Here is a 126,787-nt window from a genome sequence, read left to right on the forward strand (position 1 = left end):
GGCTGATTCAAAGGGGCACACGACCAAGTCCCTGCCTGCCGGGAATTGCAGGCTATCTGGTGAGAGGAAGACACCACGGAGCGGCACTGAGCCCCGTGGCAGCACAGGAGCTGCTGCAAGCACATCAGCAATTCTGGACATTTATACCATGACACCTACACTGGTGATAATCTCATGGGTGACACACTTCCGTGGGTGTTTGTGGGGCCGTAGCTGTCACTTCTCTTTTGCCAGCCCAAGAAAGTGTGTTATATTTCAAGTAACTCAAAGGGTGTGGTTAAGGGGACTACTTGAATCCAAGAGGATCTTGGGTATTTTCATTACTAATAACGAAGTGCCAGTTGCAACATCACCACAGAAGATAGTACATCATATGTTTAGGGCTACCATGCCTGAGAGTCACGGCAGGGTTCAGCCAAATGTCTAATGTGGACAGAACATCCTGAAAGCTGAGAGGAGGAGGAGCGCAATGAAGCTGGAAATATTTGGGGTGTCTTAAAAGAGCAGTTGATGCAGACTCAACGTCAGCCTGGTGCCTGACACGTGGAGGAACAATGCCAGAGAGCCCTTTCCCAGTGCAATGGGAACACGGGTCACCCACTCCCTCTCTTCCTGCAGACATGTTATTTGAGGTGGGGGGCAGAACTCTCAGAAAGACTCATTTTTATTTTTTATTTTTTTTTCCTAAAGGAGCTGCTTGATTTCTTAGTCTGGATTATACATTAAATGGAATAGCTAAAAACTGTTTGCTTAGCCAGAACCTGGGGAATCGGAGGAGGGGGGACCTGGATTGTTAAGGGATAAAGTAAAGGAGCTACATATTCTCTATTCTAAGTGGAGTGTGAAATAAATGTTGTGACTCCATTATATTAACACTAGGGGACCAGTGCATGAATTCGTGCACCTTGAAAGGAACTGTGGACCTCGAGGCTGCAGTCGGCACAGGGGCGTGTCTCAGCCCATCCTCTGCACCCCACCTAGCCCCTCCTGCTGCACCCCCCTCCCCCCCCGTCTCCTCCCTGATGGCAGCCCCACTCCAGTTGCTGCTGCTCCTATGTGCTGACAGCACCAGCCCCGCTTGCACCCGCTGACTGCATGAAGTGAATTGCGACTGGTGCCATCAGCAGGTGTGAGCTGCAGCTGCTGCCTGATTGCCCCTAAGGAGCAGGGGAAGGTAGAGAAGCCCTCAGGAGCAATCGGGACTGGCAGATGCAGCTCACACCCACTGATTGCGCCTAGTGATTAGGATCAGCATCAGGTGCCAGCAGGAGGTGTGAGCCATGGCTCTGGTGCTGGCAGTGGGTGCAAGCACCAGGTGGGATCATGGCAGATGGGAACAAAGAATTTTCAGTAACCATCAGAGGCTTACCCCAATGATAGTGACTTGTGCCCCACCTTGGTCTGGTGCCCCTGCTCACCTGTTCCACCATCCCACCTCGGCCAATGCCTGCCATGTTCCACGCTCTGCCATCTGCTGATGACACCTGCTATGTTTTGTGTGTGACCTCAGGTGGTGAGCTCATGTCATAGCGACCTGTCGTTCAGTTGTTCGGTTGTTTGGTTGTTCCTCTGTCTGGTCTATTTGTATATTAGGGTTTTATATCTATCTATCTATCTATCTATCTATCTATACATAGATAGATAGATAGATAGATAGATATAGATTGCTATTTGTTGCTTCAACCTTAGTAGATCAATTTTTCTATTATTATAATTGAGTATAGTAGCATTCATTCCTAATTTTAAAATTAAAAATAATTTAGTAAATTGTAAATAGGAGAAAGCTTTAGTAATATGGTAGCAGTAATCTGCAAGAATCCTGTCACGAACATTAATAAATATTAGAAACATTTGCATTTATGTGAAGAACAAGACAGCATTACTAGGCAAGCTTTCTTTTTCTTTTCTTTTTTTTTTTTTTTTTTTTTCAACCTTTCTTGAGACCTTAATCAATGCAATAACATCAGAAAAATAAACAGAGGTTTAAATATTGGCACTAATGAGGCAAAACATGTTTGCTTCAAATAACTTTTGAATTATTGGAGAAAAACTTATTTCAGTGTTTTTCAAAGTGTTGTTAGAAATGGCTTGTGCTTTCAAAAGGAACATCTATACAATAATCTTAATTCATATGCAGCTCACAAATCTTTATTGTATTTATTTATGCTGAATGCTTACTAACATATTCGCTAACTCCTTTGTTTATTATTACTTCTTATATCTTCCTCCTCATGGGCTCACTTTCTTACTGAAGAACATTTAAAAAGTATTTCTCTTAATGAGGGGCTGACTTGAAAATGAGCTCTCTGCCTTTCTCACTCTTCAGAAGAGCCTACCTTGAAGGGGTTTTGTAGGTTGACAGATATTTATTCTGAGCATTGGAAGATATTTTTCTGTGGTCTTCTAGAATCTATGTTTGCTGATAAAAAGCCAATCTAATTGTCATCTTTTGTAGGTAACTTTTTTTAAAATCTGATGCTCTGAAGATTTTCTCATGCATGCTCTTCGGTGCTCCACAGTTTCTCTCTGCTATATCTAATGTACATTTGCTTTTATTCACTTTTCCATGGGCTTGGTGTACTTTTCAATTGGAAAACTCATGTTTCTTTAGTTCTGGGAAATTCTCAGTCATTGTTGTTCTGAAAATTGAATATCTACTGCTCTCTCTTTGATATATTTTAGGTCTTCTCATTTTATCCTACACATTTTTCATCTCTCTGTGCCGCATTCCAAGTTACTTATTCAGTTCTCTTTTCCAATTTTTACATACTCTCTTTACCCATGCACAGGTTACTATGCAATAACAGTCTGCTGTTTCTCTACTCCATTAATATGTATTTTGTTTCTAGAATTTTCATTTGGCTCTTCTAATCTTTCCATATTCTCAACATTTGATTTTTGAGAATGGATTACTTAGTTTTTTGTTCTTAGAGTGCTGATTTTTCCATTTTGCTTTATTTGCCAACTCTTCCTTCATGACAGTTGATTTCCTCATGTGATCTGTAATTTTTTAAATATCACTTTTAGATTTTTTTTCCCCCTTGGGAGAGTGTTGGGTTATGGAGGTATCACCATTATATGGTATTTCCATTTATATCTGACAAAGGAATTTAGTCTTGACAAGTTTCTCTGTTAATTCCTTTGCTTGAGTTTCCAAACCATATATTGTGACCTCACATTTGTTTTAGTTTTAGACATGGGGATATGATTTCTCAAGCTGTCTTTTTTTAAAAAAAAATATGTGCCCCCTTTCCACACACACACACACACACACACACACACACACACACACACCAGTCCCTACCAAATGACTTCTTTCCTTTTATCGGCCAGGAATGGAGGTAGGAGTTTTTTCAGTGTCTTTTCATTGATATTCAGTCTTTAGGCTCTAGGCTTAATGCAGATGTGCCTGCTATTCTCTTTGTATGACTTACCACATCTCCTCTCCCAACATTAGTGAGCAGTAAAACTCTCAATGGCCCATCCCTACGGCCTCTAGCTAGTTTATTATTCCCAGGAGCCACCAATATCTCTCTCCTGCTTACGCCATAGCTTTGAGCTCCTTCTTCATTTGTTGCACCTAAGTATTTTCTTCTGAAATCATCTGAGATTTTGTGCTATTGTTGTTCTATTTTGTTCCACATTTCCACATTGGCTAGGGCCGGAAGTGTCATTTCTAAAAGTTAACAGGTACATTTTGTGAAGGTGTTCCCAGAACATTTTTATGAGAGTCTTTATTCTTTACAGTAATTATTATGGAATATTGAAGACATATAAAATGTATAAAATATAATGAACACTAACACATGTGCCACCCAGGAAACACTGATATACAACAGAAGCCCCTTTGTTCCTCTCCTGAGTTTTATCTCCATCCTTTGCTTCATTCTGTCCCAGAGGCAATCATTATCCTGAATTTGGCATTCATCACTTTCATGTACTCTTTTCATTATGCAAATAATAAGTGGGCACTTGCAATGTTCCAGGCACTCTTTGAAGGGGTTTAAAAGTGCTAAATTTTCATAAAATCTTCTATGATATAGGTAATACTATTTTAGTTATTATTATCCTCATTTTCCCTAATGAGGAAAGTAAATCCCAAAGAGATTGGGTAACTCTCCCTGGGACACACAGTTGGTTTGTATGTGTGATTTGAACCCAGTTAGTTTCTGGCTTCATAATCTTTGCTATTAACCACTATGCTGAGGTAATATGCATCTAGAACTTGTGGTAAACCATGTCATATTTATAGATTTTTCTGCAACTTCCTCCTTTTTGTTTTATGCTCCTAAGGTTCATCCATGTTGATGTTTGTAACTTAAATTCATTTGCTCTTCCACTTAGAACTCAATCATGTAAATTTACCTCTGTTTATTAATTCATTGTTGTTTTGCTGGATACTTACATTGCTTTAAATGTTTTTGCTATGACATATAGTTTTGCAATGGCTATTTTTGATGCATATGTTCAAATGGACAAATGTGTTTCTCTAGGCTATATTGCTATGAGTAGTACTGAAGCCACTAGGCATGTACATGGGCAATTTTACTAGATTTTGCTAGATTTGTCTTTTATAATGGTTGACTGGTTTACATTTCCAACAGCAGTGTATAAGATTGCCCTACGTCTTTGCCACATATTTTAAGGCTCTCTATTTTTTGTCCAGCAGATTGTACACCACAATAGAGTCTTATGATTTTAACCATTACATTCTTAGTGTTTGATGAGGATATGCCTGCTCCAGTTATCTGTTGTTGCATAGCAGATTGCTCCAAAACTTAGCTTCTGAAAATAACCTATTTATTAAGTTCAGAGATTTCACGGTTCACAAGTTCAAACAAGTAAGAGTAGAAATGACCTGTTTCTGCACCAAGATATCTAGAGCCTCAGCTGGGAACACTAAACCATCTGGGAGTGACTCCACAGATGGACCTGGGATCAACTGGAAGCAACATTACTCACATGTCTGGTGGTTGATGCTGGCTACTGGCTCAGATCACAGGTGAAGATATTGACTCCAATGTTCAAATACCCTATATAAGAAAGAGGTAATATGCAAATTAACCCTCATGCCCTCACAAGATGGCTGCCTACAACCAGGCCAGCAGGGGGGTTAGTGAGGGATGACCAAAAAACTGAACAAGCAGGCTGTGTGGGGCAACCAGGCTGGCAGGCAGTGAGGGGAGACTAGGCTGGCAGGGGAGAGGGGGTAGTTAGGGATGGCCAAGCCAGCAGGCAGGTGAGCGACTAGGAGTCAGTGGTCCAGGATTGTGAGAGAGATTTCTGGCTGCCAGTTATCAGTCAGATATCTCTGAGGGGTCCCGGATAGGAGAGGTTGTAGGCTGGGCTGAGGGTACTCCCGCCCCCCCAATGCATGAATTTCATGCACCAGGCCTCCAGTCTATACTAATAAAAGGGTAATATGCTAATTAGGATCCATCTGGACGTCTATCTGGACAAAGCCACAGTAGCTGTGAGGCCTGGGGCTCACGGCAGCCCTGGGCTCAGGCAGCCTTGGACTCAGGCAGCCGCTGTGGCTGGCAGTGGCAGCAGCAAGAGGGTGATGGGGGTGGTGCCTTCCCCTGATCAGCCTGGTTGCCTCCCACTGATCATCCCCTGAGGGCTCCCAGACTGTGAGATGGGGCAGGAACCTCCGTTCCAGTCCACAAATTTTCATGAACTAGGCCTCTAGTCCTATATAATAAAAGCCCAGCAATCAAATGGCAAAACAACCAGAACGGCCGGTCTACCAGTTGCTATGATGTGCACTGACCACCAGGAGACTGATGCTCAATGCAAGAGCTACCCCCTGGTGGTCAGTGTGCTAACACAGTGGGAGCACCACTTGGCTGACTGGGATGAGCAGCTACTCCTGCTGCGAACCCTGGGCCCGATGGCCAGGAACCCAGGCTGCAATCATTGCCTCCTCCTCCTTGCTCCCTGTCATCTCCTCTGGATGTCTGCAGGTTATGCAGTGCTGCCACCAGGCTCAGAAAGCTGACCCTGGAAGCTGGGAGGTGGGTTCATGGCCACTGCTGGACTGAGGCCTGCGTTTGGCTCATGCTTTTTCCCTTCTAGAACTTTATAGCAATTGCTAAATTATCTTTTGGAATTGAATATTATTATGAAGATATCTAAGGCTAGCCTGATTGTCTCCACATTGGAGTAACTTGACATTTTTGCATAAAGTTTTAATAATTGAAGTTCAAAACTTTCATCCAGATATAGCGTGGTGTTGAAAGCTCTGTGTCATGTTTTCCTAAAAAACAATATAGTCTTTCAATATGTAAATTCAGTTTTTTTATTTTAGTAAAAGAGTTTTATATAATGTATTAGAATACATTTTCCTATGTTATTCATTAGTTTCTTAAGTAGTTTCTTAATTAATAACATAGGGATGACAATAAAGGATCATCTTTGTTCTCAGTATCCATTACCACTTCTGAATTTTCTTTAATCTTTTAATCCTTTTCTTCTACAAGCACTGTAGTGATCTCACTGGAACAACAACAAAAACAACACACTTTTTTTTTCTCTGTTAGTAAGTCTGTGGCTTCAACCCCCACTTACTACTGTATATTTCTATGTGTTTGAAAGGGAGAGTGGGAGAACAAAAGGAGGGTTTATGTGTCTTTAAAGTTCCAGAAATTTGGAACTTTAAAGACACATAAATTGATCAGAAATTTCTTCTAATTCTTTTTTTCTTTCTCTTCTGTATCTATCTCATTTCTTATTCACCATTATATTTATTTTAGGTTTCTTTCTTCCTCTTTGCTTTCCTTTAGATTTCTCAGAAACTATTTCTTTCTGGGACCATTTCCTTCTTCATAGAATACATTTTTAGAAGTTCCTTTCCTACTATCATCTTATCTAATAAAAGAGTACTATGAAAATTAACCATCACTCTGCTATATCCACAAACCATGCCCACCAGACACATCCACCAGCCAATCAGAGTGAGTATGCAAATTAACCCCAACCAAGATGGCTACAGCCACAGAGCAAGCAGGAGGGAGGCTTGGGTTTCCCCAGTAATGGAGGAAGTCAAGCTTTCCACACACCCTGGCTGGCTTAGGCCTCCACTTAATGTTACAAAGTTTCAATTATAGAAGGTAAATAAATTCCAACAGAAATGGCAGCAGCCATGGAGCAAGCAGGAGGCTTGGCTCTATTCTAGGCTACAAAGTTTCAATTTATAGACAATAAAAGAATCCCAGATACCAGGGTCTCCACTTGGGTTGCCAGGGAGCATGGCCAGCATGCAAACCACCACAGGCCCCTTGCCCAGGCCATCCCATGCTCCAAAGGAACCCCCACCCTGATCCGGGACACCCTTCAGGGCAAATCAGCTGATCCCCACTCATGCACCAGGCCCCTATCCTATCTAATAAAAGAGTAATATGCAGATTGACCATCACTCCAACACACAGTATGACTGCCACCATGTATTCAAAGACCCTGCCCCAATGTGGACACAAGATGGTCACCTCAAGATGGCCATCAGGAGAGGAAAGTTGAGAGGGACCAGGACTGCAAAAGAGGGCAGTTGTGGGTGATCAGGCCAGCAGAGGAGGGCAGTTAATGTATCTCAATTTGACAAAGGCCTGCAAGGAAGGGCAGTTGGGGGTGACCAGGTCGGGAGAGGAGGGAAATTGGAGGTGACTGGGCTGGCAGGGAAGGGCAGTTGTGGGGGATCCAGGCCTGTATGGGAGAGCAGTTGGGGGGACCAGGCCTGCAGGGAAGAGCAGTTAGGGGTGACCAGGCCTGCAGAGGAGGGCAGTTAGGGGCAAACAGGCTGGCAGGGGAGCAGTTAGGTATCAATCAGGCTGGCAGGGGAGTGGTTAGGGTGTGATCAGGCTGGAAGGCAGACGTGGTTAGGGGTAATCAGGAAGACAGGCAGGGGAGCAGTTGGGAGCCAGCAGTCCTGGATCATGAGAGGGATGTCCAACTGCCCATTTAGGCCTGTTACCACCAATCCCACCAGTGGTACCAGGTCTAAACAGGCAGTCGGACATCCCCCGAGGGGTCCCAGATTGGAGATGGTGCAGGCTGGGCTGAGGGACATCTCCACCCCCACACATAAATTTTGTGCACCAGGCCTCTAGTTTGGTAGAAAACTTTCACAATTTATTTTATTTGGAATGTCTTTCTTTTTGCACTGTTGTTTTTTCTCTTACTACGGTACTAGAGGCCTGATGCACGAAATTCATATAAGGGTAGGCCTTCGCAGCCCTGGCTGCTGCCTGCACCCACCTTGGCATGTCAGTTGCCACCCCCCCCCCCCCCCCCCACACACACACCAATTCCCTGGTTCCATGGAGCCCCCTTATTGATTATCTTGTGGAGGTTGGCCTGAGTCTCCCTCTTTGGTGCAATCATGGAGCCGCCTGATTGATTGCCCTGCCGGCCAGTGGCCTGGGCCTCCCTCTGCAGGGCAATCATGGGACAATGGTCAGCCAGGCTCCTGACCGATTGCATCACACCTACCTTGGCTGGCCTGGCTACAGTGGGTGTCATAGCATGGTTGTACGGACGCTCATTCCGCTGTTCTGTCATTAGATCAATTTGCATATTACGCTTGAATTATTACAGACTAAAGTCCCGGTGCATGAAATCCTTAGCCCAGCCTGAACACTCTCCAATCTGGGACCCCTCGAGGGATGTCCTATTGCCGGTTTGGGCCTGATCCCACCTAAACAGGCAGTCGGACATCCTTCTCACAATCCAGGACTGCTGGCTCCCAACCACTCACCTGCCTGCCTGCCTGATTGCCTCTAACTGCTAACTGCCCTTCCCTGCCAGCCTTATCACCCTCTAACCACTCCCCTGCCAGCCTGATCGATGCCTAACTGCTCCTCTGATTGCCTCTGTCTTCCCCTACATGCCCGATCACCCACAACTGCTCTCCCCTGCTGGTCCAGTCACTCCTAACTGCCCTCCCTTGCCAGCCTGGCTGCTCCTAATTATCCTCCCCTGTAGGCCTGGTTGTCCCCATCTGCCCTCTCCTGTAGGCTTTGTCGCCCGAACTGACCTCCTTTGCAGGTCTGGTATCCCCCAACTACCCTCCCATGTAGGCCTGGTCACCCAAAACTGCTCTCCCCTGATGGCCTAGTCCCTCCCAATTGCTCTCTCCTCCTGGCCTGATTGTCCACAACTGCCCTCCCCTGCTGGCCATCTTGTATCCACCTGGGGGCGGCCATTTTTGACCACAGAGGGGTGGCCATCTTGTGTGTTGGAGTGATTGTCAATTTGCATATTACCATATTACCTCTTTATTATATAGGATGATGACTAGGATCACTTTTGTTTCTCTCTCTCTCTCTCTCTCTCTCTCTCTCGCTTTTTTTTTTTTTTTTTTTTTTTTTTTTTTTTTACAACTGTTGGAAAGGCTTTATTGGTTGCAACAAGTGGAAGAGGAGGGAATACTACAGCTCCAGGTTCTGTGGCAGCTTCACAGACGTTGTGGCCACCTTCTGTGTTTCTCTTTCTGTGATGACCAGGGTCATCTTTGTTCTTTTTCTCTTACTGTGATGGCAAGGATCCTTTGGTAGAATGTAGGATAGGAGTGGTGATAATGGGAATATCAATCAAGGTTCTGTCAGAACAATAAAAACCATTCTAGCTATTTCAACAGAGAATATTTTTATTTCTTTTTTTTTTCAATTTTCTCACCCTACCTTAGGAACTACTGATGTTCATCAAAGTTACCACAACCTACTGCTAATTAACTTTTATGAAAAGTACATTAAAGTTTTAGTCAAAAGACCTGGGCTTGGTTCCCAACTTTGTCATTATCACCTATTAAAAATTATACAATTTGGTCCTTACTTCATCCGACTATAAAGTGAGGATAATAATTAACATATCGTCTTTCATGATTGTTATTTTTCAGTCTTAATATAAAAATTTGTCCCCATGTTCCAATTGTACTTAAAGAAAGCCTTTACCTATAACTTCATATTAAATCACAATGTTTATTCTCTTTGTAAAACATTTCTGAATAACAATAAACTTGTTTGCTTCTTCACTTGTTATATTAACATCAAATGCACTAGTATGTTAAGTGCATGAGGGTCAACAGAGAAGATGCAATAGAAGAAACTGGTTACCTAGGTGATGGAAGAATAAACAGCTGTACTTCATAATAACAAAAATAAGCACCAGTCATAATAGTACTAAAAATTTTACAAAACTGGCCCAAATTAAAGACAAACATTAGGAGGATGAACAACAGCAGGGAGCTCGATCAGCCTTAGGACAGGAGGGAAAGGCAGCTGGAAGAGCTCAGCAGCTAGGGAACCTGATGGAACATGGAACCTTGACAGTGACCGGGAATTAGGACAGAGGACTCAGGAGACAGATGGTACAGATCAAAGACAGGGAGGGAAACATTCGGATCATACCTTTCTGCTTCCCTTCAGTCTTTTACCATTGATTTCCATTGGCTAGGCTTATCTAAATGCCAGAGGATTAGGGAGCCTGGGATCTAAAGTCCCCCCTTTACAGTAGCTTGCCCAGGTATATAAATCTAAGTAAAACTATCATTCAGAACTTTGAAGACATTATCATTTTTTTGTCTCTTCATTTTATAACTTTTAGACAATTATCATGTCTCTTGAAGCTAACTTCCCATTTTTAAATTTATCTTTAACATTTTCTATATTTTTTGAATATTCAGAGATTTCCTAGATCATATCTTCCAGATCACTACTATATTCTCAAATTATTTTATGTAATTAAAAAAACAATTTTTATTAAAGTATCTATCTATCCACTCATTTTAGGTGTACAGTTCAAGTAGCTTTACAATTGTATAGAATCAAAATGTTTTTTTAGGTGCACTCATGTTGCTGCTTGCATTAGTAGTTTGTTTCTTTTTTATTGGTGAGTCGTATTCCATTGCATGAATATACCACCAATCATTGATTCATTCACTTGTTGCTGGACCTTTAGGTTGTTTTCAGTTTGGGACTGTTATAAAGATACTATGAACATTCATGCCTTTGTGTGGACATATGTTCTCAACATCTGGGTAAATACCTAGAAGTAGAAAACTAGTCAAATAAGTGAATGATTAACTTTATAATAAACTGCCAAAATCTTTCCCAAAGCAATTGTGCCATCTTAGATTCCCACTAGCAATGCATAATAGTTCTTGTTGCGCTACACCAAGCATGTCAAACTCGTGGCCCACCGACCACATGCTCGTTTATGTTATCCTTTGAATTTGACATGCTTGCTCTACATCCTCACCAACACTTGATATTATTAGTTTTAATTTTAGTCATCCTATTGGTGGGTAGTAGAATCTAACTACAGCTTTAATTTGCTGATGAATAGTGATGATGAGCATCTTTCAGGGTACACAGAACTGATATTGCTATTCAATCACATTGTGACAATGTACTTGGCTACTCAATGCATGCATGCTAAGTGTTATGCTTCAGGAAAATCTTGATTTAAGCCTTGGCTGTCTTTGAATTGTGAGAATTGTCTTTACTCCCATTTTTTCAGATAATCCTATTTTCCCAACTAAAATGACATTATTAGGTGTGGGAGTCAGTATATAATCTCTTCCCAAGATTCTATGCCTGGATCCCCAGAAACTATGAGTGTGTAAGGTTATATGGTAAATGAGAAATTGAGGTTGCTCATCAGCTGATCTTAAATGGGGAGAGTATCTTGAATTACCCAGGCCTTTAAAACTGGAAGCGAGGACAGAAGGAGAAGTCAGAGGGATGCAACATGAGAAGCACTCGCCTGATGTTGCTGGCTTTGAAGACGGAAGAATGGGGTTGTGAGGCCAGGAGATTAAGCAGAAGCTGGAAAAAGCGGGGAAGCAGATCCTCCCCTAGAGCCTCTAGAAAGGAATGCAACCCTAATGACACCTTGAGTTTAACCCAGAGAGACTGACCTCAGCTATTGGACTTCCAGAGCTTAAGGTAATAAACAAAGTTGGCTCAGTCAGCTTAGCTTCCTGGTTGAACCATGGAATTATGAACCATGAAATCACGGTTCGATTCCTGGTCAGGGCATATGTCCAGGTTGTGGGCTTGATCCCCATTAGGGGGCATGCAGGAATCAGCCAATCAATGATTCTCTCTCATCACTGATGTTTGTCTCTCTCCCCTTCTCCCTGAAATAAATAAAAAATATATATATTTTTAAAATATATTTTATTGATTTTTACAGAGAGGAAGGGGTGGGGGATAGAGAGCTAGAAACAATGATGAGAGAGAAACATCTACCAGCTGCCTCCTACACACCCGCTACGGGGGATATGCCCGCAACCATGGTACATGCCCTTGACTGGAATCGAACCTGGGACCCTTCAATCCAGAGACTGACACTCTATTCACTGAGCCAAACTGGTTTCGGCAATAAAAAAAATATTCTTTAAAAAAGATAATAAATTTCTGTTGTTCTCAGCCACCAAGTTTGTGGTAATTGGCTACAGTAGTATTGGAAAACTCACACAGTAAGACAATCCTTTGCTGTGAGCATTACAATCCACTGAAAAATCAGATGACAGACCACCTGGGCTTTTATCTCAACCCTGTATCCCCATTCCCACTTTCCTTTTGGCCACTTCATTAACATCACCATTAGGGTATAGCAGATTTTCTAAATTCAGGGAGCATGGTGTGTTCAACTTTGTGTTGCACTAGCGCTGCTTCAAGAGGATAGCCTGATGCCAAGGGTAAGTCTGACTGTGATTGCAGGGCGGTTTCAGTGACCCAGGCTTTCCCTGACTTCCAGCAGTGGCAGTTTCCTGTTTCCTGCTTGCATTCCAGGAAATAGAAACAAGATAGCAGGTGCATTGAGGTTTGTGACCACAATACTGACATGATTTTTTTTTTAAATTGTGCTTATGGTAAATTAGTTCAGTTTTGGCTAAGTAGAAAGCATTTGAAGGAATTTCAGTGCAAGCTTTTCATCACGGGAATACAGTGCATACCATAGGAGCATGCGCAGCAGGTGTACTAGCTGATGAGGACTGCCAATACAAAGTACCACTGGGCAGCTTAAACAATAGATGTTTATTTTCTCACAGTTCTGAAAGTCCAAGATTAAAGTGTCACCAGGGTTGGCTTCCTTTGAGGCCTCTCTCCTTGGCTTATAGACGACTGTCTTCCTCTTATGTCTTCATATGGTCTTCCCTTATTCTCTATGCCCCAATCTCCTTATCTATTTGTCTGTCTATCTATCATCATCTACCTATCTATTTTTTTGAGAGGGAAAGAGAAACATTGGTCGGTTGCCTCCCATACACATCCAGACTGGCAACCTTTTGGTGTGGACCACACTTCAATCAATTAAGCACTAGGCCAGGGCCTACTCTCCTATCCTTATAAGGACAGGAATCACAATGGATTAGGGTCCATCCCTATGACCTCATTTTGCCTTGATACTCTTTTTAAAGGCTCTACCTTCAAATGCAGTCATATTCTGATGCACTAGGGTTTATAGGGGTGTCGAACTCAATCAGAGAAGGGGCCAAAATCTAAAATCCAGCCTAAATCGCGGGCCGAATGGTTTACTGAACAGTCATAAACTGTCATTGTGATGGAAACGCAGTGGAGTGCAGTGATGACAGCGCGGTGCGGGCCACATTGCAAGGCCTGGCGGGACGGATTTGGCCCGCGGGCCTTGTGTTTGACACATGTGGTTTAGAATTTCAGCATATGAATTTTGATGGGACACAATTCAGTCCTTATCAGGGGACACAAAAGCCATTAAATAAGGCATAAAGAAAATGTTTGAGAAGGCGAAAATGAAAGTATTCAACTTCACATTCAAGATTTGGGCATAAGAAATAAAATTAAGTGTAGTTCAAATAATGATGGTTCTGCACTGAAGGCCTGTTTATATTTTTGAAATTAGTTACATAGGGAAATGAGCAAACGAATTTATATTAAGCTCTAACAAAAATATAATGAAGTAAACACTGGTATGAAAATAATCAGCACCATGCTTTAAAGTGCATCAATATTTATAAATGTGTGTGGCAATAATCACAGCAATAAAAAATTATTTCTTGAGGTCAAGAACAATTATAGAAACACACACTAATCCACCTGGCTAAAACTGGAAGAAGGAGTATGAAGCTCAAAAGCACTTATTGGGAAAAATGTGTAAAATCACAATTCATTGTTATAAAAGGATGATAGACTCATAGTGACAAGTCTTTAGAGATACGTATTTTCATATTTAGGTTAAAAATGACTTGGACAAATAGCATGAGGAAGTAGAAACACTGTTTAGAAGTGATGTAATGAATCTAGTAGTTTCTTAGCAAACACTCAGTTGGAGCAGATTGGTGGCCATTCCTCTCTTGGTTACTGTTCCCAGCACCCAAAGGCCAACCCAAACACATACAAAGTAGGAATCTAAGCATCTGTACTATCCGCAGGAAACAAATCAGGAGAGAAGGGCAACAAACAGAATTTAATACTCAGTAAATTGTTTTATCCTTTGAAGATACTTTAATTTTACAGTTACTGATTAATTAAAAAACACAGTTGTTTTCAGCATTTCCTAGCTACAGTAGTGCATAGGAAATTCCATTCAAAACAAAGAAGTAAGTGATGAAATAACAATACACTTTAACATTTTACATTGATAGGTTACAGGTTACAAGGTGCTTTCACGTACATTATTTCATTTGATTCTTACACTAAGCAGAAAAAACCATCAGTGGGAAAGAAAAAATGATTTTTTTTCTTCAAGCTTATAATGAGTATTTCAAGCCAATGGGCAATCAATACATGAACATATCAAAAACATGATAGTGATACCCACAAGCCACAATATTTTTTTTTTGTGTGTGTAGGTTGACAGTTTGATATCAATTAGATATTTAGCATCAGTGAAGGAGGGAATCCGAATAGACACGAGATTCTCATGATATTCAAAGAGTTGTAAGAGATAAGAAGAAAGACGCCCTAAAAGATCACCTTAACCACATTAATGTCAAACCATGTTATCCCTTCAAAACGTCATAGAACAAATCCTATCACCTGTGAAAGTTAAAAGGGACCTTAGAAACTGCCTAATGGAACTCTTACATTTTGCAGGTAAGAGAACTGAGACCAAGGTCATGATGACTGTAATAGACCAGGCCTGAAACTCAGATGTCATACTTCCAGTCTTGGGCTCACATGCCATCTCCTTATTCTTTACCAATTAATGCATAATTTCTTCTGTTTCAAATAATGTAATGTGAGGTTAAATACAATACTTATTCATGCCACTTATTTCTTATTCAAGTTTTTATATTGTTCTTGGCTAAATTGTGGCAGAAACTGAGAATTTTATATAATTGTAAGATATTCAATTCAGTGTACTTGATCAGTTGGAAACAGACTCCCTTGATATATTTAAAAGTTTGCTCAGCTTCTTTAAATAGAGAGTAAAATGTAATGGCTAAATAGCTCTCAAACCAATAATGTATTGCCTACGGGCCAACTATCCAGATAGATTCTACAGCAAGTTGTGCGGGACAATAGCAATTTCATTAAAAAAAAATATTTTTAGAATTCATAGAAATTTTTTGAATTATTGAAAACTAAAATGTAATAATCAAATTGTCACCCCCATGATTTATTAAAATAATTTTACAATAATATACAACAAAGCTACCATAGAATCTGTAGCATCCATATAGAATACAATGATCAGCATGTTCTTGGGCCTAAATGAAATACAAAAACACTAATTAAAATATTTTATACAAATGATGTTTTATAAGTTTATTAACATGATGATATATTTTTGTTACAGCAAACTTGCTACAGCAAAGTAGTTCATAGTTTTCTTGCACATTTTAAATACAGGTGGACAAAAAGCTGAAATCAGTATCAGCCTGTAAATGACATAACCATGCAGAAACACTTGACAACTGAAAGATGTACAGACTGAGCCAGAGAACACCTCAGACAGGCTTTCTCTATGTCTCCAAAGGTCTCACAAGGGGTGTAGAGATGAAAAGAAGCAGAGTCAGTGACCTACCTGCACCGATAATGAAGCAAATAGAATGCTTATATACATTATGATCAATTTGACTAAAAACAACTCTTGTATGCATGTAAATTGATCATAAAAAATGAGCACAGTTTATTTTCAGCTATTTGGGTGTATTGTTTTATGATAGGTCACTGACAGAGAGAAAACCAGATGGGAAATTTTAAAAGCGAACAAAAAAACTATTTAAAAAACAGAGTTAAGCCATGAATTCTCAACAAACACTAAAGTAAATGTGCAAAAGTGCTTGAAATTTCCACATGACCACAATATTGTTAAATCAGTCGGCAAAAGAGTATATGAAGAAACTAAACTCCAATGCTAAAATTGTACCTGCGTGATCACACATTTTGTTTATCGAAAGAAAAGAGGCTAGAAATTATTACATATCTGAAAATATCACACCTCAAAGTTAAAATACAATTGTGGCCATTTTATAAGGTTTGACCCTTTCCTCCTTGATGAAGCAGAGGATAAAAGCCAGAGTTGCCACAGTGCTGCTACTCAGGCTGACAAATATAGTACACCGGAACAACACCCTGAACAACGTCCTTTCTTCTTAGCTGTGACAAAACAGAGCAAAGCAAAAACAAATGAAAAACCTCACTTAAATAAGAGTGTGTCTATAGTGTTTACAAAAATTAAGCCATTTGTTTGATTTAGCAAAGTATTTGTCCACATTAATGTTCTTTTTAGGTCATTTCTGTTGCTTTAAAAAGTTTATGACGAGGACTTATTTGAGAAAGTTAAAATTCTGTCACTTTCATTAGTCATGTTCCATTAAAATACTGGCTAAAACCCTTATGGAAGAGTCAAGGTTAGAAGTCCTAGAATTCTAATACTACAGAAATGCTGATACCAAGGGAGAGAATCTGGGTAATGATAACCCATATCATTGGTTTTGCCTGTGAATGAGACGTTTGTCACACTGCACAGGCTGGACACTTAAGGGGAGAATGATATAAAAAAAAGAGGTGAGGGGCAATAGAACCTTTAATTTATAGGATTCCATATTTTTGGGTCTAGCTACTCTATACTAGTCTATCCAAATTTATTGCCAGAACAGTGCATTTTAAGAAAGTTACTGTTTTAATTTGTATACATTTCCTTGGTGATAAAACATTCTGTCTTCAAAAATTGTCAAGAGTTCTGGCAAAACTGAGTCTGAGCTACTCAGAGTAAAATAATTATTGGACAGTATATGCTCGAGCCATTGACCAACAAAAATAGTGACAAGAACTACTAAAAGCAACACTTTTCCTTCCCTTCAAAAATCACATAGCCATAACACTGCCCATTTGAAACACCGACAAAATAAAATGGAGCCCTGTTTGGAGAAGAACTAATGAAAAGGAAAAAAGGAACAAGGAACAATGGGTGTAAGGGGAGAGGAGAAAGACAAACCAAAGAGAAGCAGAAAAGGGTCTAGTTCTGTGTTATGGCACAGACGATGCTTGCTTAGCGGTGCCTGGTTACACAGGAGGACGCGGAGTGCACACACGGATGATGGCAATAAAGACCTCACTCAGTCGCTGGAATGAAGGAACTAGGTAACTGCTTCAACAAGGACGGCCTCAGCTCCACCTTTTCTCCCAACAGAGTGCAAAGACTGAGCGTGAGCTCTGCTGTCGTCTCGTTGCTCATCTTTAAAATTCACTAAATTCTCTTCCACATTTTTCTGTTATAGAGACACGGATATCTTCTTCCTCATAGTCATCAAAGTTGCTGGTATCTCCGGAGCCTCTGAATTTTGGTATGAATGGAGCTTCAACCTACAATTGAGATAGAGAGAAAAGTTAAGTGTGATATGGTAATGTACATTAAAGAAATATATTTGGTCTTCATCTTGATTTGTGACAGATTTCCTAAAACCCCTGGGAATTCCAAAGTACAGAGAGTGGCCAAAGGTGTTTTTTGTTACATTCATGAGGTGACTCTAGGAAAGTCCCAGGGTTACCTAATGGTGGGGGCTGGTTGACAAGGGAACCAACCAAGTGATTAGAATGGCGATTTTCAACCAGGGAGCCTCATGAATTTTTACAACATGCAATACCTGACTATTTTATCAGGGGCACTGACCTCTTTCCCCTTAGATGGTCAAGTGAAAAATGACAACAGCCAACACACTAGCTGTCAGGTGTGAATGCTTGTCTTGAACCATAAATATATAGGTCATATAATAGAGTTGCATCTTATTGGTCACATCACACAATAAGGTTGCATCTGATTAATTATTAGCACCAGAAATCCTTATATACATGTATAGGCACCTGATGTTTTTAAAACTCACTTTGGAGCAAAAAGGGTAGGTAACTACTACTTTTTTTTTTTTTTTTTTTTTTTTTTTTTTTTTTTTTTGTAAATCAATCAAAATTATACCTAATTTTTTTGGTCAGATCTGCACATAATATTTTTGGGTGTGCCCCAGAATTTTAGTCATTAGTTTACGTATGCCATGAAATGAAAAAGTTTGAAAATTGTTGGATTAGGGGACTGGGACCTTCAGACCATCAGGGGAGGGGAAGGGGGTGAAGATTGAGCTCAATCACCAAAGACCATGATTTAATCAATCATGCCTAGGAAATGAAGCCTCCATAAATCCCCAAAAGACAGGGTTGGAGAACTTCCGGGTTGTTGAACACATGGGGATTTGGGGACAGTGGCATGTTGGGAGAGAGTAGGAGCTCCGAGCCCCTCCCTTGCACCTTGCCCCCTATGTACCTTTTCCATCTGGTGGTTCTTGAGTCATATCCTTTTATTATAAACTGGTAATGTTGTAAGTAAAGTTTCTCAGTTTTGTGAGCTTCTCTAGCAAATGAATCAATCCCCAAGAGCTGGTTAGTCAGAAGCACCGGTGATGAACTGGACTTGAGATTAGTGGCTGAAATTGGGGTGGAGTGGGGGCCGGGGGGTGGTTTTCTAGCACTGAGCCCTTACCTATGGGATCTGATGCTATCTCCAGGTTGATAGTGTAAGAACTGAGTTAACTGCTTGTTGGTATGAAAACACACACACACATTTTGGAATAATAGGAAAAACAAATGCTTGCCAGTTTCCAAACACTAAGGAAATAAATTCCCACTGAATACATGATGGCATCTTTAAATTCCTGTAAGTTTCTAAATGATAACAGCATTAGAAAAAGCAGCGGACAATAGATTTGCTATTAATCTCAATGTTTTCATTCAAAGACTAGTACAGGCCAACACACACTTTTAGAGACTTCTAAGATAATTAAACTGTTGGCATCAAGTGCTGGCAATGAAGGTTATAGAACTCTCTTTTTTCTTTTATCAGTTCCTTATTTCTAAAGACTTTATTTTCTACCCTCTTTTCCTTAATTTCTTTCTCCAGAGGTTACAGGTTAACTCTTAGACTTAAAAGCAAATTTCTTTTAAAATTACAGAATTGTTAAATTATGAACATTTTTCTCTTTGGGCCTTAAAACTTTCTTCCATTATTTAAAATGTGGTCTTTATAAAGATTATGTGGTATACTAAATACGTTTGAGGAAAATATTTTAATTGCTGAGCTGAAAATACAACCATATACACAGCATTTATAGTGTTTATAAATAATCATACACATGGTTATATCATTTCTTCCTCAATACAACACTGTGACAGAGGTGGGACAGGTATTCTTATTACCATATGACAGATTATGAAACAGAAATTTGACCAAATTCACATGACTAATTAGGGGCTAACGAAGTCTCAAATTCATGATTCTCTACCACCAACCCAGAGTCCTTTCTAACAGCTACACCTGTATCTCCAAAGTATTTTGATGTATCTTTTAATAAAACATAGAGTATATGCCACAAATATATGTATATTTATTTATTTATATATTATTTACATGCATGACTCTACTACTATGAGACATACATACAAATAAGACATTTTAATAAGGTGAAAATAAGCAGGACTGGAAAGTCTAGTATCTTTTTGCTTGCCAGCTGGTTGCCTTGCATGTCCTGCTTTGGGGAATGGATGCTATTTGCACCAGGCATAGGAGGAGCTAAGGAGATAGTCGCCTCATGTCTGGTCAGGAAACAATTTGGGATCACATCTATTGATAAAATCATTTCTAGAGAATGATTGTACAGTTCAAGTTTCCAAACTATTTTCTTGTAACTGGTCTTTCTGCTAGATTCTTTTAGCTATTTCATTGTTCATGAACACTTGGTCAGAGAGTAAAAAAAAAATTATAATACTATTCAAATTAACTATTATTTTTGCACTGCTATACATAGTTACAATTGAAAAAATATTAAAACAAATAGCTATGCTAAAGTACTGAATCATTTTTATTTGTAAATTATCCTGGGATCCCCAAGTCCATTTTTTTTTTTATAATCAAGATTTGCTGTCAATCCATTTGCCCAGTACTTTAACCTGTTTTGTTCCAATGTATTACAAAAAAAAATTTTTTTTTTTATTTCAGAGAGGAAGGAAGAGGGAGAGATAGAAAAATCAATGAGAAAGAATCATTGATTGGCTGCCTCCTGAACGCCCCCTACTGGAGACTGAGCCCACAACCCAGGTATGTGCCCTTGAATGGAATTGAGCCTGGGACTCTTCAGTCCAAAGCTGATGCTCTATCCATTGAGCCAAACCAGCTAGGGCTAGTATATTACTTTTTGGCAGATAAGCTATGTACTACCTGGGATAAGGCACACCCTTTGGAAAACACATAAACTCGAAATGAGCAGTACCAGTTCAGTTCTATACCATCCTAATCCTAATATATAAAAACCCTAGTCATAATGACCAGTAACAACTGAGGCTCAACCAACCGTGGCAACCAGCGCTGACTGCTTTCGCTGCAGGTGGGTGCCCCAGCGCTGACTGTTGAGGGGGCTACGAATCAGGGCCAGAGAGAGGCCTGAAGGGAGAAGCAGGGACTGATTCATTGCCTTTGTGGCAGCTTTTGATCAGCACTTATCTCTCTCTTTCTCTCCCAGTCTGGCCAGCAGCTGCACCTCCATTTCTCTCTAGTCCTCCACTGGGGCTGCTGATCAGCCCTGCCTTTCTGATCAGGCCCTGTTGATAGCCCAGAGATGCTAACTGACATAGGAACAGACCAATCAGAACCAAATGTGAGTGCTGTGAAGAACCAATGGTTGCCTAGGAGGCAGAGCTTCTGACTCTGACTGACATTAAAACTGACCAATCAGAACCAAATCTGGGTGCTGTGGGGAGCCAATGGCTGCCTAGGAGGTGGAGCTTTTTATGCTGACTGGCATAGAAACTGACCAATGAGAATCAAATTGGCCAGAAGAGAAGGGCAGTTAGGGGCGAGATCTGGCTGGCACGGGACAGCAGTTGGGGACAAGATCAGGCTGGGAGGGGAGGTCAGTTGGGGGCGATATCAGGCCTGCAGGGGAGGGCAGTTGGGGGCAACCAGGCCAGGAGAGGAGGACAGTTAGGGGTTATCAGGCTGGCAGGCAGAGGCAGTTGGGGCAAGCAGGCCAGCAGGGGAGGGCAGTGAAGGGTGATCAGGCTGGCAGGCAGAGGCAGTTATGGGCAATCAGGTAGGCAGACAGGTGAGTAGTTAGGAGCTAGTGGTCCCAGATTGCAAAAGGGATGTCCCCCAAGGGGTCCCCAGTTGGAAAGGGTGCAGGCTGGGCTGAGGGACCCCCATCCGTGCACCAATTTTGTGCATCGGGCCTCTAGTTTTAAAAATAATTGTTAAAAATACAATAATATGCATAGATTAACAAATGTTTGCTAGCAGCAGAAATTTTTATATCTAACTATAAATACGAAAATATTAAACATGTCATAATCTTTAAAATAAGAATAAAATGGACAAACCTCAAGCAAATTTAACAAATATATCTATATGTAGCATTAACAATAAATATAACAATAAAGATAAAATAAGCAATTATAATTACAAAGGAACATGATTAATTTTATTTAAAAATATACATTTCTAAAACAAACTCAAGAAGAGGCAAAAAATTGAAGACACCAATATCCAAAGAATTAGTTTGTTAAAACTTTCAAGAAATAAATACAAGATAATTTCTATGTCCCTTAAGTTTCCTAAAGAATAACAAACAGAAAATTTCCAAAACTAATTTTATGAATTTATATAAGCTCAACTCCAGAAAAATAAAAGCTCTAGGTCAATAAAAGTTATGACTATGGAAATAAAAACCCTAAGTAAAATTTTAGCATATTGACTTCAGGCAAACATTGAAATAATACTCCATGATTAAATGGTGGTCACTTCAGGAACGTGAGGCTATCTCACTAATACACTTCATCATAGTAATATGTCAAAGATAAAATACAGCATACTAGGTAAGAATCAAGGATATAACCTTAACTTGACCAAGAATACTTATGCAAGACCAATAGCTAATCTTGTATTTGATGTTTGTAAAACAGGAAACGCACTCCATTTTAAAGAGGAACAAGACAAGTAGCTTAACAGCGTTATTGCTTTAACATATTATCCCAGATATTTTAGCATATACAATATAACAAAATGGAAATAAAAGTATAAATATTGAAAAGGAAGAGGCAAATGATACCTTTGCACCTGTCAATAAAGTCACTGTGTCACTGAAAAAGTTATGGAAATCAAAAACAGAATTTAGCAAGGTGGCCAATTACAGTAAAAACTAGAAATCATATATTTCCCCTATAATCTATCTATCTATATAGAAGCCTAAGCAACCATCTGACCATCCAACCATTCAACCAGTAGCTATGATGTGCAATGAGCACCAGGGGGCAGATGCTCAATGCAGGAGCTGCTGAGCTGTGGTGACTTGGCAGCTACCATTCTCAGGTGATGCACCTGGAACCAGAGAGAAGGGAGCCCAATTCTGGGGTGTGTCATCCGAAAAACTCTCTCTCGCAATCCAAGACCCCTTGGGGGATGTCAGAGAGCCAGTTTCAGCCTGATCCCCACAGATCAGGCCAAAGGACCCTATTGGTGCATGAATCTGCGCACTGGGCCTCTAGCCTACTATAATGGGAAAGCAAATACATTCATAGTAGCAGGGGGGATAAATGGTGATTAATGGAGACTTGACATAGGGTGGTGAACACACAATACAGTGTACAGAAGATGTATTGTGGAATTGTGCATCTGAAACATGTATAATTTTATAAACAGTGTCACCCTAATAAATTCAATGAAAAGGAGGAAAAAGAAAATATTTCTACTACATATAACTTAAACATCAGCTTTAAAAAAGTTTTTCAGTTGAAGAAAGGAAAGGCTCACCTTCCTCTGGTAAATAGCAATCCAATCTGTTGTGGCAAACCACTTGTGAGTCTTGATGTCACTCACACCGTTCTTCAGATTTCCAAACCGTTTGGTCAAATCCACCTGCAGCAGGTTCCGTAGAAGGTCCTTCAGGTCTGAACTGAAGTGCGATGGGAATCGGACCTGCACACACATACCGTGGATTAAACACACATCCCAAGACTCATGCCATTTCTCTTTGGATTTCAGAAAGTTTTCTTAAAAAGATGAACAAAAAGTATGCGGTGGTAACCTTCAAATACTTTAACTACTCATTTAAGTCCCCATTTCAGTAGTCTTAGAGAAAAGAGTTATTTGGGTGAATGAAATTATGCTTTCAGGCCCCTGTTTTGGTCACGAACTCTCTTCAAGAACATAGATCCCCCTCACCCCCGGAAAAACATGTTTGACATGCATGTAGAACTTCTCCCCAATCTCTTGGATCCCACTTTACAAAGTTCTGTCTTAGAGACATACAAATTTAAACTTATAACTTAAATATAAAAAGCAGAATATAAAGATATCAGTATGCGCATTTTGAAAAGAGATGATAAAAAAAGAAATCTAAAAATGATTATAAAAACCCACACTTCCTTTCATAGCACAGGAAACCGTTTTCCATGTATTTATTAGTGGGTGAATTTTTAACATAATTCTGCTATTATGCAACAGTATAAAAATGATTTAGATTACTTTTCAAGCATTTCCTACTTCCTAAATTATGAAGATTTTACAATGAGTTGACTGACCTCCAGCCTTAAAACAAAATAATAAAAAACACCCAAAATAACAGAAGACATTATATATTAGGCAATCAATAAAATAAAGTATTAGTCCTAGGAGACCTAGGACTATTTTTTTTTAAACAAATTCTTCTCCTCTAACTTTCTACTCCAACATAACTCCCAGTTCTCACCCTCTTATTAATATGTGTACTGAAAAATTAAAGGATGATATTAGAAGGAATAGCTGCATCTTCATCTTTTTACTCTTTTCTTTCATTACTGCCTCTTCTCCACTGTCCTTTTCAATTTGTCCTCTTCCCCATCACACATGCAGATATATGCAAATATCTATGTATGTCTGTGTGTGCTCATCTGCACTTTAATTCTAATCCCCTTTCTCTTATGCACATCTTGGTCTCATTTTATATTCCCATGCCCCACTAAACACAACTCTATTTTCTGGCTTATCATGGCATTGCCTTCCAACTGACCGTAGACCCCTGTAGAAAATGCTTTAAAGAGTTAACAGATCCATTTCTAAACTAGCATGCTTACATACTGTTGCATACTTCTCTACAAGTACCACCATCACCTTATAACTTGCAAAGTGACTCATCATATTACCTCAGTTCATTTCCACAATGCATTCATTCAACTAAGCTGTAGTATTTGTGGATGGCTGTCTTTCATAGAGTAGGAGTTTCTAGAGGGGAGAAACTGTGCCATTTTTGTGTTTTGATTCCCAGAACTCATTAGATTATTTCAAGTAATGTAGTTCATTGATTTTACAATTACTTATTGAGTATCTGCTATGTACCAGACACTATTCTAGCTGTTAGATATACAGCAATGAGCAAAAACAAAATCTCCAATTTCATGAATCTTACATCCTAGTTAGATAAGACATACTCAGTGGATATGGCATTAACTCTAGAGATGGAGAAACTAAGATTCAGAGATATTATATAACTTACCAAATCATCAGACTATAAAGTGGCTGAGCTGGGTGGGACTAGGCATCTAGACTTGATTCCTAGCCTCATAAATTCTGCTCTTTACATAGTCTTCAAACACATATAACTCCCACTTTCAAAAAGCTCAACATACTTGATGTATATTTATGTTCTCAAAATAGAAGTTAAGTCATGAGCATGCACAGCTCGATTCCATGGCAATGCCAGAGTCGTAACCATCTTCTGACTGCCACTCTCATGCCAAATGTTTCCCAAAGCGTGGTCATAGGATCCACTTCTATTGGAATCAATTGGGAAAGAGGATAACAATGCAGATTCCTGGGGCTTACTTCAAATGATGGGGCTTTAGGTTAGAACTCTGAGCTTCTGTCTCCAAGTGACTCATATGTAAAGACATGGAAGTTTGAGGAGCACTGTTTGCAAGTCTATTCACTTCTTTATGTAGAAATTTTATTATTTCTGTCAGTGACAGATAAAATTTTTAAAATGTAAGTAATAAGCTAACATTATTGCCATACCAAAGAAAAACTCAATAATATTTGCGCCAAACAACCAAAGACTATTCGAAGGTTGACTAGATAGTAAATGACCAGGATTTGGAGGTCAACTCATACAAATTAGCAACTAGAAACTTCATTTAAAAAAAAATCTAAATGAACACAGATAAGTTTTATGTGTTTTTTTTTTTGTTTTTTTTTTAAGGCATGTGAATTACCACCTCCTTTGGATTTTACTTCTCATACAATGGCTTATTAGAAATTAGGCACTGTGTTAAACAGCTTATATGCATTGGCTCATGAAATCCAAAACGTAGCACTGAGGTAAGTATTATTATTAAAGTTGATGTAGTTGAGGTCTAATCCTGCAGAGCTAGTAACTGGTAAAGCTGTAATTTCAAACCAGGTATTCTGACTCTAGCATATACACTTTTAATTAGTCTAATACTATTTCCATGACTCAATAACCTGGTGATAGTTATTGTCAGTAACTTTACAAAAGACTGAAATTTTCATCTTAAAAATATTTGCTACATATTTCTTTATCCTAGTTGGAATAAAAACTGGAGCATATGGGTATTCAAAAGGCACACTATTTAAAACATAACATGTTTTATCTATATATGGTGGTTATATTCTTTGTTTAGATTCCAAAAAAAAAAAAAAAAAAAACTTATTTGAAGAACTATCTTTGTTGATGAATAATTCGCACGAACTTTTCAATGTAACATGTCAGTTATTCTCTCTTTCATGGTGTTCAGAATGGTGGACAGTATGCACTACATATAAATTATCTTTTGAATTTAGGTAATATGCAATGCAAAGCATGAAGAATATATACACCTAAATAAAGTAGAAATTCTTTATTTTAGAATGCAGATAAAATGATGATTTTGAATTAGTTAATGTGTGTGTGCACCTGTTTAATCTTCAGAACTATAACTTTCAAGTGGGGAGTGGCAGTGGGGGGCGGTAATGGTAGATAACAGACTCATTTAGCAACCTATTCAAGTTATAGACACATTCTCCTCACCTCCACATCACATGCTCTTGCTCACCAGAGTTTCTGATCAGTAGACCACACTCCCATAGTAAGCCATGTTAATAATGGGAATCTGTCATAGCCTTAAAAGCATACTGAGACCAAATAATGAGAATCCTTGTGAAAGAATCTTCCCCATGTTTGTTCTAAAATGTAATCAGAAATCCAGTTTCTTTTTGACGAAACATACATCCATGTTAATTCACCAAACTGAAATTAGCAAATCAAAACAAACCAAAACAAAAATTCCCAAAACAAAAGCAAAAGCAAAAAAGAAAATAACTTAAAATTATGTTTTAATTGAAAAACCTTTACTTATAGTATAGGGTGGGGTAAAAGTAGGTTTACAGTTGTTCATATGGAAAATGATAAAATCATTAGTTAATAATGCAAGAGTAAAATGTGCTTTGCCCACTCACAACTATAAACCTACATTTTGTCACACCTGGAAACACTAAAGATTTCTATAATGGGAAGAATGACTCATTTTTCCTTCAAAACTGTATCTGGAATGGCATTATTTCTATCACTATTATCAATTATAACTGTTGTACAAAGTATAATCAGAATCATGGAATATCAGAGCTAGAGGGAGCTCAGTTTAATTTAGTCTAAACCTTCATTTTAAAGATAAGAAACCTGAGCTCCAGTGAAGCTACCAATTCAGTTATTGGGGGGAAAAAACTTAATCCTCCAGACTCTTCCATCTTCCTGCCAGGCCATGCTAGGGCAAATAACGTGGAAGCAGCTATAAAGAGCCAGATATGGAAAAGAGATAGTCTAGACACATTAAACCATTAGCTGTAAGAGATAAAATTATTGGAAACTGGCATTATTTAACATGAAAGAAGTGTTTGTACAATATACACTTTGTAGAGTGTTTATTTGGTCCCCTCCCCCCCAATATTTCCCATTTATGATTCTCCCTCTCCCCCCAATATTTAGAGACCAAGTTACTTATGAATTTCCACATGGTACAATATATTTTTTAGAATAAATATATTTCTATAGTGAAGTATAGGCAAACAAAATACATAGTGTGTATCAAAATTGTCTGTGATCATTTAAAAACACAGATGTTCAGAATACACAGAAGATCAAGTGAGTCAGTATCCCTGACAGTGGGCATCTACTCATGAAAGCTTCTTGGAGGCAGGGACCACACTGATTTGCTGTATCCAGCACTGGTATGGCATATATGATGAGTTCAAGAAATATTGAATGAATGCATATATTCAAATTTGACAAATACCAATTAGATATCTTCAATGGGCTCGGCACTGAAGTAATTTGGTGGCAAACAAAATAAGACAAAGATTCCTGTCTTCACAAAGTTTACATTCTTCTGAGGAAGACAGATAACTTAGTGACGAGTAACACTTTTAAAATGTTTGCCCTATCATTCCTCACAAAACTTTGCATTGTAAAGTCTTTATTTTTAAGAAAATGGAGAATCATTGCAAGGTTCTGGGTGGAATAACAGGATCTGATTCAATATTTTTAAAGGCTCACTCTAGTGACTCAGAAGACAGCAGTTTCAGTGGAGGTGGTAAGAAGTGATTGAATTCTGCATAATTTCTAAAGATAGAGCCAAAATGGTTTTCCTGTACATTGGTGAGGTCTCCAGAGTGTTTTGGCCTGTGTAACTGAAAGGATGATGTTGTCATCAACTGAGATGGGAAAGGTGGTGGGAGAAATGCATTAGCTACGGAAAACAAAGATCTGTCAGTTTCAGACAGGTTGAATTTGAGATGTTTAGTAGGCATGGAGATCTCAGGTGGGAAGTTGAATACAAGAGTCTGTAACTCATGAGTCAGGTATGAACTAAAAAACATTTAGAAATTGTTAGCTGGCATTAAAAGTCATGCAGGAGTTTGAAGAAAGTATAAAAAGAGCCAAGCCAAGGAGAATGAGAAGGAAAGATCAGTAATGTAAGAATACAACTAAGATGTGAAGTCTCTGCAGCCAAGTGAAGGAATAATAAGTGAAGCACTGCTCTTGAGTCTATTTCTTGCTTTGCCACAAACTTCCTTTTGTATTTGGGCAATTCTGAGTCTTGATTTACCTTCATACAGGACGAAGGAGTTAAACTAAGCATAACTAAACATTCCTGTCAGCTCAAATATCTACCAAATGATTTCTGTAGTAGAAAGAATACCTGGCTTCCAACCACAACTCCAGTTACATATATGCTCTATGCTTTGGAGAAAACCTCTTTACCTTTCTGAGTCTTAATTAATTCTTCCATAAAATGATGGAAGTATATTTTATCTGCCAGGTATGAAATAAACTAAATAACTTTCACGAAACTGCTTTGCATCATGTCTGGTATCTTGCAGGCACTAATTCAATACACTTTTCATTTTTTCAACTGTTTCATTAGGATAATATTAAATGATCTGGAGCTGAATTTTTGAACCAAAGTAGGGACCTAGAGGATAGCAATATTTATCGCTATGTTTCTAGACAGCCAAGGACAGTTTGTGCCCTAAGAATCTGGGGGGTGCAGGAAGTCCCTTTTTTCTTCTTTTCTCATGCTTCACCTGTTACTTTACAGAACAAACTTTTTTTTTTTTTTTTTTTTAAGTTCTTAACATTTGATAGAGTGAGAGAGAAAATAGATAAGTATAACCCCTGTTTTGTAAGGACAACATTGTAAATATAGCTGACATTCCAAACAACTGTCAAATTACATTATGTAATATGCTAAACCAACTATGAAACTCACTCCAAATTGAGCAGACTCAACAGAATATTTGCTCTGTTTTCAGCACCCATTATAAAGTCTTGTACATTTTGGTTTCAGCAATGACTATTATTTCCTAAAATTTAAGAGGAAGTTACATCCAAAAAGCCAATCAGTTCATGTTGTTATTATATCCACACTGGGTGGCTTAAACTAAATTCACTAACTGGTTTACTGACTGTTTTTGCTCTTAGAAATAAAATAAGGTCAAAATCAAATTTGTGTGCATGCAGCTCAATCACAGAAATTACAAAGCTCATCTTTGAAGAAGAAGGGAACATTTTACTGCTGTTCTTCAGGAACTGGCAGGACAAAGATCATTTAAGTAGTTCATTATCCTTTATGCATTCGGATAAAATTTTCTGGGCCAAAATGACCCAAAAGCATTTGGACACAGCTGACAACAATAATCTGTTAACTTCTATCCACAAGTATGTTGGAGCAAATTTAAAGAAATTATCTCTTTTAAATTAAGTGCAGTCCTTAGACATCTATAATCCCAATAAACAATTTATTTGGCAAAAATTAGCATGCATAATCATTCATTTTTAAAAGGCATAACAACTTTTCATATATTAGGCTTTCTATAGATGTGGTGCCAAGTTCCTCACTGCTTCATAGGGCCTGGGAAACTTTAACCAACCGGGATCCTACCTATGAATAGAAAGATCTAGGATAATGAAAAATACTGATAATTAATATTGATTCCACAACTGTGGGCTTTCTGATATGTCCTCTTACCTGTGCAGAAACAGTGGTAGATACAACAAATCCAGACGGTTGCAGAGGGCTGTTACCTACCCTATCCTCACTCCCTCTCCTGCCAAACAAGTTGCAAGCATTTGCCCATAGGCCCACTAGAGTAAAGGGCTGTCAAAGCAGGTATTAATAAGAATTTTTAATGATCTCAGAAAGGTGTTAAAAATGGCCCTGGGTTTTATGCAAATAGAAAAGAATGCTTTTGTATTTTATGAAAATGACTTCTGAGTAGTCTAAGTGTCTTTAACTATAGCCACAGTCAAATAGAAAATGGCATTTTAATTTCTCAAAAAGCACATGTATATCTTCACCTTTTTCACACATCCCCCAACAACCCCTCCCATCTGGCAAAGTCAAAATGTTCTCTGTTTCTATGAGTCTGTTTCTGTTCTGCTTATTCCTTTATTGTATTTTTTTAGATTCCACATATAAGTGAAATCATATAGCATTTATCTTTCTCTGTCTGACTTATTTCATTCAGCACAAAACCCTTTAGGTACATCCATGTTGTTGCACTTGGTAAGATTTCATTCTTTTTTATGGCTGAGTCATATTCCATTGTATATTGGATGTTTAGGTTGCTTTCATGTCTTGGCTAATGTAAATAATGCTGCAATGAATCTATGGGTGTATATGTCTTTTGGGTTTCTTTGGATAAATACCCAGAAGTGGAATTTCTGGGTCCTTTTTTTGTCTCTTGTTATAGCCTCCATTTTAAAGTCTATTTTGTATAAGTCTTGCTGTCCCAGATTTTTGTTCATTCTATTTTCATGAAGTATCTTTTTCCATCCCTACACTTTTCAGCCTGTGTGTGTCTTTCAACCTGAAGCGAGTCACTTGAAGACAGGCTATGTAAGGGTCTTGTTTGTTATCCATTCAGCCACTGTAGTCTTTTGATTGGAGCATTTAATCTATTTGCATTTAAAGTAATTATTAACAGATATGTATTTATTGCTATTTTATTATTTATATTATTGATCTTTTCTTCTTCTTAAAGAGGACCCTTTAATAGGGGGAGAGGACTCTTTTAAAAAATATTGTCTTATTGATTTCAGAGAGGAAGGGAGAGGCAGTGAAAGAACATCAATGATGAGAGAGAATCATTGACTGGTTGCCTCCTACTGGGGACTGAGCCTGCAAACAGGGCAGGTGCCCTGACCTGGAATCGAACAGGTGACTCTAGGTGCAGGGGTTGATGCTCAACCACTGAGTCACACTGGTGGGGTGGGAGAGCCTGTGCCCGGTTTCCTCTGGACTTTTTTTCCTTTGCTGATTTTGCTTTGTATCTTTTCTTGGAAGGCACCTTACAATGAAGGTACCTGTTATAACGTAACGTATCCATTCCTTGATTATCACTATATGCTGAATTCTTTGAGTCCACCTAGTGAATTGCCTAACCTGGGAATGGTCTTAAGAGACTCTGGACACATCAAGAATAGCCATTTGGCTGCTAATCAATTTCTCTTCATGAGAATGTGAATTGCATCTGTTTACAACTTTATTTTTTGTACAGTGTTTGTACATTTTTGGTGCTTATTGAAAATGGAATAGTATTTATATATACTGAAGTTAACAATTTTTATTAAATTACATAAGTTAAGGGCCCTAAGGGTATGGTTTCCCTAAAAGCTGTCCTTGACTGACTTATTTTCAAGTATCATTTTTGAGCACAATATTAACTTTCATATTTCCAAGAATAATGCAGCCAGATAGAGTTGCTATGGAAACCATAACTGATTCTTGTCATAAAGTATATGGAACTGAGCACAAAATTTAAAGACTGCAGAAACTCAGCACATATATTGTTAGGATGAGGCACAAAATGCAGGAACTATAAAACTTTGCTGTTCAATGTGCATTTTAAAACCTGAACCTTAATGCTGCATGAATAATTTGACATTCAAATACCTTCTCTTTTGTTTTTTTTAAAGGCAAATATGTGTAGGAGAGAATCTCACAAGCTGACTAATCATCTTTTTTAATATTTATACTTGAATAAACTTAAAAATACCAGTTTGAGTTACAATATTGTAAATGAGATAGTACTTAACAACCTAATGTTCAAATATATATATATATATGAATTAATCACTTCATTAAATACATTTTATTTTAACTTGTATAGGCCACTGATATCTATAATGTTTATAACATGGTTTCAGAATGGAAAATATAATCAACATAAAATGTTGCTACATAAAATAATAACATACTTTTTAAACATTACTGGATACAAGTATATTTTTAAGTGATATTCTGCATCATCAAAACAATTTAATTATAAATATAGCATTTACAAATAAAAGGCCATAATTGGATTTTAAAAAGTATATATGTTTATTTATTTCAGAGAAGGGAGAGGGAGATAGAAACATCAATGATGAGAGAGAATCATTAATTGGTTGCCTCCTGCATGCACCCTACTGGGGATCAAGCCTGCAACCCAGGCATGTGCCCTTGACTGGAATCAAACACAGGATCCTTCAGTCCACAGGCTGAGGCCATATCCAGTCACCCAAACTAGGTAGGGCCATAATTAAAATTTTAATGACTTGAGCAATAAGAAATAAATAAATAAAACCAGTTAGTCTCCTATTTGGCTTTTAGCCACTAAGCAGAGGGATAACACTTTTGTAATATGGAGAGAGGTAGGTACATCTAGTTTGGATTTCAGTGATGAAACAAATGGTTTATTGGGGAGTGATGAGTATGATTTTATATTCACACTAGAGGCCTGATGCACGAAGATTTGTGCAAGAATGGGCCTTCCTTCCCTTGGGTGCCGGCACTGCCTTCACTCAGGCTGGAGTCGCCTTTTTGCTCCAGCCTGGAGTGGCCTTTCTGCCTTCCCACATGCTCAGAGCCTGGAAGTGGCTGGGGCAGTGTGGAATGCATGTGTTGTCACTATGGCAACAACATAAGCTCCCCACTCCTGGCCACCTGGTGCCTGCATATGCAAATTAACCCGCCATATTTGTTGGGTTAATTTGCATACTCATCCCTGAATGGCTAGTGGGCATCATGAAGGTATGGTCAATTTGCATCTTACTCTTTTATTAGTGTAGATAATGCAGAGCCTAGAAATCACTTAATAGCAATATTCTGCTTTCAGGGGTTCTACTTTAATTGAGGAAAGAGAACAAGGAATAAAAATAACTTTATAATATTCAATATGGGGAGAGACTATCTGGCATCTTCAGCCAAAAGCAAAACACCCTATCATATTTCTAAATAAATGAAGAAAAAAAATAAATTATTGTCATATGACAAACTTTTATGTTACTACTCTTCTAAGGTGATTAAGATATAAACTGTTACTATTTTTAGAATATATGCAGACTTAAAATTTAAGCTAATATTGGATCCTAAAATTAAAGCTTGATATGAAATAAAAACATATTCATGAACAGCTGAAAAAAATGTATGCAATATAGAATGATTGGCAAAAAGAGGCCAGTTCATACGGATGAAGATATATTTGTTTTTATTAAAATAATTTTTCAAAGTAAATGAAATTTACTTCTGACAGCATCTTGTCAGATAATTTTATTCCTTTTAGGAAGTTAAGCATAAATAAAAGCAATATAGTAAAGATTCAGAAACTTTGTAATTACCAGCAATTAAATTGTTTGGAATTATTATAGTTCTGCATGCTTAGTCTTTGGATTGGTAAAATATGCTTCTTCCATTCAGTGATTTTTAAGTATCTTAGTTCTCATACTATTCTTCATATGACCTTTGGTTTTTATTCTTTCTTGAGAGTTTGCATAATTTTCAAATTCTTAAAAAAAACAAAAAACATTTCCTCTACGAATTTCTCTTAATGTTTTCTTTTGTTCATTTGAGAGGTTCTCTTCCTGTGACTGTAACATTCTGCTTAGTGGAAACCATTACATAAGAAGTGTGAAGCCTAGAGGGCTACCAAAGCAATAAGGGCAGCACCGATACTTAATGACTTAACATACTTCCCTCTGCCTTTCTGTAAAATTTTCACTGCCCATCTTCAGTTTCTTACCTTGAGGTATTTATTTTTCACAAAATTTTCCCCATAAAATGCATCTGAAAATCTTTTGACCCCAGTAGACTGCATAAATACTATGAGATAAACCTGGATCTTGGTAAAAATGTAAATTACAAGGTTATGGACATTTAGGTTGCCTTCTTAACATTGTAACTTTTAAGTTAATATTGTGAATTTTGAGTTCATTGATGCTGACTGCCAGCTTTCACACTATCAGTAAATGTAGAGTGTGAACCTGGCTGAGCTACAAAGAAATACAGACTTTTCCTCTACCTCCATCCAGATTCTTTAGGTTTATTAGTCTAATCTCTGACTTAAAAGATCAGAAAGTACAAAACAGCTTATCTTCCTAAAAGGAATAAAATTATCTGACAAGATGCTGTCACAAGTAAATTTCATTCAAGCATGACCTTCAAAAGCCACATTTCAGGGTGATGTCATGTCAAGATTAACACCCTATTCCAGGTCATATTCTAAATGGGGCTACGTAATCTAAAAAACAAACAAACAAACAAAAAATCCCCCCCCCCCCAAAAAAAAGAACATACCTTGTGTAAAAATAGCAAAAGAATCCCTTTCCATAAACTTTATCATAAACATGGAAGGCCTTCTTCTGAGGATTTTAAAAGTTACTCTTTCTTTGCTGTATAATAGAAAGAATCAGGCTCATCTTTATTAAAATTGTAATATTTTTTAAAAAGACCTGTGGTATGAGCCAAGGCAAGAGCAAATGACTAACTCTAAACCAATACTTTGGAAACAAAACTAGGGATTATAAATGTAAAATAAAGAAGGTTTATGGGGTAATGACAAAATTACAATACTGTCATAGTAAATCTGCTCATGGTCAAGAAAAATTAGTTATTTCCATTTTTGCTAAGATAACTGACAATTATAATCACAATGAATGTGAACAATTGTTTACATAATTTCTATGTTAAAGATATCTATTTTATATTTACTCTCAATTTTGTGGTGTATGACATATTTCAAACAAGAAGTCTTTCCTGAAAAAGCATATTTTTTAAAAAAGCCCCTAAAACTTCTCTACAAGGAGACATCTACATGAAATGACTAACAATTTTTATTTATTTGAAGGAATACTCAGAATTAGGGCTATGAGGCTGTGTTTTACAAGTGATAGAAATACTAAAACTGGAAAACGTTTTATTGTTTTGCTAATGTAGTTATCAAAATGCCTTTTTTTCTTAAGAAACATTGATAATTTAACATTTATGCTATCATCTTTAATGAGTGCTAGATACAAAGGCAGTAACTCTGGACATTTCCATATTTTTTGAATTTAGGATAATAATGATGATAACAAATGGCTTCAATCTATAAACCTTAAAATTCATGTACAGAAATAATAACAGAGGAATAATAAAATGTATTTCTTACCTTTCCAGAAACAATCTTTTCATAAATCTGAATTGGTTGGTCTGCAAAGAATGGGGGGTAGCCAGCTGCCATTTCATAGATTAACACCCCTAATGCCCACCAATCCACTGCCTTATTGTAGCCCTAAAAGAAACCAACACCAAATGTCAATTAGTATTCACTCCACAGAGAATGAAGCCATTGATGACTTCAAAATGACCTTCAAGCATTACCTTCAAAAGCAGTTACTAAGTTATTCAGGATAGAATAAAAAAAAAAATGAACAAAACTTATTAGGTCAGGTTTAAATTAAATATGGGAAACTTTCTAAATATTGAAATTGGATATTAGAAAATATTATTAAGTTTTCTTTCTAAAATCATTAAGAATATTTCAGACAATAAAATATTCCCTATTCAACTGTGATCCTTTATAATTGTTGCTGAACAACAGAAGGGGAGTAGTACAAAATTATCCCTTGAAGTCCATTTATGCCTATGGTCTTTTGTACCAGGTTTTCTAGAGAATGCTAGGAATGTCAAAAGTTTTGAAGCGAAATAGTAGATATTGCATTTCATAATTAGTAATGGAGTTGACTTCAGAATATGCTTTATCTTTGGATTTTAGGAGGGTCAGTATACAAAGCAAAGTCCTATCAACTTTACAAGATCTTATGATAGCTAAACAGTTAATGTGGAACCCACTAAATGTAAAAGTTTAAATATACTTTATCGACTGTATTGCTTCTCATCTCTAAAAGATATATAGAAAAGGTATTACGAGGACTGACGGTATCTAATGAAAGGAAACGACGTGTAGAAAAAGTGCGTCAAATGTGCACAGCACATGTCCTGAAAGGCGCTGTGAGTGAAATGTACAATGCTAAGGTTATTTTTACATGGGCTGTTTATCCAGTTTAAATTTACTAAAATTAAGATATAGAAGTATTTAAGAAGTTCAAATATTAGCATGTTTACATAAAGTTTGTTATCAATCAACAATGATCAGTGTCGATTGGCACAAAAGATTATGAAAGAACTACAGGCCCGATGCACAAAATTTGTGGAAGGGGGTTGGCCTCAGCTACTGCCTCGGCTGCCTTGGCCTCCGCCCTCACAGCCCCAGCTTCATCTGGAAGGCTGTCGGAAGAATATCAGGAAGGACATCTGGTCTAATTAGCATGTTATGCTTTTATTATTATAGATTATTATAGATAACCGAATCATGGAGAGGAATGAGCTGAGTTCTTGCCAGATCTTTGGTTAAGTGTATCCTCTTCTCCATTCCCCCATTTCAACCTTTTCTCAAAAATTTAGCTTTCCAAACTATTTAGTTTTCAAATTATGAGCTAAAATATGATACTATAAGTAGAGATTTTCTTTTCATTTTTGTTCTGCTTCTGCATGTTTTTTTTTTTTTTAAAGGGAGAAACTAGTATAATAGGAATAGCACTTTGTTTTGCTAATGGAAATAGGCATGAACTTTGCTTAACTCACTTAACTCACTAATGCTGTCATTTATTACAATATTTTTATTACAATGAAAGTATGCAATGTTGAACCAGATCCTTTTACTAAACTTTATTTCTATTTTGTAGATTGTGTGCTAATGTTCATAATAAATGTGCCAGCTGTCTTAATGCCCTAGATATAAAGAATGAAAACAAATCAATAAGAAAAACTAAATTATAATAAATAAATGGGCTAAGGACATGAAATAATAATTCATACACACACAAAGAAATACCAAATGGGTATAAGTATTAAAACACATCTAATAAAAACATGAGACTTAAAATAATATTTATTTTATTATTTTAAATAATAAGCCTATTAAATTAGTAATGATTTAAAAAAATAAGAATATGCAATGCTGAAGAGAGTGTGGTGCAATAGGCACTCTCATATACGGCTGGCAGGAGTATAAAATGTTACCATCTTTTTGGAAAGCACTTTGGCAATGTGTATCAAGAGGCTTAGGGATATCCTAAGAAAATAATTTAAAATGCAGAAAAAACTTATACGCAAAGACCAAAGGAAACAACTTAAATATTTAATGATAGAAGAATGGTGAAATATTTCATGGTTATTTCAAAATGAGCCATTAGAATGATGTTTGCATACTTGTTATCATTCAAGTGAAAAAAAACTGAATACAAAACTGTACATTCACTATATCTCAACTATGATAACATGCATATAAATTATGTAAAAGTGTTTTTAAAGGTTGCCTCTGAGTGGCGAGATTATAGTTTCTTTTTATTGTTTCTTTATATTTTTCTGTATTTTCTAAATTTTGTACAGTGAACATCTATTAGTTTTATAATACATGTACATTTTAAAAGTTTTGCACTTATTCTGTCATCATATTATAGGGTGGGGCAAAAGTAGATTTACAGTTGTGAGTACATGAAACAAAGTTTATTCCTGTATTATTATTTATTACTTATGCTATTTTCCATATGAACAACTGTAAACCTACTCTTGTCATACTCTGTATTTGTTAAGTATAGTTAAAAAAGAAATGTGTTAATAGCAATGATATTTTGATTATAAAAGACTAAACACTGGAAGATTTCAGGTGTGAAAGATGGATCTATGCCTAACCAATGGACACAGATAAGAGCGCCGTAGGCCTGAGGTGGGGGTACAAGATGTCAAAGCAGGGAGGAGGGAGATATTTGTAATACTTTAAGTAAATCTTTTCTATTCTAACACTTCTGTAGGTTAGCCATTTTCAATTACTCTGGGGTAGGTATTCAGTTTCTAAATACTGAGGTATGCGGCTTATCCCTTCCTCTTTCCTTGTTCCTATTTGTGCCCAGTTATTGTTAATTTCTCTTTTCTAGCTTTCTCCACCAAAAGGCAGTGGAAAAGAGAAGTTAAACCGTTCTCTCAGATATGAGTACACGTTTCTCTCACCACATTTTCACTGTTTGGAAAAGTAGAACTGTCTTCAATAAGACTGTAATTATTCAATTGCTGTGATATTTCTTTTCTTTTAAAAAAATATATTTTATTGATTTTTTACAGAGAGGAAGGGAGAGGGATAGAGAGCTAGAAACGTCGATGAGAGAGAAACACCGACCAGCTGCCTCTTGCACACTCCCTACTGGGGATGTGCCTGCAACCAATGTACGTGCCCTTGATCGGAATCGAACCCTGGACCCTTCAGTCTGCAGACCAATGCTCTACCACTGAGCCATACTGGTTTCGGCTCAATTGCTGTGATATTTCTATGTTTAAACTAAAATTAAAAAAACAATAAACATACATTTCTTTCATGTAAATGGTAAAGTTGAAACAAAGAACTGATGAATAGCACATATCATCTTTAGATTAGCCTCTTGTTATTGCTCTCCTGTGACTGGGAATGATTATGAAAAAGCTATGCTTCCAGCTTCAACACATGGATCTAGAGGTCAGATTTATTAACACCGTTTCTATTAGGTTCAGCGTTAAAATGGATAGTTTATGGGATTAGTGTTAGACTCTATTTTTTTAGTAATTATGCACAAATAGGTTTAAATTTATAATTTAGATTAAATAAAAATGTAAGATTAGGTTAATAAACTGTTTTCATAACAGTCCATACTGATGCATGCCTTCTATCTCTACTTCTTATGTAATGACAGTGTAAGTATACCTTGCTGAGGATTATTTCTGGAGCCAAGTATTCCGGAGTGCCACACAATGTCCAGGTTCTGCCTTTAACTCTTTTGGCAAAACCAAAGTCTGTGACCTATGGGAGAAAAAAAAACAAAAAACGGTGAACATTATTATTTCACAATAAAAGTATTTATTTTAAGTTTAAAATCAGGGTGAAAAATAGAACCAGGTAAAACAAATTAATTAAATGGAATTGAGACTAATCCATGTGGACCACTACTTGGTGAATATAGTTGAAACAATCCAATGCTGAGTAACATTTCCCATCTCTAACCAAGGAGCAAATGACAACAACAAAAGTCTTAATGAAAGTGTTAGAAGTGTCCCTTAAAATCCAATATGTCCTTAGTCATTAATGATCTCATCCGAAGTGCAGCAGCATCAGTGGGGAGGTCTGGTAAGTGTGTAAAAAGGGATGCTCCCACTCCATCGATAGCAGGAATGAAAAGAAAACACTGTCACCAGTCCAGATTTGGCAGCTGCATTGTAGTGTAAAAAGCATGGACGCTGGGGACAGATTGGATTCAATTCTGACTCTACCTGCTCTGCCTTAGTGTCATCAGCCTTAAAATGAGGATAACAACAGTATTTCCACTTCATGGCATTATCAGGATTAAAAGAGATGACAGAGCCCTGCTGGTGTGGCTCAGTGGTTGAGCACTGAGCCAAGAGGTCATGGTTTGTTTCCAGTTAGGGCACATGCCTGGGTTGGGGGCTCAATTCCCAGTAGGAGGCAGAGGATCGATGATGATGTTCTCTCATCAATGTTTCTCTTTCTCTATCCCTTTCCCTTCTTCTATCTCTAAAACTCAATGAAAACACACACACACACACACACACACACAAACAAAATAAAATAAAACACAAAAAAACCATGGTTTTCTAAAAAATAAAAATAGAGAGATGATACATAAAAACATTTGGAATAACACGTGGCACTAAATGAGTGCTCACAAATTTAGCTATTGCCAATTCTTGATGCAGGAGCCTGTGCTCAGTTCACAACCACAGATCACAGGAGATATAAACAGGGTCTATCCTGAAGGAGACATTTTGTTCTAATAGCACTGGAACCATAAGTTCCATTTAGGCTATTGGGGAAAAGTAATTGTCTTCTCAAAGAAAAAAACATTTCCAAAATTGGTAGTTGTCAAATACGTACAACCTGTTAGCTAGTATTATCTCAAATACATTATATATATAGTATGTTCAGTTCATACCTGGATATAACCTTGGTGGTCAATTAGGAGATTTTCAGGTTTTAGATCTCGGTAGATGAGGTCTAGTGAGTGGAGATACTCAAATGTTAGCACTATCTGAGCTGCATAGAACCGGGCATGGGGTTCACTGCAAAGAAACAAAACAATGGATTTCTGTAAAATAAGTTAACACATAGTAATCAGTAGATTATACAAAAAATTAATAGAGTTGAGGTATTTTGGGAGTAAAATGTATTTTTTAAAACTATGTAAATAATCTTGTTAACTTCCAAATATTTAGTAAATCTCTAAATTATCTTCAAATAATGCTTCGATATGATTAGTAAGAAAAATACAACTTTCAAATTGTCATCATATGTTAAATTACTATTGGCTATAGTAGATGATATTGATACTTTTGTAATTATGTCTGACCTTAAGGATGATTGAAAAGCAAATGTGCCAGTTAGATTGTCTGTCACAGTCATCGCTACTGTTGATAGGTTCTATTTACGTTTCTGACACATTTCAATGTTTATTACTACATAGAAGAGTTCTTTACTTGAAATCATCTGCTGATTAATGCCATTTTTACCTAGTCTGTTCTTATTACAAAATGATATATGCTCATTATAGAAAAAATATAATGTCGATGAAAATCAAGACGTCCATAATCCCATTCAGAAACCATAGAAACAATCCTGGAGTCAAATTTCCCATCTTCTATGCATGTTTCCACAGACACATAAACATAGGGATAAACTGCATATTTGTGTAAATATGTATAATTCTTACAGACATAGATGAGATCAACTGATAGATCAATGTGACTTTGATGCCACATTCTGAGTATTTCAAAAAGATACACTGACTTTTTAGTCTGAGTTTCTATTTCATCACCTAATGTATACACTGAATTCTGCTAATCTGCCTGAGAAATTGCAATGACTTTCAGACTTGTGTCCTCAATGAATAACCTTAACTAGGAATAGAATTTCCCTCAAGACCACTGGCCTGAATTTGATCTAGTAGGACCAGAAATATAGATTGATTTCAAAAAAGGATTACATATGCTGCTCTTTTTGCTTGTCACTCACTATATTTCCTAGGTACTAGCCTCATACACTTCAGATGCTCATTAAATATTTGTTGAATGAGTAAATATGTAAAGAAAAATACATTTTGGGGGCAATCCTATCTAATAAAGAGGGAATATGCAAATTGACCCTCACGCTGTTACAAAAGATGGTGGCACCCACAGCCAATAAGGAGGGAAAATGCTAATTGACTGCCCCACCCTCAAAAATGGCAGTGCCCACAGCAAACAGATGGCGGCACCCAGTTCCCTCAGTCCCGCTGGGGTGATTGCCTCTGGAGTCCCCCAGTCTCCTTAGCCCCCCAGCCACTCGGGACCAGCCCGAGGTGCAGGTAACCAGAGCCTTCCGCCGCTGGCAGTGGCAGCAGTAGAGATGTGATGGGGTGTTGCCTTCCCCTGATCGCCGAGTCGCCTCCCACCCCTGGAGGCTCCTGGATTGTGAGAGGGGGCAGGCTGGGCTGAGGGACCGCCCCCCTCCAGTGCACGAATTTTCATGCACTGGGCCTCTAGTACTTTATAACACCCTTCCAATTTCAGTCCCATTTCATCAATACTGTCACAACTGACATCATATGTTGTATGACAAGGAATGAAAATCTAAGTCTATCATCATGTTTTTATGAATCTAATTACCATCATGAGTCCTGTTTGAACTCACACTAACATGTTAGTAACACCATTATATAATGTACTGAAACAAGCTGGACTTATTCTTGGTTTCAGCATCATTCTATTAGTGATTATTAAGGAACAGTAGAAGCTTACAAACTACTACACCCAGTAAAGATAACAACCTATAACCTATTTTAATAACTGTGTAGCTTTTATTTATAATAACCTAATGAGGTACAGTATATATATGTTATATATGTATTTTTAAACCTTAACATAGTAACAGCATTAAGGAGAACTGAATTTGTGCAAAACTAACTCTCATAATTTCATCATTATGATATCATTATCATCTTTTCTATTGATATATATTTCCTTTTTATCTTTATCCTTATACAAACCTCTTCTCTAGAATTGTGTAATATTTGTTCAATAAATACCGATATGTTTAAATTCAATTAATTTTTAAATTTCTGGAAATTCTAATAATAGATTTCAAACAATACTTACTAATGGTAGAATATTTACATTGGTATCATAGTGCTTTGATTTTTAAAAGTCATTATGTGGCCTTTTATTAATGTTTCCATGTAATTATTCATACAGATAAAATATTACTAAATTAAATGAAATAAATTTTTACATTAACCATCACTTAAAATTGTTTTGTTTTTTTTAAAACACACACACAGCAAGATTTAAGGAGAGTAAAGTATTAGTTACCTGAACCTTCCAATTCTTCTTAGATGTGAAAACATTTCACCCCCAGGGACATATTCCATAACCATATATAAATTAGAATTATCCTATACACAAACAGGAAGGATAAATAAATCAAAATATTTTAAAGTAGCAGCATGTTCAATTAGAAAAAGGCAAATTTAAAAATCCACCTGGTAGATTACTAACATTGGGAACTAAAGATTAAATAAAAAATGCTCTAACTTTTCTACATTGGGACACTCATGTTTCCCCCCTAGTATTCTTCTACAATTTATTCTGGAGTTTTTGCTGTTCTTGCTCTTGAAGGGAATAGTTAACTTTTAAATAATTAAACAGTGAAGTAATAACTTAATGTTATAGGGTATGCAAAGGAATAACAAGGTTAAAAAATAATTTGCAAAAGTTAGTAAGAACATTTACATTTTATGTACTACATTAGGTCAGAGAAATTAAGAATTTTTAACATCATCAGGAATTCACAGGTCTTTATTTTATTTAAAAATAAAGGAGGAAAAAGAAAAGATTAAAACGCTTCATATGAATCAATGCTGCAGAGAGGTGACAGGTGAAAAGCTGCCAACTTAATAAATCTTTTGAAAATCTATGAGACATTTGAGCGGAGGGTCAAAGTCTGCTCTAACTCGTATGAGTGAAAAGACTAGTGCACAAATTACTAAGTGAAAGTAGATAGTGAGATTGTGGCAGAAAAGGCTCTGGAGAAAAAGCAGACATGTAGTTGTGCTGATTTGCCTTGCTAAATATCACTATGGATTTTGGTAAATTGAAATTTTTATTTTATAATACAGTCTCATGAAAAATTATACATTTTCCTTAATAAATTCCCCAAGGAGAACCAAAATCTTTAAAAAAAAAAATAATCTCCATGTTTATTGCCTGGTTTAGAATCCTAGTATAGCTTTATATTTTTTAAAATTATGAGGTGAAAATATTTTATTTGGATATTAATAAAATTTACCTTAAAAGAATACTCCAGTCGAACAAGAAAAGGAAAATTTACTGCCTGTAATATTCTTTTCTCATTCAAAGTATGCTCTATTTGCTTCAGTTTAACAACCTGTAATTGAGAGTTAAACATGTTAGATGCATTTAAATGAAATTTCAGTTACTATAATTTTATAAAAAGAAAGTGAAATAAATGTTTTTCATAACTAATGAACTTGGATAAAACAAAATCGCTAGAGTTGGACAAGGAGGGTAGTAATAACTACCAATGAGGATAATTAGATTCAAATGAAAAAAAAACCTTACAGAAGATTTAAAACTTGGTCTTAAAATGGCAAACTATGATTTTCAGTAAAGAAGCAAGAGCTAAGAAGAATTAAAATTATAATACCTGAATAAATACAAGAACAAGTCCTGAAAATTCAATTTTGCACAGCTACAAAAGAGGATACACACTAAATATTGGCAAAAAGAAAAAAAAAGAAAAAGAAAAAAAAGAAAGACTATGTCTTTATAGCAAATAGATAATTTAGGGTTACTCAAGATTTCTCTGGGTTGTCTACTCAATCATGTACATAGCAGAGGACAGCAACTAATCCTAACATCAAGAAGACTTGTTTTTCCTACATGTGATTCTATTTTTAACTTAAGAAAATGTATCTTTAGAGAGATAGAAATAACTATTTTGCATGTGCGTAAGTCATGTATGATAGAGACTTATGTGGGCTAATCATAGAATTCAAGAAGTTGAACATGGATAAGAAAGGCAATTAAAGATATCACCCAGTAATTAGTATACACAATTATAGTATAAAAATAACTACAAGTCAGAAGATTTGTATTCTAATCTAGGTCTTCTTATTCAACCAGTTGTTGTGACTTTGGAAATGCTATTTTAATTCTTAGAATATCAGGGTTTTTAAAAATCTGTAACATGAAGTGGTTAGATCACCACTGTCAACATTCTAACTAGTTACAGAACCCATTAGTCCATTCTTACCATGATAAACTATATATTACATATATATATATATATATATATATATATATATATTTTTTTTTTTTTTTTTTTTTTTTTTTGCAGTTTCAGGTTCACAGTAGAACTGAGTGGAGGTACAGAGACTTTCCATATACCACCTTCCTCCACACATGCATAGCCTCCCAAGATCAACCTTCCCCACCGGAATGGTAAACCTATTACCCTCAGTGAACCTACACTGATGCATATTTACACTCTTGGTATTCTACGTCTATGGATTTGGACAATGTGTAATGACAGGCACCCACAATTATAGTGTCCTACACAGTAGTTTCACTGCCCTAAAAACCCTCTGCACACCACCTATTCACCCTTCCCTCCCCACTGACCCCTGGCAACACTGATCTTCTGATTGTCTCCACAGTTTTGCCTTTTCCAAACAATCATATAGTTAGAATCATACAGTCTGTAGTCTTTCAGATTGGCTCCTTTCACTGAATTATACACATTTAGGTTTCCTCCATGTCTTTTCATGGCTTGACAGTTCATTTCCTTTTAGCGCTGAACAATACTCCATTGTCTGAGTGTACCACAGTGTTTACTTTTGTATATTACGATATAGTAGGTTTTTTGTTAGGCACAGAAATGTGTTACCTTATAATATAGGTAATAAAATCTGCAAAAGAGAGGCTTTCTGCGTGACAGCCCTAAGTCAACTGTGCAGATATGGGAAATAACAATTAAATAGACACAAAGACGAGCGAGTGTTTGCCTTCATGTTGCATAAAATCTGTCCAGAAATACGATGCATGAATATGTGAATAACAATACAGTACAACGGCCAAATGAGAGTGATGTATAGTGTTCAGAGGGGAAAATATACAAAGGTGAGTAAGTCTGAGTGCTAGTCCATTGGGCTAGAGCTTAGGACAGTACCTCTCAAACTTTGGTAACAAGGTATCCCTAAAAGGCAGAAAAAAAGTTAACAAGTACCCCTAGGGGTTTTGTCCATGTTTTATTTCAAAATTTATAGATCATGTTTACTTCCTAATATTTCTTGAGGTTTAAATACATATATTTAAAAGCATTTAAAAATGATTGTCAGCAATTTCTTTTTTAGCCAAGCACTTGAGGAGTTTTTAATAAGGAAGAGAGGTCATATATCATCACATACTCCCCTACCTGACCCAGCTCAGCACCATATACTTCTGTGGGTCCAGTTTCCATCAGAGTAGACGAGAGGGGACATGTAGGGGAATAGTGAAAAGTAAGACTGGCGCGGAGTTAGGGAGAAAATTATAAAGGCTGCAGAGTTCTGACTTCATTTAATAAACACCTGGAAGCCTTCTGAGTGAGATGATATGATACGATACGGAAAACTGGTTGACAATGAAGAAGGTAAATTAGTAGAAGGTGAAAACTGATACTGTGGAAATTAAGATGTTATTGTGAAAGTCCCGTTAATATCAGTGAGGGAGCAAGTAGGTGGTGTCAGAAAAGATTTCAGGGATAACGAATACACTTGAAAGGAAAAATCAGCATGGAGTGTAAGAATAGAAATCAGACAAGCCCCGGTCAGCTTCTTGGTGCTCTCATTAGCTGTTTGACTTGGAAAAGATTACTGAGAGAGGTTCTTGGCTTGAAGGCGAGATGAATGTCACACAATGTTGTGAAGAGTCACTGATATAACAAATGTAAAATGACTTGTAATGCTTGACACATGATATGGAATAGAGAAACGGGATTTCCTTAATCTACCACTGAGTGTCTGAGTGTCTACAGACGGAAGTGGTAGACCTTCCCCACACGCCACGCATGTCTACAGCTGAAAACCTCAGATATCAACTCTGGTCGCTCAAATTTTAAAATCAGACTTGTGAGTGACATCTCTGGGTTTATAAAGAACATTATGGTAACTTGGGTTCGTAAATATTCCAGCGCATATGGAAGACATGGGGATGGTTTCCGTTTCGGATGAGAGGCAGCTAACTGGTTAATTTCTGTGCTGATTTATTCCCCTCCCCTCACACACCCTAAGATAGGAGAAGCCACAAAGGATTAACTGAAAGACCTCAGACTTTAGAGACAGAAAGGTTATTGCAGAATGTTACTTTGTTACTTAGTTTTAGCAAATTAAATAAATTTGGGAAAAAAAATCAGAATATGAAGTCTTTGTTGTGCTTCTGAATAGATCCAGAACAAGGCCATACAGCAACGATTTTCAACCTCTCATGGCACACACAATCTAATCACCAAAGTTCTGCGGCACACTAAAACACATTTTTTGCCAACTTGACGAAAAATGTATAATTTTTTGAATCATTCACACTGGACAGCTATTGTTGTGTTGGCTGTGATCATTATTTTATTTGACGATCTAAGGGAAAAGAGGCCAGCGCCCCTGACTACAGAGGCAGGCACTGCAAGTCTTAAAAATACTTGCGGCCTGCACACAGGCTGAAAATCGCTGCTGCAGGGAAATGACTTCAAATGGCAGCTGCTCCTCCGGGAAATGCTCTTTTACCACGATTTATTCCCAAGGCAGCCTTCTCAGTAACTCACTTAGCAAGTCACTGTCGTACAAAATATTTTAAAGTGTAAAAAAATATGTTTTGTAATCCTTTTAATATTTTAGGACTAAAAGCACATCTTTGTTAATTCTTTAAGGAAGGTAACAAAATATTAGAAGCTGTACAGATAAGAACATTTTAATGACGGATTTCATAAGAATACAAATTCGAAGCATTTCGTTGTTGTTGTTGTGCTACCAACACAAGCGTACAAATCACGTGCCCTCTCTGAGACCCAAATATGTCATCCAGGAAACTAGGGGAAGCACGCGCTGCTCTCTAGGAGTTCCGTGCCCGGATTGTACAAGTTAGAGCACAGGGCCCAAGGATGAGCTGAAAGCTTGGATGAGAATGTACTGGGCGAGTGCACAGAACACACCTACACACACAAAAAGGAATCATCTAGAGATTGGTAGACAGAAGGAAAAAAAATAAACAGAAAAAGGCAAATTAAAAAAAAAAAAAAAAAAAGATGTCCAAGAGGCAGGAGCATAATTAGACAAGAATGGGGATCCAGAAATCCAAGGTCAAGACAGTTTTAAGGGAGTGGTCAACATGGTTGTAGATTCTAAAAATGTCACATAAGAGAAGCAAAAAGAGTCCATTGGACTATCGATTAGGTCACTGGATTGGTTGACCCATGGCAGAGACATTTTAGTGAAGTAGCAAGAGGTAAGAGATAAATAAGGAGGCAGCTAAATCATTGTGAGTTAAAGAATTAATAGGAAGTGAGTTAGGGATAGTGATTAAACTATTTTTCCAAGAAGCATGGTTAGAAAAATTATGTGAGAGGGCAACAGACAAAGATGCATAATTCTGCATGTGTGTGTAGGGGGGGTGTATTTAATTTTAGAGAGATTTAATAAGCCATTACTGCTTTCATGTTAGAGGTTAGCTTTTTTGTTTGTTTTAGAGATGTGGATTTTTAACACTGAAAATGTGGTGACCTGATTGGAGAGTAAATGTAAAATATATACCAGATTTTGAAGACTGGTATGTTTAAAATATTTCAGTAATTTTTATATTAATCACATATTGCAGTGAGAATGTTGTGGATACATTGGACTAAACAGAATCTATTATTAACATTAATTTCAACTATTGTTTTTTATTTTTTAAAAATAAAGCTACTAGAAATTTTTCTTATCTATATATTCCAGTAAGCCAAAATGTGATTACTAAGAAAATAGAAGCTTAATATTTAAAGCATGAAAAATTCAGGTATCCTGATTATATATATATATATATATATATATATATATATACCCCAATATGTGATAAACACTTAAAAATTACTTTTAATTTTTAACTGAGATATAATTGACATAACATTATATTAGTTTCAAGTGTATAATGATCTGATTTAAAAAATTTTTTTTAAATTAATTAACTTTTTATTTTTTCCATTTTTTTTTATTAAGGTATTATATGTGTACAGATCTTACCATTATAATGATATGATTTTTAATAGTATGTAGGTTTTCAAGTTTTTACTGCTTTAATTTATATTTTTAATTAAGCAAACTCAATCATCTTAAATAAGAGGGCTTCTACTGTCAATTAAAATGTCATAAAATAAAATGATTAAATTTCTGTTACTTCAATCTAAGGATCAAATAATTTTTTTCCTGTATTTTTCCACAAGGCGGAATATAGTAGAGAAGCCTGTTCTTAACATGTTAAATTCAATATTTTGTTAGTAAACATACACACACCTATTATGTATAAATAATTATTGAAATAATGCTCTCCTATATACTAAAACTATAACTACGGTATCATACAGTCATAATAAGAATGACAATTAAATGCAACAATAATATTCTTTGAAGGTGTCAACATTTAAGTCATTATATTGCATCTATTTAATAATGTAGCCGATAAAACTGAAGTTTACCCTTCAAGTAAATGACAACAAAAACACTAACCTTCTGCTTGTCTAAGATCTTCATGGCATAATACTGCTCAGTGGCTTTGTGTTTCACCAGCATGACTCTTCCAAAGGAACCTGTTCCCAGGGTTTTTTTCCTTTCAAAATCGTCCAGACCGGCATTATTCTACATATGCATAAAAATAAAACAAGCTCTGAATTTAGAAATTCTCCTAAGAATACTATGGCAACAACAATGAATTTAGTGATAATCAAAATCGATAATTTAATTTATTAACCATCCATTTAAAAATAATATGAAAGGCTCTTGAAATTCCAAGTTATTGGTTCTATTTTTCCCTTTGAATAAAAAAAAAAGAAAAGGATTTAATATTTGAGAATTATATTGCAAAACAAAGCATAATAGTAATGGGAGGAAATAAGAGCTTCAGCTGAAATATTAAAGGCTATATCCCGATATATATTATTAGTAGTGGACTTCTAACAAATTAGTTTCATATTTTAGTAATTACAAACTGACCAGAGGTGCACTGACCAAGACAATCATGAAAGCCACAGTCTTAGTTGCACTTGCAAATAACTGCAAGGACCAGATAAGCTGAGGGATCAGCGTCCTTTCACTAGAGTTACCTCTAAAGAAAGCACCATTATAACTTAATTTCTGTCTTTACAGGAGCTTATAGAACTAGAGAATAACAGCATGAGAGATTCTAATAGCTTTCTCTCTCATGTTATAATGACCCAGTATTACCTAAAACAGTAACAATAGGAAAGAAGAGTTCCTCATGCCCACAAAGATAACCAAGAGTCAGAGTCCCAGAACAACAATCAGCCTCTTTTTTTCCTTGAATGGATGCTTTGTTATAAGCACACATCTTTGTTTGGCTTTGAACATAGCATAGAAGCAAAGAATTGGAAGCATCAATCTATTGAATTTGTTGCTGTCACAACAAAATGAAAATTACTAGGAACAAATTATGTGCTAAATAGCAATAAATAGTAATTGCTGATCCATTTTTAATAGGTTTTCGTTACAAAGATCTCCATCAAATTTTTAGAAAAATTATTTTCAGCCTGTCTAGTGTTGAGCTTGAGAAAGTTGAGATGAAATAAGATTCTTGCATAAGCAAGTGAATCCATTGTAGCTGGATTTAATCTCCATTGGAAACCTTATTTTCATTTCAGATTTATAATGATTTTAAATTGCCATGAGATTCCATGTCAATGCAAAGAATACATCCTTCTAATTCTGATTGAATTACTTAAATTTATGAATTAACAAGAGGCCTGCGCACAAAATTCATGCAAGGGGGTTGGCCCTCGCAACCTAGCTTTGTCTGGAAGGTAGGCCAGAAGGACTTCTGGAAGGTTGTTCGGCTGTCCGGTCTAATTAGCATATTATGCTTTTATTATTATTATTATTATAGATATTTAATGTTTTGTTTTATCAATATAGATGGATTAAAATGTTTAATATTAGTTCCCAACTAAACAATGAAAATAGACTTCATTAATAGACCACAGAACATATTTTTTTTGCTAGTCATTGCTTTCTATATAAAAATGCCATCTTATTCACTTCCTTAATGTTTCATGTTAGATAATGTCTAATTTTTATACATTTAAATTATGGGTCATGCTCTAAATCTTGATAATGATGGCATCTTCATAAAACATCACATTTATTTAATATTAAATATATTTTTATCAAAAAATACTTGAAAAGATTTTTTTTGTGCTAGGATAAAGGTTTTCAAAATTTAATCTACTATTAAAATTCATTACTTATTCTATATCTACAAAAAGATATTTTTTATAAGTATAGATGACTTTTTATATAAAATGTTTAGATCTCAGTTAAAATCTAAAGTACTTAAATTATATAAAATTTACTTCATCAAAATGTTCATGAAAGAATCCCTGTGTTTGATATGTTATCAACAGTCAAATGTTTGGGATTAAGAATTTGAAACTGTAAAATAGGATCCCTACTTTTGTAATTAATAAAAATAATAAATATGCTAGCAGAAGCATAAATCAAATTACTATATTTGAAAATATCAAGAGTTTGTAGTAGCTTGAAATTAGTTTCAAAATTTATAATCAGGTATTATACTAGAAATTAGTTCCTTCTCCAATTTAAGTATACATAAAATTATTAATAAATCAAAACAATATTATGGCAAAAATTCCCATGTTAACCCTACATTTATTAATGCTACATGTAAATTAAGATTTCTGGAAGCAGTAAATTACTTAGGCAAGAATCGTGATTTTATTAATAGAGAATTTTTAAATCATACATACATGGAAATATTCCTTACCTGAGCAGGATTTTCCCACTTCTTTAAAAAGTCTTCTTTGGCTTTGGCTAGAAACTCTTTCACTAAAGAAAAATAGAAAAATATTTTAAAAAATTTGTCTTGTAACAACTTTCGTATTACATAGAAATATTCGTGCTTTAAAAACACACACATCATCTATGATCACCATAAAACGTGTATTTACAACATGATATACTAGAGAGCTATTCCGTTTATTTAAATAGGAAACAAATATTTTTCTCAAATTTCTAAAAATCTCTAATATCTTCCTTTATGGAGATCACTTTGATAATTTCAAATCTAATAATGAAAATCCTATTCCTGAAGATATACCAGGAAGTAATGTAAAAAGGTTAGGATAATCTAGAACAAAATACTGGTAAATAAACCAGTTGTGATAGTTTAAAAGTCTTTATGTTTCAGAACTAAAAACATCTGGAGAATTGAAACTTGTTAATTTGTCGAGTTTCAAATGTAATCGATTTTGACAAAGGGCTATTTTCAGGTATTGGAATTTATATTATTATCAGTTTTTTCTCTACCACAGACTAACACATAAAGAATATCCACAAAGACTTAAAACAGAACAGAACAAGCCACCACAAACAACCAGAAAAACCCAAATATTGTAGCTTAAAAATCTCATTCTAACTTTGGAGCAAAACTAAATGTCTGAACGACTAATTTCAAATGTACATGAAGTAAAGCATTCCAAAACCAGATGCTTATGTAGTGGTTGATAGCCACATTATTTTATAGAGCTGTGGTTTGAAGTTTTAGATTTGTTAAACGATAAGTAATTTAAAAAGAATACTCGTTTTCATTGTCTTTCCACAAAGTTACTAGCAATGATTTCTGTTTGCAACCAACTTCCTGTGTTTAAAAAGAAATAATAGAAGAAAAAAAAATTCCAGAGAGGTAAAAAGGCATAAACGATATGCATTCTTGTTCCTAGTTAGGTATGCAAGCAAAACCTGACTATACAAAAAAAAAAAAAAAAAAAAAAAAAAAAAAATTATTGTAGTCTTTTGTTCAGAAAGCTTCCAGTATTTCTCTGATACATGAATCTATAAATAAAGAAGAAAATAGCAGGAAAAAAAAGTATTTAAATAATGTTCAAGTAGTAAAAGGCTATGCAAACTGAACAAAGAGTGGCACACCCTCATTTATTCCGGATATACTACAGTGCTGATGATGGTAGTGGTGGGTGATGAGAATGATAAGGAAAAGGCAGAATTGAGAGCCTCGTAACTTCTTGAATAAGATAAACCAATAAGGTGGTAGTATTGAAATGAGGCACTTTAAGGAACACACTATTATTGCCCCTTCTCCCCATGTAGTGCCTTTCCCAAAACACTGCTACTAACCAAAAAGGCTACTGGCATTCTAAACCTTCTGAGGTTTCAAAATGGGATGTCAGGTACCAAGAGCAGACATTATTTTACTCGTTTATATAAGCTGTCACTTGTATTTTGCTGTTAAAACACTTTCAAAATATCTATTTTAGAAAGTTTGAGAAAAATAAGTTTTAAAATTAGAATTTTCTCATTGTATGAAAATCTCAACCACCAAAATAATGAATCAAACAAATTGAATATAATTATGCAAATTGATCTAATTCCTCACCCGCCCCCACTAAGGGGATAGGGTGGGTTTGGGGTGGAAAACTGCATTTTCTTTGAGTTTAGAATTGTTGGAGTCAACCTAATTCTAAAAGTTAATGTACTAACTACAACTGGTTTTATAAGTAAGATCGGGGGGCGGAGGGGTGATGAAGCAGACATATCTGCGCATGGCACTGACTTGGCAATGACAGCTATAAAATAAAGAAAGGACATAATTTATTGCTAAATGCAACTGTAGTTTTTAAGAAACAACTTGTGATTCCCAAAATATAACTGATTATTTTCTTGAAAAATATTTTCAGTTATCTTCTATTTATAGAACTTGCACATCAAGTTGCAGTGCAAACTCTCCAGATGCCTGCCTGAGTGCAGATAATTGGAAGACAAGGAAGAGAATCAGAGTAAGAAAACAACCCCTAGCATCCTGTTCCAGCTTCTCCGTCACCTACTGCTAAGTGGATCCGGAGTTCAGAAAGCCTCAGTGGTCAAAGGAGAAACAAAACGGTATTAGCCAAAGATGGTAAACTGAAAGAAAATTTCCTTCTCCTCGCTCGGTGAATGAGCTAGAGGAAAAATTTCTGCTGCTACTTTATTTTATTCACTAAGAGGACATTCAGGAAATTCTTTGACACATTCTTAGTTGACTGATCAGTGGCACTACATAAAGCAAATAATAGTTTTTTAAAAAATATATATTTTATTGATTTTTTACAGAGAGGAAGGGAGAGAGAATTAGAAACATCGATGAGAGAGTCATCAATCAGCTGCCTCTTGCATGTCCCCTACTGGGGATGTGCCCGCAACCAAGGTACATGCCCTTGACCGGAATCGAACCCGGGAACCTTCACTCCACAGGCTGACACTCTATCCACTGAGCCAAACCGGTTTCGGCAGTAAATAATAGTTTTCATAAAAATCTTATATAAAGTCATCAGGAATGGGTATGAATCAAGGATACTAAATTTGGGTAATTATTTCAATAAACAGATTCCCTTTTACAGTAAAGGATAAGCACTTACTACAAAGTCACTAAAGAGTTTCATGAGGAAAACTTGGTTCTGAAGCACTTTGGTCACATAAGGATATATAAACACATAAAATCTCTAGTTTACATGTGCACTATTTACACACAAAGATGAACATAGTTAACTCTTGTAAAAATATCAGTAAACCAAACTACACATCTTATAAATACAGACACCAAACATAATATTTCACAACACGCAGGATTATGAACAACTCTAACACACAAGCAGTCCAGAACCACATGTATTGGCTTGAATTTTATTCTTTTTTAGATGATGATGAATTTAAATTTCTAAATGCTTTTCTTTTTAGTTTTTTCTTTGGTTAGTTTTAGAATTTATATCCACTGATATAAGGTAGTGACAGCTAATTAAGAGAATACATAGTGGAAGAGACAGCCAAATTCAAACCCTACAGCAGAGTTCCCTACAAAGCATAAACGTTCCCAATGTTTTGGGTTTCTTGTTTCTAATATATAATCTACTAGAGGGGGTGGGGAGGTCCCTCAGCTAAGCCTATACCCTCTAACCCCTTACTGCTCTTCCCTGATGGCCTGATCGCTCCTAACGGCCTCTGCCTTGGCCCTGCCACCATGGCTTTGTCCAGAAGGACGCCTGGAAGGATGTCTGGTCTAATTAGTATACTATCCTTTTATTAGTATAGATGCCTACATTTTACCATCTAAGCCATTGTGATATCCTGAAGCAGCCACCAGCTTTGGAGCCTGGTGCATCTGAATGAGGATGTTGGCTCTAATACTTCTCAGCTACAGGACCATGGGTACCTAGCTACAAAGCCTCAAACAATGATTAGGAAGAAAATATCTCCAGGAAGGATCTTTCTGCAAATACATTTTGCCCCGTACTGATTTATAATGTAGCAAACGAGGTCCGTACTACCAACATAAGAAGACTCTCTTCATATTAACTTAATTTCTTCTCAGAAGTGTATATTTCAATTATATTTATTTTCCAAATAAACGTATTTTGTCTTCAGTTTGTGTTATTGCAAGAGTCTACCACATTGCGTTCTGAAGAAATCAGCCTACCAAAGGAATCTTTCTGTCACTCAGGGTTGGTGTGTAGGAATGTTACCCACATTCGCGAGAGGAAGCAGCTAGAAACAAAGTGCCAGTTTTTATGCGTTTCCACAAGAACATGAACACACACACCCTCAAAATATCTCTGGATATGTTTATACATAGGACACAGTATAAAAATTATATTACAAAGTTCATTTTAAACATTAGGAAATTTATTAAAAATTCAAATATTGTTAATCTCTATTGCATGATATTCAGATACATGACATTCATGTATATTCTTATATAATGAATAAGAGTGCTTTATTAATTATGCTTAGTAAACTTATTAGTTGTTTTGGGGTTCTGTGCTAAATAAATCACATTACCACTTATATAAAAAGAGCACGTTGCTAGTTATAGTGTGCCATTCTCCAAGCTTAAAAAGAGACGATCATTTGTGTTTTGTAATAAGAGTTTAAAAATTACTATACAGATTACAACCACCCAGATGTTGAGTTCTCCGGTCTCTTTGTAATAAGATAAATGCCAACGGCATCTTTTACACCTCTTTATAATAAAAGCATGGCATTATTTAAACTTTATAATGGATGTCAGAAAAGTAGAAGGGACACAAACAGAAAATAGAACAAAATAGAATATAAACTTTCTAGGATAAATACCCAATTAAATGCCAGCTGTTTTTTTTTTACTCAAAATGTATAACTTATAACAGTATATTCTTTCAAAAACCATTCATTAACCCAGGTTATCTAATTTAAGTGGTGTGCATTAATCTGTATTCCGCTATGCTGTCAACTCCCACTGCTTCACAGTGCTATATTTGTTGTTTCTAAAATACCACTAAAAAACTTCACTATAAATCATTTCTATAGATAAAACAACATAAAGCTAAATAAACCACTTCCTTTATTAACTAAAATGTTTTATTAACTCAATATGCTTTATAAAAATATAACTTTAGAGGAGCACAACAACTTATAAACAAACATGTAAACAGCTCTAAAGGTAACTATATTATTATTAAAAAGTATTTGGTTGCCTACCAGATACTTCTGGAGAAGAGCAAGCTTGTATAAAAAATAAATAAATAAATGAAACAATGATTAAATGACACACATAAAAACAACATAGTAGCATGAAATAATCTATATTCATTTCCCCAGAATATTATTTTACAGAAATAAAACAATAACATAGAAACTCAATTATTTGGCTGAATACATTCAGATAGGACATTTTCAAATTAAATGGTAAAGAAGTAAAATCAATAATTACTGTTTAGTGCCCAAATCAATACCATTCTAATTCTTCTGAAAATTATTAACAAAACCTTTAACTCCTCATAGTAATGATGCTAATAATATTAAGTAACATATGTCGAAATATATATCCTATAACTATTACAGTACCATCTCTGGACTTCCGTTATTTATTCAAAACTTTACTGAGGAAAGCTACTCTGAATTTTAACACTTTAAAATTACTTAAATTATTTAATAATAAATTAATTATTTAACTAAATTAAATTTAAATAATTAAATTATTTCCCTCCTGAAAGGCATTCGTGTCGTTCAGGCATTTTACTTCTTTGGTGCTGGTTTAACCATCTTTCCAGCAACATGTACTGAGCCCTGGTTAGTGGTGCCTGAAACTGAGCTAGATTCTGGGAACACTACAAAGAATAAATGCATCTCCATTATTGAAGGAGATGAGAAGCTGATGGGGAGATAGAACCATTACCCTGGAATGTGACAAGGACAACTAAGAAAATTATAAGATGCTATGTGAGCTTGAAAGAGGAAACTCTTGGGGAGTGAAGGTAAGGCAAAATAGCTGACACAGCATTTGTGCTAAATCTTGAAGGACAGTTTCTTTGGCACATGAGTTGACGGAGAAGACATTCCAGGCTGAGCTGCTCTTGTGTAAAAAGGCTTGGAGGAAGAAGCGTGGTTTATCCAGGAAATGGCAACCGACTTGTCATAGGTGCAGCTGAGGGTATAAGGCTGCAGCAGAGGGAGGTATAAAGTGTATAGGCAGGCAGGTGTCCGATCATGGAGGCAATTTTTGTCATGGCGATGCTTGTCAATGTGTGGGAAGGAACTGGAGTAAACGGAGTTATTCATAGTTGCTAGGCTCTATTTCTTCGGGGAAATAGGAGGCAAGATCACTTGCTAAGGAATAAGGGAGCCAGAATAAGGAGGGATAACTGGAGATTAGAGACCTGAATATTTTAAACCTTGATGACTATCTATGTAGTGAATAAAGGAAGGGGCTTATGGAAAGAGCAAGTGTTAGGTATTAAAGCAATTATATTTAATAGTATGTTTTTTGTAATCATAGTTTATAGTATTTTACTGCACAGATTGTAATTCATGGGCTCTCTAATCACTTTATAATTCAATTATTTCATTCTTTACTTATCGAAAGCACTGAACAGGATGGAAACTGAGATAAATTACCTATAAAAATACCAAGTTCTATCAACAAAGAACAGTACAATCCTTTCCAAAACCTCTGCAAAGTGAAATAGTTAATTTTCTATACCCCATACTTCAAACACCCACCTCTTTAGAGTTCTGTATTTGTTATTTCTAAGAATACCCTCCCACACACATGCTACAACACAAATATTTTCAGTAAACTAAATATAAAACATTCTAGTTGTCACAACATTCCTCATAAAAACCAAACATATAGCAATCAAAGTAACAGAATTATTCTGTAAAAGGTGGTTTCCTACCAGATGCTTCTGAGGATTTGCGTGCTTGATCAAAGAGAATAAATTAAACAGATAAATATCACATCCAATAACAGGCCTGAAAGAAGTTATCCATCCATATATGTTTACTATTATATTTATACACAGAAATAGAACCAAAAATACTTGAGCATACAAATTTACAAGTGTTTTCTATAAATATTACAACACTTTCTCTGTATGTATATTGGTAAGTTTGTGTATACATATATATGTATATATTTTTAACCAATAAAACCCAATTCTAGAAATGTGTTAATGAATTATCATATGCTACTCCTTTACCTGAAGAGCAATTGTATTCACTTTGCTGAAGGGACACTTTATTGGCTTCACCATATTCCAACATGTTCATAGAAAGCAAATTCACTGTAGCCTTAAAAAATGATATTGGGTACAAAGACCTTTAATTGCTGTAAATGAATTTCTGCAGCCGAGTGGATGAGACCATGCCCACTTTAGTAGGTGGAGATATCCAGAAGTCGTGTACCAAGCCGCACATAAGTACTTGGAAATTTACAGGCAATAAAAGCTACATTTCCTATTGTGACATTCATCTTACTTCACTCTGCTCTTCTTATGCTCTTTTTAATTGATTCCTTATCAAGTCTTATTTACAAGTGAAGAATATAATTGACTAACTTTCAGTAAACTGTAAAAAAATATAAAAACTTTTGGCGAAACATCTATTTAAATGATCAAATTATAAAAAGAAACACATTAACTCAACTAGTGCCTACAAGGACAGAGGGACATACTAGGAATCCACAGTGTACTATACACAACTAATTACATGTACTTGCTTTCTCTCCCAACTTGCTCTCTATTAGAGATGCTGCGGATTTTTTAGGCCATCCAAGCCATGTTTGATTGGAAATGTTCCCTACAGGATTTTGTAATAAAAACTTAAACTAAAAAAAACAGTTATAAAATTAATGACCCAGGCAATCTGAAATTTTCTTTGAAATGCACTTCACTTCCATAATTGTTCACTGAAGGCATTTTTCTCAGAGGAATATCACATGTGCTAAAGATTTTTCCTTTGATTCTTAATATCCTGTCTTGTTGGCAGGCTGTATAGAGCTAGGAGTGGCTCCCTACATGATAGGGTATATACACTGTCCACTTAACTAGATGGTAATTGCCACCATATCCCTGATGTTCCATATCCTTACAACATGGATTTCTGCTAATCTAATGGTGATTAAATCATACTTCTTGTTAAAGATTAGGTAAATATCTCTTTTTAAAGTTTTCTTTTTAAAATAGATTTTTATTCGTTTCAGAGAAGGAGGGAGAGGGTGAGAGAGATTGAAACATCAATGATGAGAATCATTGATCGGCTACCTCCTGCACGCCCCCTCCTGGGGATCTAGCCCACAACCCATGCATGTTCCCTGACCAGGAATCAACCTATGACCTCTTGGTTCATCAAGTCTTATTACTCTTTTATTAGATTCATGATGTATTTATAGGTTCTTAGAGCTTTGGTTGATACTGTAAAAGGGAGGTTTTTAAAAATCACTGTTTCTGTTTGTTGCTGATGTACAGTACACTGTTGATGCTTATATATTAATCTTATATCTGACAATGCTACCAGACTGTTATCTATATATTTAAAAGCCTAAGCAACCATCTCAACTGAATGGATGACCAAACAGGCTGCATGTGGTGACCAGGCCTACAGCGGGGGCAGTTGGGGGTGACCAGGCCAGTGGGTGGGGGTCAGAGAGGGGTGACCAGGACGGCAGAGGGGGGCAGTGAGGGACAACTAGACCAGTGGGGGGGCATTTAGGGACAACCAGGCAGGTGGGGGTGGGGTCAGGGAGGGGTGATCAGGCCAATGGAGGGCAGTTAGAGGTGACCAGGCTGGCAGAGGAGGGGCAGTTGGGGGCAACTAGGCCAACAGGGGAGGGTTGGGCGTGACCAGGCCAGCAGGGGGGGCAATTAGGGCTGATTAGGCAGGCAGGCAGGTGAGCAGTTAGGAGCGAGTGATCCTGGATTGTGAGAGGGATGTCCGACTGCCCGATCCTAAACCAGCAGTCAGACATTTCTCGAGGGGTCCTGGATCGGAAAAGATGCAGGGTGGGCTGAGGGCACTCCTCCTTGCATGAATTTCGTGCACCAGGCCTCTAGTTAATTATAAAATAACATTCATATGTTCTCTTGAATTTTCTATATAGACAATCACATATCACTTGTAAGTAATGACAATTTTGTTCCCCTTGTCTTTCTTGTGTTAATGTATAGGTTATGGCTATCACTACAGAAACAGACAATAAGTATTCTTTTCCTATTTCTAACTTCAGAAAAATGTTTCTAATTTTCTTTTTCCACATTTTATTTGTAAAGCAATACTGGAGTTAAATAAGTTTAAAAATATCTTTTTTTTCCCCCTCTCAATTTTTTTGGAAGATTTTGCAAAAGATTGAAATTTTTGTTCTTTGGCTATTTCCCAGAATTTGATTGTAAAACAGTCCAGTCCTAATTTTAATAAGCTTGAGTAAGGCTTTTAACTGATTACATCTTAAATGGGTACAGTTCTCATCAGTTATTTTAAGTCCTTTCCATGCACTAACCTTTGGCTCTCATTTATCTTTATTTTCTATTCCACTGATTTTTGCTAATGTATTTATTAAATATTTTCTTCTTTTGACTAACCACACTGTGCTTTTTATTTTTTGTTTACTTGAATACTTACATTGAATCAAGAATATCTTTATCCTTTCCTAATATAAGCATTAACATTTTTTATCTCTAAATTTTTTGTCTCTAAATCCATTTTAGCTGCATCCTAAATGTTTTGATGCATAGTTGAATTTTAAATTTATATTTAGTTAATTCTTGGCCTGTGAGTTATTTGAACTTTTAAAATTCAGAGATATAATATTTGTTTGTTTTTTAATTAGCCTTTTATTATCAATTAAACTTAATTGCTTTATGGTCAGATACCATAGCCTAATATATCTATTCTATAAAATATTTTTAATTTTTTTAGTTGTACTATCAATTTTGTAAGTGATCTATATATTTCTGTGTATTCTCCAATTACTGGAAGAGAATTTTCTCTATGTATATCTATAAACCTTATAGTTATAATTTCTTCCTCTAGATGGGTCCATTTGTGTTATATATTTTGAATCTCTGTTAGGAGGTGCACACAATTTTTTCTCTCAATTTATATTTTTATGTTTTTATTCATTTTAAATGGTAATCTGTGTGTAACACTTCTACTCTCTGGTATTCCTGACAGGGTCTGATCCAGTTGAATCTGCTGAATATAATTTATATGTGCGTGTATGTGTGTTGATTTGGGATTGTGAACTCAAAATCCAGTGGGTCTTTCCCCACTCCCCACCCCGTCCCAAATATATCTTTATTGATTTCATAGAGGAAGGGAGAAGGAAAGAGAGATAGAAACATCAATGATGAGAGAGAAGTATTGATTGGTTGCCTCTTGCATGTCCCACACTGGGGATGGAGTCCACAACCCAGGCATGTGCCCTACCAGAAATCAAACCGTGATCTCTTGGCGTATAGGTCGATGTTCAACCACTGAGCCATGCTGGCCAGGCTCCAGGGGGGCTTTTATCTGAGAAACCTGCAGGGCTTGACTAGAAGATGTTTTGTATTCACTGCCTGGCTTCCAGTGAATGTTACTAGCCTGGAACTCTAGGAATAATGTATTTTACCTCAGCAATTTTCAACTTCTATTGTGTGTGTGCTGCAAGAATTTTTAAATCATGCAATACATGACTATTTAGTTAGGGGCACTGACCTCTTTTCCTGTCAAATTAAAAAATGGCCAAAGCCAATACAATAATAGCCACCTGGTGTAAATGAATCATAATTATACCTGTTTTTTTTTCTTTTTGTCAGATCAGCAAAAAAATACTTTTTGGGTGTGCTGAATTATTTTGATAATTAGTTTAAGTGTACCACTGGATGAAAAAGGTTGAAAATCACTGCTTTATATTATTGGCAATTCTGGACCACACCATTAATACAGATTAAAACCTTAAATCTACTGGAGGAGAGGCAATTGATCACAAACTCCCAGGACAGGCATCTCACACCCAGGAGTGCACACCCCTCCCCTGCCCCTAGGAAGCCAAGCCAAGAAACACAAGCTTCCTCATTTTCTCCCAGGGTCAGCAGAGGAGTTTTAATTTCTAATCTATTCTCTTGCTGAGACTGTAATCCCTTGAGGATCCTAGCTTTATAGAGGGGTCTAAGAAATCCCACGTTGTATGGATCAAAGAAATGGTTTTCTGTCTCTGTGAGGCCATTTAGCACCAAAGCACTTTGGTTACCAAGGTATGAAAATCTCCTTGGAGTGGTCAGGTATGCTCCCTCTTACAGTTCTGGTTTCCACCTACCATTTCACTTTCTGCACACTGGGTGTTTCTATTACATTCTTGTAAGTTCAGGTATTCATTCAGAGGGATGCTTGCTTTATTTTATTCAGTATTTCTAGGAGCTGTTGGATCCATTAATTTTTGCTCTAGGAAGGATTTTCTAATTATCAAGTCTCCAATTTTTGGATTTCTTTTTCTGTATAAGAGAAACTTTGTATTAAGTATACGAGGCAAAGAGACTTGAAAGTTTGTGACATTCATTCCCCCCCCCCCCCCTTATTCTTGAAGTTAAAAACTTCCATCAGGATATAATTGGCTGTTGGTTTTGTTGTTGTTAATCATTGTCAAAACTCAATGAATTCTTTCAATATACAAATTCAGGTTTGTCTTCAACTTTCCTAATCATATATATCATATATATCAATGACTTAGTATCATTGCTTCTGTTCTATTAGTCATTACCTGTTCTTTGGGAATGCTATTCAATTAATTTGTAGAGTTTCCTACTTTTATCCAACTTAGACTTTCATCTCATCTCAAAATTTCTATCCTATCCATTTCCCCTACATTCTGGTAGGTTTTATCATGCTACTTCTTCACATGATTAATTTCCTTTCCTGCAGTGATTACTATTTCCGTCTTTCCTGCCTCTAATGCAGCTTTAGACTCTGCAAATGCCAGATTCATTTTGTTATAACCTTACTTTGTATCATTATTGCTTCTTTTCTATTCATGCCTCCTAACCAGCTCTCTTTTCATTCGAATTTCTTGTGTTATATTCCATGTTCACTTGAAAATTTCAAGAATTCAACACTAGCAGTGATTTCTTATTTTTAAATCTGCCTCCCCCCCCCCACAAATATTTTCTAAACATAACTCCAGTTTCTTCCTACGAAGGCTGTGATTTTATTCTTTAATGATGCACAATCTCTTTTCATAGGCTCCATGCTGTTGTTTTTCTTGCTTATTCATTCATAAACAATGAGAAGCCTTTCAAAACTTTCAAACGTCCCCCAAGTAAGGTGGATCCTCTCATCTCCACATATTTACATTAACAGTTAAATAATCCAGTGACTTTCCGAAGTGGGAATGCAGGCAGGCCTGACTATAGGTTTCTTACTAGGGGTGACATCACCAAACTTCACAGAAAAGCCCTGTCACATCTGGAAGAAGAAAGGCCACTTTTTCAACTGAATAGCTAACACATTTTTGGTTGTCTCACTATAACTGTTTTAGATGAAAGTAATCAGCATATTGGATCTGCCACTTATCTCCCTAACAGTCTTTCTTATAAGCCTCATCCCTCCAAGCTTGTGAGGGTGAAACTACTATTTATTTATTTCCCATAAAGCAAGCTACTCAAAGTAAAACTGCTAGTTAAATTTTGGTGTCTGATCATCAATCTGATACTGTACTGGCAAAGTTTCCTTCCTTAATTTCAGAACGGATGCACTGTTTTCCCCATTTTTGTGTTCTTTGATATTTAATGAAGATCTAGACAGGGGAATTAATTAAGTGCTTTGCTCAAGTCTATAACTTTTCTGTAAATCCTAAAGATTAATGCCTTCTCTGGAGATTTGCTTTTAACTACAGGTGGACCAATCAGAGTTTTCATTTGGAATGTTGCTATGTAGGTTCTGATAACTATATGAACCAAAACAAAAAATTTAAAAAATAGCTGGTATTTTTTATTGATAATGTTAAGAAGTGTTCAAATATGTAAAAATTGGTAATTTTTAGTCCCTTGACTATTCTATAAGAACGTATGAGCTTATCACCGTGTTCGGGGCACTGGGGTAACTACTAGAAATACACCGATGAGCATGGTACTCTTAAGAAGTTCAAAGGTTGGCAACTGGAAACCGACATGCTAATATATAATTTCATTACATTACAAAGAATTATTACAGTTTATAAGCTTGCTTTGGGAGTTGCGGGGGGGAGGGGGTGTGTGTCACCAAACTCTATGAAGTCAATGACATAGGCACTAAAAAGCACATGTGGTTTTCAGAATTTTTATGGTATGATATAAATACAGAAAGGTAGCAAGGAATAATATGTGATGTAGTCATGTATGACTAGGTCAGAATTTTATGAGATGCAAATAAAGCCAGAAGAGGAGGTCATGGATCCTGTATGCCCTACTAAGGAGTTTAATGGTTATCTGAGAGAAAACAGGAGTAACTGAAAGTTTCATGTTGGGTTAGGAAATGGCAGCACAGAAAATGGTCGGGAGGGATATAAAATGAAGGCTGAGAGACAGTGAGTAGTTCCTGCAGTAGAACTGAAAGACACAGAACCCTGATCTAAAAGCATTTCCAGTGTCAGTGAGACTAAAGAAAATGAATTTCCGAGCCCATTTCTGATGTAAATTCAGTAGAAATTAATGACATGTGCATGCTTGGGGGTAAGAAACAAGTCAGGAATGACTATCAGGCTTCTGTTTTATGCTCCTGCATAGACAGCGGGGTCATTAAGAAACATCAGAATCGATGAAAAGGGAGCTGATTTGGGATGAAGAGAATTCAGTTTTGAATTCAATGTTCTGGTAACAAATGACAATGTGGGCATGGATGAAATAATTCAGAGAGACCGTAGCATTAAAAGAGGGACAAAGATTCCTAAGAAAACTAACACTTAGTAGGCAGGAAGGAGAAAGGGGATATATATATATATATATATATATATATATATATATATATACACCACATGTACACAAGTACCAAATGTACAGCTCTAGACTTAGCATTTGCTTATTTCTACAAAGAAAACTACACTCCATTTGTAATTTTCCACATTTTGAAATAGCTAAACCTTTAACCACTTATAACATGAGTAAAAATTGAACAATCCTGGAAAAATCAAAAAGTCTATTTGTGATTGCTCTGATTCCTCTAGAAAAGGCTATAAGGACATGGCGATATGATCAAGTCTATTAAACAGTACCTGACTAATCCAGAGCTTTCTTGAAAGAGAAATAAAGTAGCAAAGAAGCACCAATAATTTTCTTCAGCTAAAATCAACACTTCCAATTGTAAAATCTCTACAACACCACAGTGGTTTATCTAAAGATTCTGTTATAATTTGAACTTTCAAAGAGAAAACACACATTGGCCAGATTCAGAGAAATCTGAATGTTTTAAGTATAACTAAGTATATTCAGTTTTGATAGCCATAGAAATTCTAAGGAATGTTAACATGTTGATTTTGTCATATTAGCCCAAATTTAAAACACTAGACCAGAAGTAACTAGCTATTAACAAGATAATAACAAATAACATTTAATTCTTAATATTTTGCATGTAAACATTATCTTTTAATGTCTAATATCATTCCATAAACAAACATGTAACGGTGAGGATGAGGTTTATGTTATATTATAGCAGGATAAAAATACTTATTGGCAATAATGAGGTGATCTTCAGTTATGGGAAAGAGGTCGATCTATTTTGACTTATATCATCATACAGCACAAATTTTACTTTCTCAGGTTCTGAATTTCAATTCCAAATCTTTTAAGTGTAAATTATAGACTATTTAAAAACATATAACACTGCCTTTAAAAAATAGGATTCAAAGATTAACTTATAAATATCCTCTTTTTTTTTTAGTGAATACAAAAGATACTAATGAATTGTGCTCTAAGCAAGTATTTCTCACACTAACAACAGGATATCTATTTTTAGCTGCAGGTTTGGCTTACAGTGAATGGCGTTCACCCTGTGATAAACTGTAGTATATACTATAGTATATTTTCTCAAAAACCATTTTTGGGACATTTGAAAATATGTCATATTATAAAAACAAAATGAAACCAATTATCACAAGCGTACTTATTCTAACAAATTATTTTTCCCAAAACATTATTTCTGAAAAATTTTAACAAAGCTTCCAAAACCAAAATGTACACACTTGTTTCATCACTAAATCTCTGTTTCTCAATGAAGTATACACAAAAGCAACCAATAAGTCATTAAAATGTTAGCAACATATTATGCAAGATTAGTATTTTTTATATAATTAAAAAGGAGCTAACAAAAATATTAGAATGACATAGCTAGTAAAAAGAAAGTTTATCTTCAGGATCAGATTCAAAAACATTCCTCTTATGAGGGTAGGTCTTTTCACTCACTAATTTATAACGTAACTCATAGCAACAGTACCTAATAAATATAACAAATCAAACCTAAAGAAATCTAGGAACTGATTATATACATTGACTATCAACAGCATTAATTTTTACAATTCTGAATGGATTTTAAAAGCAAATGAAGTATAATGCCTAAATGTAAAAGCATCACAGAAATTGTAATTTATTATAGCTCCGGCTATAACTGCTCCTTTAAAATACATGTTTCCTCTTGTAATTAAATATTTTTTAAAAATACAAAGCTGCAGAGTCTCAGAGAGCATACTTACCACTCATGATGAAAACCAACCTTTCCAAAACATATTGCTCAAAACAACAGCCCAGCAGCAAAGGGAGCTATGCTAATCTCTAGAGGTGGAAGCCGAGGGTGTAAACACACACACACACACACACACACACACACACACACACACACACACTGGAACATGCAGCACACAGACGATGAAAAGAGCCGTCTATTGTTTTAGAAAGAAAAGCCCTGGAAGCAAAGCATAACTGCACAGCACGAGATAGATATCGCTAGCAAACATCAAATTAATGCCAAAGATGCATCTGACCGGATTTAATTTCCCTCCAGCTAGTTATCCTAGCTTCTTTCAAATACCACTAGAACAAGTCAAAATGGCAGGGAGAGAATATTCGAAGCAGGATGTATAAGATGTTCTCAATTATATCAGCATGAGTTGTTACCACGGCAACATTAGACCAGCATTATCGGTTCACATGTAACCAAGGAGTAGCTTTTCTAACGCTTTAATCAACCGAGACAAATACAATACTGTTTTATTCTAGAGCCACATGATTGTCGAATTACCACATCTCTTAGATTTAAGCACGTATTTACCCTTCTTACATGTTTCAAAGATATTTTTTTAAAAAATTGCTGTTTTCTTCAAATACTCACACAATCCCATGTTGAACCTGGCAAGGAACGAACAGCGGAATGATTGCACCTAAACGCCTTTCAATTACAGCAGCTCTTACTGCTGGCTGCAGACCTCACTGATATTAAAATGCTGTGTGCAATTGCTAGCAACTATTGGCGATGAATCTCATTGCCCAAATCGCTGATAGCTTTCATTTTTCATGAGCCATCGAGCTACGCTGCACCACAAATGTTAACCATTTAAACATTCTGCATTATGGATAAGACAAAATATATAGCTTTATATATCTTTATCTATAAAGGAGATCATAAAATAACTTGTTTATATACTTCTATTAAATTCAACATTACAGTGTCAGATGCCACGTAGGTGCTTTGCAAAAGGGGGGGGGGCACACTACAGTTACTGGCAATCACTGCTGAAGTGCACGATTCCTTACATCAAACAGGATTAAGATGACAGACTGTATAGCAAGGTGGGCAGGCTGGACAGAATGGTGAACAGGCTTTTCTGAATCCCAGAGACCTAAAGTTTGTACCACCATGGTACACATGATTCACAGGATAGTGCCATAAGTGCAACTTCAGCAAGTGAACCTGCCATTAAAAAATAAATTAAAAACAAATATATATTTTTTATATTTACATATTTATATATTTATATATATTCCCCGCTGAATATATATATTGATTTCGGAGAGGAAGGGAGAGGGAGAGAGAGATAGCAACATCAATGATGAGAGAGAATCATTGATCGGCTGCCTCCTACATGCCCCCCACTGGGAATTGAGCCCACAACCGAGGCACGTGCCCCCGACTGGAATTGAACTCAGGTCCCCCCCACCCAGTCCCCAGGCTGACACTCTATCCACTGAGCCAAACCAGCTAGGGCTGAACCTGCCATTTTAAAAAAAAGTTGCCAGGTAAGACAGGAGTCCCAGTGATGGGGGAATAAGTAACTCAGCAAATCTTATCCCCAAGAAGCAACTATGAAACTGGACAAAATTGTCAAAAACAAAAACAACTTCATGGCTTTGAAAACTCAGCAATCACAAGCAAACTGAGAAGCGTTTATTTATGAAGCATAAGAGCAGTGGGACTCTTGGGTGGTCTTGCTTGGTGCTGCTCCTGTTCCCCCACAGCTCGGTCAGTATACTAGCTCTTCCTATCAGGGTGGGGGTGGCCATGTCACCTAGCAGCTTAACCACCCGAGAGGGCTGCCTTGATTTGAAGGGGAGGCCAAAACCCCCAAACGAGTGATGTTATTAAAAAAAAAAAAAAAAAAAAGCAAATCATAGGAAAAGAACAGAGAAGTGTCCAGCTTTGGTAATCTGAAGTGTGGCCTTGGTAAGGGTAAGCAGCAGACTAGTTAGTGGTCTAGCAGGAAATTTAAAGGAAAATGGAAATTAGAGAGGCAGAGAGGGCCTAGAGAGACTCTCCGCATATACCTGGCTGACTAGGAAGCTATCCCATTGGGGAGGCCCAGCTAGGCCCAGCAGCAAGTTAAAACATGGGTCTCCCCAATGGGATAGCTTCCCCCACCCACAAACCACTCCATCAGCACAAACTGGCTCAAAGTGTGTGAATACAACGTTTGATCAACCACCAACTAACAACAAAGCTATGCAGACACAGGGTAAACCCTACAGAGAAATCAGTAGGCAGACACCATGGGAGATGCAGTCCATAGACTAAAACAAAACAAAATATGAATAAAAACACCCTTCAGGGGAGAAAAAATAATCAGAATCCAGAGCTACTACAAAAATATGTTTTTTTTAAGTCCTTATTTTGACACAAACATTATATAAGCCATAATGAGGGAAAAAACACAGTCAGTAGAAAATGTCTCTGAATGGGCTCACATATAAGATTTAACAAGCAAAATATTTCAAGACAACTATTTAAATGTGTCAAGAGAATAAAAGAAAACTGGGTTTAAAGAATTAAAGGAAAATATGATGTGAATGATACAACAATTATTTAATATGGAAAGAAAAATTATTTAGGACAAAAATTATAGACTTGGAAAATACAATAACCACATTTTAAAACTTACTACACAGGCCCAACAGCAGATTTGAGAAGTGCAAAAAGACTGAATCAGTGAACTTGAAGATACATCAATAGAAACCATCCAGTCTGAAGAAAACAGAGAACAAATAACAAAAGAAAAACAAATAGAGCTTCAAGTTACCAACAAATATGTAATGGGAATTAGGAGGAGAGGATAGAGACAAAGGTGAAAGAAAACATATTTACAGAAATAATGGCTGAACATGCCCGGGTTTGATGGAAAATATTAACCTACAAGAAGTTTAATTAACACCAAGTAGGATAAACAGAAAGAGTTCAATTCTTGCACACATCATTTCCAAATATTTGAAAGAAGAGAAAAATTAGTAATCAAGTATAAGAAAAAAGCAACATAATTAATTATGACTTTAATAGAAGTAAAAGAGACCAGAAAGCAATGGAATGATATATTCGAAGTGCTAAAAGAAAACAGAAACTAGTTTTACAGTTCTCCACCTGGGAACACTAGCCTCGAAAATCTAAGGAAAAATATAAAATTCCAAGATAACCCAACAATTTCTGTTGCAAGCAGAAATACTTAAGGGAGTCCTTCAGGCTAAAAGGAAATGACAAGACACTAGCCAATACTGAAGTTGACAGGGAAAAAAATGAAGAGAATAAGAATGGTAAATTTATATTAAAAAGATTATGTAAATACATATTTTTAATGTTTTCTTCTCTTAAGTACTTTAAAGGACTAAACATTTTAAGACAATAATTTTAACAGTGAATTATTGGGTTAATAAAAAATATATAATATATGTGAAAATAATAACACAAAACTGTAGAAGAAATTGAGCTATGTTGTATCAAAGCAGCTGTATTTTACTAGAATTAAGTCAGTACTATCCTAAAGTAGATTGTGACAATATAAAATGCACTAAATCACTATTAAAAATACATTTTGGAAGATGGGTGGGTGGGTGGGAAGGGATCAACCAAAGGACTTGTATACATGTCCGCCTAAGCCATGGACATAGACAATAGGGTGGAGAAGGCCTGGGGCTAGAAGGGGGCAATGGGGGTTGGAAGGGGACATAGGTAATACTTTCAACATAAATGTCTGTTTTAAATATATCTTAAAGACTTAAAAATATATTTTTTAGCTATTTAGTTAAAAAAGTCAAAGAAGAATTAAAATGAAAACCTATAAATATTTAACATAAAAGAGAGAAGTAACAATTAAAAAAATCTGTAAGATATAGAGAAAACAAACAGCACAATGGAAGGTGTAGACCCAACCATTTCAGTAATTGTATAAAATGTGAGTGGAGTGAATATATTAGTAGATCAAGAGCCAGGAATTATTAAACTGGATAAAAAAGTAAGGTCCAACTAAATACTTTCTACAAGAGCCCTTAAGATGAAAAAAATATAAGTAAGTTTCTAGAAAAAAGAGAGAAAAGAATATACCATGCAAGCAATAACCATAATACAGCTAGAGCACCTATATCACTATATCGACTTTAAGTCAAGAAATATTATTAGAGACAAAAAAAAAAGGATATTTCATAATGATAAAAGGGCCAATATATCTGGGAGCTTTAGTAATTAGAAATGCACTGAACAAAAGAGTCCCCAAAATATTGAAACAAAAATGATGGCAATTTTGTCACTCAAAGTATGTTCTCTGGACATATGTTTTCCTGTTCTATTGAATTCTGCTCAACAATGTAAGACAAAACAGAGAAATACTAATTACCAAATTTAGAAATGAAAAAACAACAGGTCAATTAGATAAGAAAACTTAGATAAAATGGAGAAAGTCATACAGGGATACAAATTACCAAACAAACTCAAGAAAAAAAATCTGAAAAGACCTATAAAAAAATAGAAATTAGTAATTCAATTTCCCCCCACAAAGCTTAGGTCCACATGGCTTTCCTGGGGAAATCTATAAAACATTCAGATATATAATACATAATGCCAATCCTACAGAAACACCTCCAGAATACAGAGAAGGATGCAATACTTCCTAACTTAATTCTAGGAGGCCTGACACCAAAATTAGACAAGATCAAAAGAAAATTACAGCCCTGGCTGGTGTGGCTAAGTTGGTTGGAGCATTATCCCATGCACCAAAGAGTTGCAGGTTTGATTCCAGGTCAGGGCATATAACTGTGTTGCAAGTTCAACCCCTGATCAGAGCACTGGCAACCAATCGATGTCTGTCTCTCTCCCTGATTCCCTTTCTCTTTTGGTTAGGGGCAATCAGGTCGGCATGGGAGCAGTTAGAGGCAATCAGGCTGGCAGGCAGAGGTGGTTAGGGGTGATAAGGCAGGCAGGCAGGCAGATGAGTGGTTAGGAGCCAGCAGTCCCGGATTGGAGAGGATGCAGGCTGGGCTGAGGGACCCCCTCTCCCCTGCCAGTGCACGAATTTTATGCACCAGGCCTCTAGTGTGAAATATAAAACTGAAAGCAACAAATGAACAAACAAGGCCAACAAAAACTCGTAGACACAGACAACAGTTGATGGTTATCAGAGAGAAAAGGGTATGAAGGAAAGGTACAAAAGGGTAAAGGGGTCAAATATATGGTGGCAGAAAAAGACTGATTTGGGGAGGTAAATACTTAATGCAACATACAGATGATGCATTATAGAATTGTACACTTAAAACCTACATAATTTTATTAATCAGTGTTATCCCAATAAATTTAATTAAAAATAAATAAGAAACTTACAGACCAATACATCACAATGCAAAACTCTTTATTAAAATATTACCAAATAATATAGCAGTATATAAAAAGGTTAACAAATCATGACCATGTAGGATTTATCTCAGGAAGGCAAGCTTGGTTCAACACTGAAAATCATTTAATGAAATATACCATATTATGGAATTAAAAAAAACAAACCAACATAAGCATCTCAATATATGTAGAAGAAGCACCCAAAAAGCCACTCCCTGTGATAAAACCTCTTAATAAACTAGGACTAGAAGGAACTTCCTCAATAGATAAAGGCTGTGTGCATGTGTGTGTGTGTGTATGCTGGCGGAACCAAAGGGTGAATGAATAGCTGACATCATATTCATGGGTAGGCAAAAGTAGGTCTACAGTTGTAATACAAAATAAAACAATAATTAATAAATAAAAATAAAAGAATAAAATCTATATTTTGCATACTTAAGCATAAACCTACTTTTGCCAACCCCCATATAATGGTAAAAGACAGGATCTTTTCCCCAAAGACTGGGAATAAGGCAGGATATCTGCACTCACCACTTCTAAGCAAATGTGTCCTGGAGGTCCCAGCCAGAGCAATGAGGTTATATTATATAAAAAAGATATTAAAGGCATAGATTGGTAAAAAAGAAATAAAACTGTATTTGTGGACAACACAAATCTACATGTGGAAAATTCTAGGAATTTTACAAAGAAACTACTAGAGCTAATAAGTAACTTTATCAGTATCATAGGATATGAGATCAATATACAAGAATCAATAACATCTTAATATATTAGGAACAACCAATCCAAAAATAAAATTAAGAAACAAGTTCATTCACAATAGTATTAACAGAAATTTTAAATAATGATTAGGAATCAACTTAACAAGACTTGTTCCCTAAAGATAGAAAACATGAAATAGAAATTAAAGAACATTCAAATAAATAGAGAGGTATTTCATGCTTATGAAATATTGTTAATATGGCAATTCTCCGCATATTATCTAGTTTCAATATAATCTCTATTAAAATCCTAGTAAGCTTTCCTTCAGAAACTGACAAGTTGAGGCCAAAATTTATATGGAAATGAAAAGAGCTAGGATAGCTAAAACAACTTTGGGAAAGAGTAAAGTTAGAGGACTACAATAATTGATTTTAAAACTTATTTTAAATTTACAGGAATCAAGACAGTGCATTACTGGCATAAAGATAGACATATATAGATCACTGGGATAAAACTTAGAATTCGGCAGTGAACCCTTACACTTATGGTCAATTGATTTTTGACAAAGGTGCCAAGACAATTCAATAGAAAAAGGAAAGTCTTTTCAACAAACGGTGCAATAAAATCAGCTATCCATAAGAGGGGAAAAAGATCTTCACTCCATACCTCACATTATATAGACAAAATTTAATTCAAATAAAGGATTTCTAGATGAAAATGTAGAATAAAAATCTTTATTGCTTTGGTTTAAACAAAGATTTCTTAAGATTTAGCACAAAAGGTGCAATCCATAAAGAAAATAGAAATATCAGTTGGACTACATTAAAATTACAATATTTTGCTCTTCAAGAACATCATTGAAGAAAATGAGACAAGTCACAGAGTGTAAAAAATACTTACAAATTATGTATTTGGCAGATAATTTGTGTTCAGAATATATAAAGAACTCTTAAGACTTGATAATAAGACACACACAAAAAATCCCTCAGTTCTGAAAGTGGGCAAAATATTTGAAAATACATTTCTCCAAAGTAAATATAGGAATGGCTTATAAGAACATGAAAAATATGCTCATCATCAATCATTACGAAATACAAAAATGAAAACCACAATAAAATATGAGAATAGCTACACACACACCTGAATAGCTACAATAAAATATACCGATGGTAACAAGGCTGTGAAGAAACTGTAACCTTAGCAACAGGAATGTAAAATGATAAATCCACTTAGGGGAAAAACAAAACTGAAAGTTAAGAAGATAAACATAATTTACCATATGACCCAGCAATTTTACTTCTAGACTAGAGGACTGCTGCATGAAATTTGTACACAGGGGTGGGAGTATGTCCCTCAACCTGGCCTGCACCCTCTCGTAATCTGAGACCCCTTGGGGAACATCCCTCTCACAATCCAGGACTACTGACTCCTAACTGCTCACGTGCCTGCCTGCCTGATTGCCCCCAACCACCTCTGCCTGTCTGATCATCCCCAACCAATTCTGCCTGCCTGCCTAATCACCCCAACCACTCACCTGCCCGATCATCCCTAACCACTTTCCCAGCCTGCCCGATCACCCCTAACAGCCTCTGCCTCAGCCCCCGCTGCAGAGACTTCGTATGGAATGATGTCCGGAAGGTCATTTGGCTGTCCAGTCTAATTAGCATATTATGCTTTTATTATTCTAGATAACTACTGAAGAGTAATGAAAGAACATGTCCATCTAGACTTGTATACAAATGTTTATAGCAACATTATGCAAATAATCCCAAACTAGAAACAATCCAACAATATTCATCAATTGCTAAGCTGATAAACAGAATATGTTATATCCAAACAACATAGTACAATTCAACAATAAAAAGGAACCAACTATTGATATGTTCTATAACATGGGTGAATCTGAAAAGGCAATTCTAAGTAAAAGGAGCCAGAAACAATAGATTATATACTGCATAATTCCATTTACACAAAGTATCCAGAAAAGGAAATATGCAGGAAGAGAAAACAGATCAGAGTTTGTCTGAGACTGAAGTGAAAGTGGGAATTGATTGCAAAAGAGTGCAAAATAAATTTAGGGGTGATGAAAATGTTCCAAAACTAAATGATGGTGACTGCACAACTCTATCAATTTATTGTTGTTTATCAGTAATTGTACACTTATAATGAGTGAGTTTTATGGTATATGAATTATACTTTGATTTTAAAAAAAGTTGTCAAGTGCTCCTCTACATAAGTGGAGCAGTTGGCCTAAAGCAGATCTTTGCTGTGGGAAGAACTTCAGTGAACAACTTAATTATGTAAATGTAAGGTTGCTAGGCATCCATTACCTTGGGGGAATTAGGTAACAAAATCCTCTGAAGCTTGGTCAAGGCTGTTCCTTCTCAATACCCCATGGTATTGAGATCATATCTACAACCCACTTTTCCAGATAATATCTTATCATCAATATATCTTTAAATCCTAAATTTTAATATTTTCACATATTTATGTATTATCCTATATAATAAAAGCCTAATACGCAAATTGTCCCCTCCATCGGGAGTTTGACAGGGAGTTCAACTGCTTGCAATAACATACACTGACCACCAGGGGGTGGCACGAAAACATGGTGGTAGCAGCGGACAGCATTGAAAGTGCTGCCGGTTTGAATGGGCCCTGACAAGAGTGGGATGGTAGAGCAGGTGAGTGGGCAGCAGCAGGCCAAGGTGGGTGTAAGTGAGGGCCCAATAGCTCCGCCAATTGCCCTGCTGACGGCAACAGCGGCAGTGGAGGGGTGCCTGGCCCCAATCCATCTCTCTGCAGGCGGATGATGGAGCAGGTGAGGGGGTGGTGCCAGGCCAAGATAGGTGTCAGGCGGGGCTGCAGAGCTGTGAGGCTGGGGGCACGAGCTAGGGCCCAATCTCCACGGATCACCCTGAGGGACCATACCCATGCACGAATTCATACACCAGGCCTCTAGTCTATAATAATAAAAGTGTAATATGCTAATTAGACCAGACGACCTTCCAGGCGTCTTTCCTTCTGAACAAAGCCACAGCGGGCATGGGCTGCGGCTGCAGCAGCAGGTGGGGGCCGGGGCTAAGGCCCTTGCATGAATTTCATGCATCAGGTCTCTAGTTGTCTTATAATAAAATAACCTTTTCCCACTTTGAGTCTGAAAATTTTATTCACTTTGTAAAATGAAAATTCTATTCATTCTTCAGTATTCTCCAAAGCCCCATCTTCTCTTTAGTGTTAATTTCTTCTTACATTAAATGCCCACAGCAAGCTACTTACACACTTTTAAGCAACCATTTCACTATGCCTTGAATTGTTGTTTTGTTTCCTTTTCCTACTCTTGTTTTTGAGGGTAAAAACTAGATATTTTTCTTCCCAGACTTGTTCATAGACTGACGTAGTAAATACTCAAAATTTGAGTTTGCCAAATGAATAAAAACTGACCATTATATCCAGAAGTTTATGGAATAGTTGCTGGTGGAAAAGTACAGTAGATAAAAAGATAACGTGGAAGGTCTTTGAGCTTAGAAGTTACAATTATACAGATTCAATGGTCTGAGAAATAAGCATGGAAGTGAATTGTCTTAAAGATTGTGAGCTTTGAAAAGTCAAACTTATGTTTGACTACATAAAGTGTGCTGTTATAACCATTTTAACTATCTGAAGAATCCTATATAAAATTGTTCATTTGTTCAATATAGTATTTATTTATTTACTTGAGGCCCAGTGCACAGATTTGTGCACAGTAAGAGGAAATTAATTAGCAGAAATATTTTAATATAGCTATTCTCTATAATACAAGTTTCTTTTATTTTTTTAAAATATATTTTATTGATTTTGTACAGAGAGGAAGGGAGAGAGATAGAGAGTTAGAAACATCTATGAGAGAGAGTCATCAATCAGCTGCCTCTTGCACATCCCCTACTGGGGATATGCCTGCAACCAAGGTACATGCCCTTGACTGGAATCGAACCCGGGACCTTTCAGTCCCCAAGCTGACGCTCTATCCATTGAGCCAAACCGGTCTCAGCTATAATACAAGTTTCAAACAAATTCACTATCAACAATGATAGATCAAAACACATGCATGTGATTGGTGCCAGCGAAAACTTTATATGTATCATGCATGCACGAGTCAACGTTTATTTTTTTATTTACTTTCAATACCTTTATTGGTTTCAGAGAGGAAGGGAGAGGGAGAAGCATCAATGATGAGAGAGAATCACTGACTGGCTGCTTCCTGCGTGTCCCACCTGGGGGTTGAGCCTACAATGCGGGCATGTGCCCCAACTGGGAATCGAACTGTGACCTCCTGATTCATAGATCAATGCTCAACCACTGAGCCACGCCCACTGGCTCTACTTTTATTTTTAAATTGCCAGTGCATGTCATATGTACTGGTCAATCAGATGGCCGGTTACTTAGCCTTTTACATATATAGATTTATTTAACTTAAATTCTTTATTGTTTAAAGTATTACACACGTCTCCTTTTCTCCCATTGACCTCTCCCCAGGTACTCCTACCCCCCCAACACATGCCATAACTCCTACTCTCTGTGTTTATTGGTTATGCTTATATGCATGCATACAAGTCCTTTGGTTGATCTCTTATTCCCCCCATCCCCTTCCCCTCTGAGGTTTGACACAGTCTATTTGATATTTCTCTGTCTCTGGATCTCTTTTATTCATCAGTTTATGTTGCTCATTATATTCCACAAATGAGTGAGATCATGTGATATTTATCTTTCTCTGACTGGCTTATTTTGCTTAGCATAATGTTCTCCAAGTCCATCCACACTGCTTCGAATAGTAATAGTTCTTTCTTTTTTACAGCAGCCTAGTATTCCATTGTGTAGATGTACCACTGTTTTCTAATCCACTCATCTGCTGATGGGCACTTAAGCTGTTTTCAAATCTTAGTTATTGTGCTGCTATGAACATGGGGAAGCATATATCCTCTCTGATTGGTGTTTCTGATTTCTAGAGATATATTCCTATAAATGGGATTACTGGATCAAGTGGCAGTTCCATCTTTAATTTTTTGAGGAAATTCCATACTGTTTCCACAGTGGCTGCACCAGGTTGCATTTTCATCAGCAGTGCCTGAGGGTTCCTTTTTCTTCATCAGTCCTTATCTTTTATTAATCAGATACATGCAAAAAAATGAAATTAGACCACCAACTTACACCATACACAACAATAAACTCAAAATTAATAAAGGACTTAAACATGAGATGGGAAAACAGAAAAATCTTAGAAGAATCTATAGATAGCAAAAGATCAAATATATGTCGTACAATATTTTTACCAATACAGCTCCTAGGACAATGGAAACTAAGAAGAAAATAAACAAACGGGACTACATAAAAATAAATTAATCTTTACTCCATAGTTTATGAACCTACTTTTTAAAATATTACTTGTAGCTTCTGTGCTTAGTTGATGTCTTAAAATAGCACTCTTGGAACAATCATATTCCAAGTATTTATTATCAAAAGATATTACATTCCTTTTTCTTGTCAAACAAGTTGTGCAAGTAAGTTGCTCTGAGTAGCTTTGAAGAATGTGGTTTGCATAAAATCTTCATATAGTCAAAACTCTCTCCATAACTTATTCTATAAACGAATAAAATTTTGTGCTTTCATCACAAAAAATAAACCTTGGAATTTTGCACTGAAAGGATTCCTTTGTTTCTGTTGTATCAGTATTTTCTCCTCTATATCAACAGATTCCATAATAGGAAACAAGAGCTGTAAGCTCACCATGTTCATTCTTACATATATAAAATTATTGTGTGTATTGGATATTTTCGGGATATGAAAGTCAGAAGAGTTAAAGAACACTTGATTAATGAACACTCAGTTACTATTTTAGTTTTTCTTGTATCATGCCTATTATTTGAAGGTTACAAGGTTCTCCTAATTTTACTTGTACATAATCCTATTTTATTTTGTGACATTGCAATAAAAAAAGTTAACAGCAGCATTTTATCAGTGTGATTTTTCAAAGAAAAAAAAAGTCATGGCTCATGATATCTTCCACAACTTATAATTTAAAATGTGGCCGGGACCGGTTTGGCTCAATGGATAGAGCATCGGCTTGGGGACTAAAGGGTCTTGGGTTCGATTCTGGTCAAGGGCATGTACCTTGGTTGCGGGCATATCCCCAGTAGGGGGTGTGCAAGAGGCAGCTGATCAATGACTCTCTCTCATCGATGTTTCTAACTCTCTATCTCTCTCCCTTTCTCTCTGTACAAAATCAATAAAATATATTTAAAAAATAAAAAAATAAATAAATAAATAAAATGTGTCTCAGGGCCCCATACACTTTTAAAATGATGAAAGTATAGCTCAAACATAACATTTAATCATTACAAGCTCATGATACTTATTCAAGATACATTTATTAAATACCCACTATTTTGAGGAACAGGTATTCATGAAACAAAAACAAGTTCAGTATTATACTCATTCCTCAATGAACTTTGAATTAAAAGATCTTTGAAATTCATAAACAAGATTTTTTTATAGAGAGCAAAGAATGAGTAATAAACTTCTGTTGCTTGGTAAATTTTAATAATATACTATTATTTCAATATTCATTAGTCCATTAACTTGAAGATATTTGAAATTCCTCTTCTATTAACTTACTATGTAGTAAGAATTAATTATAAATAAGGAAAACCTTCAGAGTAAAAAACATTGTACAAATTCTTTACTTTCTTTCTCAAATACCTTGAAGTTAAAAAAAAAAATTCAAATGGAGAAAAAAACACACAAAACCTCAATAAGCTTCTATAGAACTATTAAGGTACTGTATAAACCAGGGAGTAAATTTTGTAAACCACTCTTGTTTTTGTTGAAACTGAGGCTCCCCGCCCCCCCTAACTGCTATGAAATATATAAACAAAACGAGGCAAAACCTATGCTGTTTGATGATCAAACAAACATACCAAAAAGGGCAAGAGCAATAAGGGGAGTTCTATTGTTCCTTTAATCAGAGTAACAAAAATACCTTGGGGAAGGTTCAAAGCATAATGTGGAATGGAGGTACCGGTATTGTTTATATGTGAAATATATCTTTTAAAGTTCATGTCACCAAATATGGTTACATATCACTCTTGTAGCAAAGCAAGCAATAAATCCAAGCATTTTTAACATGCCTGGGAAGAATGTGATGCATGCATAAACAACTCCCCCCTTTAACCATAATTATAAGTAACATAAAATGTAATTATGAATACTTTTGATTTTTTAAGATGTTATAAATTTAAGATTTCACATAGACTAATCATGCTATGCTTTGATATTAGAAATCCTGCTTGCAAAACTAAAGTAACTTTCACAAGTGTTTAAAAACAAAAGTTGGCAAATAAATGAGAAATTTAATCAAAAATTCAAGAATTTTCTGTGTCCTTTCAAATGTTAAGGCTTATACAGCCAAGAAATTTTAAGAAATAAACTATTCATTGTTTCTAACATTTAGACATTTCAATTTTATATGAGAACAACAACAACCAAAAAAAGCAAAACAACCAGAAACAGACACTAGAAATGACGTAAACATTCTGTAGAGGTTTCCCACTGATATTCCAAAGTTGCAGATAAAACAAAATAATGAGCTACATGGTTCAGCTCAACTTATAATCGAGTTTTTGTGGAACTCTTTCAACTTCAACTCGCAAAATGTCCTTGTGCAAATCATAAAAAGACAAACAATACACAGTTCTCTATGTTTGATTCTAAAACTCCAGTTAGCATTTTTGCTCCCAGTCATAATGTATTATTTAAAAACAAAACTTACTTGATCTGTCCCATAAGGCAGTATGTTCAGAGAAATGAAGGCTGTCATTTTCCAGAGCTGCTTTCTGATCATGTGCAGTACCTTTAGAGTGTCTATGAAACAATCGGCTAGCAAAACCTTCCAATTTCTGAAGAGCAGTTGTACCTGAACACTGGCTACCGGAGACTTCTCTATAAGCTGCCATTCACGTGTATTTACACTTTACTTAAAGGAGCTGAAAATTCTTCCAGAAGGAGCTCAACAAGTTCTCACACAGAAGCTAAGAGCTATGCATGTGTCAAACTTCCTGTTTGCAGGGTATTCAAACCACTACTGCTGTTCTGTTTCCTGTTAATATAAAACAGCACATTACTGAGCCCTTCTTAGCAAAACTCTTCATCTCAACCAGGGTTGAGGACTCTAAAGATCTGAAATATAGATCTAAAAGGCTCTATGCTTAAGAGTGTTTTAATATCAATATGCAGGTTAACTAGAGCACTAACTATAAAGCTTATCTATACATAGTAGGCTGGTTTTTTTTAAAAAAAGGAAAAGTAGTTAAATATGTATTACTACCCAATGCAAACAAGTAAAGGTGCATATAAAAAAAAACAAAAAACACTGTCAAAATATGTTAAAATGGTCGTGTGTGTTTTCTAGGAATTCAGCTAATGTACAGATTTTAAGACTTATAAACAGTTAACTTTTCATCAAAAACTGGTATGGGACAGATATTGAAAAATTTGTAAGACAAATTTATAACATATTTTAACTAAGAAAAAAATCTGAACTAGCACTTAAGAAACCTCATTGACTTAAGTCTTAATACATACAGGAATGTGAAAAACATAGTATGCTAGTATCGCTTATCAAACCTACAATCTGCCTTCAAGTATCTATGAGCAGTACATTTTAAAACGTTTAAAAATTTCAAAACACACATAAAATATAAGACTTAAAATTACAAAATCAGCCATAGCAAGAAATTTCAATTGAAAGGAAAAAATTCCTTCTAGTCGACTGAGACAGGTTAACTTTTAAACATAACACAGAGAACACAGCTTACCTGACCTCTGATTTAAAAGTCTCACTTAGCGTGCCTTCAATTAAAAGTAAATAAAACTTGCCACTGTCCATTTGCAGGAAAAAAGTAACCTGTGACATATAATAATGTTTTTTGAGTACTTGTCTTGTTACACTAATTAAAAAATGAGAAGTTTGAGTGGTTTTCTCTTTAGAAGCTTTACATAAGGAGGAGGGACAGAGGGAGGAAGAAAAGAAAGGAGAGGGGGAGAGAGAGGGAGAGGGAGAAGAAGGAAAGGGAGAGAGGGGAGGAGAGAAGAGGGAGAAAGAACCTTTTAAAATACTCTATCTAAAAAATATCTAAGTCCAAGCTTCTTTCCAGCTACTTGACAAATAGAATAGGAATAATGAAAAATAGAAAACATAGGAACAAAAATATAATCAAAGACAACACATAACCACACACACACACACTCACACACACACACACACACACACACACAAAACACTGACTAAAGAACTTTGCCAAATAACAGCTTATTCATGTACTTTGTTTTGTGTAATAAAATTAATATCAATCTAAACAAACAAATAACAGTATCTCGAAGACTAAACTTAAATTTGTAGCCTTCTTTATGAGTGTGCATATAATAATAGGTCGTTTCTCTTAACATCTGACAGTGCTTTAACACAAAACAGATACCGAACAAGTGCCTGCTCTCTTCGACAAACATCTGCAGAGCCAGGCCGACTGTATGAACAGAAGTAGATAAAATTCCTGAATTCTTTGACTTGCTCTCTTGAGAGAAATTTGTTCACTTCAAGGCTCACCACAATGTCACCTCCTCACTGAAGTTTCCCACATACTTCCTAGAAAAATAAACTGCTTTCTTCTGTTTCCTTGATCTTAAAAAAAATTGCTGTTTATAAATACATGCCTCAAATTGTGAATTATTTGAATTCATAAATGCAATATATGATTTACATACTCGATAAATAGATGTTGAAGTATCCATTCATTTTTAACAAATTAAAAGTCTAAGTAAAATGATCAAACACTTGAATATATTTTATTTGATAGTTCACAGTTGCAAATTATCCAACAAGCACCAAGTTGTTCATATATAAAAACAACAGCCACCGAAGTAATGTCATTTAACTCCTTTTTCTCTATATTCAATCAGTTACTAAATTTTATTCACTTTTTGAGTTTTGTTTTTATTAGTGCAAATGTGGATTTCTCAAATAACTTCTTGTTTTCTCTGTGTCTAGTTATTTCTTCCAATCACTCATCTCTGACATATTAACTTCCTCAAAATATTACACTCACCGTATTCCCTGTCAATGCACAAACATCCTACCATTTCTGCCTCACCTTATTCACTTTTAACACAACATGTCCAGCCAGGCTTAAAAATCATTGTTGCTTGAGTTTAGTACAGATATTTCAGATTCCTTATTAGAACACTAAGAATAATTTATTTTAAAAGAATGCATATATCTTAAAACAAAATTACTTCAGGGAAAAGAAAGTAAGCCTCACTGGATAAATATCTAGCAAAGGGTGTATGTGAAATCTGTACTTTTTAAAAAATTTTATTAAAGTGTTTCCATTTGTTGCAAAGTCCTTTCTTAAAGAAAGTTGAATCTTTAGTCCTCAGAGCAATGTTCCTATATATGGTAATGCGACCAGGAAGCTGTTGCTATGGAGGTACTCAGGCATTTGATTTTTATCAAAAGAACTCTACTGCCATCTACTGCTAGAAAGAAACAACTGCAGCTTTAACTATAATAAAACGGAATTCCTTCATAATTCAAATTAAAGAGGTATATTGCTTGTTATTCTTCCTGATGGATTTTTTCAGAACTTCAGTTTGTACTAAGATGTCTAGTCATGTACCCAGAAATTTCTGTAATGCTGTAACTTATACTTTATTAAGAGTTTAATTAAATAATGTATGATAAACTAAAGTGTAATCAACTTTAGGTCATAAAGTTCTTATTATTCATTCTGCATTTTATAAATTATAACAATTTCCAGAGTGAATTACTTTTGCTTGCCATAAGGTATCACAAAATACTTATTAAAGTTAATAGAATAACTCTTTGAATTTCCTACGTCCCTTTGATATTCAATTGTGTGTGTGTGAGCTTGAGCGCTTACTTTCTAGTGCTATAAAATTCCCCGTGCTCATTTTCTATGCTTCCTGCTTTAGTTCTAGAACCAGCCAAGGAGCCTTCACGCTGCTTAGTGGAGAAGGATATTAGAAACCAAGACCTGGGAACCAGGTGTGCTTGCAGGTACTGGGGTTGTTGAAACTAGGCTCTTTCAGCTGACAAAAAAATATATGTACACACAATGTGTATTTATACTGGTATCTATGAAGTATTTATATACATAACCATCGACAATAAGATAAATAAGTTCTTTGTGTACAGTAAGATTAATAAGTTTTTGGTGTTTTTCAACTTTAATTCATTATTGCATGATTCACTTTAGCTTTGTACTCTTGCTTATCTGAAAACTCCCACTCCAGTAAGCAACCTGGCTTTCACTATCCATTTACTTACTTGTTTAATTTCAGTATACAAACGTGGCAGTATCAGAATTGTTAACCTGGTAGTTTTAACACCTTCATTCTCATGGTTAACACCTTTGTCAACCAGACTACACTTCTATGTACAGTTTTTGTTGTTGTTGTTGTTGTGTGTGTGTGTGTGTGTGTGTGTGTGTGTCTAGTCTAGTCTTACAGACTTCCAGATATTTCTAAATGTACTTAGGTCAGTACCTTTAGCCTCATTTTGAGTGGTGGTGTGATACATTTGTAATACAGTTAAGATTGTTTTTGTCACATTGGGATTTCATTCTGAGATCCCCTGACCTTCTAAATAAATGTTTTTAAAGTTCTGCATACATTAAGGTTTACTCTGTATTAAGTGCTATGGGTTTGGAAAAATGCATGTCATGTATCACCAATTATATATCATAGACTAGAGCCATGGTTGTCAAACTGCAGCTCGCGAGCCACATGCGGCTCTTTGGCCCCTTGAATGTGGCTCTTCCACAAAATACCAAGGCCGGTGAGTCTATTTTGAAGGAGAGTTAGAAGGAATTTAAGTTTAAAAAATTTGGCTCTCAAAAGAAATTTCAATCGTTGTACTGTTGTTATTCGGCTCTGCTGACTAATGAGTTTGACGACCACTGGACTAGAGCATAGATTACCACCTTAGTAATCTGCTGTGTTTCCCTGATCTTTGGCACCTACCAACATTTTTACCGGTGCTAGAATTCTTCCTTTCCCAAAATGGCATATAACAGAAAACATGCATTATACACACTTTTCAGACTCTTGTATCACTCAGCAATATGCATTTAAAACTCATGCATGTCTTTTTGTGGCTTTATTGCTCATTTCTTTTTATTGCTGAATAACACTGCATTGCATGGAACATCACAGTTTGTCCTTCACCTACTGAAGGACACCTTGGTTGCCTCCAGTTTGAGGCAATTATGAACAAAGCTGCTATAACTTTCATGTGCAGGTTTTGTGTGAACACAGTTTTTAAATCAGTGGAGTAAATTTCTAGGCGTCTGATTGCTGGATTGTATGCCCAGACTATGTTTAGTTTTGCAAGAAATTGCCGAAAGCAGGCACTTTCAAAGTGGCTGTTTTCATTACCACAGTAATGAAGAGTTCCTGTGCTCTGCATCCTTGCCATCAATCACAGTCAGTTGTGTGTGTCTTAATTTTAGCCATTCTAAAAGATACATAGTATTTCTCATCGTTGCTTTAATTTGCAGTTCCTTAATGACAAATGATTTTGAGTAACTTTTCATATGCTTATTTGTCACCAGTATCTTCAGTGAGATATCTGCTCAGGCATTTTGCCCACTTTTTAATGGAATTGTCTGTTATCTTATAATTTTTGTTTGGTTAGAATTCACCAGTGAATCCACGTGTTCTTGATGCTTTGCTGTTGTTTTTTTAATTGTTTAATTATAATTTTAAATTTTATTTAATTTTAATATAGACTTATTCAGATGATCTATTCTACTTGTGTGAGTTTTGGTAGTTTAAAAGTCTTTCAAGAAATTGATCCATTTCATCTAAATTATCAAATCTGTGGGCATAGTGTTTCATAGTATTCCTTTCTTACTTTTTTTTTTTTTCCCTTTCTTACTTTTTAATCCCCATAGAGACCATAGTGATACTCTAGCTTTCATTTCTGATATTGGTAATGTGTCTTCTATCTTTTTGCCCCTTAATTAGTCTAGCTAAATAACAATTTATCTTTTTGTAGAACAAAATTTTGTTTTTTTAATTTTTTTTCCAATTTCATTGATTTCTTCTCTGTTTTCTTTTCTTTTGATTGCATTGGACTTAAACTGCTCTTCTTCTCTAGTTTCCTAAAGTGGAACCTTACATTACAGATTTTAGATATTTCTTCTTTCTAGTAATGTATTTATAAATTGCCCTCCATGCATTGCCTTCTAAAGCCTTCAAATTGTGATAAATTATATTTTCATCATCACTTACAAATATTTCAAAATTTACCTTAACACTTCTTTGACCAATTTGTAATTTAGAAGTGTTTTTAATTTAATTTCTACACACTGGGGGATTTTCCAGCTGACTTTCTATTATCAATTTCTAGTTTAACTCCATTAATTTCATTGTGGCTTGTAATAACACTCTGCATAAGTATTATTTTTAAAAAAACTTGTTAAGGTGTGGTTCATGGCCCAGAATGTGATTTATTATATCTTGCTGAATGTTCCATGTAAGCTGAAGAAGAATGTATATTCTGCTGTTGTTGAATGGTATATTCTATAAATATTAATTAGATCAAGTTGATTGATAGTGTTTTCCAATGCATCTACATACTGACTTTCTGCCTGCCTGATCTATTAATTATTGAAAGAGAGGTGTTGAAGTTTCCAACTATAATAATGGGTTTGTCTATTCTTCCTTTCAATGCCATCAGCTTTTGCCTCATGTGTTTTGACACTCTGTGAAGTGCATATGTTTAAGATTGTTAAATTTCCTTAAATAATTGATTATCAACTCATTATGTACTGCCCTTCATAGCCATCATCATTTGCATGGTCCTGAAATCTGTTTTGTCTGAAATTAACACAGCTGCTGCAGACTCTGTCCTTTTGGTTAGTGACAGCATGGTTTATGTTTCATAATTCCTTTTCTTTTTACCTGGTTCTTTAAAGTAACTTTAAGAGAACACATAACTAGGTGTTCTCTTTAAATATAGCTCTGTTGTTTTTTTAATCCTCTTTGACAATCTTTGTCTCGTAGTTGGTGTATCTATGCCACTTACATTTAAATGACTATGACAGCCCTAACGGCTTTGGCTCAGTGGATAGAGCATCGGTCTGTGGACTGAAAGGTCCTGGGTTCGATTCCGGTCAAGGGCATGTGCCTTGGTTGCAGACACATCCCCAGTGGGAGGTGTGCAGGAGGCAGTTGATCGATGTTTCTCTCTCATTGATGTTTCTAACTCTCTTTCCCTCTCCCTTCCTCTCTGTAAAAAATCAATAAAATATATTAAAAAAAATAAAAAATAATAAAGTGACTATGACACAGATTAGCATCTATTACATTGTAATTGTTTTCTACTCGTTGCATTTATTTTATCTCCCCCCCCCCCATTTTTCCTGTCTGAATTATTCTGATTTTAATTGACATTTTATAGGATTCTATTTAATATCCTCCCTGAACAATCAATCATACGTTTTTCTGGAAATTTTTTAGTGGTTGTCATAGTGTTTGCAATATGCATTTTGAACTGATCTAAACCCACCTTTAAATGACACTATACTGCTTCACTTGTCGTACTGGTACCTTATAACAGAGTATTCCCAAACCCTTTCTTGTAACCCTTATGACACTGTTGCCATTCATATCACTTATCCACATTCTATAAACCTCTAATATACATTGTTATTATTATGACTTCAAAGAGTTACTATCAGATCAACGATGAGTAAGAAAAATATTTCATTTTCCATTTTCTTATTTAGTGCTTTTTCTTTCTTTATGTACATTCAGGTTGTTAACTTATATTGTTTCCTTCTCCTTGAAAAACTTCTTTTATCATTTCTTGCAGGACAGGTCTGCTAGCAATAATACCTTTAGTTTTTGTATGTTTGAGAAAGCATCTGTCTTTCACTACTGAAATATAATTTCACTGAATATAGAATTATCAGTTAGCATTTTTTTTTTCTTTCAACATTTAAATATTTTATTCCATTCTCGTTTTCCCCCATCCTCTCTGGGTACTTTCAAGATTTTCTTAATTTCTTGTTTTCTTCAGTCTGAATGATGTGTCCAGATTATTTTTACATTTATTTTGCTTGGTACTAAATTTTCTGGGCCTGTTGTTTGGTGTCAATCATTAACTTTGTAAAATTCTCTGCAATAATTGAAATATTCCTTCTGCTCCTTTGCCTCCTCCTTCTGGTATTCTAGCTATGCACATGTTACAGTTTTGGAAGTTGTCCCATAGCTCTTGGATTTTGGTTTTTTTATCCAATATTTTTTTCTCTGCATTTTACTTCAGGCAGTTCCTATAGATCTATCTTTAATCTCACAGATTCTTTCCTCGCCTGTTTCCATTCTATCGATGAGCCTATTAAAAGTATTTATTTCTATTTCAGTGTTTTTTACTTCTAGCATTTCCAGTTGGTTCTTCCTTAAAAGTTTTTCTTTGTTTACATTATTCATGTATTCTTGAATATTGCCTACTTTTTTCCATTAGAATCTTTAACATATTGATTAGTCATAATAAATTCCCTATCTGACAAGTCAAATATCTGTAATATCTGAGTCTGCTTCTGATGCTTGCTTTATGTCTTCAGACTGTTCTTGCATTTAAACATGCTATCTAATTTCTTGTTTAAAGTTCACCACGTAGCACTGGGCAATAGGAAAAGATACGAATAGACATTTACTATGTAACTTGGTTTTGTTGTTTTTTTATAAATATATTTTATTGATTTTTTTACAGAGAGGAGGAGAGAGGGATAGAGAGCTAGAAACGTCGATGAAAGAGAAACATCAACCAGCTGCCTCCTGCACAGCCCCTACTGGGGATGTGCCCGCAACCAACGTACATGCCCTTGACCAGAATCGAACCCGGGACCTTTCAGTTTGCAGACCGACGCTCCACCACTGAGCCAAACCGGTTTCGGCTTACTGTGTAACTTGTTAATTTGGCCAGGAGGCAGGCTGTGTGTAATGTTTGCTGTAGGCATCGGAAGCTTCATGCTCCTCTGGTGTTCTCGTTTGGTTTCCTTCACAGACTCTCCTCAGGACTCACTCAGTGAGAGCCTACGCCTTGCAGCTCCTCTTTCAGCTATAACTCCTTGTTATGATACTGGAGCCCTGCTATATATCTGCGTTTTTCCAGGTTTTTTTTTTTCTTTTTCTTTTTCTTTTTGGTGTGTTGATATGAGGGTAAGGTGTGCAACAGGAAAAAAATATTCTATAATTTTAAGATTAAATCTCAATTTTTCAATTGGCCTACGTATTCCTCTGAGCTGTGCCTTCACAGTTTCTTCTCCAGTGGTATAGCTTTTTTCCTACCTTAACTTGAGGCAGGATGGCTAGAGGGGGCTGCAGTAAAAGGGATGACCACCCCAAACTGAGACAGAGCTCTGGTAAAGAATTTTCCCAAAAGAGCAAGCCTTTATCAGAAAATGCTATATATATATATATAGATAGATAGATAGATAGATAGATAGATAGATATAGATATAGATATCCTTAATATGCAAATAGACCTTACAGCGGAATAACGGAACAACCGGTCACTGATCACTAGGAGGTGCATGTGGGACATGGTGGGCAGCAGCAGTGGCAGAATGGCGGAGCAGGTTGAGCAGGGGCACCAGACCAAGGTGAGGCGCTGGTCACTGTCATCGGGGTGAGCCTCTGATGATACTGAAAATTCTGTTTCCGCACACTGCCGTCCTACCCAGTGCTTGCACCCACTGGTAGCGCCAGAGCCACTGCTCACACCTCCTACTGGCACCCAGCACCAGCCCCAATCACCCCTGAGGGCTTCTCCGCCCCCCACTGCTCCTGAGGGGCGATCGGGGCAGTACCCACCGTTCACACCTGCTGACGGCACCAGCCACAATCGCTCTGCACCATCAGCTGGTGCAAGTGGGGCCGGCACCGTCAGCACATGGGAGTGACAGTGGCAGGAGCGGGGCTGCCAGCAGACAAGGGACCAAAGGCCAGTTCCTTTCAAAGTGCACTAATTTGTGCACTGGGCCCCTAGTATTTCATGTAATTACTCTTCCCTCCTTCTATGACAGTGACAAGTGGACCTTCTTTGGGATCTTCATCTTATGTATGCAGTTCCTAGGTTTTTAAATACTGATACAATTGAGTATATCTCCTGCAGAATTTCATAGAACAGCATTTTTGTTTTCAGTTTTTATTCTTCCTTCAAACAAGTAAAGGCTTTAGAATACAAGTTCTATGTCTTATAGGTATTTTTAAGGGACAGGAGAAAATCAGCATGCTTACTAATGATACATTTAAACCACTAATGCACCTGTTTTTCAGCTTTTGATAGGTCACTATTTTCTAATGAAGGTCCGTTGCTAGAGGGCTAAGAAATGTCATATCCTGCCCTAGCCGGTTTGGCTCAGTGGATAGAGCCTTGGCCTGCTGACCGCAGGGTCCAGGTTTGATTCTGACCAAGGGCATGTACCTCGGTTACAGGCTCCTCCCTGGCTGGGGCCCAGGTCAGGGCTCATGGAGGAGGCAACCAATCCAAGTGTCCCTCTCACACTGATGTTTCTCTCTGTCTCTCCCTCTCTCTCTCTTCCACTCTCTCTAAAAATGGAAACATATTCTCAGGTGAGGATAAAGAAAAAGAAAGAAATGTCATATCCTATGAAAGACACATCTTGAAAATGCCTAAAGAAAGTTGTCATTTTTTTCATGATGAAGCAACTGGAGTCCGTGTTGATGAAAACACCTTGGTGGCTGCAGTGGCTGGCAGTGGCTGCAGCAGCAGGATGATGGCGCCTTCCCCTGATCAGCCTGGTCACCTCACACAGAGGGTGGCCAGACTTCGGCTTAGGTCCACTCCCTAAGCCATCAGTAGGACATCTCCTGAGGGCTCCCAGTCTGTGAGAGGGGGCAGGCTGGGCTTAGGGGATCCCCCCCTCCCATGCATGAATTTCGTGCACCGGGCCCCTAGTAATAATAGTAACTTAACTTCCATATCTTGAGTACAACATTCCCTTTCTTAACTCTATGGCATAGAGTCTATGCCTTTGCACATACAATCTCCAGTTCTGGTTAAAAACTCTATTTGAAAGGTATACAAGGGACCTGTGATAGGCAGAATGACCCCTCTCCGCCCTCATTGGTTCCATCTATTCCCCGGAACTCGTAAACATATTACAATACACGGCGAAGGGGACTTTGCAGATGTAATTAGGTTACCAATTAGCAACCTTAAAATAGAGTCTTGTGGATCATCTAGGTGAGCCCCCTCTAATCACATTACATCTTAAAAATAGAAAACTTTCTTCAGCTGGAGCAGAAGAGCGCCAGGACAAGCATGAAAACGTTTCAAGCATGAAAACGTTTCAGCACACTACCGCTGGCTCAGGATATTCGTCCACGTGCAAGGACAGAGAGGGGCCTCTAGGGCTTAGGCAGCCCCCAATGACAAACAGCAAAGACACAGAGACCTCAGTCCTAGAACAAAGAACTCGATTCTGCCATAATATGAATGAGGGTGGAAGTAGAGTCTTTCCCAGAAATGACAGATAAGACTCTCCCAGAATTCTGACCTATAGAACTGTGAGCCAATAAAGGGGGTGTTGTCTCAAACCACAAAATGTATGGTTATTTGTTACAGCAGTAAAAGGAAACGAATACAGGCCTTAAACATAATAAGAAAACAGGAATGGGAAGAGTGGGATTCTATTTTCAGAGTATTGAAACATACGAAATATGAAAATATGAAACTTCTAATCACGGATGATGCAGGCACTCTCTCCCTACAGACCTTACAACCCTTTATGGCGATGGAACCTTCCTGATGAAACACTACTGGCGCACTAGCCAAGATCATGCCCAGGCAGCCCAATGGCTAACTCTCCATGGAGGTTTCTAAGAACCTGACACAGAAAGGGAGAAGGTGAAACTTATTCCTCTGACCCCCATCACCAGTACACAAAAGGAGCCACTCCTTGCACTCACAGGATCAGCTTAGATCAGGCCACGCTCCAGGCCTCAGGAATCGGACGGCAGTGGGCAGTGAGGGAGGCGGGGTTCCCCACAGCAGGGAGGTGAACACAAGGGACCGTAGGCTCAGACAAGCCCACCCAGAAAAATACAGTGCACCTTTTTTCAGAAGTGCCATGCTGGAAGACTGCTCTTCCTCACTAAACACAAATGCTTGAACACTCATTCTTCGGATAATGTATGGCAAAGCATTCTGGATACGAAAGGCAGTACCACAGTAGTGCTAGTATGAAATGTGAGAATGTGCAGGTAAACCAGGGTCAAAATGAAGCACAGACATTCCATTTTTATGTGTGGGAAATAACATAAATGACAATCGGTGCTGCCATCTCAGAGGAAGTGCCATGCATGTCTTATTCCTCAAACCTGGGGTGTGATTGAAATGGGCAAAATAACCATTGGACTGGGCCAAAGCAACAGTGTATCTATTTCAAACTACTGTTTACAAAGCTAACAGGAAAGCACATTTTACTGTGGGACTGAAAGAAGACATTCTTTAGAATCAGAACCACCTTGTATAGTTATAGGAATTTCTTCCTTAACGTATTACACTAATAGAAATTCCTTTCTTTTATTCATGGAACTTTTCCCATTCCCTTTCTTATGAAATATATTAACACCCACATTATTGTACTGACCACACTGTATTATCCTATCTAATAAAGAGGGAATATGCTAATTGACTGACACAACTACACAAGATGGCGGCGCCCAAAAAATCAAGATGGCAGCACCGCTTCATCCAACCTCAGTCTCCCAGTCCCCTCAGCCCAGCCTCATCCAGCCGGAGTCCCCAAGTCCCTTCAGACCCTAATGGGAAGGCAGCTGGGGGTGATTGGGCCGACAGGGGAGAACAGTTGGGAATGATCAGGCCACCAGGGGAGCGGTTAGGGAGCTATCAGGCTGGCAGGCAGAGTAGTAAGGGGCAATCAATCAGGCAGGTAGGCAGGTAAGTGGTTAGGAGCCAGCAGTCCCGGATTATGAGAGGGATGTCTGACTGCCAGTTTAGTCAAACATCTCCCAAGGGATCCCAGATTGGAGAGGGTGCAGATTGGGCCGAGGGACAACCCCCACCCCCTGGCCCCCGTGCATGAATTTCGCGCACTGGGCCTTTAGTAATTACATATTTATACTTCTAACTCTTCTAGTGTGCTCCTGCCATAATTGTCTACTACTTCTGGAATCCCACACCATGGTGATTACATAGTAAGCATTCAATATATGCTTTGAACTGATTAACTTTTTAAAAAGACATCATAACTCTTTCATGAGGTTTTCTTAAGTGAAGGATGAGTCAGGGACAGAACACAGGGCCTTTGTCTGGCCCCGGTATATCACACACAGTTCTACTTTAGAAGGCTTCTACTTCTACTTCCACTACCTTCAGCTTCTCTATTTAATTTCATATTGGATATCTACACTAATAAAAGAGAAAAAAATGCTAATTGACTGTACCTTTGCTACGCCCACAGCCAATCAGAGCAAGTATGCAAATTAACCCAACAAAGATGGCAGTTAATTTGCATACACAGGCGCTGATTGGCCCGGGTCCCGGGAACACCGTCCAGACCCAGGCTGCTCCTAGGCTGTAGGCCCGTAGGCCTTGAGCAGCCGGGGCCCAAAACACCCCCTGGCCACTCAGGGCCTGTCAGGATGGCAGTTGGGAGCCAGCAGTCCAGGACTGTGAGAGGGAGCGTTCCACCTGCAGCCCCTTGGGAATGCTCCAGCACCCAGCAGCTGTTTGGGATCACACCCTCAGCCTGGGGTCTCAGGCCAGCAGTGGCTCTGCACCCATGCAGCGATCCCCTCCCAGCCCAGCCTGGGTTCTCAGCCACGGAGTCACACCAGCCAGGCAGACATGGAGGAATCTTAAATGTTTCTTTTTATATATATGTGTGTGTGTGTGTGTGTGTGTGTGTGTGTGTGTGTGTGTATATATATATATATATATATATATATATATATTTTATTCATGTTTTACAGAGAGGAAGGGAAAGGAATAGAGAACTAGAAACATCTATGAGAGAGAAATATCGATCAGCTGCCTTCTGCACGGTCCCCACTGGCTATGTGCCCCCAACCTAAGTACATGGCCTTGACTGGAATCGAACCTGGGACCCTTGAGTCTGCAGGCTGTTGCTCCATCCACTGAGCCAAACTAGGTAGGGCTGTCCAATATGTTAAAGAAAAAACCCTATCTAATAAAGAGGGAATATGCAGGAGAGGGCATTGGGGGTGACTGGGCTGTCAGGGGAGGGCAGTTGGGGACGATCAGGACGGCAGGAGAGCAGTTAGGCGTCGATCAGGCTGGCAGGGGAGTGGTTAGGGGGTGATCATGCTGGCAGGCAGAAGCAGTTAGGGGTAATCAGGCAAGCAGGCGAGCAGTTGGGAGCCAGCAGTCCAGGATTGTGAGAGGGATGCCTGACTGCCTGTTTAGGCCTGGACAGTCCCCGAGGGGTCCCAGATTGGAGAGGGTGCAGGTTCAGGTTGGGCTGAGGGACATACACCCCCATACACAAATTTTGTGCACCACGCCTCTAGTAAAACTACAAAAATATAAAACTTATTGTCTAGGATATTTTGGAAACTATATACTTATATAAAATATGTAATATATTCTAAATGTTGGAAGATTGATGATAACACCAACTTATTATATGTCTGGCATTATTCTAAGCATTCTACATGAGGTAAATAAGGAATTTGTTCCTCACAACAACCTACCTTTACGATGAGTATTATTATTATCTCATTTTCCAGAGGCACAGAGTGGTAAAGTATGTTGAACAGGTCACAAAATTGCAATATTCTATATTCTCTTTTAATTCCTCTCCTTACCTCCTCCAAGAAGTATTTCATAGTTATTTTAAATGAATTACATTTTCCAGTTTTAAACCTCTACCCAAATGTTTTGGGGTTGTTTAGTTAATCCTCACTTGAGGATATTTTAGAGAGTGAAAGGAAGGGAGGGAGGACGAGAGGGGAAGGAACAGAAAAAGGAAAAGACAGAGAGATTGGCTGCTTCCTGAACTCATCCCGATGGGCAGGCTGGGGATCAAATCTGTAAAACAGGTATGTGCTCTTGACCTAGACTGGGAATCGAACCCATGACTCTTCATTGCACAGATTGGTGCTCTAACCACTGAGCACATCAGTCAGGGTTCTACAAAAAAATTTTTTTTTTAATAAAAATGAAGTTTTTTAATGAAGAGTCACAAATCCAAGGACATAAAGTACTAAGATTTCACTAATATGCATATGGTTTCTACTTTTAGAGTTCTAATGTTGACTACAATATTAGTTTCTCTATAAGAACTTAGCAGTAATTTAAATAACTTTCACTTACAGATCACTCTCCAAATAATTTTGTTACTGTGACTGGGATAGCTAAAACCCTTGATATAGTTTTAACATCAAATAATGTCAGAAGAAACTTTAATATTCTGGAAAAGCCAAAAGTAGTTGTAACTGCCCACTACTACCTTGTTTCCCCAAAAATAAGACATCCTCCGAAAATAAGACCTAGTGCATGGAAAGATAAGACATCCCCTGAAAATGAGACCTAGCCCAACTTTGGGAGAAAAAATTAATATAAGACACTGTCTTATTTTTGGGGAAACAGGGTAGAAGCAAAGCCCCACACATCATCATGCGGCACCCTATTCTATAGCACGGACACATTTTATAATAGAACTGAGAAGTAAATATGAGCCTAGGTCATTAGAACCACGCTATAACTTAAAGTGACCACATGTGAAATCTCCCAGACCCCCAAATAAATGATCAGGTGCCAACCAGGCAGAGACAGGTAGATGACACTTAGTTCAGAGCAGTAAGAGGTGGAGTCAGCCAGAAGGTGGCAGAATGGGGCCATTTAAGCTTCACCTACAAATTCAGAAAAATATGTTATTGTCATTACTTTGGGTTTTAGCAATTTTAAATCCTTATACAAGTAAGGATTTTATATACCAGAGATAGGTTAGAGTAGTATTTCATGTATATAAGTAAAACTATAAAATTCCCACAGAGACTGCCACTGTAGAAAATAACCCCCATTCTCTGTCTCTGAAAAAACCTTCCCTGCTTAAAGAACCATATGAAAAAACAAAGTCCTCCAAAGTTCCCCATATCATCCCAATATTCCATTTGAATTCACTAATAATTCAATGAATTATTATAAATGTTGTATCATGTAACATATTTCATTCCCTAAACTCAATCATAGTTACTAAATTCTAATGGAAAAGTGAATTTTTAAAATATATATATTTTTATTGATTTTAGAGAAGAAGAGAGGGAGAGAGAGACAGAAACATCAATGATGAGAGGAAATAATTGATCAACTGGCTCCTGCACACCCCCTTTTGGAGCTGGAATCTGCAACCCAGGCATGTGCCCTGACTGGGAATTGAACCATGACCTCTTGGTTCACAGTCAACGCTCAACACTGAACCACACCATCCAAGTCAAAATAAAATATTTTGTAAAAACTCATATAACGTTAAAAACAAAAGTTGTTTTCATTCTGGGTATTTAAAATGGGGTTTAGACACTGGCTTAATACATGGCAGGTTAATCATATTATTCTTCCTATTATATATTACATGTTTACAAGAATCTGTTTACTTTTATATTCCTAGTACCTATCATAGGACCCAGGACACATAAGCCCCTCAAACACATTTGCTCGATGGAGTAAAGCACATGTGTCAAACACAAGGCCCGCGGGCCAAATCCGTCCCGCCAGGCCTTGCAATGTGGCCCGCACCACGCTGTCATCACTGCACTCTGCTGCGTTTCCATCACAATGACAGTTTATGACTGTTCAGTAAACCATTCGGCCCATGATTTAGGCTGGATTTTAGATTTTGGCCCCTTCTCTGATTGAGTTCGACACCCCTAGAGTAAAGGATTTCAAGGAGAAAACTGAGGACTGAAAGCAAATAAGCAGATACCTGGGTGGCAGTCAAGAACTGTATTGGCAGGGAGCCCCACTTGCAATGGCAGGAAAATACGTCCATGTCCCATGGACCCCAGGAAGAGGAGTGTGGGCAAGGGAGTCTAAGATGTCCAGCCAGAGACACATTCTCTCATAAAGAGAACCCAAACCCAAGTCCACAGCAGCTTTACTGTGAAGTTAAAATCTCAGTGCTCTCGGGTGTGGGGGCAGGGCCCGTCCCTTGCTCTCTAGGACAGATTCTAACATTGTGTGCACAAGGTTATGCGTTTTTGTAAGATTTGCAAAAGTAAGATATTTTAACTACAATTAGTTAAAACATTTGTCTCTCTTTGTTTCATCTTCTTCACACTTCCCATTATTTCAGATGTTAATGGATTGGCTGCAGGAATTTTAAGAGACTCTGCTAAGGGGAAATTAAGATGGAAATATGCTATTTTAGCTACAATTGGGAAGCTGTTTCAGATTTCCCAATAAAAAAGAAATTACAGACTCATGATTTGAACATATGTGAGGAGAACCTAATTTTTCATCTCAAATTTGTGTTAAAAAAAAAACCAAGGTAAAATTTAGATAAAACCATAATGGAATATAAAACAGAATGAAAAAGAGCCATGAAATCAATAAATGTTAATCTTCTTTAGAAAAGTGAGTAACAGCAAAAATTTTCTAGATCATACAAAAGCACTAAGTTAAAAGGAAATAACTCTAAATAAAAAATAATGAATGCATTGTTTCATAATTAAGTTAATGAAGAGAATATGCATGTTAGAAAAAATTTTTAAATCTCTTGTTGATTTGACACAAAATACTAACATTGACAGAGTTACATAAAACTCTTAATAGCTACTACAATGAAGACACTAAAGACAAAATGATTACTGAATACTGCTAATTCAAAATTATTTAAGAATAATTATTGCCTAGAAAACCTGAAATGTCCTCAAACCTTAAAGCTCACATATGAAATTTATCAACCACCAGTATACGGTGGTGTTTCTTCAACCACAGAAAACACAGATGTGAGAACCAGAAGACAGAACATTGTACTAAGACCATGAATTGTAAGAACGATCATTTTTTTATGTACCACTTACAAAGAAGAAAGTACAATTAAACTAAAAGATAATACTTTATTAGTTACAATTTTATTTTTAAGATAACTATTTTACACTAATTTAGTCATAACTTTCTATTTATATCACTTGGGCACACATAAAATGAAAAACATATATATATATAAATACACAAAACATATATATACAATACATATAATACACACACACACACACACACACACACACAAAATTGGTTAAGAAATTCCTAAAACTCCTTCACATTCAGAGTCTGACTCTGACTCTTAGGAATTATTTTTGAGTTACAATTAGTGCATTTTGCACAATTAGTGCATTTTTACACAATTATTGTCCTTTCTGATATCAAGAACTTGTTGATGCCCTATTTCTTGGTTTTCTACTATTGTCTCCTAGATTTTCTCCCAAGTGGCGGATACCCCTTTTAACATTTTAACATTTGTGTATGTGGAGAAAATTACAATGACAATATGTCAAAAGCACTGCCTGACTGACAGTAACTACAAGATGCCACCAAGTTTAGGAAGCATCCCAATTTCAGAGACATTAAAATCTGAAAAAATATTATGAATTACCCATTTGAAAAATGTTTGCTTCCTTTCCCTGTGTCTTTGGACTTTGATGATTTAGAATTCTTAGTACGCTTGCAAGGGATACTTCTACCAAGGGGACGTAACAATGAATGCCTGGAAATGAAGCTAAGAGTACCACCTAGGTATTCTGGTCTCTTCATTGCACTGGAATAATAGGCCAGAAGGGGGTATTATTTTAACTTGAGTAATTAATTCTAGTTATCGGTGAAACACAGGTTCTTGTTATAAAATGAAGCAGGAAGAACAAGCCTGAAACCTAGGAGACCTTGTGGAGTATCTTCTTGTAATTTCCATATTGAGTGTTTTGTTTTATTTTTTTTTTAGTCCCCCTTTTGCTCCTCATTGCCCCCCTGCACCCAGCTCCCAACCCACCCCAGGCCTTCACCCTCCTACTGTCTGTGTCCATAGATAAGATCTTTGGTTAATCTCTTCCTGAGCCCTGCCCAGTAACCACTTCCCTCTGAGATTCATGGTATCGTGCATTATGTATTTATCCTTTTTCCAGTTACTTTTACGAATGTACCATATTTTACTTAGCTGGTTCTCTATTAATAGGCCTTAAGGCTATTTGTTTCCATTATTACAAAGAATGTGATAATGAATATCTGTATGTATCCCTCTCCCCACCTGCATACCTACCGCCCCCTCCCCCCAGTGTGTGTGTGTTCCATAATTTTTATTTGTTCTGAAAGTCATGATATGTCTCTGGTCATAATTTCTTCCAGTTATCCCTCATACAAGGGTTGACTTTACCATCTCATGCGACAGTGTTTATAAAGTCTCTAACACCTTTTAAAAAAAAACACACTTTTATAAGAATACAATTTACATACCATAAAATTAATCAGTCTTAAGTGCTCAATTCAGTGGTGTTCTTAAAGTAAATTTATAGAATTGTGCAATTACCACTATCACTTAATTTTAGACCAGTTCCCGTCACCCCAAAAGGAACCCCATGCCCATTTGGAGTCAGTCTCCAGTCTTACCACTGGTCATGAGCAAAAATGGAATCACAATATGCATTCTTTTATGACTCACTTCTTCCAGTTACCATGTTTTTGAGGTTCATCCATGTCATAGCATGTCCCAATACTTTGTTATATTTTATTGCTCAATAGTATTCCATTGTAGGGATATGGCACCTCTGTTTCTCCAGTTGTTTCCAATTTGTGGCTATCCTATATAATAAAAGTCTAATATGCAAATTGACCAAATGGCAGAATGACCAGTGGAGCGATTGGTTGCTATGATGAACACTGACCACCAGAGGGCAAGCGCTTAATGCAGGAACTGCCCTCAGCTCACAGGCCCCAGGCCAGCCCAAGGTGGGTGTCAGAGGGAGCCCCCCAGATTGCCCCCCCAGTCACCTCCCACAGAGACGTGAGGGGGCAAGGCCAGTGAGCAGGTGGCACCAGGCCGGCCAAGGCAGATGCCAGTGGGGCCCCTGCTGGTCACCCCACACATCAACCCTGACTACCAGCCAGTCCTAGGGACCTACCCAGGCATGAATTTCATTAACCAGGCCGCCCTCTAGTTATAAATGATGCTGCTATGAATATTCATATGTAAAAGCTTGTATGGACATATGTTTTTATTTCTCTTAGATAAATTTCTAGGAGTAAAACTACTTAGTATGATAATTTAATGATTAACATTCTGACAAAATGCCAAGTGTTTCCAAAGTGGCTGCACCATTTCACATTCCCACCAGCAATGTATGAACATTTCTTCTTTTTTTTTTTAAAGAAATATATTTTATTGATTTTTTTACAGAGAGGAAGAGAGAGGGATAGAGAGTTAGAAACATTGATGAGAGAATCATCGATCAGCTGCCCCTTGCACACCCCAACATTGATGAGAGAATCATCGATCAGCTGCCTCTTGCACACCCCTTCTGGGGATGTGCCCGCAACCAAGGTACATGCCCTTGACAGGAATTGAACCTGGGATCTTTCAGTCCACAGGTCAACGCTCTATCCACTGAGCCAAACCGGTTTCTGCAAGATTTTGATTTCTTTATATCCTCAACAGTGTTTGCCTTTTCCTTCTTCCTTTTCTTAATACATAACTTTTTACACACATATGTGTTTCTATTCAGAATATACCTAAAAAGTGAGTTTTTGGGTGACAGTTTATGGCTATTATCAACTTAATAAATATAATCAAATCAGTGGCTATTCCAATTTACATGTAACAGGCTTATCAAACATGATACTGTGTGACTTATTCATCTTTGCTAACCTGGTAAATGACAACAGATAAAAGAAACAAAAAAACAAACAAAACCTCAATGTCTCATTTGAAGTCATGTTTCATTGATATTAGTGAACTAAAATATATTTTCTATTGATCATATAAATTTTATCTACAGTAATTCATATCCTTTATTATATTATATTATTTCCTCATATTTTACATTTTTTAAAAAATTGATTTTAGAGAGAGAAAAGGAGAGAAGTGAGAGGGAGAGAGGAAGGGAAGGAGGGAGAGAAAGCAAGCACATGATCAGCTGCTTCCCGCATGTGCCCTGACCAGGAATTGAGCTCTCCACCTTTTGGTGTATGGGACAGTGTTCCAACCAACTGAGCCACACAGGCCAGGGCTCCTTCCTCTTTTTTAAATATTTTTGTTGACTTATAAAATATGTGTGTGTTTATTATTTTTTTTTAATTCTAGATATTAATCCTGTCAGTATTTTCTGTCAATCTCTTTTCTTAAGGAACTTGGAGTATGTCAAAGTTCTGAGTGAAAACGTTTCTCTAAACATACTCCCTTGAATCCCATGCCTAAGAGCTGAACTATCCATCTTAAGAGTATTTTTCATTGGTTTCCTGGGAGCCCTATGAAACATGCATACAAACAAGGCCTCTAGTTGCCATTCCTAGGAGGACATATGAATTAAATGAGTATCTATATATATAAAAGCCTAATCAACAATCGCAACTGAAACAACTGAACAGATGACCAAACAGGCTACGTGGGGTGACCTGGTCGGCAGGGGGTTAGTGAGGGCCAACCAAATGACTGAGCAGCGAGCTGTGTGGGGCAACCAGGCCAGCAGCGGGGGCAGTGAGGGCAACCAAACGACTAAACAGCAGGCTGTGTGGGGCAACCAGACCAGCAGGGGTGGCAGTGAGGGGCGACTAAATGAAGGAACAGCAGGCTGCATGTGGCAACCAGGCCAGCAAGGGGGCAGTTGGGGGTGACCAGGCCAGGCGGATGCGGGGGGGGGGGGGGTGTCAGTGAGGGGTGACCAGGTTGTCGGGGGGTGGGGAGCAGGTGGGGGTGACCTGGCCAGCAGGGAAGGCAATAAGAAGTGACCGGGCTGGTGGAAGAGGCAGATAGGGGTGACCAGGTCAGTGGGAGGAGCAGTTGGGGACGACCAGGCTGGCAGGGGGGGAAGTTGGGGGCAACCAGGCCAGCACGGGGGCAGTTAGGGGGTGATCAGGCAGGCAGGTGAGCAGTTAGGAGCCAGTGGTCCCAGATTGTGAGAGGGATGTCCGACTGCCAGTTTAGGATTGGGCCTAAACTGGCAGTCAGACATCCCTCAAGGGGTCCCAGATTGGAGAGGGTGCAGGCTGGGCTGAGGGGGCACCCCCACATGCACGAATTTTGTGCACTGGGCCTCCAGTATTACAGAATGGTTAATGCAGAAATCAAAGGAGGCAAGCCACAGTTGCAGAGCATCCTTTTTAGGACATTTTTTATTGTGAAGTGGACATTCACCTCCAATGCTGATAGCAATGCTGACAATGGATATTCATTGCTACACCAACACATTCTCAGTTCTCCATCTGATCTTGTGCCTTTGAACCAAGTTTGTAAAACTTCTTTGCAATGTCAGTTTCTCATTAAGATATTGCCCTTAGCCCTGGCCAGTGTAGCACAGTTGTCTGGGGACTGAGAGGTCACCAGTTTGATTCCCAATCAGGGCACATGCCCAGGTTGCAGGCTCAAACTCCAATATGAGGCTGCAGGAGGCAGCACATCAATGTTTCTCTCTCTTATTGATGTTTGTCTCTTTCCCCCTTTCCTTTCCTCTTTCTCTAAAAAAATCAATAAAAATATTTAAATAAAAATACACTGCTGCTAATATAACAAGTAAACCCTGGCCTGAAGTTAAAGTACATACTTGTAATTATCTCCAGGGGAATAATTAATCTTCTCTACTACCACGCAGAGTATTTTAATGGCAAACTTCCCAATCTCATATTAGAAATAAATGCAAAATAAAAATTGTAAGCACCAGTTGGCATATCATTCCATAGGTTCAATACACATTTTTTTACCGTAGCATTTAGATATGTTTAAGTTTTGTGATTATACTAGAGCACATGTGTCAAACACAAGGCCCGCGGGCCAAATCCGTCCCGCCAGGCCTTGCAATGTGGCCCGCACCACGCTGTCATCACTGCACTCCGCTGCGTTTCCATCACAATGACAGTTTATGACTGTTCAGTAAACCATTCGGCCCGCGATTTAGGCTGGATTTTAGATTTTGGCCCCTTCTCTGATTGAGTTCGACACCCCTATAACTAGAGGCTCAGTGTACGACTTTGTGCACAGGTGGGGTCCCTCAGCCTTTCTGGTGATTGGGGCCAATTAGGGTGGTGGAGGTTAGCTGGGCGTAGGGATTCTGGGAGGTTGGCTGTGGGAGCGCATTGACTACTAGGGGGCAGCTCCTGTGCTGAGCATCTGCCCCCTGGTGGTCAGTTTGCCTATAGCAATCCTCAATCACTGAGTCACACCAGCCAGGCAATTTTTAATCCTATATAATAAAGAGGTAATATGCAAATTGACACTCATGACCTTGCACAATATGGCCGCCCCCATGGCCACCACAAGATGGCTGGCAGGGGAGGGTAGTTGTGTGCGATCAGGCCAGCAGGGGAAGGCAGTTAGGGGTGACCAGGCCAGTAGGACAGGACAATTGGGAGCAACCAGGCCAGCAGGGGAGGGCAGTTGGGGAGACCAGGTCTGCATGGGAGGGCAGTTAGGGGCGACCAGACCTGGAGGAGAGGGGAACTGAGGGCAACCAGGCCTGCAGAGGAGGGCAGCTGGGGGCGACCAGGTCTGCAGGAGAGGGCAATTGGGTGTGACTGGGCCAGCAGGGAAGGGCCATTAGGGAAAGCCAGGCTGGCAGGAAAGGGAAGTTGGGGGTTACTGGGCTGGCAGGGGAGCAGTTAGGCGTCTATCAGTCTGGCAGAGGAATGGTTAGGGGGTTATCAGACTGGCACACAGGTGAGGAGTTGGGAGCCAGCAGTCCCAGATTATTAGAGGGATCCCTGATTGGAGAGGATGCAGGCTGGGCTGAGGGACACCTCGCCCCTCTGCTCCCCCTCCCCCCCCCCTCCCCACCCCCGGCCCCACTCCAGCACATGAATTTCATATACCGGGCCTCTAGTGTCTTAATAAGCATTAGTTAGCAGTACAGAAATAATGGTTATATTTTAGTTTAGTTTAATGAATATAATTTTAGAAAGCATCTCTCTGAAAAACAGTTCAGGTCCTCTTTTGCCTATCAAGAAACTGTATGTATTTATTTACCTGTCCAGTATTTCATGCAACCTGGCATGTGCCCTGACCAAGAATTGAATGGTGATCTCCTGGTTCATAGGTCAAACTCAACCACTTAGCCACACCAGCCAAGCCATTTTAGGTAATTTTTAAAGTTTTGATGGATAACTCTAAAATTTCTCCCTGAATCTTTTTATTCTGTGTGGTCTTAAGACTATGGCTATAAATCACTTCCTATAATTTATAATTACTCCAGTGGATTAATTTTCTATTTCTAGTTGTCCATTGACTGGCAATTCAGACTTGTTAAAAACATGTGCCCAATCTACATAAACAGTGGCTAAGGACTTCCCTTAAAACATTTATTGATCATCATCTAGGTGCTAAGAGAAGCACATCATGTACCTAAATCTCACAGCTCAGCACTATCTCCATTTTGCAGATTAGGAAACAATTTTAAAGTAATTGCATGAGCTTATATAAATATATTGTAACATCCATTACAATATATTATTTTCCGAATTGCAGTGTGATCCATATGCCAGGTTAATCATATTAAGTTCCCAGGTCAGTAACTTCTGAGTAGCTAGGTTCTAAATTCTCAAAGGGACAGTCAGTTAATTTACTTTTAAAAAAGGGGAGGTGAGGGCCAATTCCTTTCTTAATTAGATAAATTAATATTTGCTGTTAATAAAAGCTACATTTCCACAGAGAGTAAGAATACATACCCATTTAAATATGCAGCTATGCATATTTTTAAATTCAAGTAAAGATATTTATTTTAAACTGCAAGAGACTGGTAAATGACAACAGGACGGGGATCTGGGGCACGTAGTAGTACAGCTGAGTGGTATAGGCCTGGTCTGCCCAGACTGCTCTATCAAAATGCTTATATCGGGTCTAGTAATAATTAATGTCGTTTTTAAACATTCGTTTAAAATCTTGCTTGGCGTTGACTTGTATTGACATAACCTTCAAACACGTGGTATCTACAGAACGTGTGAAGTGCAATTAACAAGTTTTGCTTGAAAAAGTTTGTGTTTGGTTTGGTTTTTGTTGCAAAACTAGGGCTAAGAAGATGGCGGATGAAGAGCATATTTGGCACTGCATGCTTTACGAGTTCCAATTAGGAAGAAAAGCAAGTGAGGCTGCAAAAAACATCTGTAGTGCTCTTGGTCAAGATGCAGTTAGCGCCAGAAAATGCCAGCGTTGGTTTGAGAAATTTCGCCAGGGAAATTTTTCGTTAGATGACAAGAGTGGTCGAGGCCGTGTGTCCAATTTTGATCAAGAAGCTCTTCAAGTTGTTTTGGTGCAAAATCCTCAAATTACCCAACAAGAGCTTGCGACAACTTTAAATTGTTCACGAAAAACAATTTCCAATCAATTGCGTGCACTTGGCAAAGTCCAAAAGTTTGGAAAATGGGTTCCTCATGAGTTGACCGACAACAACTGTAATCAAAGAGTCACAATTTGCAGTTCGCTCCTCTCTCGTCAAAACCGTTTTGCCGTTTTTAGAGCAAATTGTTACCGGAGATGAACAATGGGTGCTGTATGTTAATTTGAAAAGGCGGCCTCAATGGTTGGACAAAAATGAGGCTCCGCAGCCCACACCAAAACCTGACTTGCATGCGAAAAAAGTGATGTTGTGTGTTTGGTGGAATTTTAAAGGAATTCTTCATTATGAACTTTTACCATCTAACCAAACCATTACAAGTGCAGTGTATAGTGCCCAATTGGAAAGGTTAGCCCAAGCTTTAAGAGAAAAAGAACCCGCGCTGATTAATCGGAAGGGCGTAATTCTTCACCACGATAACGCACGACCGCATACTGCAAGAATCACTGCTGAAAAACTGCGCCAGTTGGAATGGGAAGTTCTCCCTCAATCTGCATATTCTCCTGATATTGCCCCTTCCGATTACCATTTGTTTCGTTCTTTGCAAAACTTTCTTCTTGGAAAAAAATTTAATAATGAAGAATGCCTCAAAAATGCATTGACCGAATTTTTTGCATCAAAATCACAAGAATTTTACAACAGAGGGATTAAAATGTTTCCTGAGCGTTGGGCACAAGTAGTAGAAAACAACGGCAACTATATTGTTGATTAAATTTTGTTGTATTGTTTAAATAAATTCAATTTAAAAAAAGTATTAGAAAACGACATTAATTATTATTAGACCTAATAAACCACAGAAATGTATTTCTGACAGTTCTGAAGAAATGGAAATTCAAGACCACGAGGCTGGCAGATCTGGTGCTGCTGAAAGCCCACTTCCTCACCCACAGTCATCTTCTCAGTATAACGTCACATGGCGGAAGGGGCAAGATAACTCTCAGGCCTTTTATAAAGACACTGATTCCCCTCATGAAGGCAGAGCCCTCATGACCTCTCGGAGGTCCCACCTTCCAATACTATCACCTTGAGGGATTTCAACATAGGAATTTCAGGGAAACACAAACATTCAAACCACAGTAGGCCTCAAATGAGCAGAAATTTTCCAAGAGGGTGCAAAATAACAGTCTCCCTAATCCAATGTCTTCCTACCTAAAGCCTGAGACCAATCTCTTCCTCACGATGAAAAGAGATATAACTTTGACATATAAATGTCAAATAAACTGTGTGCTAAGAAGAGAGGGAAAGGGGTATCCTCTGATCAGGCAAATGGACTAACATACCCAAATAGTCACTCTATTACAGAGACAGCACCTGCCAACAGAGGAGGGAGGGAAGGGGTAAGCAATTCTAAAATAGGCTTGAAATTTTTATCCATTTAACTATCCACAATTTTAGCTTCCACTTATGAGCTAGAATTGTGCCAAATTCTAGGGATTAAGACACTGAACGATGTAGATACTGTCTCTGCCCTTACAGATGACAACGTGTAATAGGAGAAACAGCTGAGAAACCAATGTTGGTGGAAGCACTACAATTACAGATGTAAACATCTCCAAAATGGACTCAAAGCTAGTTTCTATTTCAGTAAGTTACAATCAGAAATTCTATACTTATTCCTGTATAAAGTACTGTTTTATTTTTAGCCAAGTATCCATCTGAGGCACCTGTGTACCATTGTAGATTTTATCATAAATATCTGTATGTATCTATACCCCAGCTTAAGAAACTGTCTTATTTTTATTTAAATTTATGGACAAGGGATAGGGCCTGATACAAAGTAGACATTCAATAAGTACTGACTGAGAATAATTAAATGATTGAATGGCTAACAAAGAAAAAACTTTTATTTCTCTGTCATTCTACTAGTTGAACTATGGTTTATTTAGTAACCTCAAGACAACAGCCTAAAGAGGAATTCACCTTTTTCGCCAGTTCAATTATCTTTATGGCTCCTACTCATCTAGAGAGCTGAGCAAGAGCTGAATTGGAGGGGCTAAATTATCCAATAGAACTGGCTCCTACAAAGAAGCGAAGTAGTCCTATATAATGAAAGGCTAATATGCACATTGTCCTCCTGAGATTTTGACCGACAGGAGTTTGACCAAATAGGAATTCAACCTCCTGCTATGACATGCTTTGACCACCAGAGCAGCATGGAATGAAGGAAGTCCTCGGCTGGCAGCCAGAAGGCCCCAATTGGCTCTGATCGCTGGCCAGGCCTGGGGACCCTACCCAAGCACAAATTGTGTGCACTGGACCTCTAGAATCTGTATAAACATGTTCTCTCGTTTGTTGCCTACATGCCACAATGGTCTGTTGATGTCATTTGATCAACTACTTAAAAATAGTTTCCTACCCTATCCAGTTTGGCTCAGTGGATAGAGCATCGCCCTGCAGACTGAAGGGTCCTCGGTTCAATTCCAATAAAGGGCACATGCCTCAGTTTCGAGTTCAATCCCCAGTGGGGGGCATGCAGGAGGCAGCCAATCAATGATTCTCTCTCATCACTGATGTTTCTGCCTCTCCCTCTCCCTTCCTCTCTTTGAAATCAATTAAATATATATTTTTTTCCCTAGCCAGTATGGCTAAGTGGATGCAGTGTCAGCCCACAGACTGAAGGGACTGAAGGGTTGCTGGTTTGATTCTGGTAAAGGGCAAGACCTTGGCTGTAGGCTCTAAGCACATGAATGTTAGAGACAACTAATCGATATGTCTCTCTCACATCGATGTTTCTCTCTGTCTCTCCCCCTCCCTTACATCCTGTCTAAAAAAATTTTTAGGTGAGAATTAAAACAAATTTCATAAAAATACTAATGTGGTATATAAATTAAATATTCATTTTATTAATTAAGATTCTAAAATAATGAGAGATCAAGACAGTATTTTTAATTTTTTTGAGGACAAAGTTGAGATGGAGAAAACATATTTGCTAAAGACTTAAAGGTTTAGATTTAACAATTGTTTTATAGGAAAAGAAAAGTTTCAAAAATTATTAAAAAGTGAGCATATGAATAGTTGGCAATAGGGAATAAAATATTAAACCATGACTATAAAGCCTGTGACTTTATATGATAGTAATAAACCTCAATATTAGAAAAACGGAAGGTATATTTATTAATAGTGGTGATTCTTTTGGTAGATGTAAAAGCTGAAGAGGTAACAAAACCTATAAAAAGAGGGGGAAAAACTAAATTTGTCTTGCAATTGCTAAAAATAGTATCTGCATTTATAAACATAAATGTTTTACCTTTAACATAAATTATTGCAAATCAGTTTAATATATTTATTGTTTAAGCCTCGTTCACTAATGTTTTACTGTACTTCCTTTTATTTGCTCTATAGTTAGCTTTTATACATTTTGAGAACTAGCCCATTGTTCTAGTGTTTCAAATTTAGGTGAACAATCCCAGATTTTCTGTTTACACCACTTGATTTATGTACTTCAATGATGTAGCCCTAAACTTTTTAGATTGAAGAGTTTTTGTTGTTGTTGTTCTGTTTTGTATTTAGTTATCCTCATACAATAGGCTTTCCTTCTCTTACTCCTATTAGTTACCCCTGATCTTAACTTTTTCTGGATCTATATAAACAAAACATCACAAGCACACATTGTAATGCTAAGGATTTCACATTAAGTAGAATGAATAAGCCAGTCAAAGAAAGACAAATATCACATGATCTCACTTATATGCGGAATCTAATGAACAAAATAAAATGACGAATAAAATAGAACCAGAGGCATGGAAACATGGAACAGACAGATAAACTTTAGAGGGAAGAGGAGAGGAGGGGCAGGAAAAGATTAACCAAAGAACTTATATGCATGTATGCAATGCCCAGAGACACAGACAATAGGGCGGTGAAGACCTGGGGCGGGGCAGGAATGGTTGAAAGGGGGCAATGGGAAAAAGGGAACATTTGTAATACTCCCAACAATAAGAGTAAAAAAAAGAGTAGAATGTCCTATGTTTTATTTCCAGTGTATTCTCCTGATGACCAACATTCAGATAGTCCTTTATCTGTGGAACATGAGAGTACCTTCAAAGATCAACAGTTATTCATAAATTTCTTAAGTCAAAATTAGAGACTATCATTCTCTAAGTATTAAAAAAAATTTCCCTATATTTACCACTTCCCTACCCGCACTATTTTGTGAAAACCTTTTATAATTTATTCCCAAATCTTACTCCTTTTAAAATGTGTATTTTTTTTATATAAATACATTGGAATGATTGGATTATGAAGCTGAAAGAGTTCACAGTCTCATTATCAAACCCATCTTTCTTAATTTTATATTAGAGCTTGGAGACATTAAAACACTTGTCCAAAGTGAAGTAACAGAATGTATTAGGAATCAGAATTCAGATTTTTGTATTTGAAGTTCTTGTCCTTATTAAATTATATCTTAACTTTTAAAAAATATATTGTTATCGATTTCAGAGAGGAAAGAAGGAGAGAGAGATAGAAATATTGATGAGAGAGAATCAGAGTGCTGCCTTCTGCACCCCCACCTCCCTCTTACTGGGGATCAAGTCTGAAACCCAGCCATGTGCCTTGATTAGGAATCGAATCATGAATTCCTGGTTCATAGGTTGATGCTCAACCACTGAGTCACTCCGGAGGGCTATAGCTTAACTTCTTAATATCTATTTTAAAAGACTTTTGGGGAAGAAAACTAATAATTACTTAACACAATATGTGTTTGTACTATATTTTACATGTTCTGTTCAATATTCCACGACTCTATAATGTTAAAAAACTTACAGGATGCATACTTTAATTATGAAAGTAATATTATATCAGACTTTACATTAATTTGTGTCTTTAAAAGTTACACTGTTCTCATCAGTGATTTGGCTTTTCCTCTTTTCAAAACAAAAATGTTAAACTTTTAGTAGCTACAGTCCTTAACTTTAGAAGTTATATCAGATATTATAGTTCTATCAGAGGCCTGGTGCACAAAATTCACACATGGGTGTGGTTACTAGGCCTGGCCAGTGCTTGAAGTGCAAGCATCTGGCATGGAAGGGCAGGTCCAAACTGACCTCTGGGCCTGGGGAGCACCTGGACCCTCGGGCCACCAAGCGGCCCCCCTCTGCCTGAGTCACCACACCCGAGTCCCCACATGGAGACGCGGTGAGCCCACTGGACACTGTCGGCCAGAGTGCAGCATGGGCCTCTGGGCCGCCGAGTGGCACCGTACAGGCAGCACGCTCTTTTGCTCTTTCCTGGGTGGCCTCACAGACTGGCTCCTGCACGAACCCACAGGGAGCCCAACCAGCCCCTGCGGTTCTGGCAGTTGCAGCCTGGCTCACCCAGGAGATGCCGTGCAGGTGCATGGCGGGCTCCTTGAGGGTGCCTGGCACCTGAGCGCAGGAGCTTCCCAGGTGTGCAAGCCCTGGCGTCCCAGGGGGAAGGCAACAGTGGGAGTGAGAGCGAGATGGGGGGGATACCCCACAGTCTCACCGCACCTCTGTCCCTGTCACCCCAGCCCCAGGTAGCTGGTGAGAGGTCGAGTGCATCGGCAATGCCTGCCATGTTTCCTGCAGCCCCCTGGTGGTCAGCTCATGTCATAGCGAGCGGTCGAACTCCCGGTCTCCTGGTCGAATGACTGCCCAAGGGGACAATTTGCATATGAGGCTTTTATTATATAGGTTAGTTTCTAAACAGCTGGCCTTAAAAGGGGGAGCAAAATGAGGATGAAATGTAGAAAAGATTCTTTGACCATCCAAGATCATCCCCCACTCCGATAGCTGGGAGAATAAAAGAATATCCATATATAAAACAACCAATCAGACATAATTTCTCAAAAATGCCAGAGGCACCCCTCCGAGTTCAATGTGCCCCTCAAACCTGCTCCTTCCCTTGTATTCATTTCTGACTCCATTATATGCAACACAACCCATCCACCAAGTCACAGAACCTAAAAATTTGGGAGTTATTTCTATTCCTCCCTTTCCTCCCTTCCCATATGCTATCAGTTAAGTACATTCCTTCTTTTCAAATTTCCCACATTTCAGATCCTCTCCTGCATCCCTGTCGCTAGCACCTTGATTCAGACCCTAAAAGCCCCTCATTTGAGTGAGGAAATCTTCTAATTGATCTTCCTCCCTCCACCCCACTTGTTCCAGGGTGACTCATCTTCACATTACCACCAAAGTAATCGCTCTAAAACCCAAATTGTATGTCTCTCCCTTATTTCAAAGTCTGTAATAGCTCCATAATGTCTATGGGATGAAATTCAAACTCTCCCCATTATATGGCCTCTGTCCATATCTACAGCATCGTCTTCTATTATACAGTCTCCCCTCTTCCCCACCCTCTTCATTCAGTCTAATGGACAGCTTGCTTCCTTTTCCCGACTATGCCAAGCTGTTCACTCCTCTGCATCTTTGTCACTCTGTACCCCCTCTATAATCCTGGCTTTTGAACACTCACCATTATCAATGCTCACCTCAGGGTTCACCTCCTCTTTGAATTCCCTTTCCAACCTCACCCTCCCTACCCTTGTGTAAATGGCCATACTTTCAGTTGGTTCCCCCACTGAATTTCTATGAAAGCACTGTAACAGCTGTGTGTGTGTGTGTAGCGTGTGTGTGTGTGTGTGTGTGTGTGTGTGTGTAGTGTGTGTGTAAATTAATTTGCTAACATGTTTGTCTCCCCTTCTGGAATACAGGCACTGTGGAGAGTTACTGTGTCTTGTTCAATCTTTATTTTCATTGTTCTTCTTTTAATCTGTCATATATTGAAAGCTCAGTTATCTAGAATGAATGAATGAACAAAGAAAAGTACTATATAGGATACTCTTGAAGAAATATTTTAAAAAATTAAAATACTAAAAATTATATGACACTGTCTTGGGTTTATTTACCTCCCATAAATTCCACATTTTTCTATTTAACATAATTTTTTTTCATTAAAAACTTAAGATTTATTTCTTGAGGAAATCTGGTCACATGTGTGAACTGACATTATCACTGAGATATGTAGATAATTTTATAAATTATACTAATTGTTTTATTTTATCAATTTAATGGAATATCAAAATGATTTATGGTCAACTTCTGACTATGATAGAATCTGAACAGCTACCCTGGCTTTCCTAGGATCTTTCATGTGCTGCTTCTGCCACTCAGCCTCGGCCTCCTTGTTTTCTAAGCTGGCTTTCCCACCTCTAATTAGCCCGCTGCTGGCAAGGAAAACAACAATCTGTCCACATCTAAGTAAGGAGGACACTGACCAGGAGAGCGGGAAAAATGGTTCCTGAACATGAGATAATTTGATAAAGTCGATAAGCTGCACAAAATGAATCGCAGAATCACAAAACTGGATGAGATCATATGCATTTCTCATCCAAATAGTGTTACTGTTTGTATTGGCTTTTTAAATTATTTTTCCTATTTTTTAACCCAAGGAAGACTATTCCTAAGTTCTTCTGCTAATCCAGTGAATTGCAAGAAATACCTTCTACTGACTTTGAAAACATGCATTACTTGAGTATTTAGGGATGCAGAATGAAGCCAGGGCACCAGACCCTCCCTCTGCCTCACCCTGCTATCACTGACAGTGTGGCTCAACTCCAGCTTCTTCAGAGGTCAGGCTCTTTGGCTTTGAAATGGGAAGCTTACATAGGCTGATCTCTAAAATCCCTTATATTTCTAAAACTTTATGCTATTATGTATCTGCGGCAGATTAAGTAAGTACAATTCAAATGTTGAAAGGTATATATTTTCAAGAGTATATTTTCAAGGAAAACACAAGAGTTAGATATATATGGTAAAGTTGTTCTGTTATTAAGTTTTAAGACGTATCAATAACATTTCTTTGTGCACTACAGCAGGACAGCAGCAACATGTGCCTAGTAACATTGCTCCAAATAAAAATTACTAACTGGCCAACCTATTCATTATGTTTCAAATAATTGTCCCAACGAGACATCATTTGATATTTTTTATCATTTAACAAGATTTATTCCAACTGCCATAATGACCTTCAGTTTCCATTAATAAACTTACATAAAAAGCTGAAACAGTTCAAGCTTAGGAAAGAATTATTCATTGGGACAGTTTAAATGTATTTAGATATATATTTAAATTTTCCATTCTGTTTTCTGTAAATATTCCAAGATTATCCAAAACTATGAGCTTCAAATTCTTACTGTCCAGAGGGAGAACTGTTTGATAACTTAAAAGAAATACAGTAGTTCCCCTTTTCCATGGGGAATGCATTCTCACGACCCCTGGTGGATGCCGGAAACTGTGAACTGTGCTGAACTTATGTATACAGCTTTTTTCCCTGTATGTATGCACTTATGATAAAGTAGATACAGTAAGTGCTTAACAACAGCAATAATGAAACAAAAAATACAACAATAAACTATAATTAAAGTTATGTGAATGTGGTCTCTCTCTCAAAATATCTTCCTATACCATATTTACCCTTCTTGTGATGATGGGAGATGATGCAATGCCTATGTGACGAGATGAAGTGAGGTGAATGACAGGCATTGTGACATAGTTTAGGCCACTATAAGGATTATTTGAACATAAGCTCTGTGATATATAATGACAGCCAATCTAATAACCAAGAGGGCTACTAAGTGACTAACAGCTGGTAGTGAGTACACTGCACAAAAGGGAAGGTTCATGTTCTGGTGCAGAGTTCCATCATGCTACTCAGAATGGCATAAATTTAAAACATATAAATCTTTTTTCTGGAATTTTCCATTTAATATTTTTGGCATACGACTAACCACAGGTAACTGAAACCTCAAAGAGCAAAACCATGGATAAAGTAGGACCACTGTATATAGATCATACAAGAGGTTATTTTATCATTATGAAAAATATAAGCTTTATAAAGGCCAGTACTTGTTAATAAAAATCACTGATATAATTCAATTACCAAGTATACTTTTTGTTATGCAATTAGCACATGATTTAGCTTAAATTAATACAGCTTTAAATTGAGATGGGGAAAATGACAATACATCAGACACAAATAATTCTTTACACTTTCCATATTCTTAATATTTTTTATTATAGTACAGTTAGTTATTACATTTGTGCAATAAGAAAAGATAATGAAAGTTCTATCTCTACATTTGATTCTTAAAATCTTCATATCACCTTGGTTGTAGAGGACATTTTATGAATTGGACCCCAAAGGCAAGATAAGTAAAGGCAAAAATAAATGAATGGGGCTATAGCAAATTAAAAAGTTTCTGCATAGCAAAAAAAACTGAAAACAAAACAAGAAGACTACCAACCAAATGCGAGATGATATTTGCAAACAACAGCTCTAAGGGGTTAATATACAAAATATATAAAGAACTCATACAACTCAGCACTAAACACACAAACAATTCAATTTACAAAATGAGCAGAGGACCAGAACAGACACCTCTCCCAAGAAGACATACAAATTGCTAATAGATATATGGAAAGACACTCAACTTCACTAGCTATTACGGAAATGCAAACCATAACTAAAATGAGATGCCATCTCACACCTGTCAAAATGGCTATTATAAACAATACAGGTAATAACAGTGTTGGAGAGATTGTGGACAAAAAGGAACCTTCATTCACTGCTGGTGGGAATGTAAACTGGTACAGCCACTATGGAAAACAGTATGGAAGTTCCTAAAAAAATTAAGAACAGAGTTGCCATATGACCCAGCAATCTCTCTTCTGAGTAACTACCCGAAAAACTCGAAAACATTTATTTGAAAGATATATGCACCCCTATGTTCATTGCAGCATCATTCACAGTAGCCAGGACATGGAGACAACCTGGATGAATATGTGGCACGTATATAGTATGGAATACTACTCAGCCATCAGGAAAGATTAGATACCGCCACTTGACACAACATAGATGGACCTTGAGAATATCATGCTAAGTGAAATAAGTCAGTTAAAGCTAAGAACCATAACACTTCACTCATATGTGAGATATAGAACAGAAACTCATAAACACAAACAGTATGGTGGTTATCAGAGGAAAGGGGGTGAAGCGATAGTAAAGGGTAAAAGGGACCAAACGTATGGTGAAGGAAGATGAAAGTGTGTTCATTGATAATTTGTATGATAGTACATCCAACTTTCTAGAGCTCCTGAAAATTAACACAAAACCTTATTGGTGAAACATACACCATACAATCCAATATCAATATTCATATTAAACAAAATGAACAAATAAATCTTTCCAAATCAATTTTACTTTACTAATACAGGAGGGGGGGAGGGGGCGCGAGGGGACACAATAGTTTTGTCCTTCATGCTCAATTACAAAATTAGACTAAAATATGTTACAAACACAGAAACATTAAAAGATCCTGTTTACACAACTGGAATAAATAAATCATCAGGCATTCCCTCAAATGCTAAGGTGTAATTTACTCAAGGTGATTTGACAAATACCTTTTGTTATTTGGTCATTATGAACTATAAAATCTGAGATGAATCTGACAAAGGGAAATAAATATTTTTTTACACAACAGTCCTGCTATGGCAGAATATATTGAAGGGGACCAAAGTTTTGCCACCCCAAAATGTACCTTTTGGGATATAAGTTTTTAGCTCGTTTTTAAGAAACAAAAGACTCTGAAAGAACATCTGACCCTCCTCTCCCTTTACCTGCCTACAGGAATTCAGATAGAAGAAAAATGTGCTTAATGGAAAAAGAGCATCACCTTAGCATCATAGTATAAACTAAAAGTGTCAGGGAGAAATGTAGCAAAGCCTGTTTGTTAGAAGTCTCTCTGTGACCCGCTCTTCCTGGTTGGCCCAACAAGAATTTGTTTAGCACGTGTTTGCTCTTTTCCTTTACCTGTAAACTGTCTACTTTTTCTTAGGAATCCCAGACTCCTGGCCTCGTCTCCTTTGTCCAAAGGGCTGTATGAACCTCAACTGCCCAATGTGTCTTCTGGTTTCCCATCTTGTGCTACCTCCAAAGGTATATCAGTATGAATTCTGGAGATTTTCTCCTGTTGCTCATGTTAACTTACTAGCCCCGTTAGGTGGGAGAAGATCACTTTTTTTTTTTTTTTTCGCCTTCACTATATATCCTTATAGCCATACAGACATTACATTTTCATCATTCTTTCCTGCTTGCTGTGAAGTGGGGCCTGCCTGCACTTGGAGTGCTCAGAAGAACTCTACCACATTATGGAAGCTTTTCCACTGCAAGTGACCTTTAAGTTTTACATGGCAGTAGCAGATTCCTGCATGTCCTAAGAAGCCTGCATTGCCTTTTTTTTTTTTTTTTTGGTCTAGCGGATGAAGTTGCTGCTTAGCATTATCATATTTTCCATTCCTAATCTGAAGAGGGAGGCTCTCTACCACGTAGTTTCCCACTCAGGATTAACGTCACCTGCGGAGGGAGAGCGAGACGAGCGGCCCCTCTCACCTTGTGGAAAGGTTCTGGGTGCCCACGGTGATGGAGGGAAAAGAGCCAATTCCGCCCACAGCACTACCTGTGGCTCCCCGAAAAGGGGGTGTGGGGAGAAAAGCGATGGTTGGGATGATAACAAGGGCCTCCTTTGTCCGAACCATATTTGGGGAAGTGTTTCACAAGGTGTGAATCCCCTCGCTCCGGTGAGAAGGGGGAATCGCGGGGACCCCTCTCCCCTCCCTCCTCCCTCCATCCGGCCCCACGCGCTCAGCCCTCACGCCGGACGGGGGGGAGGAGGGAGGAGGAGGAGGAGGAAGGCAGCTGGTCCCCAGAGTCCCCTCCAGCAGCTCCCGATCGCTGCTGCAAGGCCTGCACCGTGCCCGCGGCCTCGGGGCACCGACCCGGAGGAGTGCCCGCTGCCCCCCCAGCCGCCCCGAGGGCCCCCGGCCGCGGCCCCGGACTCACCGCTCTCCACCTCGCCGCCTTTCTTGGCGGTCGCCGCGTTCCCCATGCCTGGGGCGCCGCGGGGAAGAAGGGGTCCGTCCGGGACGAGGAATGGGGGCTGGGGCCGCTCCGCAGGCAGAGGCGACTCCCACGTGTGCACGGGTCCGAGCGGCGAGCTCTCCCGGCGCGCTGATGCCCCGCGGACCGGCGGGAGGACGGGGCGGGTTCCGAGCGCGGGGACCCAGCGAACTCCTCGGTCCCGGCGAGCGGAGCGGGAGCGGCGGCGGCGGCGGCGGCCCGGCGGCCACGAGCAGACACTCCCCCTTCCCGCCCCGCCCTCCCCGCGCGCCCCCGGCCCCGCGCGCCCGGCGCTCCGGCCCCGCTCCTCCCCGCGGGGCGCGCGCCCCGGATGTGACGCACCCGCCCGGGACGCGGATTCCTGGCCAAGCCGGGGGGTGATCGAGCCGGCGGGGTGCACCCGGGCGGCCCGGACTGGCTGGCGTGCGGCCGCCGCAGCCGGATGCCGCGGTCCGGGCTGGTGTCCGGTGCGCCCGGGTCTCCCGCGCCCTGGAGCGGGGCCGGGTAGCCGCGCGGGGCTTTGTGTCCCGCATCGCCCAGGCCTCTCCCGCCGAGGTCGCCTTCTCCCCGCAGACCCGGCCGGAGAGCCGCACCTCGGGGTAGGAGATGCTCAGGAGGGGACATCCCTACTCCTGGCCTCCGGGTCCTGAGGCCTGATCGGCTCCAGCCGCGGAAACAGCCTGGTTCCTGCCGCGGATCGTGGTTCGGCGCCTCTGGCCTCGCAGACGCCGAGCTCTAGGGCACCAGCGCCAGCCCCTTGGGTGTTTCCAGGGCCGGGTTTCGCCCGCAGGTTTCGCGGGTCGCGGACACAGGTTTTGTCGGACACCCCAGGCGGAGATCAAGGCAAACATCACGGTTTCTGCGGAATGCCTCTTGCTGTGCGGCGCTGTCTGTAGCAGCTTTCTGTGTATCTAGATATCAAAATAAACGCATTTCCAAATGTAGCTGCGTTTTTATTAATATGCATCCTAGAGCACTTACATCTGCGAATAGCTTTACTTAACGGGTGACTTATGTGGCACTGTAGTACGTTCTTGTTGCATGTTTCTTTGAACTTGGCCCTGTGAGCAATTATTTATTCCATACTTAGTATAGAAAGACTGCCTTCCCGAGGGGCAGAGACCACGCACATTATTTTGTGTTCCCAAGGCAATCGGTGTTTAAAGGATACCTGTTGATTTGAAAGTAAGCCGGGAAAATTTCTCAAAATTTAAAAAGTATATATTTTTCATTACTGACAAAAATGCAGTGGTAACTGTACAAGTTTGTCAGTACTAGTAAGCTTTTCCTGCTATTTCTCATTACCGGAGCTGTTCAATCATTTTAACAGACAGATCACATACTGTATTTTAAGTACTATACAAATGGTAACTCATTGTATCCTCAAGAGCCCTATAAGAGGTGTTGCTTCAGTATCATTATTCCCCCTTGTGAGCAAACTGAGGCACAGAAAAGTTAGCCTAGGTTACATAGCTATTTGGTGGGAGCAGCATTTGAACCTAGGTAGTTGGGCTCCAAAGTCTGACCTTCTATTCATTACATTGATCAGGAATCTATTGATGCTGTGGTAAATTTCTTTCTCTCCACTGGAAATCCCACTGACTTGAAAACATAACATGCACAATGACTTTACTACTTGGGGAAATTCATTACATCTTTTCTAGGTTTCCCTTAAACCTAAGTAACATAAAAATAATAGAACAAAGGATTTAGACAGGAGGCTGTAAGGTTTTTGTCAGCATGCAACATTGTTGCAACAGTATCACATCCTTTGGATCATATTTAGTTTTGTGTTGTGGATGTAACATTTTTCCCTACATGCATTAAACCATGCATATACCCGAAAGACAACTTTTTGATATACTTTATTCTAGAGAGTATCTTTCTGAACTCCTGTAATTCTCATACTGCCCTCATTGGGTAAGTTTTAAAATGTATGCCTTTATAGAAGCCAGATTTAATAATAAAAGAGTGAGTAATGCACAATTTGTCCCTTTACTTAACATAATTTTGAATTCTAGACCTCTAATAAGAAGGCCATCTGTTTAGTAAATCATTAATTTACAAAGGAGACAGTTGACAGAGTTAGATACATCATAACTATATCCAAAAAAATTAATAAGCAAAAAAATCAGCTTTACAAAATGTCTCCCTTTCTCAATTTAACATTATTATTCATTTAAAAAGCAAATTAATTGTTAATAAAAAATGATCAACAATTGGAAATATTTTTCCTTATACTATTATTTATTTCCTATATTAGCTTGTACTAATCAAGTAAAATTATACTTTAACAGTATAGTTTCATATCAATTTTTAGTTAACATTCATAATTGTAATTATATGCAAATTGCATTTTCTTTATTAGAAAAGAGTGCTCTGAGAATTCATTGTTTAGGTAGCATCTAAAATACTATGTTTCAATAATTTTTTTTAATTTTTTTTTTTTTACATTCTAGAAGAGGCAGAAATGTCATTAACTGTCTAGTTCTTGAATGATTGGAGACCTAAGATAGTTTGGGGCAATGGTATTCTTTGCCATGAATGACTTGGCTATAACCTAAACAAGAATATCTCATTTCCCTAGGAAAGCAGATACAGTAAGAAGAGAGTCATACAAAGGAAAGACTTTTGAGTCCCCTTTCATATAATATTTTATCTAAGAATATTCAGCACTATGTGGCAGAGGAAATTGTACCAGTGGCAGTTGCTTTGGAAATAATGTCCTTATATTTTCTAGTACTTCATAAAAGCATTTTCACATGCCATTTTAAAAATGTGATCTCCATAATAATCCTACATAAGCAAAACATATTAGTCCCATTTTACAAATGAGTAAAACAAAAGTTTAAAGAAGTAAAGTAATGAGGCCAAGATCATTCAAATGGTGTGTGGCAGAAGCATTATATTATACTAGAGGCCCAAAATTCATGAAATTAATGCAGGGGGGCGGGTGTCCCTCAGCCCAGCCTGCACCCTCTCCAACGTGGGACACCTCAAAGATCGGGTCTGAACGAGCAGTCAGACATCCCTCTCACAATCCAGGACTGCTGGCTCCCAACTGCTCTCCTGCATGCCTTCCTGACTGTCCCTAACTGCTTCTGCCTGCCAGCCTGATTGATACCTAACTGCTCCCCTGCCAGCCTGTCGGGCATCTCCCTTATAATTCGGGACTGCTGGCTCCTAACTGCTCACCTGCCTGCCAGCCTGATCACCCTTAACCACTCTACTTGCCTGCCTGATTGCCCCTAATGGCCTCTATCTTGGCCCCCACCACCATGGCTTTGTCCGGAAGGATGTCCAGAAGATGTCTGGTCTATCTGGGCTAATTAGCATATTACCCTTTTATTTGTATAGATGCCATTATTGTGTGAAACAAATGTAATCCCAATTCTCACGCAGATAGATTTTATATCCCCATTTTGCAGATAAGAAAACCAAGGCCTCCCCTAACTGGTTTGGCTCAGTGGATAGCATCTCCCTGGGGACTGAAAGGTCCCAGGTTCAATTCCGGTCAAGGGCATGTACCTTGGTTGCGGGCACATCCCCAGTAGGGGGAGTGCAGGAGACGGCTGATCGATGTTTCTCTCTCATCCATATTTCTAACTCTCTATCCCTCTCCCTTCCTCTCTGTAAAAAAAAAAAAAAAAAAAAAAAAAATCAATAAAACATATTTTTTAAAAAGAAAAGAAAACCAAAGAACCTTGGTCGTCTTCTCCCTAGACTCACCTCTTTACTTAGGAACAAGGATGTAGAAAAAAAGTAGTCAATTGTTATTCTTATTTTTTTTTTTTTGTAGTTTTTACTTATCAACTTGATTCCAAGACCTTTTAAAATAAAGCACCCTCAAAAGCTCTCTGTATATCAGCAATACTTGTCTTTCCTATACAATCACCAGGACAGAGAAGCCACAATTGATCCTTATTGAAAAAGATGATCAAGTTATTTTGTTTTTATGTTGTATTTACATTAAATAAGTGCAAGTGAGAATTTATTTAACCATCATAAGATTATATGATTATTTTGAATCATATCTAGTAATCCACATAGTCTAATATGTCGTTCCTTGCCCAGTATCATATGTTCTAGACCAAATGATACCACATTCAAAAATAGGCAAAGGGCAAACAAATTCTTCCAAAACGAAGAAGCAATTTTATAGTTAATAAATGATAATTATGATTGCTAATTGTTCAAATCATTTTAGTGCAATACAAAGTTTTTTTGTTGGGCATAATTCTAATTCCTTTGTTCAGTAACAAATTTATTATCTGAAGTTCGTGTTCATATTTTTGGGTATTCCATTGTGGATAAGGAGACTAAAATAGTTAAGAGTGGTTAAGTGACCTGCTCAAAATCAACAAAAATGAGCTTGTACCAGAATGGAATTGTGGCTTATCTCTTGCATATACACCTGAAAACATTAATAAAAAATATATAACATGGGCAATGAACAAAACCAACAACTTTTTTTTCTTTCCTAATATGTAATATACTCTATGAGAAAAGGTGTATGTATGTTTGGATATTCTGACTTTATTAGTTTATTTTATCAAAACTATGGCTGAATTTTTGCTATTTCAGTCTTATGTTGTATATTCTTTGACAGTATCTGTAATTAAAAATACCCAAATTTACAAAACATTTTAATTACTGGAAAATAGAGATTTAGAAAGCTTAGAAACTTGACCCAGCTGAAAAGAAATAAGAAATGGTAGAACTTGAAAATGACTTCAGGTTTTCTCACTACACAGAATATAGTCAAACACTGCTGCAGTTAAATATTTTAACTCCCTGTGTGATCTGCAATAATAATCTGCAGATTATTCTCCCTGTGTGATCTGCAATAATAATCTGCTCCATGTTGATATTTACTGCTATGTTGCTCACAATTACATGAAAGAGAAGTTGGGGTGCTTCACTGGGCTGGAAAAAGTTTGGCTAGATCAGAAAGGAGAACTAGTTAAGCAAGTTTATTCTATATGTTAAAAGGCTAAGTTGACTCGCACATGTGCTATGCACATAAAACTCTTGCTGTTACCAATCGCACGCGTGTGTTTCAATCTATCATTGTTGATTGTGAATTTGGTTGACACTTTTATTATAGAGAAAGGGTGAATAGTAATATTAAAATATTTCTTCTAACTAATTTCCTTTCACTATGCATGAATCCGTGCACTGGGCCACCAGTTGATAATGACAAACCATAGTGGTGTGTGGTGAAGCCGAAATGGTTTGAGCTTCATGGTCAGAAATAGTGGGGTTTATGTTATGATATTGCCACTATCTGCAACCTTCACATAAATTACATAATTTCCTTTTGCCCTAATTTTCCAAAATGTGAACTTACATGTATTAAATTAAATCATCTATGAAAAGTACCCAGGATAACTTGTTATATAATAGGCACTAAATAAATGTAGCCCTGTATTCCACCCCTTCCCCCCAATAATATTCTATGTTCCTGCATTTATGTTTTAACAACAATCATTTAACAAATATGATTCCAATAAATGTAATGAGTTCCTACTATATGCAAAGTATTATGGGAATACAAAGGTGAACAAATCTGTCCTCTGCCCTCAAGAAGTTTTTGTGTAAGGCAAGAGGGATATGTAAGTAAGTATGTAATCCTATAAAATAAAACTAACTTTGTAGTATAGTGTAAATATATACAAATCACTGAGGAAGCATCAAGGGAATTGCTGTCAAATCATCAACCACAGAGAATTTAGCATTGATTTGCTGTGAAGCAGATGGGGAAGAGCATTGAGAACTAAAAATAGCATGAGCAGAGGCTTGCATGACAATTCTCCCTACATCATACAGTTCAGATTGTCAGCATAAGAAACGTGCAAACCTGTAGAGAATTTGTGAGCTTGAGCCAATCTGATGACAATTGCCAGGAAGTAAAAATCTCAACGGATAGAGAAAATCCACCAGTTGGCAGACTGCAATTAACTCAGTAACAGTGAGGGGATTTGTGGCCTCCACTCTGGTGCAGTACCTTTGTGTTGAGGAGTCTGAAAAAAGAAAATTACCTTGATATTCTTAACGTATATTATATGAAATGCAAAAAGACAGTAGACAGGCTCAATTAAGATGAAGATTGACTTTTGTCAGGGAAGATTCTAGACATGACTACTTGCCATAAACTGCTTTTAGTTAAAAAGTTTTTCACCCTTTGCTGTACTTTAAGTCTCTGAGTTTGTCAGGCCATCATGTAGACCTCCCCTGAGCTTGTCAGGTTTAGTATGTGGCTCCTTTTTGTCCACAAGATGTTATGGAAAGATTTGGTAGGAATTGCAACATTCCCACTGGGATGTAAGCTATTTTGTCATTCCTGTGTTTACTGTATCCAGAGTGATGCCTGGAAAAATGTGGGTGTTCAGGAAGTATTTGTTGAATGAATGACTAAGTAAATGAATAGCAGTTTCAGACTAAATCATGCTCACTTAAAGAAGCCTTATGTGCCACTTAAAAATGTGGACTGTGTTCACTATGCAATAGAAAACCATTGAAGATATTTAAAGAAAGGAGTAATATCACTCCACATTTTATTAGTAAGCTAACTTTAATATCAGTGTGATGGATATATTGAGTGAACAATAGATTGGCAGCAAGGAGACCTGTAAGGTAGCTGTGTGGTAGAATAGTGATTTGAAGTTACTTAATAGTATAGCAGCAGTAGTAGAGGAAAGAAAGGATGCATGTGAGACATTTTAATATAAGAACAATGGGATTTAGTAATTATGAAGGTTCTTTAACATAATACAAGTGGTAGAAGCCCAATTTAAACTAAATCGAAAAAATAAGCAGAATTTATTGGGTTAAAGAACTGGAAAGACTTATGGAACCTGATAGTTTGCATTTTCAGCATTCTAAGTCTTTCTTTTTCTTGAGTCTTAATATTCCTTATCTCAATATTAGAAATGTTAAATTTTCTTTATTCCTGTACACTACCAGTTATATGTATAATAATAGGAAAATAATTTTCTACGAATTTTTTTCTATGATATGAGTTGTGGCTCTCAAAAGAAATAAAATAAATTAATCATGCATGTTTAAAAACACACACACAACAACTGGAAATTCTAGATTGAACATGGTATTAGACTTAGATGGACCCAAGAGTTTAAGGCAATGTATCTCCATCTATCCACCCTCATTCTGTCAAACATGAACTGTGTTCTATCAAACAGGTTCTTTCCACATGGGAGATTTGCATTCTCACAGCTTAGCAACTTAAAGAACAATGTTTTCTCTTTCCAAATATTTATATATTATAAATATATTATATTATTGGTTCTGTATGGGTCACATGACCATTCCTGTGGAGGTAGGGTACAGTGCTTGACATGGAATAAGAGAAGTACAGTCTTCTAGAAGGAATTGTCCTTCCTATAGGACAGACAGAATAGATACTTAATACAGTGAAAATAAGAAAGACTTAAAGCTCTTAATCAATTCTCCATCCTGCATGACTGGATAGCAAAGGTTAAAAATAAAGGAAAGAAAACTTGTTTGTTTTTAATTAATGGGAGATGTGTGACTTGGGTCTTACACCTTGAGTTGGTAGTTTGACATCTATATAAAGATGAAGAAAAGCAGGCAAATGGAGATTTTGATCAATATAGAAGTTGTGAATACAGTGCACAGATGAGAGTTAAAGCCATAGCTCTGAGTGGAACCTCACAAAGATAAAATGTAAAGAAAAAAGGCAGCTAACAATGGGCAGTTATGGAACAAAAGAAAGGAGACCTGAAAGTAGCCTGGAGTCTTCAGACAATTGAAACAGAACCAGGAGCTGAAACCGGTTTGGCTCAGTGGATAGAACATTGGCCTGCCAACTGAAACAGGTCCCAGGTTCAGTTCTGGTCAAGGGCACATACATTGGTTGCGGGAACATCCCTGGTGGGAAGTATACAGGAGGCAGCTGATCAATGTTTCTAGCTCTCTATCCTTCTCCTTTCCTCTCTATAAAAAAATCAATAAAATACATGGAAAAACAACAAAAAAAAAAACAGGACCAGGAAATACAGTCATAGATGCCACAAAAGGAAGAGGGGTATCAATTTTATTAACTTCATGCTAGAACTCTAAATACCGTAAGCAACACAGAAATTTACAGACAGAATATACAGATGCTTGTAGAAAGAAAAAGAGCACGAAAAACTAGGTTTGGCACACTCAGGAACTAGGCAGCTTCAAAGAGTCAAAATAGTAATTGTTGCATGGTATTTTCCCTGGAAAGAGCCAATGGAACAATAAGAAAACATATACTGTTTTCAGCCTTGTGCCCTTTCCCACAACTCTGTTTCAAAGGAGAGGATTTAATTGGTTTTGGGTTAAGTTTTTGCTTTCACCAGAACAAGGCAACTGATTAGCAATCTCATGAGACTCCTCAATAGTGAAGCAGAAATTTCCCAGTTACAAAAAAAGTTGGAATATAAGTTGAACTCTCAGCAAGACAACATTTACTACAAAGCATTTATTTTACAGAATTAGTAAAGACAGATAATTTTCCTCAATGGAGATATAATAGACTACCTTTTCTTCCCTCTAAAAAATGTGGTAGACTTATCATAAAATCATAAATTTTTTGGAGGGGAGTTAAATATGCCAGACATATTGACCTGGTATGGTAGACAGAATAATGAGTTTAGCAAGGTTGCATGCCACCAGGTCACTATTTAGAATCACTTGTATTTTTATATTTTAGTAATAAACAATTGGAAATTGAAATTTTAAAAATACAGTAGCATAAAATAGATGAAATACTTAGGAATAAGTCTGACAAAAGATATGCAAGACCTATAAAGCATTGCTGAAAGAAGTTAAAGAAGAACTAAATAAATGGAGATGCATACCATGTTCATGGATCAGAATACTCACTTTTGTTAAGATGTCAATTCTTCCAAAATTATCTATAGAGTCAATTCAAGCAAACTTATAGCAAGTTTTCTTTTAAATAAAATTGACAAGCTGATTCTAAAATCAATATGAAAATACAAAGATCTTGAAATAGCTAAAACAATTTTGAAAAAGAAGAACCAAGTTGGAAGACTTTACCTGACTTAAAGATTTATTAAAAAACTACAGGATGTAGTTTTTCCAGAGAAACAAAACTGTAAAGTTAAACAAGGAAAGCTGGTGGTATAATTTAATCTGAGTCTGAAGGCCTAAAAACCAATGGAGCCAGATCTCCAAAGCATGAGAACCAGGAGCTCTGTCATCTGAGGGCAGGGGAAAACGGATATCCCAACTGAAGAAAAGAAAATTCACCCTTCCTCCACTTTTTTTGCTTTATTTGGACCTTAACAGATTGGGTGATACCACTCACATAGGTGAGGGTGAGTGGATATTCTTTACTCAGTCAATTGCTTCAAATGCTAATCTCTTCTAGAAACACTCTAATAGACACACCCAGAA

At 37.4% G+C, this 126,787-nt stretch overlaps 1 protein-coding gene across 9 annotated transcripts; it reads right to left on the reverse strand.

Annotated features, from left to right (window-relative positions):
• Positions 1 to 14,463: 14,463 nt before the first annotated feature.
• PRKACB (protein kinase cAMP-activated catalytic subunit beta) lies at positions 14,464 to 117,614 on the reverse strand. Of its 9 annotated transcripts, none has more exons than XM_036444981.2 (12): positions 67,331 to 67,449; positions 57,901 to 57,924; positions 56,204 to 56,227; positions 51,465 to 51,526; positions 49,178 to 49,306; positions 43,714 to 43,812; positions 42,738 to 42,820; positions 40,328 to 40,454; positions 39,085 to 39,180; positions 35,461 to 35,583; positions 23,275 to 23,439; positions 14,464 to 17,795 (listed from the first exon to the last, which is right to left on the reverse strand). In XM_036444981.2, exons 1-12 carry the CDS (start codon positions 67,338 to 67,340, stop codon positions 17,670 to 17,672), a joined length of 1,068 nt encoding a protein of 355 aa, XP_036300874.1. In that variant the 5' UTR covers positions 67,341 to 67,449; the 3' UTR covers positions 14,464 to 17,669. The 9 variants fall into 9 exon arrangements, with proteins under 9 accessions (XP_036300874.1, XP_036300875.1, XP_036300871.1 ...); XM_036444982.2 differs by lacking the exon at positions 67,331 to 67,449 and adding an exon at positions 66,696 to 67,011; XM_036444978.2 differs by lacking the exons at positions 57,901 to 57,924; positions 67,331 to 67,449 and adding an exon at positions 80,589 to 80,873.
• Positions 117,615 to 126,787: the final 9,173 nt, after the last annotated feature.

The sequence above is a fragment of the Pipistrellus kuhlii genome, unplaced genomic scaffold (assembly GCF_014108245.1).
Source record: "Pipistrellus kuhlii isolate mPipKuh1 unplaced genomic scaffold, mPipKuh1.p scaffold_m20_p_2, whole genome shotgun sequence".
NCBI lineage: Eukaryota > Metazoa > Chordata > Mammalia > Chiroptera > Vespertilionidae > Pipistrellus > Pipistrellus kuhlii.

What these genes read in the sequence shown, in the direction of transcription:
- PRKACB (XM_036444978.2), bottom strand. Translation starts at nt 80,772, where the DNA reads ATGGCAGCTTATAGAGAAGTCTCCGGTAGCCAGTGTTCAGGTACAACT. An exon ending in GACTGGAGTATTCTTTTAAG is followed by an intron (nt 42,821 to 43,713) that starts GTAAATTTTATT and finishes GTTTGTGTATAG; the next exon opens with GATAATTCTAATTTATATAT. An exon ending in AAAAGATTGTTTCTGGAAAG is followed by an intron (nt 23,440 to 35,460) that starts GTAAGAAATACA and finishes ATGTGTGTGCAG; the next exon opens with GTCCGATTCCCATCGCACTT.